The sequence below is a fragment of the Antechinus flavipes genome, chromosome 5, assembly GCF_016432865.1.
Source record: "Antechinus flavipes isolate AdamAnt ecotype Samford, QLD, Australia chromosome 5, AdamAnt_v2, whole genome shotgun sequence".
NCBI lineage: Eukaryota > Metazoa > Chordata > Mammalia > Dasyuromorphia > Dasyuridae > Antechinus > Antechinus flavipes.
In genome coordinates, this window is record NC_067402.1 from 90,230,218 (window position 1) to 90,374,396 (window position 144,179).

Consider the following 144,179-nt stretch of genomic DNA (forward strand, 5'->3'; position numbering starts at 1 on the left):
GCATGTGTCTCTTTCTATCTCTGTCTCTCTGTGTCTCTCTGTCTCTGTCCCTCTGCGTGTGTCTCTCTCTATCTCTGTCTCTCTGTGTCTCTCTGTCTCTGTCCCTCTGTGTGTGTGTGTCTCTCTCTCTGTGTCTCTCTGTCTCTGTCCCTCTGCGTGTCTCTCTATCTCTGCCTCTCTGTCTCTTTCTCTCATCACTGTCTCCTCTCCCCCTCAACCATCCCCAATGCAGCCTCAAACAAGGTTTTGGGTTTTTGGGAGGTGGGGGCATTTCAGGGCCAAGCTGACTACAGGAGACAAAAATCCCTTTGTTATCTCCTCAATTATTCCTCCCTTCTGACAATCCCATGATCAGAAACAGAGAGATACATACATCTTTAGATGAATACTCTGCACAAGGTAGAGCATTGTCCCTTGTGTCCTAAAGGAGTGGTACGGGCCAAGTGGCTCAAGAAATTCTCAGACAGAGCCATCCTTTTTACTTGTTGGGGGAAGGAGATTTCGGGAAGGCTTCCTGAAAGAAGAGGTGCCTGAACTGAACCTTGAAAAAAAGAGAGAACTTCAAGAGCAGGAACTGGTTTGGGGGAGGAGTCCATTCTAGATACAGAAATGAGGAGGGACATGATGAAAACAAAAGATGTCTTTTCAGTCATTCTGTGTTCCCACGCCAGAGCTTCACGTGCTTACCAACTCCTTGCATGTGCATTCTTTCCACAAGTACTTTCCCTTGCATTGTCTCATGTAATCCTTACAACAGCATCATTGGGCAGGTAATTAGGACAAACATTCTTCTCCAAGACCACATAGTTAATGAATGACAGAGCTAGGACTAGAAATCAGATCTATGGGTCTGTCATTCGGTGCTCTTTCCTCTGAACACAGAAGCCTCTTTTTAAAAAATAAATAAATAAACAAAAGTCATACAATAATTGTGTCAATTGACCTTAGATCCCATGTAGAATGATGCTGTATTAATGGGCAGTCCCTATTCATAGATTAACGTCTGTAGCACTGAGTTGGACTTGGCCATAAAGTCCATATTGAAAAGGAAGGATTGTACCGTTTTGGTAGACATCTGGAAAATGTCTAGAATGAGTGGGAACAGATGCTTACAGGTCATTCACTAAGATCTTCTCCTAATGGTAAAGAAGAAAGAATTTAACAGGTTTAATTTTGAGTCAGACATGGAGAGAAGTCTTTGATGGGGGAGGCTGTGAGTGTGTGCACCATGTGTGGAGATGTTGGGTGGGGACATCCCAAGCACTAATGCACATCAATTTGTGTTCATATGGATCTATCAGGATCAAAGTCATACATAGAATCAGTGATCCGATTTCTCTATTCCTTTGACTAGAGAATGACTTTTAGAGTGTTCCACATAAGGCATTATGAAGTGGAATAGCAGAAGGACCTCATGTCGATGATCTTTCTATGCAGGGAAATGAAGTGAAATGGGAAAGTTATTGCAATATCTTGGGCTCTTATCCAAGATACATCTGAACAGACAGGTTTGTCTTAGTTCTGGTGGTTCTTCCAATCACTTGACTGGTCAGAACCAGCAGATTGGACCCCTTTAATTTCTGGTTATTGTTTCCATACATCCAGCTACTGCAACATGCATTGTCAAGGAGTCTCCATTGTGCTTGCCCTATATTATGCGTCAAGTCCACAGGATGGAAAGACTGTACTCCAACAATAAGAAGTCCATTCCCCCTACCTCTCTTGTGTTTCACGGGTTTTCCAAGAGTTTAGATCACCCAAAAGTTTTGTTCAAATCCTTAAAAGGATTCGAAGGAATTATAAGGAACAAGGTCCCCACTGGTTGTGGAAGTTGTTAGGGATCAATGATCCTTATAAGGAAGTGAAAAAATGGGGAAGGAGATCTTAGAATGCTAGTAGAGCCATCAGCAGATTAGCAGTCCATGAGAACGCTCACAAACTCTAGTCTAAGTGATGATATGTGTGAAACCTAATATTTACTTTGGAAGAGAACATAGGAACTAAGCAAGGATGTCAATAGTTTTATTGTCCTAGCATGAACCAAATCTATTAAATCATTCCAATATCCAACCTTTTGATTCTAAAGTCATTCCACATCATGGATGTGGAATTTGTTAGGAGGAGCTTCATTGTCAACAAGATTCACATGAACTTTCATAAAATGATAGAATCTTAGTGCAACCAATACCTGTGGCAGAAATCCCACAACATTCCTAAAAAATGGCCCTTCGGCTACAAGTTCTTCAGTAATGGGGAACTCCCTGCATCCCGTTCAAAAGCAGTTGGATCCATATTGGGAAAGTTTTAATTGTTTAAGAAATTTCCCTTTTTCCAGATGAAATCCCAATTTTAAGTGTTTGCCTCTCAGTTACCCGTAGTGCTGCTGCCTGGGGTCAAGAAGAAAAAGTCTAATCCTTTTCCTAGTAATGGAATGCTACTGATTATTACGTGCCAGTATAATTGTTCTCTGGGTTAAAAAAAAGTTCCTCCAGTTGTTCCTTATATAGAATGCTTTCAAGTCTCCTTCTCCATTCTTATTCCCCTCTCTTCTGGACCAGCTCTAAATTGTAAATCATCCTGAAATGTGATGCCCAGAACTAAAGACAACACTTTAGCCTCATAGTCACTCTCCCACTAGCTCAGCATAGAAAGGGAGGAGAGGAGGCCTCATTTTGTTCATTTTGTTTACCCCCCCCCCCCATCTCCCAGGGCCGACTGAATTTTTTTAAAAATTGAATTTTAATAATTTTTAAATTTAACCATTATGAGCTAGTTCACTGGATCATAGGATTTAGAGCTAGAAGGGACTTTCATGCCCATCTAGTCCAATCATTCCAACCATTCTTTTAACAAATGAGGAAACAGACTCTGAGTGAGTCAGAGAATTGTCTAGGAATTCGGAGTTAGTAAGTAAAAAAGCAAGGACTCAAAAGCAAGCCTTTGACAGTGGAAGAGTTGTTGTGGACTCAAAAGACATCATCCTGTGGCCAATCTGGTGTCAAAACTCTCCAGATCTAGAAAGGGCTGTTCTCAGACATCAAGTACATGGTCCAGTAGGAGACCTCAAGTCCGGCACTCACAGAGATTTATCAAGCACCTACTCTGGGCTGGGTATTGTGCTAAGCTCTAAGGATACAAAATTGAAAAAGAAAGACAATCCCCATGATCAAGGAACTTACCTTAAAAAAAAATGATCTAAAAGACAACACACAAGAAGCTGTGAAGGGAGGAAAGAAGGAAAGATACTTTCATGGGGGAGTGATGCAGAAATCCAAAGGAGTGAAGTGTGGTGGGAAATGACTACATGATTGGTCTGGACACCTTTCTTTTTTTTTTTTTTAATAATAATAACTTTTTATTTTTCAAAATACACGCAAAGATAGTTTTCAACATTCATTCCTGCAAAACCTTGTGTTCCAAATTTTTCTCCCTCTCTCCTTATGTCCTCCCTTCCCTAGATGGCAAAAATCCAATATAGGTTAAATATGTGCAATTCTTCTCAACATATTTCCACATTTATCATGCTGCACAAGAAAAATCAGATCCCAAAGGGAAAAAAATGAGAAAGAAAAAACAATAACAAAAGATGAAACCATCATGTTATGATCCACTTTCCTTAATTGAAGGCTGCAGGAAGTATTTCCTCCCCATCCTCCATTTGGAGGGTACAGATGAGGTGGGAGTACCAAGACCAAAGTGATCTCCAAGGAGGAGGAGGAGGATCCTGAAGGCATGAGATGTCCCACGGAGTGCACTTTGGCAGGATCTGTACATTCTCTGATGACCTAGATTTTGAGAATCCAAGTTATCTCTGCCATGGTCTTTATCACTCTTTTGCAAAGCTTGATTACCCATTGTCAAAGGGAAGTCTTGAGTGTAGCCTTCCTGGAGTCATTCAGGAGCACTGGAAAATAATCTCCATTAAAAAAAAATTACAAACCAATGAACAAGTAACAAGTCCAAACCCCTTTCACTTACTTGCCTTTAACAAAGATTCTGTGGAATTAAAAACTTGCTTCAACTTCACAAGGGAGAGAAAAGACAATGACTTGAGGCAGAGAAAGAGCGTCAAAGAATCAAACTTGGACTTGAAGAATCTGGGTTTAAATCTGGACCCTGGTACATAATTGTTGCATAATTATAGGCCTGAGAGAGGGAGCACTGGGACTCATGGGCTTCCTGAGACTTACAAATAGTAGTAAATAACAATTTTTTCACCTGGAGTAAATAGCACAAAATAGAGCATGTGGCAGATAGCTTAAAAGATGCCCTCCGCTGTTGCTGGGGAAACTACTTCCTGAGAGTTTATATAGTGAAAGGGATGGCATAATAGCAGATCAGATGGTAGCTTCCTAATTTAACTAATTTTGTTAATGAGTCACTGAAACAGGAAGGTGGTAAAGTAGATAAAGCACCTGGTCTGGAGTTAGGGAAATCTGAGTTCAAATCCAGCTTCAGACACTAGCCCTGGGTAAGTCACTTGAATGCTGTTTGCCTCAGTTTCCCCATCTGTATAGTGGGAATAATAATATCGCCTACCTCTCAGCACTGTCATAAGGACCAGAGGAGAGGATAATTGTAAAATGTTTAACATAGCACCTGACACATGCTAAGCACGTGTAAACATTAGCTGTTGCTGTTGTCCTTACTATGGCACTAAGCTCAGTTCCTTTGACCCTGAGGGTAGTCAGCATCCTGAGGCAAAGCTCCTGTCACCCTGGCCTGGTTATGGCTCTGCTGCCCCGGAAATGAGCCAAGTCTTTCACCAGAGCATGTGGCTTTTAGGGGTTGAAGAGGAGAGTTCACTGAGACATGAAGGCCAGGAACCAAGCAGGGCCTGGAGGAGGAACAGGAAGCCTGGGCCGCTGAGAACCAAATTGGCCCAACTGAAGAGCTTTGCCCAGGACGGGCCCTCACCATGAACTCCACTGGAGGCTTTCTCCTTTGATGTGTGAATGTGTGTTTTTCCCCTTAGGGTTTGGAACTTCCCAGTCCTTGGGGGGGAACCAGAAGCATCCCAAAGAACAGTTTGGGATAAATCTTCAAGGAAGAGTGGTTTGGGGGCTATTTTTGGAGAAGGGGTATAAGATATCATGGCGGTGGGGGAGGTGTGGGGTCATGATCATGTTAGCAAGTTGGGGGCCCATTTTGAAAGTTGCTTAAGAAACTGGACTCCTTTTGCCCAGCTAATTCCTCGATATTTCTGTGGAGCTGCCGGGAAAAGCCTGTGGGGAGGTGAAGAGGAAATTCCAGGTGATGGGATGATCTCCAGCTGGACGTCATCCCCCACGGCAGCCATGAGGAGCCCATGTCCAGGAGAGACCAGGGGAGCTCGGGACCGGCGGGCACCATACTGGGGCTGTCTGGCCTTTGGCCTTTCCCTCACCCCCCGATTCTGGACCCAGTTGTAAGTGTGTCATGACCTTTGCCCTCTCAGCTGGGCTCCCAAGCCAGAACCCCTTGGCGTCTCTGTGGCTTGGAAGGGAAATAGTTTCCAAGGGGAAGAGAAGGCCAGCGTTCCAAGACAGCTGCCAAGAGTGGCCAGTTCAAAGGGGATTTTCTTGGCCTAGGGCTGTGGTTTCCGGCTTCTGAACCCAGTTTGCTGTTGATCCTGAGTCTGATTAGAGGGGATAGTGTCCACTGGGACCCTGAGTGAGAAGCCGATGCTACAGAGAGGAGACCCCTTCTGTGGGGAGGGAGATTTATCAAGCTCTTTTTATCCCTCCCTCATGGCTTGTGGTGAGTATCCTATCCCAGGGTTAACCCCGTCAGAAGATTTCTGTTCCTTCCTCCATTTTCTGAATTGCTACGGTTCTTTTAGTCTGGACCACATAAGCTAAATATGATTACTACATATTTTACCTCCCTGCTCCGATAAGGATGACAGAAATTTTAAAATACTGTTAAAGTTTGCTCTTCTGAGGCAGTGAGGTTAGTGGACAGAGAGCTGCTTTTTGACTTCCTACATCAGTCTCTGACCTAGGTCTGCCAGTCCCTTAATCTTTGAATAATCTAGAAAATTATTGATTCTAAGTTACAGAGAAGAGAATGGTCTGCATAGGGAAACCTGATGAGTTTCCTCACCTAGGAGTTACCCATACCAAAGAAATTACAGGTCTGCTCTCTATTTCTATTCCCCCCCCCCCAAGGCAATTGGGGTTAAGTGACTTGCCCAAGATCACACAGCCAGGAAGTTTTAAGTGTCTGAAATCAGATTTGAACTCAGGTCCTCCTGACTTCAGGGCTGGTGCTCTACCCACTGCGCCACCCAGCTGCCCCTCTCTATTTCTATTCTATCCTTAAAAATTAGATGGAGTCTTTATGGAACCTTAGCATGCTTAGAGTTGGAACCAACCTTAAAGACCCCCCTAACTTTATAAGCAAGGATCCTGAGTTTAAGAGAATGGAGGTTCTGTGCAAGGTCAGGAGGGACAGAGCCAGGACTAGAATATATGTGTCCTGACTCCCTATTCGGGACGCTTCCATCTTGCCTTTCTTAGAAAGTCATCATGAAACTTTTAAACTTTTGGATTTTGACCTTTGGATTTTTAATTACTTAAGCTGTAAGGATGACAAAAACAGATTGTAACAATCTGCTGAAGAGCAGTGATTTTGTTTGGTTGTTTTTTTTAGCTGATATATATGTAAGAAGCAGAAGGGATTGGTCCTGATCTGTTTGGGAGCTCCCCAATCAGCCCATGATGTGGGCCCTCACAGGCCTCCCCTCAAGGAGCTTTGACATGTTTTTGGAGTTCTTTGAAAATACAAGGAACTCTCGGTGTTGAGCTCTTAGGACTCAATAGAACAAATTCTTCTTGGAGGTTCTGTCCCTGTCCAGAGTCTCTAAAAATAAGCTGACTGACCAGTTTGTTCTCTTTGACTTCATTTTGTGACCTCCATATAAAAAATCTTTACACACACACCAAAAAAAAATTCATAAAATCAAGAACTTAACAGCTCAGATACAACCCTGGAAGGAATGAATGCTGTCTCTTTTCTTCAGGGACTGAAATGGTCACCTTGGGCCAGGAACCCACAATACAAGCCTTGGATGGGACTGGATAGAACTCTATGTGGGAAAAAGGAACTCAGAGGGCCATCACAGAATTGTCCCAATAACAACCCCAACTTTAGTTCCCCTCTGGGGAAGCTGATGACTTCTTTTCACCACTTTATTTATACTTTATGTCATTTTTGGAATGCTGAAAGTTCTTTCCCTTTTTTCTATGGGCAAAAATAAAAACTGTCCCATACCTAATTTGCATCTTCCACTTTGGGTTCTTATATGGAAGCTGGAGACCCTTGTACACACATTTGGGGAAACAGATATGAACTATTCCAGGAGTAGATTAGGAAATTTTCTTGGAGTTACTCCAGGGAGGGACAATGAGCCAAGAAAAGAAAATTACCCTCTTGGCATTAGCCTGCAGGACTGAACTTGTTTTGTATGAACCCAAAGGCTTAATGGGAGGTCCAGAGCCATTTTGGGGACTCATCTAGGCAGTGAGATATTGACTTCCAATTAACCTCACGTACCTAGTCCCTTTTAGAAAGACATCCTTGTAATATATAATATGTAACATGTAATCACATGCTTTATTTTTTTAAGTAGGATCTTGCCTACAAACTCTATCATTTCATGAATTTACATGGCTAATCTGGAATCCTTATGGCCTTTAATTCTATAGGACTAGAGTTACCCAATGACCTAGAAATTTAAGTACTTTTTCATTTTTGGAAAGAAAACAAATTTTCATTAGAGGAAAAGTGGTTGATTTCCCATCTGCCTCAACTTGTCTCATTTTCCATTTTTATCATTTATATATATTTCAGGAATCCTTTGGAAGAATATTTCTCTAGTATAGTTTAGTTTCTCATCTTCCAACTAATTTCAAAACCTAAATTCTCCTAAATTGAGAAAGCTTTACATACTAGGGGAACTCATTTAGGACTAGCTATCCCTTCTGAAGAGGGAGGTTTTGGCGGGTTTTTCCTTTTTTTTCTTTTATTATTATTTTTAATTGTTCATGTTTTACTTTTACCTCTTCTTCTTTCTTATTTTTTTTTTGAGTTGGGATAGGCTCTTACAGCCAAGAATTTAACCTGTTATCCAAACCAGAAAAGAACTTAGTGATCACTTAGTATAACCCCTTTTAGTTAAATCAGTAGATCAGTAAACTAAGGTCCTAAGTGGGAACAACTTGCCCAAAGTCAGACATCCTGAAGAAGGAATAATAGCACAGATTGTTCCATTTTGTTTTAAGCTTTCGTTTTAAAAATTAGTATGTAAGGGATTTTTGGTAACAAGATAAGTTCTTATGTAGTTTGGCAGTGACATGTGAATTCCCCAAATCTGTAAATAATTACTACTGGCATGTATATTTCCTAAATAACTCCTTAATCAGAATCCTAAAAATCCACTGGAAACCCCAGGTATCAATCTGCTTCTGGTAGCCAAAAGAATTGATTCCTTCATTTCCTGCACTCAGAGATTAGGGCATCGTATGATCTCTGAGAAGCTGTGTGGTTATACCATCTCAGAGAAAGCCCCTGGTTTGGGCACTGTTACAAACTATGCAAGCTTGGACCTTTAGGAACTCCTTAGAGGGCTTGATGTTTATATTACTGAATAGATAATTACATACTTTTGGTTGATAAAGAATGACTGCATGAACTAATGAATGTAAGTCTGGATCAGTGCACTACTATTACTACAGTACTTCTATTACACTAAATGGCATATGTAATGAATGGTAAATCAGTTTGGTGTTTGTGCTGTGCAGTTCACACCCAAAATACGGTAGAACTGGAAGTCAAATTTGTATCTTTACCTTTAAGTTCAGAGTTCTTTCCCCTACACTATGAGCTAAAAAGCAAGATGGTACAGTGGGAAGAACACTGAATTTAAACCTGAGTTTGAATCCTGAACGTTCCCCTTACTACTTCTCTCAAATTGGGCAATCTACTTCATGTCTCTGAGTTCCATTGTCCTTTTTTTTTTTTTCAATAAAATTGAAGATATTAAACTAGAATCCTAAACTTCAAGGTGTGTTTTATAGATCTCTGATTTGTCTGGAGCATGGTTCAACTCAATTTGTTTAACAAATTTAGAAGCATTTGTTAAGTGGCTACTATGAGCATCCTTTCTCTCCCTCCTATCCACTCCCTGCTCTTCTTCCACTTAATATTCTGTTCCCTTTTCTGTAGAGTTCAATGAAGGAAGAAAAATACTGGTACGTATTGCTATAAGCTTTCTCCCTTATCAACCCTTTAATTCTTTGGGTCCTATGTCTACCTTAAAAACCCTCCTCTAACTACATGGACTGATGTTAAGGGAAGTGAGTAGAACCAGAAGAACATGGTACACAGCAACATACAATGATCAATTCCATCGGACATGGCTCTTTTCAACAGTGAGGTGATTCAGACCTGTTCCAATGGCCTTGTGATAGAGCTATCTGCACCCAGACTGTGGGGACTGAGGGTGGATCACAACATAGTAATTTCACTTTTTTATTGTTATTTACTTGCATTTTGTTTTCTTTCTCATTCCTCACCCCTTTTTTTCCTGAGGCAAAGTGACTTGCCCAGGGTCACACAGCTAGGAAGTGTTAAGTGTCTGAGGCTGGATTTGAACTCCTGTCCTCCTGATTTCAGGGCTGGTGCTCTATCCACTGCACCACCTCATATTTTCCCCTTTTTGATCTACCTTTTCTTGTGTGGCATAAATGTGGAAATCTGTATAGAAGAATTATATAGTTTAACATATATTGGATTATTTGCGGGGGGGAGAAGGAAAGGAAAAAATGAGAAAACAAGGTTCTGCAAGGGTGAATGTTGAAAATTATCTATGTATATGTTTTGAAAATAAGAAGTTATAATAAAGAACTTCTAATTCAGAGAAACAGGAGGAGACATATGAACTGATACAGAGCGAAATGAGCAAATCTAGGAAAATGATATACACAATCACTATAATAATGTAAGTGAAAAGGACAATAAAATTAAATGAAATATTATATAATATGACCAAATTTTGAACTAGAGATGAGTTGAAAAAAATGAAATCCCCTTCCTTCGTTGTATAAGTGTAAGACTAAAAGTTGTCAAATGTGACTGATTTCTTAGTTGATTTTTACTGAAGTGCCTTTTTTTTATAAAACCTCTTTTTACATTATTGTTATAAAGGAGGGCTCAGGGGGAAGGGATACATTCAGACCTGAATAATGTAAAATTCCCATGTTTGAAATGCAACCATTAGAGTTTTATTTATGCATTAACTTCTCCCTACATTTGATTCAATCTGTCATGTATTTATTGAGTACTTCCTGTATGCAGACAGCTAGGGATATAACTTCCAAAACAAAAACAACCTCTGTCCCCGAAGGATTTGTCTTTCAGTAAGATGATGAGACATATGCAAAAATAACTTCCAGCGTCTAGCCATCTCCTCCCCTCCCTGGCCAGGTCAAATGCTTTCCTGATATAGTTTCAGGTGATCCAAGAGAAAGATGGGGATTAGGAAAACAAGCAAGAGAGTAAAAGTCTCTTTAAACGCCAAGATTCAGTGAAATATGCTGAAGTAAGCCGTTGGGGTGCTGGGAAGAGAAGTAATCCACCCTAATTCAGACCGAGGTAAAATCAGAGGTAGCAGAGAGATTTTATTGCCACTGGTATTATTTATACTTCAATAAGAATTTAACTGGAAGCCTTCTCTCTCCCAGGTGCAAACGCATTTTAAGTCCATTTTCTCATTGTGGAATAAAAGATTTTTTCCCTCATTAAGAGATGGGAGAAGGAACGGCATAGAAGGAGAGAAGGTTAAGAAATTTTGCAGACCCCGAGACAATCCCACATAAGTGACCAAACACTCTGACATAGGACATTCTACTCTTTATTTAGGGAAGGTAGACTTGAAACCCTCCTTGGCTGAATTGCACAGGGGGAATATTCCCAGCCAGCTTTCTGGGGGTGCTCATGTCCTGTTCTCTACATAGAACACTGTCTGGAATGCTTGCCAGCTATTGTGGGAATTTATTTCTATTTCTTTTGTTTTCTGAAAGCCCATCCCTTCCCATCCTGTAACATTTCCCAGATCTAGGGAAACCACAAATTGACCTATTCCTGGGATGAGAGGCTGTGGGCAGGGCCAGATCCCTGAAGGAATAAGACAATGAGAAGTACCATGTGGAAGTCAGCAAATTTAGGGCAATGCATCCTCTCAAAGCTGGAGGAAAGAAAATATGCAGATGGAGGTCAGCATCAACAATAATAAATACATTTTTGTGGCACATTAAGGTTTATAAAGCACAAAACAACTCTAGTAGAGCAAATATTATTATTCCCATTCTACAGATGATGGAAATGGAGGCTCAGATAATTTGTTCCCAGTCACACAGCTAGTATATGTCACTGAAAGAAACGGAACTCAGGATTCTATGAACACCCAATTCTTTTCCCCACCCCCGATTCCCTATTCATTTTGTGTGGTGGGCAAGAGCTGTAGGCAGGTCAAAAGGGAAGAAGAATGTGACAGGGCTATTTAATCTTTGGCCATTACATTTTCACATGAATTTCAGCGGAGCAGTAGGGAGAGAAACTGGAGAGAACAGGTGATAAGAGAATATATGTACATCCTTAGTATATTTCAGGTGAGAGAAAAGGCTGATGGATATTCCAAAAAGAGGAGATGGACAGATTTCCCATTTGGGAATATCCTCAAAATATCTTAAATTCTAGTTCAGTGAGCTTGACTTTTATTTTTTAGCAAAATTCTAGAATGGGGATGATTTATGGACATTAGTAGTGGAGAGAAGTTTAATCAAGATAGTGTCCTGCCAGACTAATGTATGTTTTCCTTTGACTGACTAGATTGGGAAGTCAGATAAAAGCCTCTCTGGATATAGATATGTTTGTGTATATATATAATATATATATATATATATATATATATACACACACACATACATACACAAAGAAATATTTATCTACATAGATATCTATGCAATCATATAGAGACATAAAAAGACAGAGATAGAGAGATCTATGTATATTTATATTTCCACATGTCTATCTCTCTCTATACATAGACATACCTCCACATGTATGCATGCATGTATTGTCTCCATATGTATGCATGTACCTAAACATCGCTCTCCCTTTGTCACTGTCTCTGCCCCTCTCTCTCTGTCTCTGTCTCTTTTTGTCCCTCTGTCTCATCTGGAACATGCAGAGAGGTATTTCTCTGACCTCCCAATCTATCACCCTGTCAGCCAAGGGCAAAGATTAATTAGTCCGGCAGGTATATACACATATATCTTCATATCTTTCTATGTTTCTACCTGTATCTATATTTATATTAAAGATACTATCTTTGCTATATATTTATTGATATATAAATATATTTGGTATATAGCATCTAGAATATCTAGCTACATGGCATATATTATAGGCTAGATTTAAGCATGGCATCTGGCTAAGTCTCTCATACCATCCGTGGGTAAAAGATGGAGGATGACATGAGCTAAGGAGAGTCAGGACTGGTAGGGTGACTAGACCCCTTGAGCCCAATCAGTTCCCAAGTCTTATCTTTTCTACCTTCACTTCATCTTTTCTCTACGTACTTTTTCCCGGATTTAAGCCATAACTGCCCTAGTCCAGTCTGCCTACTGCCAGAGTGTCTCAATCAGTGCCCCCATGTCCACTTCCTTTAGTCCACCCTCCTGATGGCTTCCGAAGCAAAGTTCCAATTATGTGTTAAGCGCTTCAGTGGCTCTTGCCATTGTGACCTTCAAAGTAATGTCACTGTACATAATGAACAACCTTGCAAACACATACTCATACATAAGAAATTCTAATCTGGGATCCACCCAAGAGCGATGGCATTGGTCAAGATGAGCTCCGACTTCAGCTTAGAAAGCACAATGAGGAGTGGGGCAAGCTACAATGACTCAGTCATTGCTGTGACACAGAGTAAGAAGCAAGAAATCTGTCCAAAAAATAGAGAAGAGAAAGTCTTCTAGAGAAGATTTCTAGAGGGGGAGGGAGGAGTGAGAACAAGGAGGAGCTGGATCCAGACACCAAGCAATTTTAGAGGCTTTTCTAGAGTACTGAATGGGAGTTAAGTGGTCATATAACCAATAGTATTAGTCAAGACTTGAACCCAGCTCTTTCTGGCCCAGAGTCAGGCTCTCTATCCCATTATACCAGAAGGGTTAAACATAATGCCCAAGGACTTGCAACACTCCTTAGTGCTACCAGAGCCAGATTAAAATGTAATTGGGAAATATTTAACAAAACAAAAATACAATAGTCCACAGATAACGTTAATATGTGATCTTCTAAGTCAACATGCTTCTGTAGGGTCTTTACTATGGCCTAGTGATCCCATTTCTATTTGACTGTGTAATCTCTGTACCACATCACATTGCCTCTCATTTTCTATACTAAAGTGGTACTCGAGAATAATGGCCTGAGTAAATTGTTGCCCTTAGTTAATGGACAGTGGAATTGAGGAGATTAAAAAATGGAAGAAGAGCCATATTCCTGAAGTGGAAGCCATAGAAGAGGTCCTGAGACCTCAGAGAATACCAGTAAAATTAGTAGGCTGACAGCTGCTGTTCTGCCACATACACCGAGAGTTATACTGGAACACATAATATAATGCTGACTACACTGACCTGACTTGTCCTTGGTGGGACCCTGATCTCTCCTTTCCTCAACTTCAATAGCCTTTATCATCATACCCCAAAGTTAAGCACTTGATTCTATACTCAGAGACTCAATAATAGCAAAAATTCATAGAGGACTTTAAAGTTTGCAAAGAGTTTTTATATGCATTTTTCAAGGAGATCTTCATAACAAAGTTGGGGTGAGAGGTACTACAGACAGAAAGCACCAGGCTCATGTGAATTATTTCCTTGCCTTCCCTTCCCCCCCAAAAATCTGAAAGATATGATTGCAAAGCCATAGGCAGCCAATTATACTTAAAAGATTGTGGAAAATGGGAAGGATCTTTGAATAATGTGTGAATTGTGGGCCTAATTCTAATTTTCCTAGTAATTTTTGCCAAATAGTGAGTCCTTATCACAATAGATTCTGTATTTGTCTTTGTTGATAACTAAAGTATTAGATAAAGTGGCTTCTTGTTATACATCTAATCTGTTCCATCAATCTGTTTGTTAACCAGTTCCAAATTGTTTTAAGGAAAAGTAATTTTATGTACAAAAATATTTATAGCAGATCTTTTTGTGAAAACAAAAACTGGAAATCAAGAGGATATCCAACAAATAAAGAATGGTTGAATAAGTGAGATAGATAGAAAGATGGAGGTATGTATATAGATGGACATATATATGGAGTACTATTGAAGTATAAGAGTTGAAAGAATAGATGGCTTAAAAATACAGGAAAGACACATGAACTGATGCAGAATGAAGTGAGCAGAAAAAAATTTATACTATAACATCAATCTCATAAAAATGAACAATTTTGAGCATTTCAATAAACTGTCAAAGAATGAAATGAGCAGAATCAGGAGAACAATTTATATAATAATATCACTGTAAACTTTGAAAGAACTATGATCAATGAAATGACTTTTATAATTCCAGAGCACTGATGATGAAACTATTGCAATTCATTATAGAGAAGTGACAGATTTAGGGTGCAGAATGAGAAATCAATTTTATTTATGCAGCCATTGAGGGAATTTATTTTGTAAATAAATGCATAATTGTTATGCCCCTTTTCCAGATGAGGAAATTTAGGAAGAAAGAGGGGAAGAGGGGAAGAAGGAAGGAGAAAAGAAGAAAGAAGAAAAATGTTAAGCCAGGCACTGTGGTAAAAATTTAATATTATTTCTGAGCTTTAGAAACTTATATGTGGGTATGGTCACACAACTAGGTATTGGAGGCAGGATATAACCCTTAGTCTCTCCAGATTCTTTCTAGGACACCACAAGGAGCTACAGTTCTGAAGTTTAGAATTCCAGTTTTAGACCTGAAAGGGATCCTGGATCATTTAGTTTCTAGCCCAAGCTGATCATTTGACAAAGGGGAACTAAGGTCAAAAGAGAACCAATCTGCTCAGTCATGAGGGGAGTGTAGTCACCAGGACAGGACAAACAAGGCTCTCTGACACCCAAGTCAATGTTTTTTATCATGCGGGTGTTGTGTATCCTTCCCTCTTCCATTCATGCTCTTGCATTGCCTGGTGCTCTGAAGTTTTCCTCAATTTCAGTCCTTTTAGTGCTAATTTAATTCAGGTGAGTGTGTATTAATTAGAAGAACTTTTAAGAATAAAGATGAAGCAAAGCAAAGCAAAAGCTCTTGCCATCTAGGAGTTTATAATTTAGTGGAGTTATTGCTTGTCCCTCTTTCTCAAAGAGGTTCATGACATCAGGGGTGTGATGCCATGATATGCAAGTAAATTGGATTGAAATGACGGAGGCTGGACAAATTCACCAACCTTACTTTCTCCTCCAGAGCCATCCCGGTCCAGTGGCCAGATATAGATCAGGATGCCTGAGATGGACCCGGATGCATTGTAGGAATAAGACAGACAAATAATGGTATAAAGATGTCCAAACAGAGTTTGGTGTGAGACATTTGACAAAAGAAGGACTCAAATCTGGAGGGATCAGGATAGCATTTATGGAGAATGAGGCACCTGATCTAGTCCTTGAAGAAAGGGAGAATTTCACCAGGTGATACTATTTAAAGCATGATAGCCACTTGGAAAAAAAAAAATTGATATGGAAAAGTATAAAAGGAAATCAAGGAAGGTGAATGAACCAGATTAGAAGTCTCTGATCCAGGCAAGAGGTGAATAGGTCAGCAATAAGAATGAAAAGAAGAGGAAAGATGATGCTATATAAATGACAGTGGAGGGTCATTCATTTCACCACCAATATGTAAACTCCCACAAGGTTAGGTTCAAATGCTATCCCTCCCACTAAGCAGCAGTTAGCAAGGGATAAGTTCGTTGAGTGATTCCCCTTTCTTTTTGTTCCTTATGTGACAATTTAGCTTCATTGCCCAAAGGACCTTGCCATAGGATCATCTTGTGAAGAAGTATAGACACCTCCTCCAGAGGAAATAGGTTAGCTTGGACCTTTAATGGAGTCCTTGGGCCTTTCTCTACTTTCTAGATCTGGGGAAGGGGCTAGAAAGGATTTGGGCAATCTTGCTACCTCTAGGACCTAGAGGGATCCTGAGGCGAGTGGGTCAACTCCTCCCCACCTATTCCCTTGCGTTCCCTCTCCCTTCCTCCATCCTTCCTTGACTGTTGGGGTGATGGACTGAGCTGAGCTCCTGAACCGCTGCATTAATAAGAAACAGGGGAAAGAAGCTCCGGGAGAGGGTTGAAGTGCCGGGTGTGGGGATTCCTGCAGAGACCTCAGGGGGCAGATCAGATGGAGCTTGAAGCCGGGGGGAGAGTGAGAGGCGGGAAGGAGGAGGAGCAGCAGCCTCCACGGGGGGTGGGGGAAATTCTAACAAAAGACCTGGGTGTCGGGAGCTCCTTTTTTGACTCCGGACTATCCTAGTAACCCAATCCTAGGCACTACTCTGCTAGTTCTGTGGCTAAAAGGAAGCTCCCCCAACCCTCCCTGAAAAGCAGAGGAACCAGCCTGTGCTGGGGAAAGGAAAGACCGTGGAGATCCATCAAGTCCAGTCGTTCTAAAAAGGTGGTCCTGGGACCTCTGGATTAAATTCTAATGCATAGATACAGAAAACATAACCTACAAAAACTCTAGCGGCGGGCCGGCAACGATTTTAAAGAGTGAAAGGGGTCCTCGGGCCAAAAAGTTTGAGAACCGCTGAATTAGTCCAAACTTACGGTGTTAGGGACCAGACTCGGAAATATTCAGGGTCATCTACAAGCGTCTCCCTCCCTCCAGCCCCATCCTCCAAAGGTGGAGTCCGGCCAGTGGGGAGCCGCAGTCTGAGAAAACTACTTCTTGGGGAGCCTGTACATACATTCGGGGTTTATGCTTTATTTTAGAGGAGAAAGAGGTGGGGTGATTTTACTCTGGAAGGGAGTTTAGAACTTAGTCCTAAAGATAACCCTTTGCTCTCCTATTCCCCACCTCCCCAGTAAGAGCTCTAGTGTGGATGTAGCGCAGTTAAGTGTGTGTGTATTCGAGCACATATATGTGTGAGTCCCTAATCCGAGGCTGCCCGTCCCCTTCCCCCGGCTCCCTAGGGCAGGAGGGGGTGTGGTTAGGTTTCAGTTCAGCTGCCCTCGGAGGGGGTGAATTCTCCTCCCCGGGGACAGGACCGACACCCCCTTCTCCGCCTTTGGGGAAGGTGAGGGGGTGGGGGCGCCGCGTGGAGCCCGGCCTGGAGTGGCCTGGAAAGGGTCAGAGCGATCGGAGAAAGTTTCCACGTGGAGCCTCCCTCGGGGGAGGGGAGGGAAAGAGAGAGCGTTGAAAGCAGCGAGGACAGAGAGGGCGATTGGGGGTCCCGGGCAAAGGTGAGTTAAGACTGGCGCCGGGGGAGGAGGAAGGCGTGGGGAGGGAGTAGGGAGGAGTTGGGTCCTCCAGAGAGGCTGAGAACCACAGGAGGGAGGAAGCTGGGAAGTAAGGGATAGGGGTGGGGAAGCAGTCCCGGAGAAGTGGGAGGGGACAGGTTGAGGGGTGGTCTCCTAGGAGGAGCCAGCCTGCACTTTATTGTTCTGTAGCCCTCCGCAACGAGGAATTGTGTGTTGAGCGTGGAGTAGGGGGTTAGGGAAGTGTAGGAGAAAAGACCCCCATCTTCCCCCATGGGCTTTGGGCAGGTCCGTGAGTTGCCGCACCTTGGGATAAGGCTGGAAGCTTTGGTTACGGTTTTAGGTGTACCTTGGGGAGGACGGTGCGATGGGGGTGGGGGCGCGAGGAAACGTGGGGGATTTGGGTCACCTCTCACCGGACTCTCTGGTCCTGGAGTGGAAACCATCTGGTCAAAGGTTAGGGGTTTAGTAGCGTTGGAGGGGTAACAGACAGTGGGCTCAACTAAAATGACTTCTCATTCCCAACCAGGAATATGTTCTATGGAGAGATCTCCTCCCGGGGGAGGAGGGGAGAGAAAGGAGGGAGGGAAAAGTGTAGGGAACCGGGAGTGGGGGAGGGGATTTGGTTATTCTCCAGACAATGAATTCCAGTCCTAAACCTAGAAATTGGTGTGAGGAGCAGAGAAGGAGATGAGGAGATGAAATTTCATTTTTCTGCATCTAGTTTTGATGGCTCTATTCTGTCACTTGGGTTGACTTTTCTTATGTTATTGAAGAAATAAGAAGTGTATAGATAAGGGGGACTAGATTGGGGGTCTGCCCTTGTTAGGAACGGGATGCTGCCACGGGGCTGGGAATACATTATACTCGAATACCTTTTGCAGGCTCCTGGGGTATAATTCCTGAGGTGATGTCTGGAAGCAGTTGCTGGAGGAACCTGGCTTCTTTTGGCTGGGGAGCCCCTTCCTTAGCGAGGCAGAATGGGGGGCAATGGCTCTGCCTTGAGGGTCTGCACAGATCACAGAGGAGGCATCAACTGGCTCAGCCTGAGCCCTGACGGTCGGCGGCTGCTGACGGGCAGCGAGGATGGCACTGCTCGGCTCTGGAGCACTGATGACAGCCAGTGTCATGGACACTTCCAAGGTAGAGAGCGCACTGCTCCTCCCCTAACCAGGGCCTTCCTGGCCCCCCAGAAGGAGCCACATGGCTCCTTAGCCTGGCTCTCCCTTCTTCCTCCTCTCTCTCTCCGTCAGCCTCCGGGCTCCGGAGATAGTGTCTCCCCAGAAACCGGGATGACAGTGGGTCGCTCCAGCTTTCCCATCCTACAAGGAGTTTTTGAAACAGGGCCACGGTTATATGGACACATGGAAGTAGCCTCAGCCATTTTGGATAGGCAGCCAAGGCTGTCCTTCTGGGGAGTAAGGAAGGCTGTATGGAATGGATGTGTCTGACAGACGTCAGGAGGCTCGGTCATTGGGAGGGGGGACCCACCTAGAACATTTGTCAGCACATTGGATTTTGATAAGCGCTGGATGGAGGAATCGGGAAACTGGAGGTTTAGTCCCGGTCCTGTCAATAACTGACTATGTGACACTGGGCAAGTCATTTCCAAGTTTGATATCCCTTGCTTCTGTGACTTTAAGCCAAGCAAGTCAGGTCAGTTACTGAGGGTGTGCAAGTGGTTATTCTGTTTTGTGGCTTTTTAAAAAAAAACATCTTCCATGTAGAGAACTTCAGATAAAGAAGTCTTCTTACCAATTCATATTTATTGAAACTACACTTCATCTTGCTGTCTTCCTACTGCCCTCTTTTGGAGAGTTTTGGCTCCAAAGGTTAGCTTTAGGCATGTGTGTGTGTGTGTGTGTGTGTGTGTGTGTGTATACATATACATATATACATATATACACATATTTTTTTATTCTGTGCTACCTTACTTCATATCTCTCCACTCCAAAATTTACAGAAGGATCTCTTAGATCATAGATTTTAGACCTTGAAGAGACCTCAGAAGCCATTTAGTTCAACCCCTTCATTTTGCTTATGAGAAAATTAACTTTGGCTTAACTGAGATTTGCTAATATTCATACTGACAACTGAGACTTTGCTGTAAATGGAAATAAAAAACCAGCTGCTTCTATATAGCCAAAAGAGAAGTCTGATTTACTGTAAGTTTTAGACCCCAGGGAGTCCTGATTTGAGTGGAGTCCACTCTCTCCTTAAAGCTGAAATATTTTTCAGATTCTACACTAGTTTTAAGAATCCATTGTGATTCCGCACCTATTTGTGTCTGTATTCTCATAAAAGGTAACATTTATAGGTGATTATACCGCTTTTGGCACAATCCAGTCCGGTAGAGCTATTCCCCAAAGTGCCCCTTTGGAAACTCCAATATATTGATCCTCAAACTGAGCCCATTTTCCCCTCCTTTTGCCTAGTTATCCCTTGTCCCCTTCTTCATCACCCTCTGCTCTCCATTCACAACTGCTGCAGTTCCACCTGCCTTCTCCAGCTTTATTCTCCTTACACTTCCTTTTCAGGAAAGCATCTATGTCCCCGAGCCCCTCAATGCCCTTGATTTGAGGACTAATCCTACTCAATAAGAAATTTTCATGTGTAGCAGTGAAAAAATGGCCACTCTTTCCTCTCAAATGTTTCCTCTTGATGGTAGAGTTCAAAAGTGAAAGAGGTGTTAAATGCTCAATAAGGGGGGAAATAGTAAATTTTAATTTCCTGGAATAGTAGATGTGAGTCAGTGAGTACTTGGTGGGAAGAAAGAGTAATCTTTTTTTCTTAAAAGAATATGTTTCCTTGAAATCGAGATGATGTGCTCTGTTACTTTTGTAAGGAGTCAGGAATCATAGAAAGGAAGCTGCCTTCAGATATCACCTGAGATGGAGAACCATAAATAGTGATCATACAAATGAGTCTTAGACCTCATCAGGCTTCAGGGTGCATAGTAAGCCCTCAATAAATACAGATTAATTGATCTGTGATTCCCAAGATAGGAGAATTGGTAACTTCTGATATATTGCCTTCCCTTGAGCTATTAATTCACTGAAATGCTTGCTTACTACTCTAGAATACTGAGGGTTGGAGAGCCTTCCCCTTTTACAAGCCACTTCTAACAAAGAATAGAAAGTGTTGAGACCAGCTATGGATCATGTGGTCAGCTGCCCAAGGAAATGTGATTCTGTGATAGCAGCAGGTAACTGTGAAAAGGGGACAAAATGGACAAGGTAGTAAAGAAGTGAGAGGTGAGTGGGGAATTCCTGGCTGTATGGATCTAGAATTAGAGTATAGATAGACTCAGAATCAGAAACCTGGATAAGCTTCTATTGCCCTTTGAACTCCTTGAGAGAAGATAGTTATAAAAACAAAGTATACAAGTTGTGTTTTATCTCATGTTACAATCGTGTTACAAAGATGTTATACTGAAATAATTTTTTTTTGCAAATTGGATGTTTCAAATGAATTCAGGAGATACTCTATGAAAAGGAGAATCTTTCTATAAATTGAGCAATTAATCAAAAAACATTTTTTTTAAAAACTAAATTTTTTCTCCAATTACATGTAAAAACAATTTTTAACATTAGTTGTTTTTTTTTTTTTTAAGTTCCAAATTTTGTACCTTCTATCCCTACTTCCTCCCTCTCAGGGTAAGCAATCTGATATAGATTATATGTGTGCAATCATATAAAACTATCTCCACATTAGTCATTTAATCAAAAAGCATTAAGTATTTGCTATGTGCTGAGTACCATATTAGCCACCAGGAATAAAAAAAGACAAAAATAAAAGTTCCTTCCCTCAAGGAATTTACATCTTATTGGGAAAAACAATGATGTTAGACATAAATTATAAAAATGAGAAGCATTCCTGGGCCTGCTGCTTTCCTATCCTTTGTTCTCAACCCATCTATAAGGAATAGATTCAAACCTGGAGAAATTTAGTTTCTAATAAGAGGAGTTATTTTCCTTCTCTCACACTCTTTATCTTTACACTGTGATCCAATCTCCCCAAGAGAAAATTACTTGAAGTTTGTTTGGCTCATGCCTAGGATTTCTCAAAAGAGGTCAATAGAAAGGTCTTCAGTGTATAATGTGAATGAGGTGTGGGACAGCAATGTATTTTTTTTCTTTTTTTAATTAAAGCTTTATTTTCAAAATGTATGTATGGATAATTTTTCAACATTAATCCTCAAAAAACCTTGCATTCTAATTTTCCTCCCTTTCCCTCCCTCCCTCCCCTAGATGGCAGGAAATCCAATATATTCTAAACATAGTAAAAATATATATTAAATCCAATATATACATACACATTTATACAATTATCTTGCTGCAGAAGAAAAATCAAATCAAAAAAGAGAAAAAAATGAGAGAAAATAAAATGCAAGCAAACAACAACAAAAAGAGTGAAAATGCTGTTATGATCCACACTCGGTCCCCACAGATCTTTCTCTGGATGCAGATGGCTCTTTTGTCACAAGATCATTGGAACTGGCATCAGTCATCTTATTGTTGAAGAGCCATGTCTATCAGAATTGATCCTCATGAAGTATTGTTGTTGAAGTGTATAATGATTTCCTGGTCCTGCTCATTTCATTCAGCATCAGTTCATATAAATCTCTGTAGGTGTCTCTGAAATCATCCTGCTGGTCATTTCTTACAGAACAATATTCATATACCACAATTTATTCAGCCATTCTCCAATTGATGGGCATCCATTCTGTTTCCAGTTTCTTGCCACTACAAAGAGGGCTGCCACAAACATTCTTGCACATACAGCTCCCTTTCCCTTCTTTAAGATCTCTTTGGGATATAAGACCAGTAGAAACGCTGTTGGATCAAAGGTATGAATAGTTTGATAACTTTTTGAGCATAGTTCCAAATTGCTCTCCAGAATGGTTGGATCCGTTCACAATTCCACCAACAATGCCTCAGTGTCCCAGTTTTCCCTCATCCCCTCCAACATTCGTCATTATCTTTTCCTGTCATCTTAGCCAGTCTGAGAGGTGTGTAGTGGTACCTCAGAGATGTCTTAATTTGTATTTCTCTGATCAATCAGCAATGTATTTCTTCCATAAAAAGGAAATACTAAATAAAAAGCTTGTAAGCCCACATTAATAGAGACTCGGAATAGGATACAGTAGCTTATATGTAGCAAGATTATGTGATGATCAATTGTGATAGACTTAGCTTTCTCGGCAATACAGTGTGATCCAAAACAATTCCAATAGAGTTGGGATGGAAAATGAGAGCCACATCCAGAGAGAGAGCTATGGAGACTGAATGTGGATTAAAGTATTATGTTTTCACCTTCTTTGTTTGCTTTTTCTTTCTAGTAGTTTTTCCCCTTTGTTATAATGACCAATATGGAAATATGTTTTAAATGATGGTACAAATATAACTTATATTGATTACTTGCTGTCTAGAGGAGGGGGGAGGTAAGGAAGAGAGGGAGGGAGAAAAAATTTGGAACTCAAAATCTTACAAAAATGAATGTTGCAAACTGTCTTTACATGTAATTAGAAAAATAAATACTATTGAAGAAAAAAAATCCACTAAGTGTTATATCCTAGGAGGTTGGCATTTAAAACAAGACCCAGTATAATTGGCAAAGTCTGCTTAATAAGCATTTTATGCTTCACCTTAACCCTGTACTGTCCAAACAATTCCTTTTAGGCCTATATCTTTTATAGGACAGGTCGGGGTTAATCTTCTCCCTCTGGTGGTAGTCATCCTCTATGATGCAGAAACACTGTTATAAAAAGAGAATTCAGTTGTGTCTCACCTCATTATAGATATGCTGCTGAAAGTTTTATAGAAATCAGATTTGTTTTGTAAATTGGTCATATTTCAAATGAGAAAGTATTTTGAAAACCTTATGAAGTGCCATATAAATATTAGCTATTATGTGCTTAGGAGATTTATTGTGAAAAAGATTGTGAATACTCCTGTAAATTGAACAATCAATAAATATTGATTAAATGCCTACTTTAGTCAAGGCATTGAGTTGCAAAAACAAAGATGAAACTATTCCTTCCCTATTCTTTCTCTCAGGAATAAGGAGAATCTTTTATTCCTGTCCCCTACCCCTTTCTTTTGTGAGATGGGATAGCTCTACTGTATTCTATTAGGAGAGATAATATGTATGCAAGTATATCCCAAATATAAATATTTACAATAATTAAACAATAATTAATAATAAACAATAATTAAAAAAACCTTAATAAGCATCAGCTGACTGCCAGCCAGCTCTGACCAAGGAATCCAGGATCTCTCCTAATATTGTTCATGAGATCCATCTTGGGAATCACTCTTCATTCAGCTAGGATCCAAGAAGTTCCAAGCAGAGGAGGGTCTGGATTAAAGCTGACCTGGCAAAGCCCATCCGAACTTCCCTGTGGCTTACAGCTGCTAGGGTGGAGGATAGAATTCTCCCATTCCTCCCTTGCTGGGGGGAATGTGAGAACATTTCTGGAGTGGCAGAGGCAGGAAAGGCAAGAGTAAAAACCTATGACAATGTTGGCAAAAAAGCCAGTAGCCTCTGTTTCTCCTACTACCAGTTCATGTTATTTTTGTTAATGTTTGTCAGCATTTCTCAAGCTCCAGTTTGTACAGAACACTGTAGTAGACATCATTGGAGGATGCAACATATATTATAATCTTTGTTGCAGAGCTTCCAAGCTAGTCAATGAATATGTGAAAGATAACTTTTTATTTTATTTAACAAGACCAAGTAATGTTGAAGCATGATAGAATGCAGACAGGATAAAAAGACAGAGTAGAGGAGTGAATGTCACAGTAGAGTTAATCACTGAAGGCCGTTTATTGATTCTGTTATTGAGGCAATGACTGATGTCGGTCTAGATGACCACTTAGGGTGTTACCAACTCTCCTATGATTCACTGAGTTGATTTCTGAGATAGATGTAAGATAAATGAACTGTATTAGTCTATTTTTTTAAATGACCATGTTCTTCTACCTGCATTTTTTCAGTAATAAACAGATTATTAATGAGCTTATATTATATGTGGGAGTATGGGTAACACAAAGTACATCATAGCCATTACCTCAGAAACTTACAGTCCTTTAAATTGTTTCCTAAACCTGAAAGATCTTCCCACTTTACCTCCATCTCTTCAAATCCCATGTTTCCATCAAAATCCTACTCAAGCTCCATTCTGATGAAATATGAAGGTTTCCTGAATCTTTCTTTCCATAAATTTATATTTCATATATTTAATATGTAATATACTTATATATTATGTGTATTGTCTCTATGATAGAATGTAAGCTCTTTGAAGGCAAAGATTGTTTTATTCTAGTCTTTATATCCCCATGGTCTAGCAATTAGCAGCACATATTAGCACCTAATGAATGCTTGTTGATCGATTGGTGATATTCACAAGTCATAGGCTCCTACCAAAAGAGGGGCTTCAGCCATTTTTTAACAATTAACAGCATCATTGGCTAACTGATAATAATGATATTTATATAGTGCCTGCTAGATGCTGGACACTGTGTTAAGCATTTTACAAATATCTCACTTGAGCCTCATGACAATCCTGAGAAGGAGGTATTATTACGGTTCTCATTTTAAAGTTGAGGGAACTGAGATAAACAGAAATTAAGTGATTTGCCCAAGTTAACGCAGTTTAAGAAGGAATGATATTTTTTATACCCATGTTCCTGTACAAGTGTGTATGGTTACTTTATAATTCCAACTCACAGATTACAGGTTCAGCAAATTCCTCATCCTCAGAGACCCACAGTTTATGGAATCTTCTCCCTTCTACCCTATTACGATGACCCATTTTTCTGCTTTACTTCCTTCACCCAAGGGGAGAAAAAAAGTTGTTTTTGGCAAACAAACAAAATCTCAAAAATCTCTCTTGTCATAATACAATGATGTTTTCATTTAAGAGTAGTTTAAATTTAATGAAACAATTTTCACACTGTATCAGTTTGACCTTCTTCACCAACTTATTTTCCAAAGCAGCTAAGAAAAAGAAGGAAGGATTGATTTGCACTTAATCAGTCCTACCTAACTGCTGAGCAGGGATATCATCAGTCACTGCCTTTTACATGCATTCTCCAAACCTTCAAAGCCATTTATTTTTCCTTTTGACATTTATGGATTTGTAGGCCTCTAAAGACATAAAACTTGCCGCCTTGGCCCCTGTGCTGGTCTAATGAAAATGCCAGTTAATTCTGAGTGACCTTGGACAGTCATTTAACCCTATGATTCCCCCCCACCCCACCTCAGTTTCTTTTTTTTTTTGGTAAAACAAAATTGGACTAGATGATCCCTAAAAGTCTCTTCTAGACTGCAGTCTCCTAGTTCCTTCCCCTCTGTCTAGGGTGCATCCAGTTTTGTGGCTGGCTGGGTAGCAGCTTATTTTCTCTCAGTCTCTTCTGTCACTGAGGATATGTTAGGACCTCGGGGGTCTCCAGGCCGATGGATGCTGCCATTCTTTGGGCCAGGCCCTAGCTCAGCCGGAGATTCCCCCAAAGCTTTCCCAGTGCTTCCTAGAAGATCTTCCTAAGCCCTGGGGGATCTGCTTGTTGTTGATGAAGCCCTCAGAACCATGAGTCATTGCTGGGTCTGTTTTCAGATGTGGGGTGGGTGGCTTTGTCAAAGGAAATCAGCCACGGGGTTCGGTTCCAGATGGCCAGACCAGCCTTGAGGAGCCGTGGGAAGGGGGCTGGGAGGAAGGAATTTCTTTTCTTTACAACCAGGAGAGTTTGCTGAGCTAAGAAGGGGGATGTGCGAGGGGAGGGGACCCCCAAGAAGGGAATCCAAGCATCCTTAATTGCTTTAATGAGGGGATAAAATGGATCGTGCAAAATCAAGGTCGGTCTGTGGGCTGATTCCCCAGGTGGGTTTTATCATCCAAGAATCAGTACATATTCTGTGGCTCATCGATTCCAAACTCGAGACTTGCCACCCCAAACCCCTTCCTTTCGAGATGAGAAACTGCCCTCCACAGTCAGAGGTGTGAAGTGAGCCACTGCTTCCTAGCTGCAGACACCACAGGGAGGCAGCTTTGCCAGGCAGCAAATTACCCCTCTCCCCATTTTAGAATTGGAGAAACTGAGGCTCAGAAAATTGACTTGTCCAAGATCACATAGGTAGTAAGTATCAGAGCTGGGATAGGAACCGAGGCTCTGGCTTTACTCCCTTGCACCACACTGGCCCAGTTTACAGATTGCGCTTTGTTCCTTCCAATTCTCTCTCAAACAGCATTTCCTGTGAAGCAGTTAATGAGAAGCACCATTACAGTGTTAAAAAAAAAATGTTGCTGCTGCTTTTTCTCTGTTGGTATTCTGGGACTGTCTGATCACTGAGCTGTAGGGTGGGGGTGAAGGCAGAGAGGGGGAGCAGGGACAGATCCGGTCTCAGGAAAGATTTGTTGACAGTCTTGAAGTATTTTGCAAATGCATTGAGGCCGGTGGGGGGCAAAAAAACAACCAAAAAAACAAAAAACCTGAGCTGCGTTTTGCCAAGCACATTTTGCCCTTAACTTTTTAATCCTGTGTATATTTTAAGGGAAACTTAATCTGAAGAGTTTCCTCACATGTTTACTTAATTCTTGCAAACACTGTTTTTCTTAGAGGCCTGGTATCTGCTGTCCAAGAAGATTTGAGGATTTCTTTAAAAAGAAAAAAAAAGAAATAGAAAAATTTTTTCTAAAGTTTCTTTCCTCTCAGAATCCAGGAAGTTGAGTGCTTCCAAGAGTAACTAAGCTCAAACCCAGGGAAAATGTGTCAGGCAGCTTGAAACTGGACTCTGGAGGTTCTAAGATGCTGTCTGGGTGATATCAAGCATCCAGATGAAAGGAGGAAATTCAATAAAGAACAGAAATATCTCATCCACATGCTGCTAAATAAGCTGTATGTGCAGGCACTCTTTGATCACTACAGATCATTTATTCATCATTGTGTGATGGAGATACATCCTAAAGAGAAACCTGGACATTCTGGCTCTTTCCCAAACTATCTGTGTGACCTGAGACAAGTCATATCACTTATTTAAGGCTCAGCTTCCTCCTTTAGAAAATGAAGTCAGCTAGACAAGATGATCTCCAAGACTCCTTTTAACTAGTAAGATATGGTGAGTGATTCTGTGTTCCCCAAGTTTGTGGTCCTATAGCCAGAGCTGTACTCTTCTCTAAGTTGCTAGTCTTAGCACTTTTGATTTAGATAGGTCATAAGGAAAAAAAAGGGAGAGAGAGGGAGACAGAAGGCAAAACAGAGGGGGAGACAGAGAGAAAAAGAATATTCAAATGCTGATACTGTTAGGGAGAAAGGAAAAAAAAAACTATCCTAAAGGGAGTAAGAGAGGGTCACCATTAGTTTCCTGGTGAGGATCCCTCTGAAGGATCCATCATAGACCCAGTGTTACAACATAGTCAATTGTGGGTTGTTTTTTTCTAAAATGCTACTTGCTTTTCTATCTCTTTCCTTACGGTTTCTTTTTCTCTTTCTTTTTAAGGAAAAAAAAAAGATAATCAATATCTCTCACCTCTCTCCCCCAATTCTCCCTTTTCTCTAAAGGACATGAAAGCTATATCACTTTCTGCCAGTTGGAAAATGAAGCTGCCTTCACCTGTAGTGCTGACCATACCATCCGAAAGTGGGATGTGGTGACTGGACAGTGTTTGGCTGTTTACCGAGGACATACATCAATTGTAAACAGGTTTGTGTGACTGATATCGTCCCACAAAAACCGACTCCCAACAAGGGAACAAGTACAACTATCCCAAAGCCACCCATTGTGTGTATAATACTATTATGTTATATTATATTGGGCATTGGGGGAAATACACATTCAACCAACATTTAAGTACTGTGTGTGAAGGCAAAGAAAAGCAAAACATTCCCCACCCTTAGGGCGCTTACCTTCTTTTAGACAAAGAAATAGAAGACAAGGTTTCTGCCCTCAGAGAGTTTATAGAAACTATGTGGTGTCGTGGAAAGAACATTAGATTTAGCTGAGGGCCTCTGCTTTGCTACTTATTACTTGCTTGAACTCAAAATAGGCAATTCATCTTTCTGGATTTATTTCCTTATTTATAAAATGAAGGTAGAGTAAATTATTTCTAAAAGTCTTTTTCCAGCTCTAAATTCCATGAACCCACCACACTTCAATCTGGTTGGGGAGATAAGGTGAACATGTATGCAAAAATCTAATCATAATAAACTATGGTGGGGCATAGTGGGAAAATTGCTGGACCAGAAGTCATGAGACCCAGATTTGAATAGCATCTATGATGTTTGACTCACTCTTTAGTCAAGGGTAAGTCACAGTCACCTCTCTGAAACTCAATTTCTCCATCTATAAAATGGAGATAATTTTATGTACTCTACCCATCTCATAGTAGTTGTGAAGAATTTTCTAAGTCTTAAAGTATTACGAAGTAACAGAAATGACACAATAATGGGAAAGACATCCCAGGGCTGACCACCAAATACCTGGTATAGACAGTCCACACTAAAGCAGATTAGAGTGAAGGTCGCCAGGGACTGAGTGGGGTCAGTCTTATTGAATGGCTCATTTATCTGTCTGCATGAAAGCAGACTCGTTTCTTCGATTCCATGAGCCCCTTGATGTCTGATTTAGTTGTTTAAGCAGCAACAGAGCTTCTAGGTGAAGGATGGGAGAGGAACTGAAAGCCCAGCACTCCCACTGGTGGGAGCAGAATTCCAGAGGAAGTGGCTTAATTGAGAGCTGATGCTTAGCTGGGGGGTCGGAGCGGGAGGAGATCGAGGGAGGAGAAAGAAAGAGGGAAGTGGGAGTTTCTGTTCTAAAGAATGTTTTTTTTTTTTTAATTCTTAGTTCCAAAAATGGAACTAAGAATTAAAAAAAAAAATTCTTTCTCTGGTTAATTGTTGAAACTACCCCCTAACCCAAGATGTTTGAAGTTTGTTTGTTTTTTAGGGTAATCCATAAGATCTTCACCACTCGGTTAAAGTCAACAGGTACTTACTAGTTGCCAAGTAGCTTCCTAGCTCTGTGCTAGGTGCTATGAGGAGGGTGTGGAAATTCTCTAAGACTGAATTTTTGCCTTCAGAAACTTGCAGCCTAATAGTAGTAAGAGTACAGAACTTGGAATCAGGACACTTGGATACAAGTACCATCTCAGATACTTCTAGCTGTGTCTTTTCTCGTGGCCTCAGTTTCCTCAGCTGTAAAATGAAGGAGCTGGACTAAATGGTTAGTTTAATGCCAGGTTATGCCATGATTACCAACAAATCACTTAAATTCTTAGAGCCGGAGTATCTGTGAAGTAGGGACAATATGTCTCGCACCTTCTTTCCAGAATTGTTGCAAGGAGGATGCTTTATAATCTACAACACTCTATATAATTGTGAGCTATTATTTCAAAACATTTATGTTTCAGTAACAAATGAAAGGGACTGCTATAGGAATTCAGAGAAGAGAGAAGAGAAGGCTGGGAGAATCATACAACTGCCTAGAGGAGATGGTTATTGAAAGGTTATTGAAAATGGAGAAATATTAAGAAAAAAAAGTTAAGAATGAACATAATTTTTTTGTGGAACAGTGAACAGAGAAATCTAAATGAAGTAGAGTTTAGACTGGAAAACAGATATTTGCCCACTGTTTCTCAGAGGTCATTTAATCCACCTGATCTGATACAGAATCTCTACAATAACTTGGAAAAGCTTTTATTTGAAGACCCTCTTCTATAAGAGGCAGTTCATACTATTTTTTATTTTATTATCTTATCATTATTTCTTTTTTTATTCATTTTTTCTTTTTTTATAAAGCTTTTTCTTTTCAAACATATGCATAGTTTTCAACATTACCTTGTGTTCCAAATTTTTTTCCCTCCCTTCCCCTTCCCCCTCCCCTAGACATCAAGTAATCCAATATATGTTAAACATGTGCAATTATTCTATACATATTTCCACAATTATCATGCTGCACAAGAAAAATCAGATTAAAAAAGGAAAAAATGAGAAAGAAAACAAAATGCAAGTAAATGCATGCTATGTGTGTGATCCATACTCAGTTCCCACAGTCTTCTCTCTAGATGCAGATGGCTCTCTCCATCACAAGACCATTGGAACTGATCTGAATCATCTCATTGTTGAAGAGAGCCACGTCCATTCAGAATTGATCGTCCTATAGTCTTCTTGTTGCCGTGTACAATGATCTTCTGGTCTGACTCATTTCACTTAAAATCAGTTCATTTAAGTCTCTCCAGGCCTTTCTGAAATCATCTTGCTGGTCATTTCTTACAGAACAATAATTTTCCATAACATTCTTATACCATAATTTATTCAATCATTCCCCAACTGAGGGACATCCACTCAGTTTTCAGTTTCTTGCCACAACGAAAAGGGCTGCCACAAACATTTTTGCACATGTGGGTCCTTTTACAATTTTTATAATCTCTTTGATACAGACTCGTCTACTTTTTAAAAAAGATATTATAGGGCATTGCCTCTAAAGGAATCAACAATAAGTAAATGAACAAATAAATGGATTTCCTTTGTAGAAGAGACACAAGATAGTGTTAGATATGTGGAAGTTAGAAAAACACATTTGGATAGAGTTTAAGAAGGTCATATTCTCAGCTGACCAACTTTGACAATGTTGCTTCAAATGCTGGTTTTCATTTAATATGTCACAGCATGCCAATTGTTAGTTGGCCCTCTGAAAAGCAGAGCAGATAATTAGTCTCAGAAATCATCAGTTGTCGTTTTAAAGTTTTTGAAAGTGGATTTTTCTTTTTTTAAAAATGGACATGATTATGAATTAATGCTTCTGAGCTGAATCTGAATAACTGGATAATCAGATCCAAGATGGAACTGTGGAACTAATTAAGCACACACTTCAGAGCTGTTCTTAGAGCTTTTGGGGCTTCTCAAAGAGCTTCCTTCTCACCCCCCTGCATATGGCCACCATGGTTGGGAGTGAAGCCTTGTGGCCTGATTACTGAAGCCCCCAGATACAATGTGCTCACATGAAGTGAGCTGTAATGTTGGTTGTGGCTGTTACAGGTGAACTCAATCCAAGATCCTCTGAGCTTGCCTCTGGGCACACTGGAAGGAATATGTCAGATGAGAGTGGGAGCACCCGGCAGTCAATTTCTTGAGCAGTCTCTAATCTCCCTTTGGTTCTCCCTATCCGTCATCCTTTCCTCCCCACTTATCTCTTATCTGCCTATCTCAGAACACTATAGATCAGGAGTCCTCAAACTACAGCCGCGGGCCAGATGCAGCAGCTGCAGACGTTTATCCCCTTCACCCAGGGCTATGAAGTTTCTTTATTTAAAGGCCCACAAAACAAAGGTTTTGTTTTTACTATAGTCCGGCCCTCCAACAATCTGAGGGACAGTGAACCGGACCCCTATTTAAAAAGTTTGAGGACCCCTGCTATAGATTGATATCATAGATCATTAAAACAGCCTTACTACAGGTAGTTTCATTTGATGACTGACACCAAATACTCTTTTTAATTCCAGTAACTTTGAGAAAAGACTACCTGAGAAATCCGAGTCAGATGATTTTTTAAAATGTCATTTTATTATTCTAACAAGGATTTAGAACTGGAAAGGATCTCGGAAATCAGTCGGTCAACAAGCATTTATTTAGAATTTATATTCACTGGAGACATGGTGCTCACCTATAAGCCATCTATGCCCTACAATGCTCCACTCCCAGCATTCTCAAGAGTGGCTCAAACCAGATTAAAATGCAATTGGGAAATTTAACAAAATAATAAATAAATGTATATATTATATACTTGATAAAATAATACTTAATAAAAATATAATATAATATAGATGGTATATTTTAAAACTTGTTAATATGTGATCTCCAGGTTAGGGACTTTGGTTACTGTTTGAATTTGACAGCACACATTTAGTCATCAAGTCAAATCCCTTTATTTTATAAGTAAAGAAACTGAAGTCCATAGTAGCATATTCCATAATAGGAATGCCCTGTTTGTTCTGTGTTAGTGTAATCAGTGCCTAGTTTGTGAGTGAAAGACCATCTGAGTAATAAAGACTTTTGGGGGGGACTTCAACATCCCTCCTAAACTAATTCTTTCTTTTGCTTGAATTAAAATTCATTTTCCATAATCAGTCAGTCAGTAGACATATTAAGTAAGCCCTCTATGTGAGGAGTATTGTGCTAAAATCTGAGGGTACAGAAAGAGGCAAAAGACAGTTTTTGTTCTCAAGAAGCTTACAACTAAATGGTTAATTAGTACAAAAGCTAATTTTGCACATTACAAATTAGCAGGGTCTCAATAAATGTAATTTTAATGAATTGAAATTGTCCTTTGTGGAAGAGTCTAGAAGAATTAAACTCCAATCTAGCTTCAGACCCTGCCCTAGCCAAGTCACTTAATCTTTTTGTTTGCCGCAGTTTCCTTAGCTGCAAGATGGGGAGAAAATATGCATGTAATGTAAAAATTCAAAATAGCACCTACCTCTTAGGATTGTGGTGAGTATATAATGAGATAGTATTTATTAATGCATCTTGCAAACTTTAAAGCAGTATATAAATGCTAGCTTTTATTATTATTCTCACCAAATGCATATTTGTAATATTATAACATCTGTTTTTGTGCCTTTTTTCTTTACTAGACTGTAAGCTTTAATGAGCACAGGGAGCTTGTTTTATTTAGACTTTATATCTTCCACAGCACCGGGATTGTGCTTTGAACATAGTTGCTTAATAAATTTTGCCAAGATGTATTGAATCAATTGAGATGGGTTGTAGTACTTCACAGCTGCATCCTGACAACTGTTTTTAGGGGCAAGGCATTTAACTGATCTGTCTCAATTTCCTCATCTGTAAAGAGGAGATAATTATCCTAACATTCATGATATGGATTGCCATTAGGATCAAATGATAATAGAAGCAAAATGTTTGGAAAATCTTAGCATACTCTGTAAACATTAACGCTCACCATCATCATCATCACTCCACTAATCTCCTTGAAGGCTTGGTGTGCCTTCTGTATCACCAGCCTTGGGAAAGAATTCAGTAAGTCCATTATCTTCTGTCCTTACAGTAAGTTGTCTCAATAACAACACTCTCAAACACATCTTAAAAATAATAGGGAATATATAATTGAGTACATAATAAACAGTAATAGAAAGTGATACAAAAACATGACAAAGAAAGATAACAAATGCCCCACTTCTTGGTAATTGTGTTCAATCCAATTAAGTGTGTTTGTCCAGGCTGTAGGCAAGTCCCAAAAGACACAGAAATCAAAGAAGATATAAGACTTGCCCTCAAGAATCTGATGGTGACATGATACCTTTATATGTTCAAGTATGATTCAGAGCAGATTATGGAATCTGGTGTAGTATAGTGGACCACACTCTTCCCCTCCAACTAGATTTGGCATTGGAGCATCTGGGTGGAAACCTAGCTCTCCACTTACTGCCAGTTTGACGTTGGGCCAGGAGCTTTAATGCTTAAATTCCTTATCTATAAAATGAGAAGTCCTTGAGGATTTCTTCCAGTTCTAAATCTGTGATCCTAAGGGTACAAGAGTGGTCTAGATGGTCTATGAGAAATTTAAGGACAGGGAGATCACTTGATGCTCTCTTTACTTCCTGATCACCTACTCTTGGCTTCGCTGAGCTTATTTTGTGAAGTCAGTCTCTCTTCCCCCATTTCTTTCTCTCTCTCTTCCCCTCCCTTTCCTTCTTCTCTCTCTCTTTTTTTCTCTCTGTCTTCCTCCTTCTTCTTTCTCCTCCTCTCTCTCTTCCTCTCTCTTCTCCCTCCTCTCTCTCTTCCTATCTCCAAGTTTCTACTTCATTGTCTCTTCATCAGGATTCCTGGCTTCCAACATAATCCATTTACTGAAATAAAATATTGTTCTGTCTCTAAGGATAGAGAGAGAAGAAATCTTTTCATTTATTCATTAACAATTAATTCTTGATAATTATAAAATTACTGAACATTTATTTAGCAAGATATCTTGAAAGGTCTTACCTTCAGCATATGCAATGGGATTTGAGAAGGTAGTATGTCAAACTCAGTGACAGACTTGATACACCAGCCTAGCTGGGGAACTGAACTTTGAACTAGTCTTTGACGTCTAGATTTGTTGCCCATAGGATCTTGGTTGCCAAAGACTACCTCTTCAGTGGCTCCTATGACCGAACGGCCCGCTGCTGGAGTGTGGACAAGGAACGGCAAATCCAGGAGTTTCGGGGTCACCGGAATTGTGTCCTGACTTTAGCTCACTACTCCTCCAAGGACATCCCAGATGCCTCCTCAGAGCAGGGGGAGAAGGCCGGTGGGGACTTCCTGGTGACCGGCAGTACAGATGGCACAGCCAAGGTTTGGTGGGTGTCCAGTGGCTGCTGCTACCAGACCTTGAGAGGCCACACAGGAGCCGTCCTATGCCTGGCTCTGGACGAACTCAATCAGGAGCTCTTCACCGGCAGCACTGACTCCACCATTCGGACTTGGAACCTTGTGACTGGGGAACCCCTGAAGGTGTTTAAAGAGCATCAGGGATCCGTCATCTGCCTGGAGGTAAGAATCAAGCAATTTGTTTGTGAAACATGTAGAAAAAATTCTGAGATACTCTTGTGGCTTCAGGTCACTTTAAAAAGCACATACAGTCTACTGGGACAAGTATAGTTTAACTAGAGAAAACCATACAGTCTCTTCCCAAAATTCTGCATAGTGATCTGGGTCTAATCAAATATATACTTAAATAGGAAATCTTTACAATATCTCTTCTTGACAATGGGTTTTGCTTTTTTCATAGCAAAACTTTGAGGTAAATAATGCCCAAGTATTACATTTTACAGAAAGAAAACAAAGAAGGAAAATCATTGAGCTGTTAAACAAAAGATCTAAGACTCCAGCCTGATTTTCTGATTCTGAAGTTATAGAATTTTTTCCAGCTTGCCACGAGACATCTGGCTGGGCAATGGAATGACTCTGTCTACTGTGCCCCAAACGCAATGACACCCTAACTTTTGCTTGGGCTTGCTTCGTTTTATGCCAAAAAATTAGGTGTAAACCAATTCTATTTATTTAGATTTTGGAGAGGTAATTGATCCATATTTTGAATCCATTAATGAAGAAAACACTGTTTTAGCTATCTGAAGTCTTCCCCCTTTTCTGAGCCTTGATTTCCTCTCAAATAGAAAGATTAGATTAGATGTTCTCTAAAATCTCTTTTAGCCCTAAATCCCATAGTAGTCTTGGCTTTTAGTTTTGAATCACTGACAAATTAGTTGTGAGACCTTGGTCAAGTCACATAACTTTCAAAGTAGGTAGATTAGTTGACAGAGCAGCATCAAGATCTGAAGGGAGATAATTTCATGCAAAAGTTAACATTTGCTACACAAAGCAAGTGAGTCTTTTGAAAAGGTATATGATAAATCCACTTAAAAAACAAAGGCTCATTAATTCCCTTGAAATTCTTGATCTTTTGTTCTTTCAGATGAATTCTTTTATTATTTTTTCTACTCTATAAAGTAATTTCTTGGTACTGAATAAATAGATTTACCTAGGTAGGATTGTCATTTTTATTACATTAACTTGGTCTACCCATGAGCCCTTGATATTCTTTCAATTGTTTAGATCTAATTTTGTGTGACAAGTGCTTTGCAATTGTGTTCATATAGTTCTTGGGTTTATCTTGGCAGTTAGACTCCCCAATATTTTGTTTTGTCTATGGTTATTTAAAATGGAATTTCTCTTTCTATCTATCAAAGCTGTTGGGCTTTGTCAGTAATATGTAGAAATGCTGATGATGTGTGTGAGTTTATTTTATATCCTGCAACTTTGCTACAGTTGTTAATTGTTTCTACTAGTTTTTTAGTAGGTTTTCTAAAATTCTCTAATCATATTATCTGCAAAGAGTGATAATTTTGTTTCCAAATTACCTACTCTAATTCTTTAGTTTATTCTTCTCTTATTGCTAAAGCTGATATTTCTAATACAATATTTTATAGTAATAGTCCCTGATCTTATTGGGAATGCTTTTAGTTGATCCCCATTACATATAATGCTTGCTGATGGTTTTAGATAGATGCTACTAATCATTTTAAGAAAAACTCCATTTATTCCTATGCTCTCTAGTGGTTTTAATAGAAATGGGCACTGTATTTTAGCAAATGATTTTTCTGCATTTATTGATATAATCAATATGATTTCTGTTAGTTTGGTTATTGATATCGTCAATTATACTAATAGTTTTCCTGAAACTGAACTAACCTTGAATTCCTGAAATAAATCCTACTTGTATTATCTTGGTAATAAATTGCTGCAATCTCTTTGCTAAGATTTTTGTATCAATATTCATTAGGGAAATTGGTCTATAATTTTCTTTCTCTGTTTAGGTATCAACACCATATCTATGTCATAAAAAGAATTTGGTAGGATTCCTTCTTCTTCTGTTTTTTCAAAGAGTTTGTACTACATTAACTTGGCCTACCCATGATCACTTAGTATTCTTTCAATTTTTAGATCTAATTGTATTAGAGTTAATTGTTCTTTAAATGTTTGGTAGAATTCACTTGTAAATCTGGCCCTGGAGATTTTTCCTTAAGGAATTCATTAATGGCTTGTTCAATTTCTTTTTCTAAAATAGGGTTTTTAAAGTAATTTATTTTCTCCACTGTTAATCTGGACAATCTGTATTTTTGTAAGTATTTGTCCATTTCACTTAGATTATCAGATTTATTGGCATACAGTTGGGCAAAATAGCTCCTAATTATTGCTTTTAATTTCCTCTTCATTGATAGTAAGTTCACTCTTCATTTTTGATACTAATAATTTGGTTTTCTTCTTTACTTTCTAATCAGTTTATCTATTTTGTTGGTTTTTTCATAAAAACCAGCTCTTAGTTTTATTTATTAGGTTGTTAGTTTAATAGTTTTCTTCCAATTTTATTAATCTCTCCTTTTATTTTCAGAATTTCAAATTTGGTATTTAATTGGGATTTTTTAATTTGTTCCTTTCCTAGCTTCTTTAGTTGCATGCCCATTTCATTGATATTCTCTTTCTCTATTTTATTCATGTAAGCATCTAGAGATGTAAAATTTCCTGTAAGAATTGCTTTAGCTGCATTCTATAAATTTTGGTATGTTGTCTCATTATTGTCATTCTCTTAGATGAAATCATGGTTGTTGTTTTATCTACTCATTCTTTAGGATTGGATTATTTAGTTTCTAATTAATTTTTGGTCTTTTCCATGGTCTTTTATTATATGTAATTTTTGTTGCATCACGATCTGAAAAGGATGCATTTACTATTTCTGACTTTCTGCATTTATGAGGTTTTTATGGTAATATGTGGTCAATTTTTGTATAGGTGCCATGTACCAGTGAGAAAAAAGTATATTCCTTTCTATCCCCTTCAATACTTAACTTTTCTAAAATTCTGTTCACCTCCTAAACTTCTTTCTTGTTTATTTTGTTGTTAAATTTATCTGGTTGTAATATATTAAGGCTGTGATCCCTCACTAGTATGTTTTGCTCTCTAACTTCTCTAGGAATTTGGATGCTATACCATTTGCTGCGTATATGTTTAGTATTGAAATTACTTCATTATCTATGGTATCCTTTAGCAAGATGTGATTTCCTTCCTTATCTCTTCTAATTAGATCTATTTTTACTTTTGCTTGATCTAAGATCAGGATCAGTACCCCTGCTTTTTTCTTTTACTTCACCTGAAGCATAATAGATTCAACTTCAGCCTTTTAACCTTTACTCTGCATTTCTCTACATTAAATATGTTTCTTATAAACAACATATTGTAGAATTCTGGCTTTTAATGCACTCTGCTATCCATTTATGTTTTATAGGAGAGTTCATCCCATTCACATTCACAGTTAAAATTACTCTTTATTTCCCACCATTCTATTTTTCCCAAATTATACTTTTCTCTCCTTTCACCATTTTCCTCCTCACCAGTGTTTTGCTTCTAATCACCTCATTCTGTTTTCCCTTTTTTTCAACCCCACCTACTTATCCCTTTCTCCCTATACTTTTGCCCTTTCTTATATTAGTCTCCCCCTTTCTTTTGCCCATTCCCCTTCTACTTCCGTATAGGGTGAGAAAAAATTTCTATACCAACTTAAGTATATATTGTGCCTCTATGAGCCAAATTTGATGAGATTAAGGTTCAAATGATGCTCATCTCCCTCCCTTTTTTCCCTCAACTATAATAAGTCTTCTGTGCCTCTTCATGTGATGCAATTTATTTCATTTTCCCTTACCTTTACTCTTCTCCGAGTGTAATACCTTTTCCACCCCTGGTTTCTTTTTCATTATTAAAAGTCAACTTAGTATTTTAATATTTTTATTATTAAAGTCAATTTATTTTAATTTTTGTTATTTATTGTATTATATTATACTTATATTACATTATTTATTATTATGTTATATAATGTATATAATATAATAGATTAGATATTATATTTATTGTATTATATTTATTATTTTAACTATTAAGGTCAACTTGTACCTATACTCTCTAAGTATACCCCTGACAAAGATATAGTTCTTAAGAGTTACAAGTATCATCGTCCCGTATAGGGATGTAAACATTTTAACCTTTAAAAAACAGGTTTTTTTCTTTCCTTTTTACCTTCTTATGCTTCTGTCAAGTCCTGGATTTAAAGATCAAATTTTCTATTCAGCTCCGATCTTTTCATTAAAAATGAAAATCCCCTATTTCATTGAATGCCCATCTTTTACCCTGAAAGATAATGCTTAGTTTTGCTGAGTAAGTTGATTCTTAGTTGTTGCCTTCCAGAATATCATGTATCCATCCCTTTAATCCTTTAAAGTAGAAGCTGCTAGGTCCTAGGTAATCCAAATTATGGCTTCTCTATATTTGAATTGTTTCTTTCTGGCTGCTTACAGTATTTTCTCTTTGATTTGATAATTCTGGAATTTAGTTATATATAATATTCCTTGGAGTTTTCATTTTGGGGCCTCTTTCAGATTCTTCCAATTCAGATTCAGGTAGAGTCTTTCAATGACTATTTTATCTTCTGGTTCTAGGTTATCAGGGCAGTCTTATTTGATGATTTCTTTAAAGATATTGTCCAGGTTCTTTTTTCATGTGGCTTTCAGGTAGTCTAATAATTCTTAGATAGTCTCTCCTGGATCTGTTTTCCAAGTCATTTGTTTTTCCAAATGAGGTATTTTACATTTTCTTCTATTTTTTTTTAATTTTTTGGTTTTATTTGATTAATTCTTGATATCTCATTGAATCACTTCTATTTGTCCAGTTTTAATTTTTAGTGACTTATTTTCTTCAGCGACTTTTTTAAAACCTCCTTTAGTATTTGACCAATTGTACTTTTATTTATTTTCATTTCATTTTTTTTCCAAGTCAGGGAGCAAAATTTATTATAATTGTAATGTAACTTTTTTTCCAATTAAGCTGGGCTAAATTCCAAAAGAATTTAGCAAAGAGCCAAGAGCAAGAAGATAAATTTATAGGGAAAAAAGAGATCAGCTGTTTCATGTCACTGATATGCTAATTTTATGGTTTAGAGGTAGAATTAAAGGGTGGTCTTAGAAGTGGAGTTGAGGAGTGGTCTGGTACACATTTCTTTATTGTCTCAGAAGCTTTGTTATTACTAACCAACAGTAATTGACAGCCAGCATTGTTTGTGGAAGGACAGCTCCAAAAGTCCAAGTCAAGTGGCCTTAGAATTATTGCATTAGCCTCCCCAGGAGCTGCATGACATCATTCCCCCCCCTCAAGCATCAGGATCCAGATTCATTTGGGGAAAGGAATGAAGGACTCATCTCCTGGAGCTGCTTCAGACTTGACAAGGGTGGTAGAGCCAGCCCTGCCTGGTGGAGTCCAGACTGAGGAGGGGATACAGCAGTGACCAAGGGGTATTGAGTCTCAGAATTAGGTAGCCAGTGGTAATCAGGTTAAAGTACAATTGAACAATTGTACTTTTAAAGGAGTGATTTTTTTTTCATTTTTTTTTTTCCATTTCACCAATTTGATTTTTAAGGAGTTGTTCTCTTTTTCCATTTTGCTAAATTTTTAGGAGTTGTTTTCTTCAGTCAATTTCATTGTTTCCTTTTCAAAACTCTCTTGTGAAGCTCTCATTTCTTTTCCCCATTTTCCTTCTCACTCTGTTTTAAGATTCTTTTTTAACTCTTCCTTTTGAGCCTTTTGAGCTGGAGATTCCAGATCATAGCCTCTTTTGAGGCTTCACTTGGAGATGTTTTGCCTTTATTGTCCTCTTCTGGGTTTCTGTTCTTTTTTGTCTCCATAGTAGCTTTCTGTGATCAGAGGTCTTTTTGCTTTTTTGCTCATTTTAAAAATGGAGGCCTGTTCCTGGGGCACAAGAGAGAGTGTCCCAAGCTTTCCCTACAAGATGACAAAGTCTTCTCATGGTCTACACTGAGGCCAGTGGTGGTACAGCCTTTCCCACTGTGCTGGATGGGCCTGGCCAAGTTATGCTGGGGTTCACGGCTCATTATTTGCCTTCTGTAGTTACATTGGAGGTCTCGGAGTTAATATATTAATCAATTGGCTTTCTGAACCAGGATTCATCAAATCAGCCAAATCAGAGAAGCTGATGTATTTTGGTTAGATTCCGTGTGCTGAACCATGTTCCCCCCATCCAATTGAGACAGACCTTTCCTGACATCCTTCCAAGATTTTTTCTGCTGGAAAATTATTACACTCCAAATATTTGTGGGTCCTGTCATTCCATTATCCCATTCAGTGGCTCGATCCTAGTGTTGATTCTGAGGGAAGCCAAGAAGAGCTCAGGCAAAGTCCTGTCTACTCTTCACCATTTTAGCTCCCATGGTAGTGTTCTAAGAATCAGAGTCCATCGCTAACTCTGATTATCATCCAGGGAGACCTAAAACAGGAAGATGTGTTGCTGGGGATTATGTTTCTTAGTCAGACCAAATGGGAATATTGATTGACTATAGATTGTTTTGTTGTGTTAGTTCAGTCATTTCAATTATGTCTGATTCTTTGTGATCCCACTTGAGGTTTTCTTGGCAAAGTTACCAGTGGTTTGTCATCTCCTTCTCCAGCTCATTTTACAATTGAAAGTTAACCTACAAATAAAGTTAAATGACTTGGCCAACTGTAGATTGTAAGTTCCTCCAAATGCCTCTATTTGCAGATGTCATTGTGCTGATTTATGATATCATTAGTATCTTTAGGTTTGATTCAGTGAGAGACCTAACTCCTCAAAGGAGATCTACTTGATGATCCAAATAGGAAAAAAGTAGATAAAGGCTGTCTATCATCTTGATTGTTCTGTGAATTAGATGGACAGCCTATCAAGTTAATCTAGCAGTACATCTATCTTGGATAAGCACTGGAGATGGGATTGAAATTAAAGAGGAAGAGGAGGGTGAACTAGATTATCTTTGATAAATGGCCCAACACTTTTGGGGATCCTAAGTTAACTCCCTGACATAAAACTTCATCTTTTTTAACACTGACCTTCTCTCAGTGATGGCTTATGACAATGAACTATGATATACTACCAGTTATGACCTGAAGGGCACTGGAAAAAAACATGGCAAACATAAGCAGACTATTAGTTATTGTGTGTAAGAAGTGACATAAAAGCTAATCATCCAGGAAATATATGATGAGAAAGGAAGGTAGGTAGGTGAGGTATTAAGAGGACAAATGGACAACCCAAAGATTCTACCAGTACCCTATTCACAAGATGGGTTTAAAAACACACAAAAAAACCCCCAAAAGCAGCCTGGTGAATGACCAACAGAATATTGGGTGGATCCTGAATAGAAGTTTTTTTGAGAAGACTAGAGTGAGAATCAGACTGGATGAGAAGGCACGGATGGTCATGAAGGAATCCCCTCATCAGGGAGGTTATGGATCCAAGTGAAGTATTGAAGCATATGTAGGACTTATTTCAAGAGGGTGTGGAGTATCCTACGGGCCAGGTATACAGAGGACCCATCATCTCCTGGGAAATGAAGAAGGGGTTTCACAGGTCCTCCCCTAAGTCCTGGGACATTCTTGATCAATTAGGGATTTGGGCTGAACTATTATAAACTTTAATTTTTAGTTGGGTAGAAATTAAGGCATTATCATAATAGTCCAGGTAACCTGAGATGAAGAGGTAAGCAGAGATAATCCTAGAAGGGGAAAGAGAGGCATCTCTTTAGTTATGAGGAAATACAGCCTCTTCTTTCAGACATTTCATTTGCTGGCTTAGTTATTCTCTCCCTCCTATCCCAGGATTTTTAGGACTGCTCAGTAAAATGTCCTCTCTCCTTGCTGGAGGAGCCCCAATCTTTTGAAAGTAATTCCTCCAGTGATGTATAAGGGCTGTCTTTATGGTACTTCACAGAGCCATTCTTTGGAGCTGGATACTGCTTTTCCAGTGAAGGGTCAGAGACTAATCAGAGTATTTTGGGGCAGAAAACAGGAGAAAGGTAAGACTGGATTGGGGTGAGGAGGAGGAAGGGAGAGGGGAAGAGGGAGAGAGGAAAGGAGGAAAAGGGAGAGATGGAGAAAAGAGAAAAAGAAAGGGGGAGAGAGAGGGAAGGAGGGAGAGAAGAAAATAGGGGAAGAGAGAGAAGGGGGGGAGAAAAAGAGGGAGAGGGAGAGAGAGAGAGGGAAAGAGAGAGAGAGAGAGAGAGAAAGAGAGAGAGAGAGAGAGAGAGAAAGAGAGAGAGAGAGAGAGAGAATGAATGAGTCAGCAGAAACAGAAGAAAGAAAGGCAAAGAAAAAGAGAGACAAAACCAGAGAATACACAGGAATCAGAGGTGAACCTGGAATGACCCCAAACAGGAAGGACAGAGGCTCTGATTGTGGGATTTGTTTTGATTTTCATTCCTTTTGAAACTTGAAAAAACAAGCAAATAGCCCAAAGGGCACATCTTAAGGGAAGAGTGATACAAAGAGAGAAAAATGATTTAAAGGAGAACTAGGTGAAAGGGCTGGGAATAGAGCTACCCAACAAGTCTTGCTCACATTTTCCTCTCACTCCTCAGTCTCAAGTCTTTCCAGACCAACTTCTGTCAGACAGTGTTTGGGGTAGGAAGGAAGGAGGTATTGAGCCTCTGCCTTCAGGAAGTTTGCATACTAATTGAGGAAAGCAAGAGTTATATGTGGAAAATGGTGGTTTTAAAATGTAAGTAAGCAGTGACATGTTGTATTTTCCCACAGCATCCGTGAATCATTCTCTCAGCAAGTGTTTGTTAAACATCCTCTGTGCTCCCATCACTGCACTTGGCCCTGGTGGTTCAAGTATAATGAATGAAGGCGAGAGGGAGCCTCCCTTCTCACAGGTGTCTCATCCTTGTGTCCTAAACGAGCTGAATGTTTGTCACACTGAGTGGAGCTCCCCTGTCCCCAGCCTCGACCACTGCTGAGGCAGACAAGGGAGCTGCCAGGAAAGCTCAAGTTAGATCGAACACGAATGGAGCTTTGAGGAGGGGTAGGATTTATGTTGAGAAAATCCCAGTCGGGGAGAATAATATCAGAAGGGGAACGGATCGGGGCTGAGCCATGCGGTGTGTTGTGGGTAGGGCAGCAGCTGGCAGCAAGAAGCCAGATTCAGATTAGAGGGTGGGAGATAAAAGGTAATTGAGGCAGGGGGTGTTCAGCTAGATTATGTTCGGCCGGGTCTGTAGAGGTCCAGTTTGCTAGAGTAGGAAATTTGGAGCCAGTGTAGATCTGATTGTATTTCATTTAATAAGTAAATATTTTGTGCCTATATAAGGCATGAACACGAATCACAGAAGAGATGACTGTTGAGAGGATTATGGTCTTCACTAATGGAAGGAATACCCACATTACAATAACAACTTATAATAATATAACATTATTATTGTATTATTATAGCTAGAATTTATGCAGTGCTTTAAAGTTTGAAAAGAACTTTACAAATATCATTTCACGTTTATCTTTGCAACAGCCCTGGGAGATGGATGCTATTATTTTCATTTTACAAATGTAGAAACTGAGGCACAGAGATTAAGTGACTTCCAAGGGTCACATAGCTAGATTATAGATAGATTTGAACTTAGGACTTATTGATTCCCAAGTCCAGTGCTCTTAGCTGCTGTTCTACATTGTGACAAATCCCTTCAAGTATTGGGGTAGGCCCAAAATTTAGATAATTCATTATGCATGTATTTATGGAGTTTATGGTTAACTAGGTGCTTGAGCAGGACATGACCTAACCCCCTAACAAAATTCTCTTCAGGATCTAGAAAGGATACTATCAATTAATAGAAAAAAGCACCACTAATACAATAGATTCTTATTGACCCTGATTATTTGGGGTATAGAAAACATTAGATTAATATTGTCTGATCATCCATACTACATGGTATGTGCTAGGTACTCATTCTAAACTCTGGGAATACAAAACAAAGCAAACACATATAATGCTTGGATTGCCAGTTTTCAGTGTTCAGATACTTAAAGGACTCAACAATAAAACTCATTTAAATGGAAGCAGATCTCTGCTGACTGAAGATATTTCCAGTTCTTTTGCAGCCACTAAGGGCCATCACAAGGAATCTCAATCCATCAGGATTGATTGAAAACCTGTGTGCTCCCCTTCCTAGGGTAGGTCCTTTAGGGGAAAGAAGAGAAATTGATGTCTTAATATGGGACTCTGTCCCAGGTGCTGCTGGTCCTAATTGAAGAAACAAGAATAATATCCAGGAATTAATTATAGAACAGTATGAAGCTTTGTGTATTTGATATTAAATTGTGGCATAATACCACAATTTAATATTGTATTATATTAATTAGCATAGGAGTTTGGAGAAGGAGACATCATAAAACAGGCTCAAAGGAGTAAGTGAAAGTTTCTGGCGATTATTCTTGAGTGGTATGGCTGGGATGTAAGGGACTAGGGAAGAAAAATCAGGAAGGAGGCCTTGTTCAGTTAAGCTTTATCTGTGTTTAGATGTCATAGAAATCTGATGTTTTACCTCTTCTCCTTAGCAACAGTCATACCCCTAATTTTACCTCTAGTCTTGACCCAATCCATTCTTCAGCTCCCATACTTGACCTTGAAGAGAGATTCAGGAAAAGTTCATTAGGAGGCTCTTTCTTCCCTTCTCTCCTTATCTCCCTACAGGAGAACACTGGCTCCTGTGGACAAGGAAGGTGATATAAGGGATGAGAGGGTGGAAGTGTTTTAAATTGCTACCATTAGGCTTGTTGCCTGATTTCTCTTCAAGCTGCCGATCTGAGAAGCCAGCACCCAAGCTGCTGAGGGGGAGTAATTGCTCAGAAGTGTGACTTCCTCCTCTTGCTAATTTGCATGGGATTTTTATTCATGTAGCATCTGTGCTGGCTTCAGATTATGAGGACTTCCAGGGGACTAAAAGCCCTAACTATTGCAAGATAAAAATTACTCCACTCCTTCCCTAGAGGAAGGAGGCAGATGTGGTCCTGTTCCCAGTAATAATTACAACTAACCTTTATATAGCACTTAATGGTTTGCAAAGCACTTACTTGGTCCTCACAGTAGCCCTATGAGGTGAGTGTTGTTATTATTCCCATTTTATACTTAAGGAAACTGAGGCAGAGAGATATTAAGTGACCTGTCCAAGGCCACATATAAAGCTAGTCATCTGAAGCAGAATTTGAACCCTGTTCTTCAGGATTCCCAAGTCCATCACTACTTACATTTTACTCACTAAGTCCCCTAATGGCCACTACTAGAAGTTTATCTGAGGCAATCTACAACATCACTGATTTGGTCCTTGACTTCCTAATCTTTGCCTTGGAAATGACCCCAAATCAAGAAATGGCATGAGATGATGGAAAGGAAATTGGGTTTGGAGTCAAAGTATTTAAATCCTACCTAGTCAACTCACTATATTTGTGACTGGGCAAGTCACTTGCCTCTCTGGGACACTTTGCTACTTATTAAAATGAAAGATTGGATATTTCTCAAATCCCTTCAGCATCTAAATCCCAATATCCTATGGGTCTAGTCATATATCTGTCTTGATGGGGTGACTTTAGGCTAGTCACCTACATCTTTCACCAATTCCTTCATTGTAAAATGGGAATAATAATAGTACTTGCTTCATAGAGTTGTTGCAAGAATTTAATGAGATAAAATATATGGAACACTAGGAAAATTTAAAGTGCTATGTAAAGACTAGCTGTTATTATTTATATTCATCATTTCTTACAATGCAATAATACTTTTCCAGTAGATTCATCTGGTCCCTTACTTGATGAACATGTTTTGTTTCCTGTTCTTTATTACAAAAAGTGATGCTGTAACTATTTTAGTTACTATTTAATAGGGCCTTTCTTTTTGTCATTTCATTTCTCTTGTAATAAATCTAGTTTTCACGTTAATTTTGTGAAGCTGTGGTTACCTATTGAACCTAGCAATAAGATTTCTGGGTCAAAGCATAAGGATATTTCAGTATCAGTTTTAAAAATTTCTCTTTTTATTCTTAATTTAAACACACACACACACACACACACACACACCATGTACACAGTAGCATTTCTATATATATAGCATATCACAGAAGATTATATATGAAAGCATGAATCTTAACTTCATATCACTTACTTTTAAATATGTGTCTATGTGTGTGTATACACATATTTAAAATGAAATAAATTCTACATGCTACTTTCAAAATTTCCTGCTTGCCTTTGTTTCCTTTGAGGCTTCCTTCTGTTCTTTGCTATGGATTTTTAAAAATGCTTTTTGTCATCACTATTCATAAACCTTTGGGTAGCTTGGTGATGCAGTGGATGGAGCACTGAGCCTAAGGCCAAGAAGACTCATCTTTCTGAGTGTAAATCCAGCCTCAGACACTTACTAGCTGTGACCCTGAACAAGTCACTTAACCCTATTTATCTCAGTTTACTCACCTATAAAATGAGCTGAAGAAGGAAATGGCAAACAGCTCCACTATTTTGGCCAAGAAAAACTCCAAACAGGGTCACAAAAAGTCAGATATGGCTGAAATGAGTGAACAACCACAACAAATCACTAATCCCTCTTTCCCCTCCAAAACTCTTCTCCCATGTTAACTGAGGGAATTAATAAATAATATTTATATTATTTATAACAATAAATAATGCTATTTATTTATTTATAAATAATATATAAGCAGAGTAAAGCAAAATGATCCACACAATAGCCATGTCCAAAAATGTATTTCTCTCTACTTTGTTTCCATTCTCTCTCTGTTGGGAAGTAACATGCTTCATCAGCTATGTTTTCTGGAGATATGGTTGCTCGAGTCAGAGTTCTTAAATCCTTTCAAGTTCTGTTCCTGTACAGCATTATTTTCCTTTTCTAAACTCTTCTGGTTCTGTTCACTTTACTATATGTCAATTCATACTGCCCAAGATTATTTGAAATAATTTTTCACAATTTATTACATCACAATATTAATGCTAATTAATATTGTTAATATGATGATAAGAGAAAATGAATATAATTGGTCTGGGAAGCATAGCCTGAGTTGAAAGTAAGGGGTGTTTATGGAAGGAGACTGGAATAAGATTGTTTAAGCAAAATAAACCAGGGATTTAGAATTCAAATCCTAAATTAATTGGGGTCTTGAAAGAATTTGAGGGGGGAGTAATTTGAGGGGGAAGGGGTAAATAACGCAATAGAGAAAAACCCAAGCCTAACAACTGGAAACTTAAATGTAAAGGGACTAAACTCATCCATAAAACAGAAGATTGGAGAAATGGATTAGAAGACATAATCCTACAATTTTCTATGTATTAGAAACAGTATTTAACATAAAGTTATACATAGTTATACATAGTTTGAGGGCTGGAATAAAATTTATCAGGCTTCAGGCAAATCCAAAGTATTTATAAGCTCATTAGACTAAGAGGCCGATTTCTTCTTTATAGTAATTGCCTTACCTTCCTATCTTTCTAGCCTTATTTCCCACTCTACTCTCCATGAATTTGAACCTTTTATTCCAACCAAATTGATTGACTCTCTATCTCTAAAAAATTCCTTAAATTATCCTGCTTCTGTGCTTTTGCATGAACTCTTCTCTTGGCCAGCTGGAATGTTCTTATTCTATTTTCTACATGTTTGAATACTATTCCTCCCTCAAAGTCCAGGTGAGATCTTATCTTCTTCATGAAGTTTTTTTTTCTTTGTTCCTTTTTAAATAATAGCTTTTTATTTTTCAAAATACACGCAAAGATAGTTTTCAACATTAATCCTTGCAAAGCCTTATATTCTAAATTTTTCTCCTTCCCTTCCCCCCTCTCCTAGACAACAAGTAATCCAGTATGTGCAATTCTCGTGAAATTTTTCTTGACCATACCATTGGGAAACGATCTTGGTGTTCTGAAAGCTCTTTGTATGTAGTCTTTTCATCCAGCACTCTCACTCATGAGTCTTTGGACTAGCTTAAGAGCTGTTGTGATCAATGACTTCAGTCATGGCAGCAAACCTTAAAAACCACACAAGTGAACATAGCAACCAGAAATCGAAATAGATGGCTTGGTGATTGGACTGCTAAATCTGGATTCAGGAAAATCTGAATTAAAATTTGACTTTAGAAATTTACTACATATGTCCTGGGCCAAATCATTTAATCTCTGTTTACCCCAATTTCCAAATCTATAAAATGGGGATAATAATAATACCTTCCTCCCAGGATGATTGTAAAGCTTAATGAAATAAAAACCATAATATACTTAGAACAGTGCCTGGCACAGCTCTTAATAAATGCTTGCTTTCTTCCCTCTTCCACAGCTCATTGTCATCTCTTGCCCTTGTTTTAATATTTAATGGTGATTTTGCTCCATTTAGAAAAAGATATTGGCTTTCTCAAATTACTAATAGTCCCAAAGAAGTTGGAAGAGGTAGGTCAGAAAGTAGTCAGTGTGGGGCTGTTATTATTAATTATTATTAGTATGTACCCTGGCAAAAGTTTACACTGAAATATAAACTGAAAACTTCTTGCTTTATGAAAGGTCTCCAGTTCCCTTAGGGTATTTGAAATAAATTTAATTAATTTTTTGGAACTTCTTTTTAATTTTAGAAATGTATCAGTGGCAAGGAGCAAAGTCTATTTGGAATGAAGCAAAGTACATATAAAAATCATAGCCATCATGTTCATTTGGGCTGTTTTCTTTTAGTTTATCCCATCGCACCCACTCATCCAGCTTGGAGACAAAAAAGAGTGTTTGTAGACTGACGGCTGAAGGAGAAACAGCTGTTTGTCTGCGGTTTTCCATTCAGATCAACTTGGGGTGTTTGTTGGAATCCAAGATTGCATATTTAGATAAAGGGACAACTATGTTGGGGATTTTTTTCTGGAGAAGTTATATTAACACCATGTTAAGGTCATTACTGTCCAACTAAAGTTGGACAATTCTATTTTGTTTCTTCCTGCTGTCCCCAGCATATTGCATGTACAGTGCTGCTTGAATACGTAGCCTTTAAAGACTGAAATAATATGGGATTATTTATGAAGTAACTTCAGCAGAACTATCTTCGGGTGCCCTCCCTTATACCCAGTATTTTACATTTGAGAGACTATTCCAAGGAGGGGGAGACTTGATTAGGCTCTCCTGTCTGTTTTCCAACATTAAACAGGTAAGGCTCTTTAAATGTGGTAAACATTACCCCTGAGTCACTAAAAAGGGAAAGCAAAACCCAGTGCACAATTTTCACACGTTCTGGTGAGATTTATTGAAGGATATGAGTTATGGTAAAAGTGAATTAGGGCTGGGCAAATCTTGGTTGGATGATGAATACAGGAAATGTGAGAGCTGGCAATAACTCTCTCAGGTGGAACTTTGGAACCAAAGGAAAGGCAAACTCTTGGAGGCTTGCAAAGTCTCTTCTGGTTCTTGGCTAATTTCTCTCATGCTGATTCAAGTTAACAGAACTGTGTGAAGGAGTCAGAATAAGTCTTTAATGGGAATGTGGCTTGAGACTGGATTATTGCTACAAATGTAACTTAAAAACCTCTACTTTTGAAATTAGTCCTTATTAATAGTGACTTGACCCTTCAACTATTCCTTGAATACTTAACAGTTCTAATTGGTTAAGCTTGAACTTCAGATAGTCTTTTCTGAAGGCTACATAGCGGTGACATATGAACTTAGCTCACAGAAAGTATTGTCCACCTAAAACCAATTGGCTCTCTCTCAAAAAGCCGTAGTCGTAGGCACTCAGCTGTAATTGTCTGGAAAGATGCTTTTGGTACATTAGTTCACATAATTAGTCTAATGATGGTATATGGTCATTGGAGTTGTATAAGACACATAGGAGATGGCAGTTATCTTAGGATGGATGATTTGCTCAGCTTGAATATTAATAATATCCTAAGAATAACCTGATAAAAGCTACTGTTGTTTTAGAATAGAGGGGCAATAACAATAACACTGGATTTATTCATCACTTAGCCTTCCTTTTATAGTTTAAAAATTCATAAATCTGTAGCACTTCAAATAACTGGATGGATCACAGCAAGTAAAATAAGGCACTGGCTGGTGAAAAAAGCCCAGGCCCAGCTTCCCTCTCGTTCCCCTCAGAATCTCATCAAAATGACATCTTTGCCTGTGTTTGTAAAAGGGAAGAACAAGGGAGAAAGAAGCACCTGGCTTGGAGTAAATAGAACAATGATCATGGAAGAACAAGATGGAGCTAATCAGCTCCTCTTCTGCTTCTCTTTCCTGCATCAAGAAAAATAATCTTCAGATTGGGAATGGAGGAACAAGATTCGCAAAATTGGCAAGTTGAGAAAGTGGATAATCCTTATGAACAGTTCTGGAATATAGGTAAGGCAGATACTATTATTCTCATTTTACAGAAGAGGAAACTGAGACCCAGAGAAGCTGTGGTTTGTCCAAGGCTATAGAGATAATTTTAGCAGAGTCAATGTCAGAATTTCTCTCTTTTGGATTAGTCTCCTTTTAAATAAATCTATTAAGTTCACTTTGTATTACAGCCAGGAAAAGTAAAGAGATAGCAAAAGAGCACTTATCTACCCAGAGCTGAGGATGAGTTAAACTAATTACAGCTTACAGTACTGAAAGACATGATTGTCAAACCATTGTTAGTGATCTTTGAGAAAACATAGACTGTCCTAGGTTTTGGATTTGGAACTGGTTAAAAAATTTGATCCAGAGATTATTGGTTAGCATATCAGTATGACCTGAACTACCTGGTAGAGTCCCAACAAGACTATATTCAAAATTCTTATCATTGACTTAGATGAAGTCAGTAATGACATGTTTATCAAATTTATTGATGACTCAAAGCTGGAAGAGATTGATTGGCTTAATGATGATAACCCTGAAGGATGGAATTGGGAACCAGAAGGACATTTCACAGATCAGAATATTTTACTGAATCTAAGGAGATGAAATTTTAATGGCTGGGAATATAAAGTATTGAGCTTGCTTCACTCCAGATCTTACTGGGAAAGGTCCCAGTTTTTCCCCATTGTATATGATGCTTACTGATGGTTTTAAATATATGCTCCTGACTATTTTAAGGAAAAGTCCATTTATTCCTATGCTCTCAAGTGTTTTTATTAGGAATGGATGTTGGATTTTATCAAATGCTTTTTCTGCATCTATTGAGATGATCATATGGTTTTTGTTTGTTTGGTTATTGATATAGTCAATTATGCTAATAGTTTTCCTAATATTGAACCAGCCCTGCATTCCTGGTATAAATCCTAAGTATTGAGCTTGAGTTTAAAAAAAAATCAACTGTAAAAGTATAGGATAAAGGAGCATCAAATAGGGAACAATTCTTAAGAAAAAGATTTGGGTGTTTTAAGGAGTTGCAAGTTCCTTATGAGTCAGCAAAGTAACATGGCAGCCAAAAAGCTAATTTGTTTTCAGTCTGTATTAATGGAATTATAGTGAAGTTAAATTTCCTGAATGAGACAAATGCTAGTCCTGTTTGACTGCCCAGGTCAGATCACATCTGGATTATTATGCTTGGATCTGGGTACCATATTTTAGGAGAAGATAAAACATGATCAGAGATAGTGACCAGGAAAGTGAATTGATTAACCACACCATGAGAGAAATAGTTGAAAGAATCATGGTACAATAGAAAAAGCACTGGATTTGGAACCAAAAAAGCCCTGAGTTTGGATTCGGGATCTATTATTTAATACTTTTGTAACTCTGGACAAGGAACTTAGATTCTGGGTGTTTTAGTTTTCTCAACTAAAAAATAAGTTTGGAGTAGATGATTTCTAAGGGTCTTTTCAGCACTAAAACCCTATAATCCTTCTGATCTTACTTGAGGATGTTTAGCCCAAGATGTACGGGAAATATGATAGCTGTCTATAAATATTTGAAGGGTTGTCATGTGGAAGAAGAATTAGCTTTGTTTTCCTTGGCCCCAGAGGGTAGAAGTAGAACAAGGGATTGGAGTAACAGAGGCAGGAGGAAAAACTCCCTAAGAATTGAAGCTGTCCAAGAATACAATGGGCTGCAACATCCCGTAGGAAGTTGGCCATCGTTGGAGATAGGAATTGATCTAGATGTCCTCCAAGGCCCCTTTCATTCTTAGGAATCTCTTGGAAGAAAAGGGTTGAGAGGGACGGTTGAGGAGAGGTAGATTGTCAGTGAAAGTTAAAATGTTCTGTGTTCAAACTAATGGTTCCTACCAAGCATAAAGAAGAAAGGTCTTTTAGATGGATCTTAAAAATTCCATGTCACCTGGCATGGTCCAGGAATACATAAGGAAGGCAGCTATTTATTTTACAGAGGGGGAAACTGAGGCCCAGAGACAGTGATTTGCCCAAGACCACACAGATAGTTATTAGTAGAGGTAGTGTAAAAACTTGTCTTTCTTGGATTAGTCTTCTGGGACCCATTAAGTTCATTTTGCGTTGCACCCCACTGCATTTTGACAGTGGTTAAGCTCTAGAACCTATAACCCAAAAGGATCCCTTTTGAAGAATTTGTTCTTGAGGCTCCAGCATTTAATTTTTCAGAAGTATCAGAAATACTTTCTGTGCTCCATCATCATTCACTGCCCATGACAACTAGTTCTCATTTTTCAGCTCACCAGGGACGACATCCACAGAATATAAAGTGGGGCCGTGCCTGCTGTGTATTTGAGGATTAACAGGCCTTTGCAGGTCTGCAGAAGGTGCAACAAGATGATGGATGGATTTGTGTCTCATGGAACCACGCTGCCTCCCATCTCCCTCAGTCACGGACTGCTGGCAGGCGTTTTGGGCTGTGTGATGGAGAAGGACTGGTATTCCATTCCCTGTTTCCTTTCTTCATCTCTCAGCCTCCCTTGGGCCACTGTCAACTAAACGGGAAATTAGCCAAAGTGAACAGAAATGAGCCTGAGTTAGCCAAGGAAAATATGTCAGTGAGCCTTTCTTACAGAGCCCCAGTTCCTGGTGGCTCAGAATTTGTCACTGTTACCTCCCAATCATTTTCAAGTAAGAGAACTTATTGACCCTCAATAGTGTGGTGGCTGTAGCACAACTGTTCTTGGCCTGTACCCTGAAGCTCCATCACTGGACCAGCTTTCTTCTGGGGTCCCCTTCTTCCCAGTGCTCAGGGAAGTCAACAACCAGCCTTTTGGGGAACGACAGGAGCTCTGCCAGAATGGTCACCCCTGGGGTGGGAACAACCCACGCACTGTTGCACCACAACATCTTCCCCTCCAGGTACAGTCTGTCATGGCTCTCAGGCAATTGGAAGTCTTTGATCATGAGTATGTTCAGCAGTGTTTTAGGAAGATTGATCATCTTTAAAGTCATGGAAAAAAAGGATTTGTATTTTCAGCTCTCCCAGGGATCCCAAGTCATCAAGAAAAGCATTGAAAGTTTCCTCTAAATTGAAACCCTGAAACATCAGTAGTCATGACAACAACAGATTTTGGAGTTGGAAAGCCCTAGTTTCTTTCTGGCCCCTCCCTTTACCTGTGTGACTTCATCTCTCTTGTAGGACACATGATACCAAGATGGCTGAGAAGCCTAAAGGGATGAACTCAGGACAATTCTCACCTGGACATTGTGAGACCTGCTTTTATTTGTGTAAAATGAGAGAATTGAATGAGTCTCCAAGATTCCTTCCAGCTCTAGGCGCAGCCTTTGACCAATGATCTCTAAGGTCTTTGCAAGCTCTATGGCTGTGATTTACTTGTGAGCACCTACTGTGTGCTAAGTTCTGTTCTAGGCGCTGTGGGAGATACTGATTGAAGTACCGTAGTACACAGATGGTCCTCGGAATCCAATTGGAATGATAAAATACATTAAACAAGAGCACAGCAGGAGAAAAGAGCAATAAAAGCTAGAATGGAAAAGGTGAAATTTGAGATAGACTGGGAAAAATGGAAAGGATTCACGTAAATGATGTGGCTGGGGAGAGAGGAAGGGCAGAGATGGAGTAATTAAGGAATTTTGGATTAGAGATAAACATGAGTGAAGGAAGAGAGAATGACTATTTAAAAGGACAACTGTAGCAATGTGTGGATTTATTCAGCTTAACTTTACTAAACAATCATGAGGGTGGGGAAGGAACTTTGATTTCTAGAGAGATTTCTGAGCAGGGATTAGTAATGCCATAAAAAAAAAAAAAGAGAAAGAAATGTCAGTGCCCCACTTTTAAAATACACAGAAGGAGATAGAAGATCGCCTAATGATGTGTTCAAGTTAAAACCAAACAATCTATAAAATGGGGAATTTTCACAGGGTGCCTGTAAACACTTTGGACCAATGTGAGCCTGGATTTTCTGATGCTTTTGGCCCAAAAACCACATGGTTGCTTCTGCTGCAAAGGTTTCTAGTGCATAACTCCCCAAATGCTCCAGTTTTTTTTTTTTTTAACAATGTGGCAGCTACATGAATCGCCAGAGCATCTTCCAACCCTCAGATGATGTTGCCTAACATTGCTCTCCCAGGGAGCATCCCGAGGCTGGGCAACCGCACTGGAGAGAACCCTGCCCAGCCTGCAGAGGCATCCAGTTACCAGTGCTCCTGGTGAATGGTTTCTTTAATTGGGGCTCCTGCTTGGCCTGAAATGTTTAGTCTAGGGATGTTTTCAGGAATTATTTTCACAGTCTCAGTATTTCTCCTCCTGAGCTCTTACGATGGCTCTTGTACAGGGCAACAAGCCTCAGAGTCGAAAGCGCCGTGGCCAGAAAGCAGAGGGAAAAGCTGGGTTTCCATAGCTTGCACCAGTCTTTTAAACTCTCTTTGCCAGAATCCCTCAGCTGTTCATCATCTGAATTTTTCTTTGTCAAGAAAAATTGTGATTCAGGCAAAGATTCCCTGGAGAACTTCTCCCTCCCTCCTCTTCATCTCGCCATCTCTCACTTCTTGCCGAGGTGCCCAAGAGGCCACAAGCCCTGGCTATCCATACTTCTCTTGCCCCCAGCTCTGCATTCTCCTGCCTTCCTGACACTTCCTGTAAACCTATTTCTTCTCTTCTTCTTGCTGCCCCCTCTCCATAAACCCATTTTTATCCTGTGTTCCCTGTATTTTCGTAGGCAACACAGGTTCTTAATCTGTTTTGTTTCATAGATCCTTTTGGCAAGTTGGTGAAACTTGTGGATGCCTTAAAAAGTATAGAAAATAAAATAGGGTTAGTCAATAAACATTAAGCACCTGTACCAAGTGAGGGGTAGATACATTCAAATGAGAAAGACAGTCCTGCCCTCAATGAGCATACAGTCTAATGGGGGAGACAAGACAAGAAGAAGAAAAGAGGACCCCAGTGGACCACTTGTTCACTTGTCATGGGCCTAGGGAGAGATTTGTGGAATTGAAACCACACAGAGCAGCCAATAGCAAATGAGGGAGGGAGAAGAGAGGGGAGGAGGGAATGAAAATGAATTTGAGCTTTAACAATACTTAACATATAGATTGACCGTGGTAGCCCACTAAGTCATCTATCAATCATCCATCCAGCAGGGTATCTGAGGGAAGAGTAGGAGTCCCACCACACGGTGGGGTGAAGGGGTGCCCTCACTTGGTTCACTTTCAGCACATGTTGATACTTTGCCAGGCTCTCTCCATCCCCAGACTGCTGGCCCAGATCCCCCCCAGCCACAAAGACCCTAAAGAGAAAGTTCTGGACAACAAAATCCCTGACCTTGTCTGCCAGTTTAATCAGAAATAAATAGTATTTTGTCCGTGAAAACATGAACTCTGTAGTTCTGATGATGCGTTTACATTGTGGAATATCTGGAGCCTCGCCCCCTGGCCCGAGGCATCAATCCCCTCTTTGTTGTGTTCCGCATTAGAATGAGAGGCTTCGCTTCCTTGCTTGTGTCCTAGCTCTCTGGTGCTTGCCCCACAAAGGCTCAGAAAATGCCTTTTCTTTCATTTATTCACTGCGATTTCCAGGGGCCCCGTGAAGTGCCTTCGCGGGTTGGCGATCTCATTTTAATTATACTGAAGCGGCTCAAGACAGATTCCTGCGAAGAACTAGGAAATTAAAGAGAAATATCCTAATGCTAGATTGGTGACAGACCCAACATTTCTACTCTTAGTGAAACACCTTTAAATACATTTTTTGGAAAATATTATTTGTCATCTCTCTTTTCAATGTCTATGTTGTGCAGGATTTTGTCGTGTATATGATATACTAGTATAGCTATATATGTATATATTGGACATGAATTGAGAAGAAATAAAATTAAAATAATGCGGGCTGGGGGTTTGGACCCCCAAAAGGATGGGGGGGGCAGAGGCACTGACCTGTCTCCCTCTCTCTCCCCTCCCGCAGCTGGTGAATCGGTACCTGTACTCGGGGAGCGCAGACAGGACGGTCAAGTGCTGGCTGGCGGACACGGGGGAGAGCGTGCGCACGTTCCGGGCCCACAAGCACAGCGTCAGCGCCCTCAAGTACCACGCCGGCATCCGTAAGTGCCCCTCTCCCCGCACGCCGGCTGCTTCACTGAGGGGCGGGAAGAGCCTCAGACTCTGAGGCCTTGTCAGGGTGGGTGCCCCGGCCGGGCGCGCCCGCTGTGACTGGGAGAGGGAAGCGCCTCCATGGGTGCCCCGGCCGGGCCGCGCCCACTGTGATTAGGAGAGGGAAGCACCTCGATGGGTGCCCCGGCCGGGCCACGCCCGCTGTGATTAGGAGAGGGAAGCGCCTCGATGGGTTCCCCGGCCGGGCCACGCCCACTATGACTGGGAGCGGGAAGCGCCTCGATGGGTGCCCCGGCCGGGCCGCGCCCACTGTGACTGGGAGCGGGAAGCGCCCCGATGGGTTCCCCGGCCGGGCCACGCCCACTATGACTGGGAGCGGGAAGCGCCTCGATGGGTGCCCCGGCCGGGCCACGCCCACTGTGATTGGGAGAGGGAAGCGCCTCAATGGGTGCCCCGGCCGGGCCACGCCCGCTGTGATTAGGAGAGGGAAGCGCCTCGATGGGTGCCCCGGCAGGGCCACGCCCACTGTGACTGGGAGCGGGAAGCGCCCCGATGGGTTCCCCGGCCGGGCCACGCCCACTATGACTGAGAGCGGGAAGCGCCTCGATGGGTGTCCCGGCCGGGCCGCGCCCACTGTGATTAGGAGAGGGAAGTGCCTCGATGGGTGTCCCGGCCGGGCCGTGCCCACTGTGATTAGGAGAGGAAAGCGCCTCGATGGGTGCCCCGGCCGGGCCACGCCCACTGTGATTAGGAGAGGGAAGTGCCTCCATGGGTGCCCGGAATCATTAGTTGCATTGGCCAGGTGGAGTGGAAGGAACACCTGACTGAATCCGGCTTCCGGCCCGGCCGTGGGGGTTCGGCCCCTCATTAACCCTTTGAGCTTTGGCTTCTGGGAGCCCGTCCCGACCCACCTCACAAGCCAGCGGTGAAGAAGCCGTTCTGGCGAACTTTAAAGTCCTATAAAAGAGGAGTAGGTGAGACTGGCTTGGAACTTTTACTTCCATTTCAGTTCTCAGCTCCTCCTTGGGGGAGGAAGCTGGTTTGTTCTTCACTGCTCCTGTTGTGTGTCCCCACCCCCTTATATTCCCAAAGGAGTTAGCTGCAAACTGGATCCACGTGTGGATCTGCTCTCAGGAAGATTCAGTCTAGGCCCTTACTACCTACGTGATCCTGGACTGGCTCTGTCTGTCTCAATTTCCTCATCTCTAAAATGGGGGTAATGATAGCACCTACCTCCCAGCGTTGTTGTGAGGATCAAATGGGATATTTGTAAAGGATTGTACAAATGTTCACCGTAATTGTTATTGTAATTATTATTAAAAGTGTAAAAATGAATGTAGCCCTCGGGGATCATCCGCTCCGGCCTCCTCATTTTACCCATAAGAAAACAGGCCTAAGGAGGCTAAGTGATTTGCCGTCATCTGGGTGGTAAATGGCGGGGGCCAACATTCGAACCCAGATTCTCTGACTCCATCTCCTTTGCTATCTTACCATGCTAAACATAATTAGGATTTTTGCTTGTTCTGAGCTCCCAAGTGGAAAAGCACAAGGTATGATCTAGGATCAGAAATAAGTGTCTTCAGGGCTCCCAAAAGAAACCACCATTTATTAAGCACTTATTACATACCAGCACAGTGCTGGTTATTTCATTTGATCTTCACAACCACCATGGAAAGTAAGCACCACTAACATATCCATTTTACAGATGAGAAGACTGAGGTTGTGACTTGTCCAGGACTTGAATCCAGGTCTTCTGACTTCAGGTCTGGCATGTCCCCACTCTCCAGAATTAGCCATGCTTTCCCTCGGGAACCTGACAGACCAGCGGCCTGTTTGGATCCCACATCTGGGATGGGGGTCCTCAGATCCACCCAGACTTTGCTCAATTCTTCCTTAGCCTCCCACCTTCCAACTCTCACTCTTATTCCTCATCCTTGGTGCCCTGACTCCTGCAAACCTTCTCAGGTTCCCTGCAAAGCCTCTGGCCATAGAGAATTATCTTCTGGGTATCGAGTGGCCCCTGTCTCATCTCCCCTCGCCAGAGTGGGGAGGGTTGGGGAAGAGGCTGCTGAGGAGGTGGCAGGATCAGGCTCACAGAGAAATCACAAAATCCATTTTCACAGTCAGAGGCGTTAGGTGGAGAAGGCGCTGAGCGTCTGAGAATAGAACTCAGGCTGCTCTCCAGGGGTGGGGGGTTTGACCCAGAAAAAGGGAAATTGTCCCAACCAGCCGGTGGGACTGAGACCGAGACCCCTCCCAGACCCCAGTTTAAAAAAGCAGGATGCTGGGCCCCCAGAGGCCGCCTGAGCAGCTTCTCCGGAACCATCAACAGGTTCCACCTTCAGCTACTCCATGACCACCACCTCTGCCCCAGGCACGATCCCTACAGCTTGAAGCAGACCTCATCCTTAGTCTGATCTTCATAGATCAGGAGCCCATGAGACTGGTTCTTTTAAATAAAGATCCCAGTGAGGCCAGCCCTTTCAGGCTCCATCTCGGGCCCTGTGTAGGAAACACAGCCTTCTGGGTTTAGCCAGCCCTCAGGAGGTACCAGTAGGTCTTGGTGGTTGGGTCAGATTCTGGGCTGGAGGAGGAGAGAAAGATGTTGTATACTCCCTTATCTTCTCTGCTGTTAAAAATACTTCTTTTCCTTCGAGGCTCAGTTCAAGTGACAAGAAGCCAGGCCTTCTGATTGCTAGGGTAGAAGCGTCCCCATCATCATGATGCTTTTCATGTCCAGGGTAGTAAGAGCTAATGTATCACATTCTCCTGGTCCTGTGAGGTTTGCAGAGAAATCTTCCCATAATAAGTTGCCCAGCTTGGTGCAGTGGGATGGAAGGAAGACCTGGAACTTGGTTCAGATCCTAACTTTTCTGTTACCATTATGTTCAGTCACTTGAGTCATGTCTAACTCTCCAAACTCCATTTGGGGTTTTCTTGGCAAAGATACTCCAGTGGTTTGCCATTGTCATCTTCAACTCATTTTACAGATGAGGAAACTGAGGCAAAAAGGATGAAGTGTCTTCCTCAAGATCAAGTCTGAGTCAGATCTGAACTCGGGAGTTTTCCTGATCCCAGACCCAGTGCTCTACCCACCATGTGCCCTAACTGGCCTTTCTGGGACAACTCCTACCATATTATCCTAGTGTATGACTGGGGGCCTGAGATTCCTAATATGAAAGATGGAATTGTGTGAAGAAAGAGTCTCTAAGGTCTCTTACCCCTTAAACCCCATGCTTCCACTTGGGTAGGGAGCAGGGAGACCAAAGTATCTTCCCATGCAGATGAATGACAGGAGTGGACAGGATCTTCATCTATCCTGTTTAACTAAACTCCACACACCATTCTCACGCTTCCTCATGGCAGCGTTGCTAGGAGAGTGAACTAGAAACAAGAGGAGACAGGGACTAATGTAACTCAAAACACGAAGCATCTGTGAAGCCCCTGCTTTGTGAAGGCCCTAGGGACTCGGGTGCCCAGGTGATTTTTCTAAAGCATTGGGATAGTCACGTCTCCACCTGCTTGCTGAGGGCAGTGGCCCCTTATTACCTCCAAGACCAGCCGTCTTTTTGGCTCCTCAATCTGGTCCCTTCTCATCTTTTCTCATCTCAGGCCGCTCCACAAACTCAACAGTCCAGCAACATTGCCCTACTTGCGATTCCTCAGACTTGTTATCTTTGTCCTTGTCCTCTACACCTGGAACTCTCTCCTCGATTTTCCCGACTTTCTTCAAGATTTTGCTTGAACGCCATCTTCTTCTGAAAGGCCTTTTCTGATCTCCCAAACCACTAATATTTTCTCTCTCAAATCATCTCCCATCCTCCGTGTATATATCTTGTATGTACCTGGTTATTTACAGATTATCTCTCCCATTTGAATAGAAGCTCAAGATCAGGGACAGTATTTTGCCTTCATTTGTAGCCTGGCACATAGTAAGAACTTAATAAATTCTTGCCTATTTAATAGTTTTTTGTTTTGCTTTGTTTTTTATGGTGGTTAAATCATCATTTATGTATTTATATAAAATTTTGAGTGCCTAATTTTCTTCCTCACTCCCTCTCCTTCCCTCCCTCCTAAGATGATAAGCAATTTTACATGTTATATATTTACAATCAATTAAAGCATATATTTATATGTTATGTTGTGAAAGAACAGACCAAAAAGAAAAAAAAAAACACCAACAAAATAAAGTAAAAATAGCTTTGATGTGTATTCAGACTCCATAGTTCTTTCTCTGAATGTGAATAGCATTTTCTATCATGAGTCTTTTAGAATTGTCTTGGATCATTGTATTGCTGAAGAGTGCTAAGTCATTCAGAGGCGATCATTGTACAATGTTGCTGTTACTGTATACAGTGTTGTGGTTCTGCTCACTTCATTCACCGAAAGTTCATGTAAGTATTTCCAGGTTTTTCTGAAATGTCTGCTTGTCCTTTCTTAAAGAACAATTGTTTAATAAAGTCTTATTGACTGACTGGGAAAAAAACAAAGATAACACAAAAACCAATTCCTGTTCTCAAGGAACTTCCTAAAAACTAGCATAACAGACATCTATTTATCTGTCTTTTTTCTTTCTTTCTATTTAATATATATACTGTACAATAGATAGGATATGTGGCATATGTAACATATATATCATATATACACATATATGTATATGACAATTTAAGGAAGGAATGAGCATTAAGAACTAGGGGGGAATGGTTAGAAAAGCTTAGCTCTTGGCACATGAATGAAACTGAATTTTTCTCATTCTCCCCTCATAAATGATGAGAGGAAGGAAGATGGCATAATAGGAAGATGGTTGATAATAGGCACAAAAATGTGAAATTGGGAAATGGAATCCCAAATCTGATGAATAGTAAGTAAGTAAGCACTTTGGACCACAAAGTAAGAGGAAGCATTATATAATAAATCTGATAAAGCTGGAATCGGATTATGAAGGATAAAACTGATGTTTATAGTTTATCCTTGAGGCAAAAAATCTCCCACTGATAGATAATTATTCCTATTTTGTTTTTAAATATTATTTTTAACATCAATTAAAAACAATTTTTGCATTCCAAATTTTCTCCCCTCCTGCCTGCCTCTCCCCCTCACCCATTGAGAATGAAAACAATGTGATATTATACTTGTGAAATTATGCAAAACCTATTTCCATCTTAGTTATATTGGGGGAAAAACAAGCAAGAAAAATAAAAAATTATGCTTCAGACAGCACTCATACTTCATCAGTTCTCTTTCTTTGGAGATGGAGAGTATTTTTTAACAAGTCTTTTGAAATTCCTTGGATCACTGTATTGATCAGAAAAGCTAATTAAGCCTTTTGCAGTTGATTATCCTTATGTGTTTTCCTGGTTCTGCTCATTTCCCTTTGCAGCAGTTCATAGAAGACTTCTAAGGTTTTTTGCCACCAGAAGAAGAGTTGCTGTATTTTTATCCATACAGATCATTTTCTTTGGTTTCTCTCGAGTTACAGTTCTAGTACCGAGATTGCTGGTCAAAGAGGGTGGATGGTTTTTTACCCTTTAGGGCAGAGTTCCAAATTGTTCTCCAGAATGGTTGAATCAGTTCACAGCTCTACCAACGTTTTTCCACATTTGTCATTTCACTTTTCTGTCATATTGGCTGATCTGATGATAGGTGTAAAGCGGTACCTTCGATTTGTTTTAATTTGCATTTCTGTCATCTACAGTGATTTGGAGCATTTTTTTCATGCAACTTTTAATAGCTTTGATATCTTCTTCCGAATACTGGTGCTTGTCACATTTTTTGACCCTTTGATGTGGAGAATGGTATTTATTTCTATATACCTATTTAATTGATGGAGAAACTGAGGGTTGCAGAGAGGCAGCTGCTTTCTTGCCATCCAGGTCAATGCCTCCCTGTGTTCATATTTGCAGTGTTTACAGGCAGTGGGGATGCCTGTGCCCGAGCATTCAATACTGAGTCTGGTGTACTACAAAGGGTATTCCGGGGCCACACCTTCATCATCAACTGCATCCAGGTAGGATCAAGAGACCTTCCCATCTTGGAAGCCTAATAATATGGCTATTAGAAAGTAGGAAAGACTTGAGTTTGGGGTTTATTTAAGCCTTGGAAACAATTTATCATCTTTCAGCCTCCTCCTCAGAGACCTTCCCCGACTTAGTTTTTTATTTAACCCCTTTGTGTGTGTACCTCAGACTAGGCTCATTTCTCCCTGAAGCTCTGACTTAGAGGCATGAAAGTGTAGATTCCTTTTAGGGGCATGTGAGTTATTGGGAGCTTGTAAGAGCCAGAGGTGGGTACAAGTAGATGTAGAGTTAATACTTAGAAATTACATCAGTTTTATAGCTCATTCTACCATGTCTCCTGGTGTACAACTCATAACTTTTCTTTTCCTTTTGTTTGGATGGGCAAAACAAACTCCTTAGCTTGGCACTGAAGGTCTTCCACATTCTGGCTCCACTCTGCTTTCTTACCTATGTTTCCTGTTGCCACCCTGCCTCCATGCATTCATGGTGACATCCATCATGCAGAGAATGCCCTGCTTGCTTCCTTATCTCTACTTCTTGGAATTATCATCCTTCAAGGACTAGCTCAAGTGCCATGATCTTTATGAAGCCTTCTCTGGTACTCCCCAGCTGAAAAAAGTCTCTCCCTCATATTTTCCTACAGTCCTTTGTCTAAAACTCTCTTTTCTCTTATAGCACTTTGCCTTATATGATACTTATTTGGGTACTTACTATGTCCTTCTTATCTCACTTAAGCATTAACTGGGTCAGGCCAACAGAAGCTTTTCCTAGGGCACAAAATTTAGAGAGTACAAGTAATTTCAAGATTGCACAATTTTTAAAATTTGATAATCCTATTATTATTTTTACATCATGAATTTCCATGTTGATTTGAGGGCAGTTTTCATTCTGTTTGCTGCTTTTATGACAAAAGTAGTAGATGTACTATGCTCCCCTTAGAGTACAGTGATAGCTTTTTATTGACAGAGACTATATTCATGCTCCATTTCTTTTTTTTTTTTTTATCCCTAGCACCAGCAGTCTTACACATAGAAAGTGCTTGATAAATATTGGTCTATTTGATTTAAATCCATATTATACCATTCCCTCACAATAGACTATAATTGAGAATTTGTTGTAGGATTTCTACCCCCCTGCTCCAAAATCCCCCACTCCCAGCTTGCTCCGTGGAATTCCTGGTATTCTGATTTAGGCCAAACAGGATGCCCTTCTTGTTTCAGGTCCACAATGAGGTGCTCTACACAGCCTCCCATGATGGTACACTGAGGATCTGGGACATTCATGGACTCTGCAAGCAAAGTTTGCGTAGGCGTCCCAAAAGGGAGGTGCCAGCCCAGCACCGCAGCACCCCAAAAAGGAGCCTCTCCCAGCTCTTCAACAACAAAGTTGGTTGCACCGTGTCTCCACCCCAGGGTGGGGAATGTGAGACCATTGAGTTGTTGTGACCATGGAGTACAGAAGGGACCTTGGCCATTGGCCGCCATAATCAAGCTGTCCTCAGTCACTCAGCAGAAGGGAAGACTGTAAGGTCCCAAGCGTGAAGAGTTCTGAAGCTGCTCACAGTGAATGTCTGAAAATCCATTTCCTTGAAGAGCTCAGGAAATTGAATGCTTTGTAGCCATGCTTCATGTGGGTCAGGATGGTGCAGAAGCCCAAACTCCTTGATTCATGTTCCTCTGGGACTGACAAAGGAGTCTGTAGGAGTACATGGCTTCCCTTTGTATGTGTATCATAGAACTTTAATTTTAAACTATTTTTAAAAATTCCTCTCTGCAACCAACTGCTGCCCAGCACTAGAGCCCTGTTCTCGAGGAAAGAAGAAATGAAAAGAAAAGCAAGATTTCTGCCTTTATTACATTATCTGGCACGAGAGAGGTTGACAACAGTTACACTTATACTTTGGGAATTTTCTGTCTCCCTTTCTTTCTTCTCCCGATTCCTCATCCATTCTCTCCACATATTTTTTCCAACGCCTCTCCTTTTCCCCTTTTTTCACTGTCTCATTTCTCCCTCCCAACCCCATTGTCACTATCAGTTTTTCACTTTTTTCCCCTTAATTTTTCTTATCTGTTTCTCCCTCTCCATTCTCTCACCTTCTCCTAACACATGTTACCTATCACTGTTGATAATTAAGTTAAAGGTGGAAGACAATACAAGATTAAGCCTTTCTTGTGGGCAAGACTGGCCACTTCTCCTTAGGCACTTTAACTTGGGAAAATTCCAGCTTCTCTTCCTGTCATGTATCAATAACCTGATCTCTTATTCTCCTACTTGGGAAAAGAGATCAGACATTAATGCCGCCACACCCTGAATTCCCAAGTGAAGTCAGTCATAACTTTAGCTCCTGAGCTTGATGAGAAAAGAGTGGGGATGTTATTTAAAAAAAAAAAAATTTAAAAGACAGTCATTGAGCCGTGGATACATTATGTGATCACTGTAATTTTTTCATTTTGGTCAGTTTTCTATGAAGAAACTTGATAGAAATTTGAAATACATGTTATTTGCTAACTATACTCTCTTGATATGCTTTTCTTGATTTAATCCTCTATTATTATAGAGCTAACTTTTATGTTTTGTGCTAAACACAGGTAAGGAAGGTTGGACTCCAAAGTCAAATACTTTGGAAGCCTACCTCTCTCCCAAGGCTCCGAGTGACCTTGGACAAGTTAACTTTTCTGAGCCACGGGCTCCCAGTTTGCATTTAATTAGGTGGATCAGGACATGTAGAATCATAGGAACCTTAAAAATCCTTTCAACTAGTGAAGTCAAATTCCAAAAGAAACAAGGGTAACTGAATCATACGTAAGAATTCCTGTGGACTGCTTGTTAACTTAGGACACTACCTTATGTTTTGCTCTCTACATATTTTGCTAAATACTTCCCAATTATGTTTTGATCTAGTCTGAACTGCACCATGGAATATATCCATTTATTATTCTGTGGTTCTTCCTGGCTCTAAAATTCTATTTCATGATACCTTCCTTCCAAACTCTTCAGTTTGGAGCAACGTTTGTCTTGTGCTGGGTTTTGGTCACTTTTTTTATGCTCTAGCTACAAGATCAGGACCTCTCAGCTTGATGTCCATTGGGGTCTCTCAGGACACCCAATTCTGCCTAGCCCACAAGAGGGATTGTCTGTGGTTGTCTGGAATGATTACTTGTCTTTGTACTATCTCCACAATCATGCACCTCTATTCATACAGATTTCCAGAGAATTGAATAATCTGGGTGATGGGGAACTAGAATAAGGACTTGGAGGACCTTGTGTTTTGATTTCTAAATCTAGGAGAAAATGAAGGTCTGTAAAAATAAAGGAATGTCTATAGCTTCCTGGTTTGGGGGAGGGACCCCCTTGTTTTGTGTGAGAAAGAGAAAAAAATAAAAGAAGTGCTCAACTGCATCTAATTGGGAAACACTAGATCCTATTCCAGGGTTCTCAGTCAACAACTTTAATAGAATAATGATGTGCCAAAGGTAGGTCATAAGACATAATCCTAACCTTCTAGACAGTTGAAACTTTTCTGCAGATTTAAATCATGCAAGACATTAATAGATGAATAAGTGTTAGGGTTTAGGGCAAAAATATCTTTGAAAGTCAGAATAATTGGGGAGGACCTCATGATAGAACTGAGTGTTGAAGAAGAGGAAGGGCAGATCAGTCCCCACGGAGCAGGGAGTGGATCTGGCATATTTTGAGGACTTCGGTGCTATTGTTATGTTAGGCATCATTGAGGATGTGAAAGAGAGATTGCTTTCAAGAAGTTGGCCGACTTTTTGAGATCTCATACCATCAACAAGCTTTTAAGTAATACTTACTCTCTGCAAGAAACTGTCTCATGAACGTGGAATTTACAAAGCAAGGCAGATCTCTGCCCTCTGGGATGTCTGTGCACAAGATGACCATGAATGGATCACTATTTCCTGATGAAGATTAGCAAGATGCTATTTTGCTGTACTATGCATGGGAGGTAAGAAAGGAATATGTGATATGAACTCTCTTCCTTTAGCTGTTCAGGTAAAGGCTCATCAGAAAGGCAGACCAGAATGGGTTGTCGGGGTCCCTTCAGATGTAGAACAATTTTTCTTTCTTATGTAGAACACAACGCCATTTAGTGCTAGGTAATAACAGCAAAAATTCATGGGTTAAAAGTTTGGTTCAGCAGTTTCCCACATTCCATTTCCACCATTATCTGGACTTCTCAGAAATAGGCATGTGGACCCACTGCATCTTTTAAAAAGTAGGGACTCCTAGGAATAGTTTAAAAACAGCACCGAAGCATCACAATGAATGATTACCAAGTGGCTCATCTAAAGACTGAAACAGGAATCCCTTTTGAACCACCAGGCTGACACCTGTAACTGCATGGAAGGTTCCAACCTGCCTCTTCCATTCTTTTCCAGGATCACATAATCTTTCTTATCTTTGATCCATTTGCCCAGACTTTTCCCTTTTATCCAAAAAGATGACCTCCTTGGATCCTCACTCTTCTAGATTACAGCATGATTTCTTGAGGGGTGGCGGTGGTCTTGTCTTATGTCTCTTTTAGAATGTTTAAAAGTGTGCCAAGAATATAATAGCTGCTCAGGACATCTGGTGATTTTCTTGGGCCATAAGTGAGAGAAGCAATGCATTCTTTCCCTTATACTTTGCCATTTGCAGTTCCCCAACTGATGAACCTATTCCAACTACTGCTAATTTTTTTTGAAACAGGAACTGAAAACTCACTTCCTAAATGGCTTAGAATGTCCAATTTTTTTTCCTGAACCACTCTTGCAATTGGAATGGGCCAGCCTGCTCCTTACTCACTTTTCATACAAGGTTCTTACTCCACATTCCTGCACCAACCTGTAAGCCAATTTATAATTCCAATCACCTATTCTTTAGTAAGATGTTAAGTTATATAAATTAGTAAAACTTATCTAAAAGAGCAACTCCTAAATTTTGGACCAGATTCTTATTCAAGGAATAGGCTTTTTTTTTCTTTGCTTTGTTCTCTGTCAAACCTTTTTAAAGGGCAATGCAGTAAGGACAGGAACAGGTTGTTACTGGGTTCTAATTTTTTTCCATTACAATTAAAACATCATCTGTAAAATTTCTTAGCCCCTAGATGATAAGTAAGTGGAAAACCTTGTAATAACTCTAAACAATCCCTTTAGGGTTTATGATAGTGTTGTGGGGAAAAAAAAGTACAAGTATGCCCATTTTACAGATGTGTACACTACAGATTTCCCTCACCCTATGGATTTCTCCAACATTCTCCTAAACAAAATGGTATCTTAGCAGTTATCTCTGACACATATTGCTACCACAGCTAATTCTAAAGCTGCAGCACAACAAATCTGAAAAAAAAATTCTAATTTTTCTTTTAGCTTGAGATTACACAAATTCCAAGTCTAGGTTCTTCCAATTAATGATATAGGATCTGGACAAAGAAAACATGAACAATACATAGACTTATAGTTTAAATGAAGCTCTAATTCATCCAGGAGCCACAATCCTTAAGTTTTCAAGCCAGGATCTTTCCATCCAATAGTCTTGAAAAAGGCTAAATTGGTGAGGTAGAAAGCTCCCTCTCATCTTTATTATGCTCTTTGAAGTGAATGACAATAAAATGGCCCTCTCATTCAAGTTAAACCACTGCCCAAGCTGTTGTGATAGTTTCAGTCTTTTGACAACAAACATCAGGCTTTGGGGTGAAGGGGAGGTGTCAGCATTTGCCCTCAATTAGTGTGGATCCCATTGACTTTTAGGAGGCTGAGATGTGCCCAAGGATTACACTTGCACTCAGTTTCTCCTTTATATACTTGTTACATAGGAAATCTTGGTGTTACGAAAATGATTTATTCATTCCTCTCAAACATATTAACCACATACCCTTAGAAATAAACTTTTTGAAATATAAGTATACAAAAAAAATCTGTCATTAGATATATTTCCACAATATAGTTTTCTTCTCTGCTAGCAATGATATTAAATGACAGTGCAGATGCAGAACAGATTAATCAAAAATAATTGTTTTGCTTTCCACTTAATAACTGAATAAAGATTGTGAAAAAATGCTGAATGTGTAAAAATTCCTGACCTGAATTTCAAATGCATATTTTACTATATAACTAAAAGCATTTTAAAGCTCTAGGCATTTACTATTTTATTCTGTACCTGCAGCCTACTCATCTGCTTTTTTTGCATATGGAATAGAGATTTAAAACACAATTTTAGTGACAGTAGCATCCAAGTTGCTACAAGAAGGCACAAATGCTTAGGAGGCAAGGACAGGCACTATGTGAAAGAAAAAAAAAAAAGAACCCAGAGCTCAGTCTTAGAGGAAGGAGGATCAAGCTCCACAGCTACAAAGCCAGAGACTGTACTAGGGGTTAGGAAAACCCTGTTTTTTCTTTTGTTTTTTTCTCTCCCAAACAGCTTTCTTTAGCATAGTGACCTGCAGGGAATAGGAGCAGGACCAAGATGAGGAGATAAAACTCAAATGAAGAAAGGAAATGGCAGATTAGGCCAGAGCAGTCTCTCTTCTCCCCATTCCCTAACTATTCAATATTTCAGAGATTTCCCTGGTCCTTGCCTTTATACTCCTTTATCTTCCCTGTCCCCTCGCTGGGGAATGATCATTCAAGTAGTCAAAGCAAGCAATAGGAAGGAAGAAAAAAAAATGAAGGACTGAATTGGATTTTTTTTTTATACAGATAGAATTTATAAGCACAAAATTAAGGTACTTATTTCAATTTGTCATCTACTTTTTCTGCCTTGTTGATTTTATATTCTCTACATAGGATAAGTACTCAGCAATAACCAGTGCTTCATCTTCTAGAGTTGAGTCAAGATAATCTTCTTCATGTTCTGGAATATCACCCAAGATTTCATTCACTGCCTCTGTTTCCATATCTTCATCTGTTGAGGCACTAGAAGTACCTAAAATAAAATAACAAAAAGGGATAAAAGAAGAAAAAAAATTAAACAAATAATGGTTTGTCCAAGTCAGTTTTAGTGTATGTCTTCTGCTAATCAAATATTCTCTCAAGTAATTAATTACAATGCAAAATCAATAGGACAGGTACAGACTTCCCCATCTGTAGCTTCTATTTCCAAATATGCCAAAGTCATACTATCATTCTCCTTTTTCCCCCTACTTAGGAGGCAGACCATCCTCTTACCAGCAGAATCTGAAGGGGATTTTGTTGATGAAGTTGAAGAAGAATCTTCCGATGGTATTTGTAAGTCAGGGGGAAGAGTTCCTCCGTTATGAGCAAGTGTCTGAGCAGCCAGTTGAACATTTCCTCTAAATACTCTGAGGGCTATCTTGGCTGTCTCAGCTTCAAAACCCATATATACCAACTAAAACAGAAAAAAGGAAATTACAGATGTTGACTAAGACCCTCAGATAGTATAAGAAACCGGAGGTTGCTGGAGCACTTGCATCATTCAGCAACGCAGGCAATCTCCAGGCTTATTTTTTAAAATTTAACTTGTGAAACCTTTTGTTCTTTATGATAAATCTTTCCTGATTTTCCCCTAGGATCCATCTCCTCCTCCCCCCAAATGAACACTCTGCTGTAAGAATGAAAAAAGTAGACCAAAACTAGCCAATAGAACAACATAATCTGACAGACTGTACAACATTCTATAACATAGGCTTCATTTCCTTATATTAAGATTAAGAAAATAGGTTTCATCAGGTCTTCTCTGAGACCACAACTGACTAATCTTAGGCTTCTTTTAAAGAGAAATTTTTAAAAAATCACATCATGAACATCAAAATGTCCCCAAATCACTTCTAAATTCTATGAGTCTAACTCCATGCAACTTAAGTGGTGAGTACATTTGAATCAAGCATCTTAATTTCCCTTAGGAATAGGAGTTTTATCGTTGCCTTTGGTTTTGATTTATCTAAAGAACACCTTGAGCCCGCTGTAGAAAAGGTACCATGCAAATATAGTAATATTTGTACTTAACTAAGTACTAAAAATATGCTAGTTGCTTCCTTAAGTCAATGTGTACAAGAGAGGTTAAAATCATAAGTTGCTCCCTTGGTTTCCTCCTGCCAACAATATACTTCTCAGTTTCTTATCCTGACTAACCCAAGACAAGAGGTCAAAACAGCAGAAGGCATTGTGTCTCTATCTTAAGCCCTATTCCTATGATGTTTTGAGGTAAACAAAGGCATTAACACTCACCTTATCAACATTTTCTTGAGAAACATGTTCCTGGTTGTTGCTAGTCTCAGGATCTGCATCATTTAGCCACCACATCTGAGGATTACTAAGAAGAATCTAAAATACAAGAGTGACAAGCTTTGAATCCATATGGAATTCAAATGAACATTTCCCCACTCCAGTTCTTATGCAGAAATCAAAATCTAGAATAAGCTACCTTTATAATAAGCCCTAGGCAATATAGGCTTATTCATTCTAATCTGCTTTTCAAAAAACTTTATCCAGTCTACCTTTAAAGTGTCAAATACTAAGGATGCCTACATTTTGTAACTCGCTGCAATACACAAAGTGCTCCAGTTTCCAATAGCTTATAGGGAGATTTTTGTTTGTTAAATAAATTTCTGATTTGGAAAGTTTTGTCCATCATGCTTGAAGAGCAATAAAATGACAGTGTGATATTTAGGTCAATGTATACCTTATACCTGGCTATGGCTGATCATACCATTATGAATTTGGAAGGTTCTACCACAGGTCAGGAACAAATAGTCCACATGGACATTTGGAAAGAAGACCTCTCTAATTTTGCACATCCCATATTTTATTTCTTTTGAGCTATCATTATGCTGGACAGTCCTGTAACGTTATCTCCTGTGTCTCACAATCGATACCAAAGCTCTTCAGAGTGACCTTGAAAGTGTCCTTGCAATGCTTCTTCAGACCACCATGTGAGCATCTGCCTTGTGTGAGTTTTCCATAAAATAGTCTTTTAGGCAAACATACATTTGACATTTGAACAATATGGTCAGCCCATCAGGGTTGGGCTCTCTGTAGTAATTTGAATGCTTGACAATTCAGCTCAAGAAAGGACCTCAGTATCCAATACCTTATTTTGCCAGATGATCTTCAGAATCTTCCTAAGACAATTCAAATGGAAGCAGTTCAATCTTCTGGCATGGTACTAGTAGATGGAGGACAGCACAATGGCTCTGGAGACCTTTAATTTGTTAGGCCACCTAATATCTCTTCTTTTCCACATATTCTTTTTAAGCTTTTCAAATACTGAGCTAGCTCTGGCAATGTGTACATAGAGCTCTTTTATGTGTAAATCCCTGGAAAGTATACTGTCAGCATAAGTGAATTTATCCACAGCATTATATATTCTGCCATTTATTTTAATTAATGGTACTAGTTGGTAGAGAACTTCTGTATTCTTAGTGTTGATTGTTAGGCCAAAATTAGCACAAGCAGCAGAGAATCGATCTGTACTTTGTTGCATCTCACCCTCAGAAGCTGCACTGAGCCAAGAATCATAGGCAAACAAAAAGTTGTATCCCAACTCTCCCTCTATTTTAATCTTGACTTATAGCCTTTTCAAGTTAATCTATCATCAGTGTAGTAGCTAACCTTGATGCCATTTTCATCCTCATTGAAAGTATCCAACAACATCGCTGAAAACAACATGCTAAAAAGCATGGGAGTAAGCATACAGCCCTGCTTTACTCCACTGGTAACTGGAAAAGTGCAAAAGCATCATCCATTATCCAGAACCTGGGTAAGCATGTCATCATGAAACTAGTATATAAAACTGATGGACTTCTCTAGGCAACCATATTTTGCCATGATCATCTACAAGCTCTTATGACTAATAGTATCAAAGACTTTGGTTAAATCAACAAATATTGTGTACAGAACTCTGTTCTGTTAAAAAATATATCATTAGTCTTTTAATTGTACATCTTGCTAATCTTAAGGTACTCCTGATTTCTTTATTCTGTTCTAGAGGCAAGAAAGATAGAAGAGGAGATGGGTTTCTTGACTGAGTATAAGGCTAGGGAAAGAAAGAAATGGGCACTGGAAGTTTAAGCTTTGTTTGGACGGTGGGGAAAGGAGGAAGACTATTTGCTTGCAAACACTAAAATAAACACCAAATGAGAAATAAAGATCATAGAAAAATTTAAAACCTCAAGAGTGATCTTGGGTGATCTCCAGGTCCTGGTGGCCAAATGTCCTTCAACAGTATAGGCCACATAGGATGGATGAATCCTTCCACTAACCTTGAGTGCTTCATCCAGATTTCCTCTTGCCTGGTGGAGAGCTTCTTTTGCAGCATGAGCTGAGTAGCCCATTCCTTTCAAAGAGTTTATGTTATCCAGTCGTCTTTTTCTCTTTTCTTTTTCCTCTTTCTTTATTTGGGCAATTTCCTTACGGAGACAAGTCAAGCACAATGAAGTTACAGTGACTGATAAATGTTCAATAACACATATGCCTAGTATACTGGGCACTGAGCTCAACTGCGTCCCTATACCTGAGTCCTCTCTATTCTCAGCACACAACCTCAAAAAATATAGATTTCCTATATATCTACTAAGTGTTCCAGAAATGCTCATTATGAGTAGCTTCACATGAATATACATTCCAAAATTTGAAAAATCTTATTCTACTTCCTTTATGTAGGAGGGATTGAGGGAAGGAAGAAGAAAAGGGAATACCGGATATAAAGAGAATGGATGCTTCAAGATCATATAATAAGAACCACTATTTAAATGTTTGTCATTCAACAGATAATCCTCACCAAATCTCCCTATTACAGGCTTTGCCACCAGTGTAACAAATAATTGAAATCATAAAGAAATTGTCCTTATCTTTTTCTTTCACAAGAGCAGACTGGATAACTGGGATCTTAGGAGATTTCCTATGAAGTTTTCTAAATCCATATTCTATAATATAAATCTATAATTTAGGCACCCCCTAAGTTGCCTGGCAATATAAAACAAACAAAAGCAGAGTAGTGTAAACTTTTCTTTACCTAATCTCAATCCAGCCATGTTGAAGTAATAGGCCTATTCTGTATTGCTCTAGAGAACAGAATCAGGACTTGTTACTGAAATAAATGCAACTATGAATATGAAACAATTCAATTTAAAAATATTTTTTCATGTTCTGTTCTAATAATACAATGCAATGAATATCTAATGGAAAAGTATAAAACTTTTCCATTCTTCTGAAGCCAGGAAACTTATGTCAAATGGGATAAACACTCTTCTTTAATATTGATGTGAGGTATACCACTGGTTTAGTCTTAGTCTCACTACCTGTTCAAAGAACAGAGCACAGATCTTTGACATATGATAGGAGAATGTTAAAGTACCTCTCTTCGGTTGGTAATATGGGTGGCAGCATGATCTACATTCCCATCACAAGCTCTCAAACCAAGTCGAGCTTCCTGAGCAGTAAATCCCAACTGTAACAAACTGTGAACTTTTAGAGGATCTATAGACAGCTCTTCATAGAGTTGCTGTGCCTATCAATGGGGGAAAAACAAAATAATCAGATGAGTGTAAGTTTAACACAAATTTAAGGTCAAAAAGAAATGAGGCTACAGAGCTAAAATCAACTGGGCTATATGCATGCCAGAACTGGAAATGTCATTGATATATTTTGAGTACCTAATATGTGCAGAGCACTATATTGGGCACCATGGGGAGTTAACAACAGAAACTTAAGATGCTGTACTTGCTCTCATAAGCTTATGACAGAAGAAAAATAAGTTGTGCTTGTCAGATATATGTAACTCACAAATAACAAATATATAGTCAGTCATGAGCAATCGTATTCTAGTTCTTCCCGCCATGCATTTTCAATCTCATTTCCCACAGCTTTTCCAAATCTTTTCTTCTCTCAACAACACACTCCAACCTCACTTCCTAAATGAACAGCTAATCTATGTCATCAAGAAGATTGAAGCCATCTGATGTTTTTTCAGCTCCTATCCTCAATTCCTTAAATCTTTAGCATCATCTCCTACTGTCCCATACTTCTCTCAAGTCACAGAAGAGGAGATATCCCCAGAAAAAAACTAATTCTTTCACTTGCACCCTTAATCCCATTTCCTTCCCACTTTCTCCAGAGTGACATCAACTTCATCCTTTCACTCACACATCTTTAAGATCTTCTTAATTAATTTCCATCTGTGCACTAATATGCTCAAGCTTCCCTAAATCTAGGGGGGAAAGTCTTTGCTTGTGAAGCCCATCCATTTCCCATTCCATCTCTGCTCTTCAATGCTAAGCCTTCTTGAAAATAATTCACATTTATATACCACTTGGTTTGCAAAACTTTCCTTCTTCCAAGTAGGCAAAAAGAGTACTATTATTTCCACTGTATAGATGAGAAAATGGAAGCTCTGAGAAGTTACGTGATTTCTCTGTGTTCATAGAGCCAGTGATTGAAGCAGTATTTGAACCTAAGTCTATCTTCTGACCAACTCCAGCATTTTTACAACTATACCTAAGTGCCTAAATTTACCTGCACAATATATCTCTATTTCTTCTCTACCTAGTCTCTCATCAAGCTCTTGTAATTGGGCCTGTCTCCACACCACCTAAGTCTATTAAAAATTCTCTTAAGTCACCAATGGTGTCCTCCTTGACAAATCCAATGGATCTTCCCCAATCCTTATGCTCCCTCAACTCTACTGTAGTAATGTCTCCTCCCTCACCGCTCACATCAGTTGCTATATTCTAATGATATCACTCTCATTTATCCTCTCACTGTTACCACTCTAATTTGGGATCTTATTACCAACCACTTAGACTGTTGATAAAACCTCTTTATAGATCTCTTCATTCCTATTCTCTCCAATCTATTCATCACACTTACTATAGCAATAATAATTTTGTAGATCTGTCATGTCACTCCCCTATTTAAAAATCCTTGGTAGCTTCCCACTGCTTCTTATGCCCTTGTCTACAATCAAGGCTCTCCACAAAAAAACCCTTTCTTTTCATCTTCTCATTATTTCCTTTCATGCATTCTGCCTTAGAATAGCCAGCCCTCTTCTCTACCCCCAGTTCTATACTCTGCATGCCATATGTCTCTGTCCATGCCTGTGCTCAAGCTCTTTCTTCCTCCCAAAATTCCTTTCCTCCTAATCATCTCCTATAAAATTTTAAAGTCTAAATCTAGTGTCACTTTTCCTAGGAAGTCTGTCAAGCTCCCCCAAGTTGTTAATGACCTTACTTCTCAGACCTAAATAAAACTTTGGTTTGTAACTCTGTAATGCAATTAAAACTTTACCATTATATTTCCACTATACACATCATATCTTTTCACCCTACAAGTCTTTAAGTTTCCTTAATATAGTCTAATGTTTATTGGCAAAACAAATAGTAGCTACAATGTGTTTCTCATCTTACCTTATTGAGATATTCAGAAGCCTCCTCCCCATTACCACTATGATAGTTTCTTATTCCTTGAAGCAAGTAAAGTCTTAAAAATAGTACCTTTTCTCTCCCATAACTTCCCTGAGGAGAAAAGAAATATATCCCAAAGTTAAAATTACCTTAATTCTACTACTAGACATGTTAATACTTCCATTTTTCTTCTATATCAGCAAGAAACAAAATTAATTTAAATATAGGTAACTCTGCTATCTCATATGAATCAGATTTAATAGGAAAGAAATAAAGATAGAAAGAACTGGGAATCAAAAGACTAAGATTCCACTCTAAGTCTGCCATCAGCTAGTTATCTTGAGAAAACCTTAATCTCCTTCTATCTGTTTCCTCATAAAATGGAACACAAATGAAGCTAGACTAGATTGAAGCACAAATTAGTTTTGCCTCTGGGAGACACCCAAAAAGTTTGGAAGCCAAATGAACTAAAGGAAGAAAGCAAAATGGGATGGGGAAAGAGAAGCTGCATATTGTTGGTGTTGGTGAGGCGCTGGGGCTCAACTTAAAGATAAAGACTATGTTAGGATCACAGAAGGATACTTGAAAAGTTTGGAAGAATGCTCTGGAAAAGCTCAAATATCCATTCTGGGCATTTCTTAGGCTAAAAACATGGCTCAGAAACGAGATCTTTTAGGTCTAACTCCCACCTCCTTCTCTTCTATCCTTTACATTCAAGGAACAGAGCTAAGACAAACATAGTAAAGATTTAGAAGCACACAAAGCCTTTAGGTGAACTAGACAAACCAGAATAGTCTATAACCTTTTCTTTTAGGGATGACAAGGTCCTTAAAGACCACGTAGTATAACTTCTAATTCTACCCTCCTCCCACTCTCCAGAGAGAAACTAAATAAATTAAATTAAAATTAAAATTGTTAATAGCAGAGCTGAGAGACAAACTCAGATGCTCTGATCCAGAACCAGTGTTCTTCCCACTACACTATGGAGTCTTTCAAGCTGCTAAGATGCACAAGCTCTATTTTCTAGTCTTACTGCTATTTTTATGAGACAAAAAGACTTACAGAGTATGACTGCTGTCTCCAACTATCTAAAGGACAGTCATGTTAAAGAGGAATTAAATTTATACAGTTCCAGAGGGGAAAAGTTAAGACTAATAGGTATTCAGTATATGGAACCAGAGCTTTATAAGCAAGAACAAATTAGAACTAGCTAAAATGTAATGGGCTGCCTTATTAAGTAATGAATATTCTTTCCCTGAAGCCATTCAAGCAAAAGCTAGCCAATTTGTTAGAAATACCATAAAAAGGCTTCATGCAATAGTTAGGTTAGCTTAGAAGACCATTAAGATTCCTTTCAAATCTGAAATACTGTAACCAACTGTAAGCCAGCAAGACCTAATGGAAAGGATACTATATCAACAGTAAAGAGACTAAGGTTTGAGTCCCAGTTCAGATGTTTACTAGCTGTGTGACCACAGGCATTATCTTAAAAAAGGAAAGTCTAGTTCCTGGGTCACTGAGTTTCATGGATCTAAACAGCACTGCACAGGAATTAAGGATTAAAAAAAACCCCAAACCTCCACAAGTGCAATATATTGTTAACATTTAAAAATATATTTTCAAATGTAGGTTGCCCATCTATAAAATGGAGCTAATAATCCTTCCACTACCTACTTCACAGGATTGTTATGAGGAAAACACTTTGTAAAAGTTAAGAAGCTTTGTAAATGTGAGCTACTATATAAATAAAAGTTGTTATAATAAAATAATATTCCTTGAAGTGAAGAAGTAGTAAAGGTTAGAACCCAAATACTCTCCTTTTGCAAGTATACAGGAAAATAGGGAAAAGAATCCAAATTTAGGAATTATAGAATGGGACAGAAAATTCTAAGCAATATCCTAGAAAGTAAATGAATTTGTCTTAGAAAAAAATTAAGCCAATAAATTCCAGAAAATAGTTAAGGGGGAATGACACATATAAACTACAGAAGTTACATGTTTCTTGTTAAAAGTAATTGCAAAAGTGATCCCAGAGTCACATAATTGTGAATATCCCAAATCTGAGTTCTGTACAGACATTAACAAAGCCCAAAGACCCCACACATGCAAGATATTTTAAAAATAATTTTCAAGTGCAGTATGAAATCACAAAAAACTACAACCTACCTATCATGAAGCACTTTTGAGCTAGTATAGACATGGCCTGAATTATGCAGATACACAAATTCTGTATCCAGACCTAACAACATGCAATATAATTCCAAACAAACCATAGTTCAAATCAACATACTTTTATATGGACTAGTCTTTGGTGGTTTTCCCCGTAGCAGTTTTTAAAGCATTTCTGGGCCATATTTAGCTTTCTTTCGGCATCATCAAGGCATTCCAGCTGTCCCAGACGGAAGTAACACCACACTATATCCAGCTGAAGCACTGCATAATTATCTACTGTATCCAACAGTTCTCTGCAACATTCACTGTAAAAAAGAAAGTAAATCTCACTCATCTATTTTATGAAAATTTTCATTATCAAGTTTTACAGAATGTTTCTTCCTATATTAAGACAGAAAGCAAGTGCAAAAAAGCAAGTTTATGTGCCTTCTATTGTGTTTGTGAGACGGTATGTTTTACAGTGAAGTTCTCAATTATTACAGTGTAATTCTATTCCTTATCCAAAGCATCCAGATCAATTGGGGCTGCAGGATGAACGGGAAAGCAGAGTTGGATTAGTAAAAGGGTGCCAATAATCTCTTGAATAAAGATTTCTGCCTAAGCTTTCTTCTTGTACCTAAGTCTATCTAATTGAGCTCCACAGTTAATTCTCTGGTATCATTAAAGACTTCCTCTGGTACCATCAAACCACTATAGAAGTAGAAGTTAGAGACCATAGATTTAAAGGAATGAATCTGATGATATATTGGGAGAAGATATAGGTTAAAGATAGAGACTTGTGATCAGAAAAGAACCTTAGGAAAAAATGTATAGTCCAAATGCCCATTCTATAGCTGAGAATACAAAAACAAGTGAAATGATTTATTCAAGATAATAAGACAGTAGAAATAGAGGTAGAAATGGAATAGTGGTAGTTTAGTCTAACTAAAAATCTGGTGTTCTTTCCCTTAAACCATGCTTGTCTTTAATATTCTACTTCTGATAGAAAAATATTGTGATCTAAAAAGTATTTATTTTCAGTTTAGAAGCATCAGAATTTAAGAATATCTCAAAGGACTGAGCTGTATTGAGTGATACAGTACATTTATTTTTTTAATCCATAAGGCAAAGAAAATAAGAGACAGAAGGATAAAAATTTATATTTCAAAGTAAAATCATTATATCTTTTCATCAATTGATGTACCTTTTTCTTTCTTTCTTTCTTTTTGGCAAGGCAATTGGAGTTAAGTGACTTGCCTGAGGTACACAGCTAGTCATTGTTAAATATCTGAGGTCAGATTTGAAGTCAGGTTCTTCTGACTTCAAAGTTGGTATTTTATCCACTTCATTATCTAGTAGTCTCAATGTGCCTGGTCTTTCTAGTGTTATGTAGTTACTAAATTAAAATTTATAATGCAAATCTAGGCTACTGGTCAGAATTTTTTCTTCAATATTCAAACTATTATGTTTGTTTCAAATTTTAATATATCTTCTTTTAACCTAATACTCTATTTTATTGAAGCTTTTTTATTTTCAAAACAATGCAAGGATAATTTTTTATCACTAACCCTTGCAAAATCTTGTGTCCCAATTTCCTCCCTTCCCCTCAACCCCTCTCCTAGATGGCAAGTAAATCTAATATATGTTAAACATGGTAAAAATATATGTAAATCCAATATAAGCATAAGTATTTATACAATTATCTTGCTGCACAAGAAGAATCAGATCAAAAAGTAAAAAAAAAAAAAAAATGAGAAGGAAAATAAAATTCAAGCAAACAACAATAAAAGAAGTGAAAATCCTCTGTTGTGATCCACACTCAGTTCCCATAGTCCTCTCTCTGGATGTAGATAGTTCTCATCATCACAAGATTATTGGATCTCATTGTTGACGAGAACCATGTTCATCAGAATTGATCATGGTATAGTCTTGTTGTTGCCGTGTATAATGATCTCCTGGTTCTGCTCACTTCACTCACTTCAGTTCACATAAGCCTCTCCAGGCCTCTCTGAAATCATCCTGCTGGTCATTTCTTATAGAAAAATAATATCCCTTAACATTCATATACCATAATGTATTCAGCCATTCTCCAAGTGATGGGCAGCCACTCAGTTTCCAGTTTCTTGCCACTATAAAAAGGGCTTCCACAAACATTTTTGCACATGCTAGCAGCACCTATTTATTAAAGATTTCCTCTCATTTTCTGTACCAAAATCTATTCTCGGGAAATAATTTTGTGACTATGATTTACATCTTCCATTTATGAAGTACTTATTATGTGTCAAGCATCGTGCTAGGCATTGGGGATACAAAGACAATTACTTAAATGTAATGTCCAGGCTAACTTTCTGGAGGGCCTTGGGACCAGTCTTGGTCTCAGCAGAATAATCACCATAAGAACAGTAAGGAATAAAGTTCAAAGTCTTTATTATCTCTTTTACAATCTGTCTCCTTCTCCTGAGGCTGGGCTAACTTTCTGGGGGATCTTCAGATGGGCTTTGTCTTAGTGGAGAAGTGAAGAACACAGCACAGTCTCCACGAGGGGCTTTACCTTCAAGTCTGTCCTCCAGTCTCCAGTCCTCTGTCTTCTCTATCTGAGTCTGTCTTCCCTCCCAGTTCTCCTAACTCTTTATACTCTATTATAAGTACATCATCATAGGTGTCAATCTTGTAGAATAGATGTCAACTTGTAGAACTACACTAAGTACTAAGTATATGTAAACTAGAGAATCATTATCTCAATTCCACTGAGTTAACACCTTGTTCTAAGATTACTTGTTTCAGGTATACTTGGCCTTCTACAACTCAACATACTTAAATTATCTGCAATTAAACTAACCAGCTTAATGTAAATCGAACCAATTCTGTTGTCTTTAGTACTGGTTTTTCTTGTCTCCTTTGGAAAGACCTCAAATTTATTAAGCACTTACAGCATGCCACTCATTTTTGCCTTTGATCAGTAATTGCTATTGACCATGTAATCCTGTTCTCTCTTTGATACTTGCAAAAACATTCTCATTTGTGACAATAGTGTGAAAATAAAATAATACTTTGAAATGTTTACCCCAACTGATAAAACATAGCTGTAAAGGGAAACATTTAAAAGAAATGGTTCATCCTACCCAGAAGGACTTTTGATGCTCCCAGATACTTCTCTGATAGATCCGACATTTCCTTTCCTCCTCAGTCTTTTTACTGATTATTCTTCTCCTAATTCCCAGGAAGTTGCTGTTTTAAGTTGAGCCCCCACTACACAACTTATACCAAACTGCAGGCTGGAAGAATCAATATTAAGCATATATTTAGATAGAGCTAGAAGGAACAACTAGTCCAACTCTCCCACTTTTCTGAGGAGGAAACAGACCTTAAGATGAATGATCACTCCACAATTCTACAGGCTAAGTAAGCAGTAATTAGGATTTGAACCCATGTCCCCAGACTCCAAATCTAATGATCTTTCTACCACAGTATATTGTTTTTTGAGACTGCTGGAGACGTATTTTAAGTTGTTAAAGCAGTGTGGTTCTATAGTTCCAAGCTTAGAATATAAGCTCCTTAAGGGTAGGAATTGTCTCATTTTTATTTTATTTATATTCTCAGTGCTTAGCATAGTGTCTGGCACAGAGGAGACTTTTTTGACTCCAATCAAAAGCTATCTGTATCATGGGGTTACTAGTCAATCTGTCAACAAGTAATCACTACTTTATGTAAAGATTGAACTAGATGGCCTCAGAACTGCTATCCATATCCTTTCATATTAATCATCCAAAGCTTTTTAAATCAGATCTAAATGAAAATCCTTCAATAATTTTTATAAAAATTATTTCAAGGGGTTCAAAAATGAGCTCTGAGATCCATTCTAAAGCCAAACACCTAAGATTTAAAGCCTATTATTTTGGATCAGCCACTTGTGTTTTCTCATACTGAATAAAAGGAAGCTGTCAGAACAAATGAGTAATCATTTGTATCCCTCTATGTAACCCTAATCCTAATGCTTCAGTATAAATTAAGGAAACAAAGTTTAGTGGTCAGGGAACAGGGATACCTATGTCTTCTCACTCTGCCCCCAAAACTGCTAAACAAATCACTTAACCTTTTAGTGCCTCAATTTCTCCAATTGTAAAATGAAACTGGTAACATTCCAACCCGCTCTCTCATATATTAAAGACAAAAGGGGCACAGATGCTAGGATACATAGCTAGGAGAGAACTTGGGAAATCACCCCCTCCTCTTCCCTGCCATGTAAGGGCACTGAAAAACTGAGAAACTCTAGATACATAAACTGAAATCCAAAAGTAAAATGGGGTCTCCCTATGGCCTTCACAGAAAGAATGAAAGATCTTTTGTTGCATATGTTGAAGAGTATTCTTCTTCAGGTAGGGATTGAACTAGCTGTCCTCTAAAGGTCATTTCAACATGAACATTTTAGGATTCTATGAATGTATATAGATAGCTATTAGCTAAGACAGAAATAAGGTAATTTGAGGGGAGAAATCACTAACATCTAGATAGGGAGAAGTGGGCAATCACAAAAGGTCTCATGGAGAAAGGAAATGAAGGATTATAAGAGGCAAAAGGCTGCAAGGAATACAATTAAGACAGAGGGGGGCAGACAGTACAGGGCATAAAGCTGGGAGATGATGTGTCCTGTATGAGGAACAGTATAAAAAACCGTGCATAATTAAACTATTGATAATTTATTAGAGATAATTTATTAAGGGATGATGTGTGTTCAGACCTGCACTTTAGGAAAATCATGTTGGCAGCTATGTGAAGGATGGATTAGAGTTGGGAAAGACTTGAAGAAGGGAGGACAATTTAAAAAGCTCTTGAAAATGAGAGAGAGCCTTCCAGGGGTGGAGCCAAGAGACTTCCAGGGAAGGAGCCAAGATGGCAAAGAGGATACACATTTCTTTCTGATCTTCTCCTACAACCCTCAGAACAATTAACAAATCCAGCCTCTGAATTAGCTCTGGACCATCAGCAGAACCCACAAATATTGGAAGTGCAACAAATTATAAGCAAAATATAATTTCAAAGATCACCAGAAAAGGTCTGTGTCAAGAATAGCAGGCTGAGCACAAATACCAGCGCAGACAGTGGTGGGACTCCATGTGGTGGAGAATCTACAGGGAAGACTCTACCACAGTGTTGGCTACTCTGCCCTGGCTGCAAGCCAGTAGATCAGTAGAGAAGTTATAAAACACAAAACAAACACAAAGGTCAATAGTGAACCTCGAAACTCCAGAATCTCACAGGACTTGGCCATGCCCACCCAGCACCGGGAATGAGTCAGCACTGACCCAGTGTAGCCATGGCGGCTTGTAGAGGAAGCTTGGAAAACCTCCCCCCACTAAAAGCAGACCTTAACTTTTAAAAAAATAAGTAAAAAAGCAAAGCGAACTCTGACTATAAACAGTTTTTATGGTGAAAGAGAAGAACAGATTTCAAATGCTGAGGAGACTAAAGGCTGATTGTCTCCAGATAAAGCCCCTAAAGGCGATATAATCTGATCCCCTTCACACAAGACTCTCCTAGAAGAAATTCAAAAGGATCTTAAAAGGGAGCTAGAAGAAAAATAGGGAAAGGAAATGGAAACTTTGCAAGAAGGTTTGGAAAAGACATATACCTCATTAAAAGATAAATCTGATAAAATGGAAAAAGAAAACAACTCCCAGAAAAATAGAATTTGTGAAACAGAAAAAAGAAAATAACTCCTTAAAAAACAGAATTTGTGAAATGGAAAAAATCCCACAGAACAACTCATTTAAAAATTCAATTGGGCAAAAAAAAAAAAAAAGTAAAAAAAGTAAATTAAAATAATTCACTAAAATTCATAACTGAACAAAAAGAAATGAAAGACTCAATGAGACGACAAGAATCAGTCAAGCAAAACCAAAAAAAAAAAAAAAAAAAGTAAAATACCTAATTGGGTAAATAACTGATCTGGAAAATAGATCTAGGAGAGGCAATCTAAGGCTTATTGGACTCCTTGAAAACTATGAGGAAAAAAGAAGCCTAGGCACTATTTTTCAGGAAATCATCAAAAAGAACTGCCCCATAGAAAAAGACTGTAAAATGACCATTAAAAGAATTCACAAATACCTCCTCAAAGAGACCCCAAAATTAAAACCCCAAGAAATATTGTGGCTAAATTCCAGAACTCTTGGACCAAAGGAAAAATATTACAAGGAGCCGGAAATAATTCAAATACTGAGGAGCCACAATAAGGTTTACTCAGGACCTAGTAGCTTCCACTCTAAATGATCGAAGGGCCTGGGATCTGATATTTCGAAAGGCTCAGGAACTTGGGATACAGGCAAGAATAAACTATTCTGCTAAAGTGAGCATTTTCTTTCAGGAAAGAAGCTGGACATTCAGCAAAACAGGTGAATTCCATTTATTTTTTATAAAAAGACCAGAGCTAAACAAAAAATTTGACCTCCAAATACAGAACTCAAGAGAAGGATAAAAAGGTAAATAGAAAAGAACCCTTGAGAACTGTATTTCTGTTACAGGTATACATAGAGGGTGCATGTATAATCTGATTTTACTGCTATAATATAAAAAGGAAATTAGAGATGGAAAAGAGAATGTACCAGAAAAAGGGGAAAAGTGGAGGTAAAAAGGGAAGTTGCATCTCAGGAAGAGGCAAAGAAAATGTATTATAATTGAGGGAAAGAAGAGTGATGAATATTGTGTGAATATTACTCTCATCAGATTTGGCTTAAAGAAAGATTCTAAGACATATATTTGGTTTCACTAAGAACCTTCTCCCACCCTATAGAAAAGTGGGAAGGGAAAGGGGAAAAGAGAAGGAGTAGACTAAATAGAAGGGAAAACAGAAATAGTAGGGAAAAGGTATAAGAAAGGAGGAAGGACTCTAACAGGGGAGAACTGCTTGAGGCAAATAGTGCTCATAAGTAAAATACTCAGGAGGAGGGAAAGGGGAGAAGGAAAAAGAAAAATATAATTTGGGGTTAATAAGATGGCAGAAATACAGAATTTAGTAGTTCTAACCATAAATGTGACTGGGGTGAACTCTCCTATAAAGCACAAGTGGATAGCAGACTGAATTAAAAGCCCAAATCCTACAATATGTTGTTTACAAGAAACACGTTTAAAGCAGAGTGATACATACAGAGTAAAGGTAAAAGGCCAGGGCAGAATCTATTATGTATGCTTCAGGTGAAGTTAAAAAAAAGCAGGGGCAGGCATCCTGATCTCAGATCAAGCAAAAGCAAAAACTGATCTAATTAAAAGAGATAAGGAAGGAAATTATATCTTGCTAAAGCATATACAATGAAGCAATATCAATACTAAACATATATGCACCACGTCGTGTAGCATCTAAATTCCTAAAGGAGAAGTTAAGAGAGTTGCAAAAAGAAATAGGCAGCAAAACTATAATAGTGGGAGATCTAAATCTTGCACTCTCAGAACTGGAGAAATGAAACCACAAAATAAATAAGAAGTTAAAGAGATAAATAGAACACTAGACAAGTTAGGTGTGATAGATCTTTGGAGAAAATTGAATAGAGATGGAAAGGAGTATACTTTCTTCTCGGCAGTTCATGGAACCTATACAAATATTGACCATATATTAGGACATAAAGACCTTAAAATCAAATGCAGAAAGGCAGAAAATATAAATGCTTTTTTTTTTTTTCAGATCACAATGCAATAAAAATTACATTCAATAAAAGGCCAGGGGAAAATTGGCTAAAAAGTAATTGGAAACTAAATAATCTCATTCTAAAGAATGAATGGGTGAAACAGCAAATCATAGACACAATCAATAATTTCATCCAAGAGAATAACAATAATGAGACAACATACCAAAATTTGTTGGATGGAGCCAAAGTGGTAATAAGGGAAAATTTTATATCTCTAGATGCTTACTTGCATAAAATAGAGAAAGAGATCAATGAATTGGTCTTGCAACTAAAAAAGTTATAAAAAGAACAAATTCAAAACCCCCAATCAAGTAGCAAACTTGAAATTCTAAAAATAAAAGATCAATAAAATTGAAACTAAAAAAACTATTGAATTAATAAATAAAACTAAAAGTTGGTTTTGTGAAAAACCAAAAAACTAGATAAACCTTCAATTAATTTGATTAGAAAAAAGAAAGAGGAAAATCAAATTGTTAGTCTCAAAAATGAAAAGGGAGAATTTTCCACCAATAAAGAGGAACTTAGAGGAATAATTAGGAGTTACTTTGCCTAACTTTATGCCAATAAATTTGACAACCTGAGTGAAATGGAGGAATATCTACAAAAATTGCCTATATTAACAGAAGAGGAAATAAATTACTTAAATAGTCCCATTTTAGAAAAAGAAATAGAGCAAGCTATTAATCAATTCCCTAAGAAAAAATTCCCAGGACCAGATAGATGGATTTACATGTGAATTCTACCAAGCATTTAAAGAACAATTAACTCCAATACTATATAAACTATTTGGAAAAATTGGGAATGAAGGACTCCTACCAAATTCCTTTTATGACAATGGTACTGATATCTAAACCAGGTAGGAAGAAAACAGAGAAAGAAAATTAAAGACCAATCTCCCTAATGAATATTGATGAAAAATCTTAAATAAAATATTAGCAGAGATTACAAAAAAATCATCCCCAGGATAATACACCACGACCAAGTAGGATTTATACCAGGAATGCAGGGTTAGTTCAATATTAGGAAAACTATCAGCATAATTGACTGTATCAATATCCAAATTAACAAAACCATATGATTACCTCAATAGATGCAGAAAAAGCATTTGATAAAATCCAATACCCATTCCTATTAAAAACACTAGAGAGTATAGGAATAAATGAATTTTTCCTTAAAACAGTCAATAGCATGTATTCAAAACCATCAGCAAGCATCATATGTAATGGGAATAAACTGGTACCATTCCCAATAAGATCAGGGGTGAAACAAGGTTGCGCACTATCACCATTATTATTCAATATTGTATTAGAAATGCTAGCTTTGGCAATAAGAGAAGAAAAAGAGATCAAAAGAATTAAAGTAGGTAATGAGGAAGCCAAATTATCACTCTTTGCAGATGAGATGATGGTATAGAGAACCCTAAAGAATCAACTAAAAAACTATTAGAAGTAATCCACAACCTTAGCAAAGTTGCAGGATAAAAAATAAATCCACATAAATCATCAGCATTTTTATATATCTCTAACAAAATCCAACAGCAAGAGATACAAAGAGAAATTTCATTTAAAATAACTGTCGATAGTATAAAATATTTGGGAATTTATCTGCCAAGGGAAGGTCAAGAACTATATGAGCAAAACTACAAAACACTTTCCACACAAATAAAGTCAGATCTAAACAATTGGAAAAATATTAAGTGCTCTTGGACAGGCCAAGCAAATATAATAAAGATGACAATATTCCCTAAAATAATCTATTTAATGCTATACGAATCAAACTAACAAGAAACTTTTACTGACCAGAAAAAATAAGAAAATTCATCTGGAAGAATAAAAAGTCAAAAATTTCAAGGGAATTAATAAAAAGAAAATCAAGTAAAGGTGGCCTAGCTGTACCAGATCTAAAACTATATTATAAAGCAGCGATCATCAAAGCCATTTGGTACTGCCTAAGAAAAAGAGCAGTTCATCACTAGAATAGGTTAGGTTCACAGGACAAAATAGTCGATGCCTATAAAAATCTACTATTTAACAAACCCAAAGACCCCAGATTTTGGGATAAGAAGTCACTACTTGATAAAAACTGCTGGGAGAATTGGAAATTAGTGTGGCAGAAATTAGGCATTGACCCACACTTAACAATATATACCAAGATAAGGTCAAAATAGGTTCATGACCTAGACATAAAGAGTGATACTATAAACAAATTAGAACAACAAAATATAGTTTACCTCTCAGAACTATGAACAAGGATGGAATTTGTGAACAAAGAAGAACTAGAGATCATTGTTGATTACAAAAACTAATGCAGACAAGATTAGAATGGAAGCAATAAACTGGGAAAACATTTTTACATTCAAAGGTTCTGATAAAAGCCTCATTTCTAAAATATATAGAGAATTGACTCAAAATTTATAACGGTTCAAGTCATTCTCCAATTGATAAATGGCCAAAGGAGATGAACAACTTTCAGATGAAGAAACTGAAATTATTTGTAGTCACATGAAAAGGTGCTCCTAATCACTACTGATCAAAGAAATGCAAATTAAGACAACTTTGAGATACTACTACACACCTCTCAGATTGGCTAAGATGACAGGAAAAGATAATGACAAAATGGAGGGGATATGGAAAAACTGGGGTACTGATACCTTGTTGGTGGAACTGTACGTTCTGGAGAGCAGTTTGGAACTATGCTAAAAAAAAATTATCAAACTGTGCAGTGTTTCTATTGGGCCTATATCCCAATGAGGCCTTAAAGGAGAGAAAGGGACCCAAAATGCAAAATGTTTGTGGCAGCTCTTTTTGTAGTGGCTAGAAATTGGAAACTGAGTGGATGTCCATCAACTGGAGAATGGCTGAATAAGTTATGGTGTATGAATTTTATGGAATATTATTGTTCTGTAAGAAACGACCAGCAGGATGATTTCAGAGAGACCTGGAGAGAATTACATGAACTGATGCTAAGTGAAATAAGCAGAACCAGGAGATCATTATACACAGCACCAAGAAAACTATACAACGATCAATTCTGATGGACATAGTTTTCTTCAACAATGAGAGGATTCAAACCAGTTCCACTTGTTCAGTGATGCAGAGAGTCATCTACACCCAGAGAGAGAGAATCATGGAACAGAGTATGGAACATAACACAGCATTCTCACTCTCTCTGTTGTCATTTGCTAGCATTTTGTTTTTTTTCTCAGTTTTTTTTCCTTCCTTCTTGATCTGATTTTTCTTGGGCAGCAAGATAACTGTGTGTGTATGTGTTGTGTTGTGTTGTGTTGTGTGTGTGTGTTGTGTGTGTGTGTGTGTGTATGTGTGTATATATATACACACACACATACATATATACATATAGTGGATTTAACATATATTTTAACATACTTAACATGTATTGGACTACCTGCCATCTAGGGGAGAGGGTGGGGAGAAGGAAGGGAAAATTTGGAACAAAAGACTTGGCAAGGATCAATGTTGAAAACTTATCCATGCTTATGTTTTATAAATAAAAAGCTTTAATAATAATAATAATAAAAACAAAAACAACAATAAATAAAACTGAGACAATAAATGAATGAATAAATAAATAAACAAGCAGATAAATGAATGAATGAATGAGTAAGTAAATAAATAAATAGAAAATGAGAGAGAATGATGGTTTGGAATCGGGCTGTGGCTGCATAAATGGAAAGAAGGGGATATTTCGGAGATTGCAAAAGTAGTAGTAGATAAATTTGGCAGGGGATAGACATTCAGAATGAGAATGAGGGATTTACAAACCTGAGTGGAAGAAGGGTGGTACCCTTGATAGAAATAGGCACATTTGACTATTCCAGTAGTAAAAATGTATTTGGTCCTATGCTATCATTTTAGGAATTACTGGGGAAAATATTTCTTCCACTGATAAAAACCAATAATTTATCTGCAACTTAATTCTTGTTATGTCCTCACAGTTAATGTGACTCAAAAGGAAAATCTGAATTCAAGGCAGGCCCTCTAACCATTCTGCCTTGCTGTCCTCTCCCTCTTTCCATACATCACTTACCTCACAGGGACAAACAGTATTAGTACAATTTCAATTTCAATTCGGATCTTCAAATGTATAATAAAAAATTTTGTTTTCTCCTCTTTCAAAAGAATTTTAAGCAACAGGTGAGCTACACATTTTAGGAGATAATGTCAGCTTTGAGTCTTAATTTTAGAAGCAAGGAAAAAGAGAGAAATCTACTCAGTAAGGAACTACCTACATAAGGCCAATCCTGGGTGAAGTCACTGAATGCTTTTTTTCTACCAATGTAAAACATAGATTTTCAAATCTATAAACTAATTGATTGCTATATTCATGATTTAAAGCCCCTCAACACTCAAGAGTATTCCAGGACATTCATTAAATATACTTATGTTCTCTCCCTCTTTACTATTTCACTTATCTCATCAGCTATGGAGATGATTCTCCAATCTACTTATGTAGCTCTAACTTCTTTCCTGACCTCTACTCTCACATTTCGAACTGTCTTTTAGATATCTTGAAGTACATGTTTCAAAGACATTTAAACTCAACATGTATTATCCTTCTCCCCAAACCCTACCCTTTTCCTTATTTTCCTGGTACCCCTATTCCCCAGTCACCCAAATTTGAAACCTAGACATCATCCTTCACTGTCAAATTGATTTTTGTAAAACATAGGTATGACATTACCATCACCTTATTCTAATATACTCTAAGGGTTCTCCATCAACTCCAGAATCAAATGTAAGATATTTTATTGGCTTTTAAAGGCTATCATAACCTGCCTTCTTCCTGCTTTTTTCATTCTTACAATTTCTTCCCGTTGAATACTCTTCCCCTCACAAAATAACCTACTTCCCTACTCAAGGATATCCCCAATGCTTGGAATTTTTTCCTTCTTTAGAGCTTTTATTTCTTACTGACTTTGAGATCTCCACATTGAACCTTGTTACTGTAAAACTTCATCACCTTGCAAGATCAAATCAGTCTTTTGTATTCATATCTCATAATATGCTCAGCCTGACAGGTGGGTAAAAGCAATCAGCTTCAAAACTTGCAGTTAAATTCTTGGTGGAATTGTGAACAGATCAAGCTGTTCTGGAGAGCAATTTGGAACTATGCTCAAAAAGTTATCAAACTGTGCATAACCTTTGACTCAGCAGTATTACTACTGGGCCTACATCCCAGAGCGATCTTAAGGGAGGGAAAGGGACCCACATGTGCAAAAATGCTTGTGGCAGCCCTTTTTGTAGTGGCAAGAAACTGGAAACTGAGTGGATGTCCATCAATTGGAGAATAGCTGAATGAGTTATGGTATATGAATGTTATGGGATATTATTGGTCTATAATAAACGACCAGCAGTATGATTTCAGAGAGATTCAGAGAGATCTACATGAACTGATGCTAAGTGAAATGAACAGAAGCAGAAGATCACTGTACAAGGCAACAGCAATATTAAATAAAGATCAATTCTAATGAACGTGACTCTTTCCAACAATGAGATGACTGATACCAGTTCCAATGATTTTGTGATGAAGAGGGCCATCTACACCCAGAAAGAGGACTGTGGAAACTGAATGTGGACCACAATGTAACTTTTTCACTCTTTTTGTTGTTGCTCGCTTGCATTTTGTTTTCTCACTCAATTATGTTCCTTTTTTCTTATGCAGCAAAAGAATTGTATAAATATGTTTATACATATTGGATTTAACATATATTTTAACATGTATAACATATATTGGATTGCTTGCCAGGTGAAGAGGAGGGGGAAATGTGAAACACAAGGCAATGTTGAAAAATTATCCATGCATATGTTTTGAAAATAAAAAGCTTAAAAAAAATTGCAGTTAAGAAGGGGGTTCAGAACAATTATCTCTTCATTTTCCATTGATTGCCCTCCACCTTGCCGTCCCAGTTCTCTCTCTACCTATCACTTCCACTTTTCGGTATCTTTTTTGAATGTTATTTTTCTCCATTAGAGAATAAGTTTCTTTAAGTCAAACTGTCTTTTTCATAATGGTTATCCCCAAAGTTTAGCAGGATGTCTAGCAGAAAGTAAGCACCTGATAAATGTTTATTGACTAACATCCTTTTTCCTAGCTTTTCTTGGATCCCCAATAAAATTCTGTCTTCTACAAGAAGATTCTTCCAATCCCCTTAAAGCTTGTTCCTTTCCTGTAAGATTATCTCAAATTTATCCTTCATATATCTTGTTTGGACATAATTATTTGCCATGTTAGCTCTTTCATTAGATCGTAAGCTTCTTGAGAACAAGGACTATTTTTTGCCTTTCTTTGGCTACTGCCAATGTACATCCAACAATACACTGGAAAACTGATGTGGTATCCATACAGACCTAAGAGAATTTATAAAAGCTGGGAACTTTCCTGGTAATTAGTCTTTCAAAGGGCAATTCTTAACAAGTGATAATTTATTCTATCTACCTTTATTCTTAACACAAACTAAGTGAAATCCAGTACATAACAGAAAGAATTCAAATATAACTAAGCCTGATCTGAGAATCCTCTGAATCTGTCATCCACACAGGGATACAATGTGATGCAAGGAACAGAGTGCTAAGATGGAGTCAAATAACTCCAGATGTCATCCATGTTAAAATCCTACCTCTGACACAAATAATCATGGATAAGTTCTCTCTGAGCCTGTTAAACTACAACATATCTACTGGACTTATATCCCAAAGAGATCTTTTTTTTTTTTTTAATTTAATTTTATTTAATAATAACTTTGTATTGACAGAATCCATGCCAGGATAATTTTTACACAACATTATCCCTTGCAATCACTTATGTTTCGTTTTTTTCCCCTCCCTCCGTCCTCCCCCCCCCCAAGATGGCAAGCAGTCCTATATATGTTAAATATGTTGCAGTATATCCTAGATATAATACATATTTGCAGAACCGAACAGTTCTCCCGCTGCACAGGGAGAATTGGATTCAGAAGGTAAAAATAACTCGGGAAGAAAATCAAAAATGCAAATAGTTCACATTCATTTCCCAGTATTCCTTCCCAAAGAGATCTTAAAGAAGGGAAAGGGACCTGTATGTGTCAAAATGTTTGTGGCAGCTCTCTTTGTAGTGGTCAGAAATTGGAAACTAAGTGCATGCCCATCAATTGGAGAATGACTGAATAAATTGTGGTATATGAATATTATTGTTCGGTAAGAAATGACCAACAGGATGATTTCAGAAAGGCCTGGAGAGACTTACATGAACTCATGCTGAGTGAAATGAGCAGGACCAGGAGATTATATACTTCAACAACAATACTATATGATGATCAATTCTGATGGACCTGGCTCTCTCAACAATGAGATGAACCAAATCAGTTCCAATAGAGCAGTAATGAATTGAACTAGCTACACCCAGCGAAAGAACTCTGGGAAACGACTATGACCCACTACATAGAATTCCCAATCCCTATATTTTTGCCTGCCTGCATTTTTTTTTAATTTCCTTCACAGGCTAATTGTACGATATTTCAGAGTCTGATTCTTTTTGTACAGCAAAATAATGGTTTAGATATGTAAACTTATTTTGTATTTAATTTATACTTTAATATATTTAACATGTATTGGTCATCCTGTCATCTAGGGGAGGGGGGAAGGGGAAGGAGGGGAAAAATTGGAACAAAAGGTTTGGTAAAATTACCCATGCATATAATTTGTAAATAAAAAGCTATAATAAAAAAATAAATAAAAATAAACTACAACCTGATGGGTTTGCCCTAAATGTTCTATAAGTTCTGTTCCAGCTCAAAACCACAATCCTATGTACTCTATATCCCATATTTCTTTCTCTTCTTCTTGTCTTCAACTTATCTCTCTTTTCGCTCCTGTTCTAATTGCCCCCCTCATTCTCTGCTTCTCTTCACCTAATTAGCAAATGCAGTGGAACTTAAGTATACATTTTATTCTGTGCATTTCTTAACAAATAGTTTCATGTTTCCTGTTCAGGTTTTTAATATAAAAACTGTTTTTCTCTTTAAGTATAATACTTGATGCATGTGAGGCAACAGACTTTTATAGGAAAAAAATGTTCCCTATAGTCCCAAATGTGAAACAATAGATTCTAATGACTAAAAGCTTTTAAAAACCTATGTAGGCTATCTATCCCCATTCATGTACAAATATTTTTACCATAATCACAAAAAATAATATACACACAAACATATTACTGCTTTGAAATCAAGAAAAAGATTTTACAACTTCTATATTGCCTCATGGAACAAAGGGAAGAGACTAGATCACATTATTAACTCAAATACTCAAAATATAACCAAGAAGTTAAGTCTGTTGTAAAATCATTCAATATATCCCAAAGTCACAAATTTAGGATTATCCACATCACTATTCCTTTCCACTATCATGGGTAACTGAAAACTCACTATATGTTATTTCTCAAGTATCATAACATTTTGCATTCATCCTCTTGGCAATTATAACCCTGAAAAACCTCCCCAAATTAAATGATGGTGAATACTGTTATGTGATGTTATATTAAAGCATATGTAAAAACAGATATGGTCTCTATACTATAAAAACTTTAATATTATGGGTACAAAAATATTCCTCTGATATTTTTTTCATTGCTTCTGCTAGACCCAAATCTCTAAGGTTTCCACCCTTACATCCTAACACAGATGCCTACTGCTACCAACAAGTTGAATGGAAATTCCCAGGCAGCAATCTAGATCAGTTTCAGCATGTCTGAAATCATATAAGGACTTAAACTGGAGACATACAGCCATTTTTTAGAGTTAGCTCCAGGTCTAAGATATAAACAGTATTGTTCTGAAGGATCTCTGCTCAAAAGTATCAAAGATAACCTTATTTGGAACTGAGCTATTCTCTATCATGGAATAGAGATCTTCTATATACTTAGGACAAAATGAAAAGATTTCTGGCAAAATATCTGGGAGTTACTACAGGGGTAGGAAGATGTTTTTGAAAACCTAGATATACCTTAATGAATTTCTCATTAGTGTGTATCCAAAAGCTGTTGGACACATCATTAATTCTCACTCCTTTTTCTGGAGCCAGTTATCCAACTAGAGAGGTCTTTTTTCTTTTCTGTAAGTCTATTCTTAAATATTATGACCAAGTTTGTTTCAATGCTTCAGTGCCAATCAACAAGCAAAGATTAAAAATGTTTTAAATTTAATTTTTTCTTAGAAGAAACAGAAAAATCTTTGGGTCAGGGTACTGTGATATATTCAATGGATCCTTGTTAGGATCCTTTGGATCCAAGATAAGATTAAAAGCATATTATTAAGAAGAATTTCTGTAGAAAGTTAAGTCAGATTAAAGATGTAATATTCACTTAAGGGGCCCACTTCACTACCATGCAATTTTTAAGTAGAACATAAAAAAAAATTATTGTATCATTTTTCTTAAAATTAAGAAATCCAAAGACTCTTACCAGAAGTACTTGTCAGCATCCAGCAGACAAGGCAATGCTATTCCATATTCTTTCCTTTTCAGAAATGCACGACCCTTTTCATGGTATCCCATAGCTAACATAAGGGCCTAGAGGGAAAAGCAAGGCCATTTTTCATTATAATTCTGGGCAATGGAAAAGCTCCATTTATATCTCTTAAAAAGGTATAAATGTATGTGCAATAATCAGCCAAGGTAAATCACAACAATCTATTTTTTTTTAAATAACTTTTTATTGATAGAACTCATGCCAGAGTAATTTTTTACAACATTATCCCTTGCATTCACTTCTGTTCCGATTTTTCCCTCCCTCCCTCCATCCCCTCCCCGAGATGGCAAGCAATACTTTACATGTTGAATAGGTTACAGTATATCCTGGATACAATATCGGATCACAACAATCTAAAAGCCAAATGAAGTAAAAGGAAAAGAAAACTGGTTTCTACAAAATATATTTTAATTATTGAACGATCTTAGGGGATGCATACCATAACTTATTACATGGAAAAAACAGCATTCTCAATTTAATTAGGCTCAACATGGCAGCAGCAAGTAGCCACAGTACATATTTCTAAATTTTATTTTATGATTAATAAAAACTGTCCCTTCATTCTCATCTTTTTATTTCAGGATGATATGTATAGTCTAAGTTTAAGATGCTACACAGGAACACAAATATGAAAAATCTTCCAGAAGTACAATAAAATCTTTTGAAAATGATTATGTTTCTATTCTTTTGTGGGGATGAGGGGGGCTGAAGCAATTGGGGTTAAGTGACTTGCCCAGGGTCACATAGCCAGGAAGTTTAAGTGTCTAAGGCCAGATTTGAACTCAGATCCTGACTTCAGGGCTGGCACTCTATCCACTGCGCCATCTAGCTGCCCCTATGTTTTTATTCTTAATCACAAAATTACGTTTCTAGATTTCTTAAATCTTCACTGGTATTTCCAATCCCACTAAAAAGTTCTTTAGAAAATGTAAAAAAAAAAAAAAAAGCCACAACTATCTAAATAGCCAATTTTCATGCATCTGAACCTGTTTTAGAATGCAGGCTCATAAACGTTGCATGTGGGTAAATATGTGGAAGAGAACCTATGATAAATCACTAAAAACCTTCACTATTAAATTCCTCACAAATATAGACAATTTTAGAGGAAAGTACTTACATTGTGTATTCCTTTATCAAAAATGACAGAATTAGTTCCCACTGGAAATATTTCCACATTACAATTATTACATGCCTTATTTCTAAGGGCATAAAAAGAAATCTATTACTTGATTCTATGTATTATATAGACTAAATGGCTAGAAAAAACTTCACATTTTTATTTACACAAAATCTGAGGATAAACTATAAAACTCTTACTTTTTTTTCTGCTGTGGGTATTTTGATTGATCTGCCTGTTTGATTAGCTATTTCTAAGTATGGAGTTGTTTCAGGATCCACAGTCTCAGCTGCAACAAAATAAAAATAAACTTCCATTAGCTCACAGTTAACAGTGATGATACAAAACAATGTATAAACCAAGGTGTCCAGGGCAAAAGGTTTCAAAAACCAAAAGGAAGATAACAAAATGCTAAGCTATTGAAATGTGCTTCTGTTTTGCTGTACCCCAATAAAAGAACTAAGTTTTATTTTTTACAAGCAGAAGATGAAAAGTAGATATTCATATGCATACCTCTCTGTGCCAGTATTTCTAGACCTCTCTTTGTTCTCTGCATTCTCTTTTCTTTTTTGTCAGCTTCATTTTGCTCTAGTTCCTCTTCCTGAAGATTTCTTCGTGCATCCTCTTCTGACTGCTTGAGTTCAAGCACCATAGCTTTCACATTGTGTGTAACCCCTTGCTCTTCCAGGGTTTTCCCTACAGAATTGGAGTTATGAGATAAGGAGAAACATTTAGTCTAGTAGATCATAGACCTCCCATGAAGCTCACCAGCTGCAGGACCTACTCATTGAACTTCACACTTCTATTTTTTGGTGTTGTTGTTCAGTCATGTCTACCTTTCTGTGACCCCATTTGGGGGTTTTCTGGAAGAGACACTGGAATGCTTTGCAATTTCCTTCTCTAGCTCAGTTTACAGATGAGGAAATTGAGGCAAATAGCATGAAGTGATTTGCCCAGGATCACACAGTCACATAGCTAGTAATTGTCTAAGGCCAGATTTGAACTTGGGGAGATGAGTCTTCCTTACTTCAGGCCTAGCACTCCACCAACTGCATCTCTTAATTGTCCCCTATAAAATGGGGCTAATTATATCTACATTAAAGGCTTTGCAAGATTTCTCTAAGGCATGTGTTTTAAAGCACCAAAGAAGTACGAATGAATGAAAAAGCATCTAGGTGGTCCAGTGGATAGAGCTGTGCTGGAAACAGAAAAACCCAAGTACAAATTCTGCTTCAAACAAACTGTGTGATTCTGGGCAAATAAATAATCTCTGCCAGATTCATCATCTTTAAAATAGGGGTAATAATAGCACCTACCTCCCAGGATTATTATGAGGATAAAATGAGGTTATATTGTTAAAGCACTTTGCAAACCTAAACATGTTATGTAAATGTTAGTTGTTGTTTCTATCCATTTACTATGTGCCAGATACCCAGAGCTACAAACATAATAGCAAAAACAGTCCCTGCCCTCAAATGATCTGCATAGTACTAGAAAGACAAAATACATGTATAAAACAAGTGACCATAGAAAAATATTTCTTTTTGGAAAGTTACAGGGATGATGAATGGAGCCAAAGTATAATGATAGTCACAGCCTTTCCAGAAGGTATGGTTCCCAGATCAAAAAATGGAGAAGAGGGAAAAGAGAGAAGACAAAGAATGGGAGACTGAGGCAACCATCAACTAAGAAAACATTAAATGGGTACTTTGTAAACTACACTAACCTTCAAAAAACTATTATATGATATTCCTGGGATGAATATGTTTGAATTTGGCTTGTAACAATGGTAAAATTAAACAGATATTAATCTTAGTAAAAACATTAAGAATCACAACATTTCCATATGGGAGAATTTAGCTGATTTAAAACCAATGTATTCTTTCAGTAATTCTTTTCCAAAAAGTTACTGGGATTTAAAAAAATCAATAAAGTCTACTAAGCTTTACTAAGTACTTGCAAAGTTCTAGGCACTATATTAAACCCTAAGGCAGAAAATACTGTGTTAGCCTTTGTGGAATAAATGAAATACAAGTGATTCATATTGCCTTCAAGAAACCTATAAACTAGTAAGAAATATAAAATGAGCACATTAAGTTAGATTTAAACATGACAACAGCAGATGAGATGGTACAAGTGATTAGCTTAAGTAAATGAAATAGTCCACAAATGCTGTAGACGTTTAAGAGCATACAAAGATTCCTTCTTTTTAATGAAAACACTTTAGAAAAAAATGCTTTAGAGAGGAGACAGAATTTCAACAGATTTTAAAGGCTACATTGGATATAGCACAGAGAAAAGAATGTTGTTATGAAGGTAGAAAACAGAAGTAGTTGGGAAGTGCATGGTGGGTTTGAGAGAGAGTAAAGACACCAGTCTAGTTGGAATAGCACTCGGAACACTCAGAGTATGATTTGTACAGTAGACTGGGACATTTTAAAGGAGCTCAATTTTTTTCTAAGGGAAATGGATAGGAACTATTAAGTTTCTGAACAATAGTATAACATGATCAAAATGATCATTTTTAATTATCTGAAGGATGGACTTAAGGGAGAAATACTAGTTAATTTTTGCAACAATACAGATAATACATAAAGGATAAAAGTCTGAATTAGATTTCTACCTGTAGGAATGAAAATGGAAGGAAGAAATATTGTGAACAAAGAATCAATGGGAATTGGTAACTGGCTAAGGAGGGTGAAGAAAAGAAAAAGTTGTGAAATTGAATCAATGGGGAGATGGATATCATTCAAAGCAATAAAAAGTAGCTGCCTATAAGGGAGCTAGCAAACAGATCAGGGCTAAAGAAGACAAGTCATCCCAAGAAGTACCAGTTCAAACTATAGGAATGAATAAAAGCAGTAATGAAGAGGAAAACAGAGACCTGCAAAAGATCAGGAATTGACCAGGGAAATATCAGGAGAAAGTTTGGTAAAAGAAAAAAAAAAAAAAAAGAACCAGGACAACACAAAATCATGGTTTCCTATGGAAAAAAAATTAGTTTCAAGAATATGAACATAAACTGGAAAGGAAATTTCTACATTGTCTACATTACATTCTAAATTTCTACATTGTTTAGTGCTATAAATTATTTTAAAAATCCTACAGATTTAATCAATACATACCTAATTGAAGCTGCTTCTTATTTATAACTATTTTTATGTAGTTTTCTTGAAATCCAAAGGTTTCAGCTATTCTACAAAATAAAATGGATCAAAGTCATTGGAAAATACAAATATTTATATTATATTGACTATGAAACATTTTAATTTTCACAAATGAAAATACAGACTACCAGAGGGGGAAGTCTCAACTTTACTAAAAGATAGAATCAGGAAGATTTTTACTGTTTCACTATTTCATGATGGAATAATAAACTTTCAATAAGAACAGTAATGCTATATTGGATTTAACATGTATTTCAACATATTTAACATATATTGGACTACCTGCCAGCTAGGAGAGGGGATGGGGGGGAAGGAGGGGAAAATATGGAACAAAAGGTTTTGCAACAGTCAATGTTGGAAAAATTACCCATGCATATGCTTTGTAAATAAAAAAGAATTATTTAATTTTTAAAAAATATCTTCAAGATAATCAAGATCTTCAAGATGACAGGCTTGGACAAGTCACTTAAGCTCTCTTAAGTGAGAAAGCTAAAAGTCATTGTATATAAACTGATTTGCATAGTTATGTGGTTCAAATTAGAGTATTCTACATACATCAAAACACTTTGAAATCATAAAGTGCTATGTACTTGTGAATAGTTGTTTTCTTCATGAAAACTAAAACCCAAAAGCCATCAGGAAAAGCAATTAGCAAATCTATTTATTGGAATTAAGTTTTCAGTTCTCCTTTTAAAGGTAACTCTGTTTAACCAAACTCCTACTATATATCTTAATAAATCAAAACATAGGAGAAAACCAGACATGGTTATAAGCACATTTCAATTTTGCATTCATTTATAAGCAATAAAAAATATAGATATAAGATAATACATAAATTTGTTATTATCCTCTTTGTAATAGCTGGTTAGCAAGACTACTAAACATGTATATTTATGTAAATACTTTCCATTTTTAACTGAAATCAACAACTTAGTAAAAATACAGAAAACATATAAATTGCTATCATTTGTTTTAAAATTTTCCTCAAAAGCATTTTTAAAAATAACAATTTCATGTCATTTAAAACATAATTCAAATTAAGAAGCAATTTACAAATAACTTTTCAGGGTCATTTCTGCATAAAAGCTACACTAAAGACAGTTCATGTACTTCACCATTTTGCTTTCATAAATTGAGGCACTAACAAATTCAGTCAGTATGAATGAGTGTCACCTAGTGTCAAAATTAGTAACTACAGAAATATTATCCAAAAAAGTCAAGAGCTCCCTTTGAATTATTTTTACCACAGATTTCTGGAATGCTTCTCTTTATAATTTGACCAACTATAGAGCACAGAGGTCAAATAAGTACCATGAAATATGACTAAAACAATACTTGCCCCTTCTTTTAGAAATAGTAAGAAAACATCTTAAAATTATCTTGGCCTGAAGCCTAAAGGCTAATATCAATCTTTCTTTAAATGTTGATTATGAAAAAATGCCTTCTCCCCTCTTTCTAAAGGGGCTCTGGAAACAAAGATTAGTTCTTCCTGAAGTAATTAAAATGGTGATCAGACCAAGATATACTTGACTTATCCATCTAGAAAGCAGTTTCTGTCCTCTCCCCTCAATGTTTAATTATTCTAAATTATTAAATATTATTTCTAGTGAACTTTGGTACAGATCTTACAGTAAAGGATTTAAACAGAAAGAGTTTAACTGATCAGTAAGGAATGTTATTCCTGCCTTTTCTATTTTTTATAGAGAAGCCAAACTATAACAGAGTTTAACTCAATGTAAACACCTACTGTTCCTCCTGGATCCTAAATGTAGGCTACTAAGTAGTGGCAGATGGTAGGAAAATAACAGGAAAAATAATTTTAAAATGACTGCTTGAAACAGAGGAGAGTAATAGCTAGAGATAGAAAAAGTGGGCTTTTAGTGTCAAGAAGACCTGGATTCAAGTTCTACTTATGCCCCTAAGCAAATCACAGTTCTCAGTGTCCCATGCAGTTTTCTAAGACTATAAATGGTAGACTATAAAGATGCTAATCTGAAGAGTACAAATTTTTCACCTGAAGTTCCTTCCATTTATGTTATTATACATAAGGTTAACAATAACAACAGAAAAATCACTGCCTCACTTTTCAAAAAAGAAAATCACCTGGTGTTTAAAGTCCTCAAAAAATAAATAAATAAATAAATATAATAACTTAATAACTAAATTTCAACATTCCCATAATTTAATATCTTGGATTTAGGACAGGAGATCCTTAAAAATGAGAAAAATAAGACTCAGAAAAGTTTTAAAAGTAGCTGAAAGCCACACAGGTTCTGTCAGTGGAAGAATTCGAACTGAAATACAAGGCACTTCTCATTGAACAGATATTATTTTTTTCATATTACAAACAGAAAAGTCCAAGATGAACAACAGGTAAAATATCTGTCTTGTATTATACACAAAAAAGCATATAATCCAATCTAGCCTAGCAGAATTAGAATATAGAAATGTACCATGATTTCTTAGTAAAAGTAGAAAAAAGACTTTGTGAACTTACTGTGATCTCAGTTCTTTGCCGGTGATGTGCAGTTTGGTTTCCAACAAATTTTTCTTATCCTAATAAAAAAAATTTTTAAATTTATAATTATGATTCCCCTGTAGATAATTTTGCATTTTTCTGATCTATTATTCTTTTCTGTCAAAAAGACCTTATATTGAATGTTAGGACATTTGTGACAATAGATATGGACTTAAGTAATAGGCAAACAGATTTAACAAAGTGTCTAAAATACAACTCTCTGTTGCAGTGTCAGAACTAGAACGCAAAAGATTTCAAGCAAATGGCTAACTTCAAAGTGTGATAATGTGACAGGAATCAGGATATATTAAACTGGTGCTTTAGTCCATCTCCTGATACCAAGACAGATGACTTAGAGAAGCTCGTTAGTAAAATACTAAGAGAAAAGAGATTAATAAACTATTAAAATTCACCTTTTTGGCATCTGTCCAAGACCTGAATAATATAATGTCTATGAAGAGTACTAGAAATTAAATGATCAATGGAAACACATCTTCGTGGATTTTTAATGTTTCATTATTTAAAAAAAAAAACCTTCAGAATTATATAGTTATGAATTAAAATAGTCAACATGCTCAGGATAAATCCTTTAGTTTCCCCACAGACCTTTTTAAGGTATACTGGTTTGGTTATACATTAACAAAATCACATTTGATATAAGTGGTGAGAATACTTATAAACTGTATCTGTAGACATCTGGCCTATAAGGGTGTGGGCTTCCCTTAGAACTTTCTCTTTGGAGTTTTTATGTACTGGGCAGCTATAGTAGGTTATAAAAAAGTTTGTTTCCATTAAATTCTTTTCAGATCAGATAGTGGAGGAAAACTGGCAGTAGCAAGATGATCTTCCCAGTCAGGTAACGGAATGAAAGGATAGCATTCTTTTATGTCACCATCAGAAGAGAGCACATCTACTCCAACTCCTTCAGAACTCTCTCTTCTAAGGAGAGGGTGGGTTTCATCCCCATGGAGAGCCACACCCTAAGTGGCAAATCCCTGAAGGGAAGCACTTCTTTCTATCTGTTTTTTTTTTTCCACACAGAAAATAGATTTACAAGTGATTTCTTGATATAGGTGAGAAAACTGGGCACTAAAGAACTTGGGTGACTAGCTCAAGATCAACAAATGTCAGTGCCAGAATCTGAACCCAGTCCTTTGATTCCAACCACAAATCTTTTCCCCTCTGTCTGGCTATCCTGGATTCCCATCCTTTGTATTTTCAGCCCAGCCTCTCATCTCTATACTTTCAGCAACTATACATTTGCAAATGTAATTTCCTACTATTTTCCATTGTAAAAGTAAAATATTTAAACAATATGATGAGTTAAGGTTTTCTGTGGGCTAACCTAAGGATTTAACCACTACTTGCAATACTATTTCTACAAGAAAATATATTCCAAGTATCAAACAAGTGACTTAAAAACATTTGGCATATGCTCATAAATCAGGGATTTCTCATACAGGCTAGAAGTTATAGCTTCCAGTTATTTTCTTATCCCTGAGGCACTATAGCTAATTCTATCATATTTGATCTTTAAGAAAGTGAAAGGAAACTTGTTTAATTGTTTAGGATGTCACTACACCACATTAAAATCAACATTATACTTCATACTATTATTCAAGTTTAAGTGACCATTAAAATTAAGTCCTCTTAAGATATCTTTAAATAAAAGTAGTTGCTTTTCCAAAATTTAAGATATTTTAATGACAACTCTAGCTACTACAATTTCAAAATCACAATTAGCTTGATCCTTGAACAAATGAGCGTCTATATTAGTAAAGATAATTACTTACTTTTCTTAGTCTTGGAGGCAAGAACACCTCAATTGTAGCAACACCTGTGGTTTTAAAATTTTCATTTCCTGTTCCACGTTCAATTGCTTTACAACGTATTTCTTCAATAATTTTTTCTATTTCATTTTCACAGCATTCTAGTTTGTCTGAATATCTCTTTGCAAGTTCCTGTTAAAAATTTACAAAACACAGCTCAATGCAAAGCTGCTAAATTTTAAATAATGTAAAAGAGAAAAAAAAATTCCCAAACAAACCAAGAAGCAGATATTAACAGAAACAAAGCATGCGGGAACTGTGAAATAATCAACTCTGTTGAGTAGCAGTCACTCCTAGTTTAAGATCTCATATGGGAGCCACATTTTGATATATATAGATATATATAGAAAATTTAAGGAGGATTGAGAAATAAAACAAAAATAACTAAGGAACTATGACCTACAAGAAAAAGCCAAAACAACTGGGATTATTCAGAAAAGAAAGCTAAGAAGTAACTTAACTGTCTTCAGTAATATGAAGGATTATTTTAAGGAAGATGGTGACCAAGTGTTCTCCATCTCCACTAAGGAGAAAACAAGAGAAAATGGATTTAAATTACAGTGAAGTAGGAACAATTCAGATTATACCTAAGAAACAATTTTTTCATCACAATAATTCTAAGATAATGGAATGAATGGTAAAATAATTACCCAGGAAAAACTTTAGAACTGGGAGAGAAAAATGACCATATGTTTTCAGAAGGTTTCTGTGAAGCTAGCTTTGAAGATCGAAGATTAGAAAATTTCAAAGTTCCTTCCAATTTTATAATCTTATTTGTCAAAGCTTTTTTGTTTCTTTTAAAAATATATTTTATTTTTCCCAATTACATGTAAACCCAATTTTTATAATTTACTTTTTAAAACTCTGAGTCCCAAATTCTTTCTCTTCCTCTCCCCTCTCCCCTCACTGAGAAGGCAAGTAATAGGTTATACATGTATAATCATACAAAAACATTTCCACACCAGTCATGTTGTGAAAGGAAAGAAACTAAAAACAAGGAAAATAAAGTTTGTTTTTAAAAAAAGCATGCTTCAATTTCCATTCAGACTCCATCACTTCTTTCTCTGGAAATGGATAGCATTTTTCATTATAATTTCTTCCAAACTGTCTTGGATCATTGTTTTACTAAGGATAGCCAAATCATTCAAAGTTGATCATTATACAAAATTAATGTCACTATGTATAATGTTCTTCTAGTTCCATTCATTTTATTTTCTATTAGTTCATGTAAATCTTTATAGGTTTTTCTGAGAGCATCTTGCCCATTATTTCTTGTAGCACAGTAGCATTTCATCCCAATCATATACCATAATTTCTTCAGCCATTCCCCTCCCAATTGATAAGGATCCCCTCGATTTCCATATCTTTGCCACCACAAAGAGCTACTATATTTTTGTACATGTAATCCTTTTCCTTTTTGTTTTTTCTATCTTTGGAATAAAGAATATTCCTAGTCCTGGTATTGCTGGGTCAAAGGGTATGAACAGTTTTAGAGTTCTTGGGATATAGTTCCAAATTATTCACTAGAATGACTAAGTCAGTTCACAACTCTCAACAATGTATTTAATGTCTCGATTTTTCATCATCTCTAATATTTGTCTTGTTCCCTCTTTCTGTTATATTAGCCAATCTGAATGAAAGTGTATGGGGTGGTATCTCAGACTTGTTTTAATTTGCATTTCCCTAATCAACAATGATAAAGCATTTAAAAAAAAAACTCATTTAAATTTTTGTTGCTAAAAGCCATTAGTTTTTCATTTCAAATATTGGGGGAGAAAATTCATTAATACCTAGAGCATTTTTTCAAATGACTATAGATAGCCTTAATTATTTTTTCTGAAAACTTCTTGTTCATACCTTTCAATGATTTAACCGTTGGTGAATAGTTCTTATTTTCATAAATTTGATTCAGTTCTGTATATATTTGAGAAATAAGTTCCAAGTATCAGCTTTCCATGTAGGAATGTAAACATTTTAACCTTATTGGATCCCTTATAATTTCTCTTTCCTGTTTACTTTTTAAATGCTTCACTTGAGTCTTATATTTGGAGTTAAATTTTCTATTGAGCTCTAGATAACTTTCATCAAGAATGCTTCAAAGTCCTCTATTTCATTGAATATCTACTTTTCCCCCAAAGGACTATATTCAATTTTGGTGGATAGGTAATTCTTAGTTCTATCCCTAGCTTCTTTGTAGTTCAGAATCACATATTCTAAGCCCTCTGATCCTATAATGTAGAAGCTGTTAAATCTTTTCTTATCCTGACTATGACTCCATGATATAGGAATTATTTTTTTCCTATTTGCACTATTTTCTCCTTGATTTAGGAGTTTTGGAATTTGGCTATCATATCCTTGGGAATTTTTACTTTGGGATCTCTTTCAAGAGGTAAAATGGCTTCTTTCAGTCTCTATTTTACCTTCTGGTTCGAGAATATAAGGACAGTTTTCCTTGATAATTTCTTGAAAGAGGTTATCTAAGATTCTTTTTGTTTTTTATCATGGCTTTCAAGTAGTCCAATAATTCTAAAATTATTTCTCCTTGTTCTATTTTTTAGGTCAACTATTTTTCCAATGAGATAATTCACATTTTCTTCTATTTTTTCATTCTTTTAATTTTTTTTATAACTTCTTGATGTCTCATGGAGTCATTAGCTTTCATTTGCCTACTTCTAATTTTTAAGCAATTATTTTCTTCACTCAGTGTTTATACCTCCTTTTCCTTTGGCCAGTTCTGATTTTTCAAGTGTTCTTTTTTCCAGAGGACTTTGATGCCTCTTTTAGTATGTGCCTATTCTGCTTTTTAAGGTGTTACTTTCTTCAGTGCCTTTTTTTTGTGCCTCCTTTGCCAAACTATTGACTCTTTTTCATGATTTTCTTTTATCACTGTCATTCCCTCCCAATTTTTCCTCTACTTTATTTGATTTTCAAAATCCTTTTTGAACTCTTCCAGGAATTTCTCTTGTATCTTAAACCAATTCACATTTTTCTTTAAGGCTTTGCATGTAGCAGTTTTAATTTTGTTTTCTTCTGATTTTGTTTTGACCTTTCCTGTCACCATAGTAACTTTCTATGATCAGCCTGTTTTTTTCATTGTTTGCTCCTTTTCAGAACCTATTTCTTGAATTTTAACTTTAAATTAAAATTGGGTTCTGATCCCAGGATGGAGGGGATACTGTCTCTAGTTTCAGGTGTTTTTGTAGTTAGTTATGAGAATCTGTAAGCTTCCAAGGTGATATGGTTTAAGGAGAGGTATGTTTACTATACTATGCTTTGGTCTCTGTGACCACAATAATTCTCTTCTGAAGTGGAATTGTAACCAACATCTCTACACCATTGCAGCTGCAAGCTCTGGTGTAGGAGTGCTCCTCCTTGTCCTAGGTCTAAATTCAGAACTATCACCTGAGTCTGAGTATGAGCAATGCAATAGATCCTCCAACGAATGTCAGCAAAGGGACTTGTGTAATCTTCTAACTAGTTGTCTATCCCCTCTTACTGTCTGTGGGCTGGGAGTTCCAGAAGCAGTTGCTGCCACTGCAGATTCAGGTACTTCCTCCTCACACCCAAGGCCTGTATTTTGCTGTGGCATGGTTTACATTTCACTCTCACCCTAACGCCTTTCCTGACAAGTTTTCTTGTGCTGGAAAATTGTTTCACCCAGTTCTTTACAACAGATTTTGCAACTTCAGAATTTGTTTTCAGGTACTATTTAAAATTGTTTGGAGAATTTGGGAGAGCTCAGGCAAATTCTATGATTGTCAAAACTTTTCTAAAGCAAAATCCATTCTAAGGTAATGAAATATAATTCTTCTAAAATACATTTTTGTAATAGATTCCAAATCTTGTTACATTGGAAGCCTCAGGAATATTTTTATATATAAAAGTAAATCTTAAATTCTAGTCCCCAACAAAGAGCTACTCTAAGTAATCTTATTCCAAAGGATCATTCTTAGGTTTTCATGGATACAGTACTGCGAAAAATACTCTGGTGATCAAAAACTTTTCTTCACTTCTAGTACAACTACTAATCCAGAAGTCATTTTACTAGAAATCTCATCTATCTGGAACACAGATAAATAAACAAACCAAAAAAAAGGTGTTGGAGCAGAAAGATTTCATGTATTTTATTCATAAGAAAAGTTTCTCAAATCATCACTCTTAAATTGGAATTCATTTTAAACACAATTATAATATAGATGATTATCTGAATTCCCACACAGATTCAGAAGTCACCAATCTTAAAGGAGGATGGGATACTCCAAAAGAAGAGATAATACCCAAAAAAATCATAACTGACAGCAAAGAAAGCAGGAAAACAACAAAAAACATAGCAGTCTCATCCCATAGCCTGATAAGACTTAAATGATCCTGGGTCTTCATCACCTTAGAGTACAAAATTAGCATTCATAATAATGACTATGTTATTACGTGATGGTTAAATTATGCTGGGAAGACTTTAAGATAACAGGAAATATATAGTATATTTTGCAGAGATTCCATTTAAAATGTTTAAAATTAAGTTTCTCTGCTTAGTAAGATAAGTTTCAGTTATCTGTATGAAACAACTTATTCTGGGAAAAAGTTAAGTAAAATGAAATATTTCAATATTTAGAACAATTCCATGGATCTTTTATCTCATTCTTGTGGGTATTCTCTCAGTGCAGATGAGTACCTATCAGGACCTTATCATTCAATTCAGATAACCACATTCTTCTTCTTGATATCACTGCATGAATATCAATGGAACACTTGGAGTCAACTCCCTTTTTAACTATTTCCCCTCATAGTGGATATAGATCTTACAGAAATGGGAATCTGTTCAAGTAATACAGATTATAACCCATCCATGCTTTCTTATCTTTTATGAGTCTCATTCATTCATGTCCTCCTAAAAACTTCCATAATGAATCTATTGTATTAAAAAACCTCTAAGAGGCACAGCGAATAGAGTACCATATCTGGAATCAGAAAGACTTATCTTCCAGAGTTCAAATTTGGCCTGAGACAGTTACTAGCTGTGTGAATATGAGCAAATCACTTAAACCTCTTTGTCTCAGTTCCTCACCTATAAAATATACTAGAGAAGGAAATGGCAAACTATTCTAGTATATTTGCCAAGAAATCCCTAAATAGGGTCATGAAGAGTTGAACACAAATGAAACAACTGAACAACAAAAATATCTTTTAATTTTCTAAATGTACCAGATAAGAAAAATAAGTTGGCCATCTAAAGGCTAATGTACAAAAAATTAAAAATCACTTTTACAGTGTGACAGCAGAAACAGCTAGGAAACCATGAGTTTAAATAATTCATCAATAACTAAATGGTACTCTACTACTGAGCTGTGATATCAATGTTACTATCTAAATTTCTTTCAATATTTGTTTCTTAATTGGGGTGGGGAGAATTCTTAATTTTAGTAACTTTCTTATACTATGTTGTACTTTATCATAGAAAATAGGAGAAATAGAAAACTTGAATTTCATTAGAGATGGAGTTTTACTGAAAAGATTCATAAAGACAAGGATGTTCTGTGGGAGAAATTATACTAATGAGGTGCCTCAAACCTCATGGCTGTATTTATTGGGATTTGTGAATTCTTTCGCAAAACCTGTACAACTGGCCAAGGAGATCCCATAGGTGTTAGGGGGATCTCTTACCCCCAATTCTCACACCTCATCAATAGCATCAAATTGCTACCTATTAGCAAAACTCTTGATATTCTATATTTTACATGGTTGTGATTCTGACACTTTTTGGTCTCTTTGATAGTTACTGCATTAGACAACAGATATGAATTACTGACCAGCTTTGATGTTTTATAATAAAATTTAATACCTTCAAAACCAAACCAGCTTCTTTGTTCTCAGTTGTATATGGAGGTTTCCAAAGTTGAATTTTGTCTTCCCGTAAGAAGTGGGTCAGTTTTGCTTGTAGGTATTTCTTTTGTGCCATCCTTTAAAAAATAAACATGAAAAGAATATTTTAAACAGTGAACAGAACTTACACAGTGTAATGATGATATATTTTTTTGGCTAGAATAATCAGTTATCTACCCCTAGTTAATACAAAATAAGGAGATAGTTTCATTTACAAACTTTTTTTTATTAGAACTGCTAACAGATGGTAAGATTTGTGGGTCTGAGGTTTATCACCTTTAGATTCCTTTGTTCATCCTCTAAATTTGCATATTTTCTATCTTTTTTAATCCATCATTTAATTCAATTATTTATAGTAGAATGAGAAAGATAAATTTTCTTAGAAAACCAGAACATTTAAGACTTCTTAAAACAGAACTGAATATTAAAAAAAAAAAAATTATTATTTCTTATGTCAAGTGCCATGTCATATATACCTCATTACTTAATTATGTGTTGCCATTCTCTTCTATCAGCAGGCCTATTGCTTCAAATTAAAGCAGTATGTTTTTGATTAGTCCTTGTATCAGAGAAGACTGAATAATTTCATGTGGGTGAAACTGAGAAGAAAGGTGAAAATGCTAACAGTGACTAAGTACAGAGGCTCTACCAAAGCCCTACTAAATGACAAGCAAAAAAATAATCTCAGTGCTTTGGTCAATATGTTCTTTTATCTGTGTGGTTAACAGCTAATATCAATGATAATTCTCAAGCCTCCCCACTGGAGTCTTATTGGCAAGGATATTGAAGTTGTTTGCCATTTCCTTCTTTGGTTCATTTTACAGCTTTTTATAGAAAGTCACCCAACATCTGAGGCTGAATTTGAATTCATCTCTCTTCCTGATTTCTGCTCTATAGTGGCCACTCCTCTTAAGGACTAAAAAGAATTTTTATCCTATAATAAGTATTTTCCTACACACTTTAAATACACTATCTTTTTAAAAATTTTTCATTATTCATTTCAGAACTGTAGTATTGCATTTATTTTCTTTTTAAGGCTGTTCTCACCTACTTTTTATCTGGTATACGTTCTTAACAATTGTACACTTAGTGATCTTGAGGTTCACAGGCTAGAGTTCCTTCTTTTTTTATTTTGTATTTTTGTTTTTAACATTTTTAAAAACTTTTTGAGTTCCAGATTCTCTCCCTTCCTCCCCTCCCTAGCTCCCAGGAACTAAATATAGTAGAATTATGCAAACTAAATTTCTTTTTTAATGGCCAAAATCACTCCCAGACCATGCCTACTTGGTCTTTGTTTTGGCCCAGATTGCCTCGAATAGCAATAATTAATATTTTAGCCAGAAACCCTAAGAGTCTTCCCTTCCCAGATTGATCCTTTCTTCCCACCTACCATTTAAAAAATAACTTTTTAAAAGGCCATTCTTTGCCTCATTTCTTTCTTTCAAACCTTAATCACAGAATGGACAGTTGTCAGTTGAACTGAAACCATCTCATCTATATCTGACCAGTGGACTAAGTGCCAGAGAAGAAATGGAGGCTAGTAACCTTGCACAATCCTCACTCTCTCAAATCTAATTCATTTGCATATCATGGCACCACATTTAACTAAGATACAAATGCATTCGATAAGTAAAATATTAAGGTTATAAGAGTAGGAGACTTTTTTCCTATCTAAAATTAGATTTAAATTATATGTTAATTGCAGTAAAAGAAATCCAAAAAAAGAAAAGTTAATTATTTATTAAGCGCTGACTACATTCAAGGCAACATTCTAAACAGTAGGGATACAAAAATAAAAGACAGTTCGAAGCCAAACACTTTCCTTTATAAAACAAAGTTTATAAAGCACTTAAGAGTAGCGGGCCAGGGAATTGGTGGCCGCAAGTCATATGTACAGTAAATGGAAAAGATATGGAAGAAAGATTAGAGAATGGTTGAAAAAAGAAAAGAAAGAATAAAAGTGAGGAAAAAGAGAAAGTTAAAATAGAGAAACTGGGTGGGAGAGCAGATGAAACATTCAGTAAGTTAATAAGTCCTCAAAATCAATAAAGTTTTATTTAAAGCATTATTACCTTTTTTCAAATATCATTTAATTCTCCCAACACTGAAATCTCTTGCTTCTTCCTCTCAGACTGTTTGCCCAGAATTCAAGTCAATAACATAAGACAATGGCTAAGAAGGTATATCAAATAAAAAGTAGGGAACAACAGCCCTGAAAGGAAAATTAATACGCTAGAGTTCTGCAAAGATTTTAGAAAATGACTTTAAAAATACCAGTTAACCACTGCTCACAGTTCTTCAACTGTTTCTTATATTTTAATAAATGGGCATTTCTTTCAGTCCCTGGTAAATTTTTGCCTATCCAAAAAACACTTTTTACCTAATAAAAGATCTTCTGAAAATACTTTAAAATTATCTTCCCTATTTTATGTTCCCATTATTGCTCCACTTCCCACCCCACGAGTTTCCAGATTATCCACCTTAGTTGCAGTAATGGAATTTACACATTTTATCAAGGGCAATACAATCTACCTGTAAATTGGTCAGTGGGAGAGGAAAGACTATTCCCTGGGCTAGCAGCTGTAACTGTGACAATATTACAAAGTGTATGAAATGAAGGCAAATCATTTAAAACTAGCCAGAAGTTTGCTATCCCTTGGCACTGATAGAACATTACCAATTAGACATAGTTACCTAAGGTATATTTTCTAAGTGTTTACCTAGTAAACTAGATCCTCCAATACTAAATCTAGCCATACTTGTTTCTCTAATTCTATGAAAGCTTTTATTTGACCTTGTTAGACAATCCAACAACAATCCCATCTCTTTCCTTTGCTTAAATTAAGAAAAACAAACAAAAACATCCCACAACTGATCTCTCCACTTCTCATTTTGCCCATCTCCCTAGTGTCTGGGCTTGCAACCTCACTACTATACTGAAACTATTATAAGGTTACCAGTAGCTACTAAATCCAGTGACATTTCTTTCAGTTATCATCCTCCTCAGACCTTTTACAGATTTTGACAATATTGATAATCCCCTTCCCCTAGTACATTAATTCTCTTCCTTTGGTTTCAGAGTTGCCCCTCCTTCAAGTTGTTCTCTTTGCTCGCTTCCCAAATTCTGTCTTAACCCAGGGTATTCTTCAAACCAAAAATGTTCAAAACCAAACTTATCTGTTCCCCAAACTTGTTCCCTCTTATGACTTCGTTATTTCTGCCTGTGGCACCACAATTAACTCAATCTTTTCCTAGATTTGACTTGCACAGCCAATCATGATATGCTTTGTTTCAATATTCTTTAAAAGTTCCTTATTAGTTATCAAGTAATAGCATTCAAGGCTCTCCACAAGTTATTTCCAGTTTTTTTCCCCCATAGTATTCTGCTTCCATATATTCTGCACTCCCAGCAAATTAAACATCATTTAATTCCCCCAACATTGAATTGTCTTGCTTTCTCCTCTCAGACTGTTTGCCCAGAATTCCCTCTATCCTTTAAAGCCCAAGTCAACAACATAGACAATGGATAAGAAGGTACACTAAATAAAAAGTAGGTGAGAACAGCCCTAAAAAGGAAAATGAATACAACACCAGAGTTCAGCAAGGAATATGAATTATTTTTTTAAAAAGAAGTTTGCATTCAAGACATAAGATAAGTATTTAAAGCATATTGAAAACCAAAAAGGGCCTTTCCTAAAATAAATGGATTAAGACTGATATGGGATCAAAGTCTCCTCTAGAGATTTTGGTCCTATATATGGGCTGAGTTGACTTTGAATAAGAAGGTGAATTTATGATTTACTCAGGAACTAACAAGGCAACATGGAAGGTTTCAGAGCAGGAGAATGATGTTTTCAGACCCATGCATCACTTTACTAGGGTCACAGAATTTAGAATTGAAAGGGAAGCTGGAATCATCTAGTCTAACTAAAGGAGGAAAATGAGACAGAGAAGTTAAATGACTAACTGAACACTCCAAAGTAATAATAGCAGCCGCCTGACTCTAAATCCTGTGTTTTTCTCATTATACTATTCTAGCCCTAAGATGATGACAAATTACTCTGTTCCTACTACAGAACTCTGAGTACTATCACCGTTGACTTGGATAAGTATGGGGGATTTAACAAATCAGTGAGCAATAAGTAAAGAAGGGCTTTCCCCGGGAATGTTAAGATTTGATGTGTTTAAAGCTAGCAATGCGGCACCTCACAATACAAAACTGAAAGTTAAATTTCCTTAAAGTACTATTTAACAACCAGGGATAAAGAATATTTAGATTTTATTTTCACTTTTGCAATCAGCCGACTAAATGGTTCAACTTTCCCAAATCTTACTAACTATAAACCTCCTAGACAGCTCGTACTTTTACTTTTCTTTTGAAATTTAATAAATTCTTTAAGAGGACTAGGTAAAGGACTAGATCTAATACCAAGACGTTAGAATTTTGGAAAGTGACAATCACCTATCCATCTACTGAACAACAAACGAAGTAGTCCAAAGTCCAACAGAAACTACGGTTGACTGGATAAATCCTAAATGACACACCTGGTCATTTTAAATCGAAGCCTTTGATTTTAGTTACAATTTCATTTTGCTGTGGCTTAAATTATAAGGAGCTAGTTTATAATTATTGTCTTAACTAAGTATGCTGTCTTATCTGTCCGTGTGGAGGTAACAGAGGCACATCTCCCCCCACTCCTGCCTCCTGCCTCCCACTTCCTCACCCGGGTCTCAGCAAGAAACCGGGCCCTCTTCAACCTCGACCACCCACCCCACTTGGTCCTTACCCGGGGCCGAGCCGCCTTTCTTGGGTAACCAGGGGAAGGGGATGCAAGTGGAGATCGCTCCCTCCTTAGTACCTGGAAGTTTAGGGAGAGGGATAGAAGGGGAGGCGACTTCGCCTCAGCAGACAAGGGCCAGGATGAATGGAAGGAAAGACGGACGCAACTATTATCAGCCCTGACCCGCCCTCAGCTCAGGTGAGAAAGGAGGAGGGCCCGGACTGCCCTGCCCAGCCCCGCCCCTCCCCGCCTCCGGTGGGGCTGTCAGCTTCCCCAGGAATCACCTTAGTATCCCCAGTGCGGTCCCAAAGCCCCTGACACCTCTACACCCCGCGGCTCCTCAGCGGGCGAGGAAAGCCCCGGCGCCCCACAGTCCCGGGTGACTCCCAGGAAGGCGGGGCGTGCCCACGGGGCACGGCTGATGCCAACCCCGACGGAGACTGGGCTGACAGAAAGCAGGGAGGCAGGCGGGCCAGCGTCCACCCCTCAGTCCCCACCTAGCTCAGCCCAGCCCAGCCCGGGCTGGGCCGAAGCCTCACTTACCTGAGAGGCGCTACCGTCAGAGTTCGCCAGCGTTCCGGAAAGTCCCCGGATGGAGCGGGTCGCTGTTTGTTTTCGTTCCGGGTGAAACCGGCTCCTCCTCCTTCTCCTCCCCCCACCCCCCCATCCAGCTTCTCCGCCCACAGCCTCGAGCTGGGGCCGGACTGGGAGGGGGCGGGAACGAAAGAGGAGGAGGGGGAGCCCAGACACGCCCTGGGCCTCGAGGTGGTGAATGACGTCACGTGACTCCCTGGCTGCCTCCACACCTCATCACTAGCCAACTGATGCTGGGGAGCACTTGGAGCGGGGCGGTGGGCAAACTGGGACCTGGAGGTTCTCTTTCTATACCCGTCTTCCTTGTTCCGTGGGCTACCGATTTTCATGGGGCCCTCGGTCATCTCTTCGAGCCTTAGTTTTTTTATTTGTAAAATGAGCTCCATACCAGGAAACTGAAGAAGTGAAGTGACTTGCCTAGGATCACACAGCTAGTGGAGACTATCTGGGATTGGATTTGAACTCAGGCATTGACACCTAACTGCCCTAGCTAAGAGGTTCCTAATAAATACATACATATTTATTGGAGACAAAGCAATCTCCTGCCTTTTAGGGGATTGCACCCCACGGAAAGAAGGGGCAGGGAGTACAGAGGTGAGTATAAAATAAGTATGAAATATGTACGAAATACTTTGGGGCGGGGGGAGGGAGAAACAAGAAAAACTTAAAAAAAAAAATTCCCAAGTATACGTTAAAGCAATTTTTAAACATTTTTGATGAAGTTCCGATTTCAATCCTTCTCTTGGCCCCTCCCTAAATAGTAAGCAATCCATGTTTTATACATGTCATATAAAACATATTAGTCATTTTGTACCAAGAAGACTTGAATTTTAAAAAATGAAAGAAAGAACATGAAAAATAGTATACTTCGGTCTGTATTCAGACTATCAATTCTTTCTCTAGAAGTGGATAGCATAGTTCATCCTGAGTTCTTTAGGATTGTCCTGGATCTTTGAAAAGCTGAGAATAGTTAAGTCATTCACAATTCTTCATCATACAATATCGCTGTTGCTGTGTACAATGTTCTCTTGGTTCTGCTTACTTTGCATCAATTCATGTAAGTTGAAGAAAGATTTCTTATAGGAAATGGCCCTTGAGCTGAGGTATGAAAGAGTTTAGAGAAGCAGAGGTGAGGAGATGGAGCAGTCCAGAATAGGGATGAGCATCAGTTTAGCTGGAGTGAAAAATGAGTGAAAAATGGTTTAGCTGGCCCTTTGACTTAATACCTTATCAATTAACTAATCAAACATTTATTACGGTCTCATTAGTGCCTCATTCTTCTGTGATAGCTTCAGCCTCCTCAGATCTCTTTATATAACATCTGCCTAAGAAAAGGATTTTCCATTGCTAGGTCCTATGCCTTCACCTACACTATCATTTCATGGACCAGAAATTCACCAAGATGATGCTATATGTTCCAGCTTTCAGGGCATTCCCCAAAGTATCTAACTTCTAGAAGGAATCTAACAAATCTACTGGGCTGTTTGAATGCTTTATGTATAAATATTTGAGTATTTACTCATGAGTGCCTTTAGATCTTATGTATTTTCTATGCTAACAAGATTGCCCCATAAACTTTGCCAATATTACACAGCTATCCAAATGCAAGGAATCTACACATGGAGAAAGCCATGAGCCATGCTGAATCTTTTTTTAGAAGATTTACTCAGAATAAAATTTCTAGGGAAAAAAAAAAAAAACTTCTAGGCAAAAATATAGAGAAAAACTCACTTTTGGCGGTCTAGTACATAGAAATGGATCCAATTCTGTAATAGCTCAGTCTTTGAGAGAACTGGCATGGTCAAGGAATGGGGCTGATAGTTACATGACTGAGTATACTAATTTTCAAAGAATTAGAATATGAGTGCATAAAATGACCAAACCATACTAAACTTACTTTAATTTACTTTAGTAATCCAGAGAACTCCACAATTTTTCGGAGTCTCAGGATCTAGATTTGTTTTCTGGGTTTTTTTTTCCACTTATTTTGCTTTGATATTACTTCATTATTTTCTGTTTTGTGGGCTAGTCTTAGACCAATTGTTTCTAAAGAAAAAAAAAACCATTTCTGTAATTTCTTTAAATATGTCTGACAGAAATAAATCTTGAGCTATCATCTGTAAAGTGAGAAATTTCCTCTTGGGATCACTATTTTGAATATACATTCTCATATCTCATTGTATTTTTCATTAAGTTCTATTCTTCTTCTGTAATAGCTTTGATTTGTCCTATCTTTTCTAGTTTCTTTTACTATCCTACTCTAGGTCTTTTTGGATTTTTGTAGTATTCTCCTAGCTGATCTGTGTGCCAATAGTTTTTCTCTTCTCCAATACTTTTGACAGACTGTCACCAAATTACTATATCTTATAAGTGATTCTTAGGAGTTGAACAAATAAAAATGCGGTTCATATGATTTACTTTTTTTTCTTTTTTTTTAATAACTTTTTATTGATAGAACACATGCCAGGGTAATTTTTTACAGCATTATCCCTTGCATTCACTTCTGTTCCGATTTTTCCCCTCCCTCCCTCCACCCCTTCCCCCAGATGGCAAGAGTCCTTTACATGTTGAATGGGTTGCAGTATATCCTAGATACAATATATGTGTGCGGAACCGAACAGTTTTCTTGTTGCACAGGGAGAATTGGATTCAGAAGGTATAAATAACCCGGGAAGAAAAACAAAAATGCAAGCAGTTTATATTCATGTCCCATTGTTCTTTCTCTGGGTGTAGCTGCTTCTGTCCATCTTTGATCAATTAAGGCTCTCTTTATCGAAGAGGTCCACTTCCATCAGAATACATCCTCAAACAGTATCGTTGTTGAGGTATATAATGATCTCCTGGTTCTGCTCATTTCACTCAGCATCAGTCATATGATTTACTTTTGAAAGCATCAGGACAACAGGCCCTGGACCTTTGAGATCATCAATAAAGGAAACTTTCAGTGAGGAATTTTCCCTCTCAATACAAGTCAAAGCCTTCTCTATAGCTTGGTTGTCTTAACAATGATCTGGTGTGCTGAGAGGTTGTCATCCAATAAGTATTTATTAAATCCCTACTATGTACCAGACACTAAGCTAAGTGATTTTACAAATATTATCTCATTTGATCCTCACAACAGCCCTAGGAAGTAGGTACTATTGCTATCCTCATTTTACAGCTGAAGAAATTGAGGCAAAAGAGGGCAAGTGACTCACAGCTGGTGAGTGAAGTGCTCTTTGAATCAATATTTTCCGTTGAATCAATTTCAGAGTTCTGTCCTCTACACTACCTCACAGTACATTTTGTATAAACAAAGGAAAAATTGTAAATGATCAACAGAGGGAAGTCAGTAGTATTTAGGGGGATCAGGAAAAGTTTCTAGAAAAAATTTGGGTTTCAGTTGGAACTTGAAGGAAGCCAGAGAACTCAGAAAAAGGAGAGTATTCTAGGCAGGGGGAAAGCCTGTGAGAACTGTCCAGAATCTGGAGATGAAGTAGGAATAGAAAAAAGACAGGTGGTGTTGGATTGCAGAGTATGTGGGAGGAATAAGGTTTAAGGAAACTAGAAAGTTAGGAAGAGCCCACCGGAGTTTACTGAGAGGCACGGGCTTTCAGGTTTGACATGGTCAGATTTGGGTTTAAGGAGTTATTTGATGGCTTAATGGAAGATGTCCTGAGAGGAAGAGAGACTTGAGGCAAAAAGACCTGCCAGCAGCTAACTGCAATAGTCCAAGTATGAGATAATAAGGACCTATCTCAGAGTGGGGTCAGTGTCAAAGAATATAAGGGGCACATAAGTTTAAGAACTTAAAATCCATAGACTTTGACAGATTGGATACGTGAAGAGGTTTAAAAGAGAATAAAGAATTGAGAATGACATTTAGGTTATTGAAGCCAAATAACTGGAGGCTCTGTCACCTTTAAAGCAGCTTTCCAATATGCCCCTTCTTGTCTTCCCATACTACTACAACTTTAGTGAAGATCCTCATCACCTCATCCCTGGATTTATGAAATAGCCTCTTGCTAGGTCTGCCTGCCACAAGTCTCTCCTCACTCCAATCCATCCTACCTTTAACTGCCAAAGTGATTTTTTTAAAGCAAAGGTCCAATTCTGTCATCCTCATATTCAATAAACTTCAGTTGTTCCCAAACACCCAAAATCAAAAATCTTCTATTTGGTGTTCAAAGCCTTTTATAATCTAGTTTCCCCCACCATAAATTTCTCAATCTTTATAGCTTATACCCTTCTATATACTCTTAGTTCCAGTGACACTGGCGTTGCTGGTCCACAAACAAAACATTCCATCTCCTCTCTGGGCATCTTCTCTAATTGTCCTCCAAGTCCAGGGAAGCTTCTCTTTCTTTTGGTTTCCATTGCTTCCTTCAGGTCTCAAATATCAAATAAAATCCCACCATTTATAGGAAGCCTTTCCCAATCCCTTTTAGGTTGTTTCCTATTTATCCTGTATATTTAGCTTGCTTGTAAAGATTTTTTTGCTTGTTGTTTCCCCCATTAGATTGTAAGCTCCTTGAGTGAAAGGACTTTTTCCTCTCTTTACTCCATCCAGGACCATTGCCAAGCCTCTTGAACTTTGTTATTCTACTGGACTTTGATGGCTCAGAGAGTGAGGCTATTATCTCAATTCTGGCTTACCTAAGTCCAATTCATGAACAGGTCAAGTCATCACCCATGATATCATGGGTCCTCCTCGAAAATGAAGAATGAACAACAACATCCCCATGTTTAGTGCATTGCCTGGCAAATAAGAGGCACTTAGTAAATCTTCTTGACCAATCCCCCCAGAAGTGATAGGAAAGTTAGGAAGAGGATTGTGTTGACTCTTCCAACAGGGGAGAAGTCAATCAAACCTGAGGATCACCCACTACTCATGCGCTGGACTTTTTTTTTTTGTTTTAGGTGTCATCTAAGAGTAGAACCTTAGTCCCCTAAATCTTGTGGATCGTTCATTGCCTTTTTTGTTTAAAACTAGCTTATATGGTGGGGCTCTTCCAGTCTTCCTGCCAGGAATTTCAATCAAATTAATAGTTTTTGTTGCTCCTGCTATGTAGCTATATAGGTAGATAAGGGTCCAAATGTCGGGGAGATAGATCAAAAGCCAGATGAAGGGCACTCTTTTCCAGGAGGAGAAAATCTGCCATGTCTGTCCCAATCTGAAGGATATTGCTGCCTTGTCTTGGGGAAGAGGCTGCCCTTTTTCTGTTTTAAGACATGGATTGTGGATAGCTCAAGAGAACTGGGACCACTGGAGATAGTAGCATTAGGACTGGGTCAGCCAAGGCCTCAGACTGGAATTAAAGGCCATTGGCATATGAGTAAACTAAGAGTACAGAAGTGAGAATAGGCCACTACAGAAGTCCTAGGACTATCATCCCATCTATGATCTGCCCCATGATATAATCCTCCAGGGGTAATAAGTGAAGTTACCTGTGTAGCCATATGGTGCCCACAAGTGGTGAATATATATGCATTTTGTATGGAACCCAAACATAATATTGATTAATATATATGACTTCTACAATTCATTATTATTATAATACATATGATATATTATTGTATATTTTATATATGTATATATAAAAAGTATTATATAATGCTTTTTTACTAAGTGCTTAAATGTTCTCTCTGTGTTTGCTACACTGTATGATGTTCTAATTTGTATATCAGGTACTGTGCCTGTTCCTTTACTACATGAAAATTAATAGATATTCACTATGTATTTACAGATTGTACTTGTGACCTAATGTTAGACAAGAACTACAAATTTTTATTAGGAGGAAAATGAAGATTGTCATCTCCAAACCCTTTCCCTCAGGTTTTATTAAGTGCCTCTCTAAGGTTTATCAAAATTTCAAGGCCATTTGTTTGATCTAGATGCTAACTGCCAGAAACATAAGGAGAAATGAAATTTATTCACTGCTCACTCATCCAATAGGAGGATTTGAGAGTTTGGGGGGGAGGAAGAGGAGAAAACAACACTGTGAGTACAGTGAAGAACTCTTTTTAGCTGCTTTAGTGTGTTACCTTGATTCTCATTTAAAACTTTTATGGTTATTTAACTTTTTACATCGTTGTAGCAAGTCTCCCGATCTGGATTGAAACCTGAACTTCTTTGTATAGATGTTTCCCAACCCCCATCTTGACACAATGCCTAGTATAGTGCCTTATTCATAAGAGAGCTCAATACTTATTGATTTGATGCCAGGCACGCAGGCCTTCTGAAGCTCAAAAAAAGAGTGGGCAGGATGGCAGTAATTCTAGGAATTTTAAAATAGAAAGCCATGAAAACTTGCACTGGAAATACAGCCACAATTAACTGAATCGGCTCTCTATAATTATAGCAACTAATCACAGGCCAAAGCATGGCAACATTCTTCTACATGCAAAAATTGTTCTATCTTGATGGGAGTATAAATTATTACTCATTGCAAGGGGGAATTTCCTGTATTTGGTTCCCTGATTATTAAGGAAAAGCAAAATCCTAGTCTAGGTCTTAGTCTTGCATAGAATATACAGATCACAAGAGAGTTATAATCTTAACTATTTTTACTTGATTAATATAACCCCAAATGCAATAAGCATTTGTTGTTTGGCAGGAAAGTAAAGAACAGCATTAAACTCCCTCTACTCATTATTCTATTGACAGTCATCTTTCTCTCTACCTTCTCCATCTCTTGTCAGTGTCTAATTTTAAAATTTTTTCAGAGGTTTACATTAGTCACTATTTTCATGGTTAGTATTTTGATGAATCTTATTTTAATATGAAGTTTGCTGTTTAATCTGCAAAATTTCTCTATGCCATCCCTCTGACAGAGCTTGGCTGGTTTTGTCATTATCAGGAATTGACTTTGGAATCTTGCTTGTCGTAACATTTTTGCCTAGAATCCACTCCTGCTTGCTTCTGATCTAAGATGTTTCCTTCTTTTTTTTAAAAATAGCTTTTTATTTACAGTTATATGTATGGGTAATTTTGCATCATTGACAACTCCCAAACCTTTTGTTCCAATTTTTGCCCTCCTTCCCCCCACCTCCTCCCCTAGATGGCAGGATGACCAATAGATGTTAAATATATTAAAGTATAAATTAGATACACAATAAGTATACATGACCAAACCGTTATTTTGCTGTACAAAAAGAATCGGACTCTGAAATATTGTACAATTAGCCTTTGAAGGAAATCCAAAATGCAGGCAGGCAAAAATATAGGGATTGGGAATTCAATGTAATGATTCTTAGTCATTTCCCAGAGTTCTTTCACTGGCGTAGCTGGTTCAGTTCATTACTGCTCCATTGGAACTGATTTGGTTCATCTCATTGCTGAGGATGGCTAGGTCCATCAGAATTGATCATCACATAGTATTACTGTTGAAGTATATAATGATCTCCTGGCCCTGCTCATTTCACTCAGCATCAGTTCACGTAAGTCTCTCCAGGCCTTTCTAAAATCCTCCTGTTGGTCATTTCTTACCAAACAATAATATTCCATAACATTGATACACCACAATTTATTCAGCCATTCTCCAATTGATGGGCATCTACTCAGCTTCTGGCCACTACAAACAGGGCTGCCACAAACATTTTGGCACATACAGGTCCCTTTCCCTTCTTTATTATCTCTTTGGGGTATAAGCCCAGTACACTGCTGGATCAAAGGGTATGCACAGTTTGATAACTTTTTGAGCATAGTTCCAAGCTGCTCTCCCGAATGGCTGGATGTGTTTACAATTCCACCAACAATGTATCAGTGTCCCTGTTTTCCCACATCCCCTTCAACATTCCGTATTATCTTTCCCTGTCACTCTAGCCAGTCTGACAGGTGTGTAGTGGTATAGATGTGTAGTGGTATCTCAGAGTTGTCTTAATTTGCATTTCTCTGATTAATAATGACTTGGAATATCTTTTCATATGGCTAGAAATAGTTTCAATTTCTTTGTCTGAGAATTGTCTGTTCATATCCTTTGACCATTTATCAATTGGAGAGTGGCTTGATTTCTTATAAATTGGAGTAAATTCTCTGTATATTTTAGAAATGAGTCCTTTTTCAGAACCTTTGACTGTAAAAATATTTTCCCAGTTTATTGCTTCCCTTCTAATCTTGTATGCATTAATTTTGTTTGCACAAAAACTTTTCAGTTTGATATAATCAAAATTTTCTATTTTGTAATCAGTCATGATCTTTAGTTCTTCTTTGGTCATAAATTCCTTCCTCTTCCACAGGTCTGAGAGGTAAACTATCCTATGTTCCTCTAATTTATTTATAATCTCATTCTTTATGTTTAGGTCATGAACCCATTTTGACTTTATCTTGGTGTGTTAAGTGTGGGTCGATGCCTAGTTTCTGCCATACTAGTTTCCAATTTTCCCAGCAATTTTTGTTAAACAGTAAGTTCTTATCCCAAAAGCTGGGTAAGATGTTTCCTTCTATCAAAACACAGTTCAAATCTTACCTCTTCTATGAATCCTCCTTGTACCTCCCAAAGTGATTCACCAAATCAGTAGTCTCTCCCTCCATTTAATTCTTAAAATGCTTATTGTCCATTTAGAACATTGTATATCTATGAATCCTCCTTGTACCTCCCAAAGTGATTCACCAAATCAGTAGTCTCTCCCTCCATTTAATTCTTTTTTTTTAATTTAATTTTATTTAATAATAACTTTGTATTGACAGAATCCATGCCAAGATAATTTTTACACAACATTATCCCTTGCAATCACTTATGTTTCGTTTTTTCCCCTCCCTCCTTCCTCCCCCCCCCCAAGATGGCAAGCAGTCCTATATATGTTCCATTTAATTCTTAAAATGCTTATTGTCCATTTAGAACATTGTATATGAGAAGTGTTTTATCTTTTTGTAAATATGCCAGATCTACTCAAATAGATTATAAGAGTAAGTTTCTCTATGAAGGCCTTCATTTTGCAAATGTATAAGGAACTGAGTCAAATTTATAATAAATAAATAAATGAATGAATGAATAATAATCATTCCCTAGAGCTATAAAAATCATGTTTTATCCTTTGACCTAACAATATAGGCATATCCCAAAATAAATTTTTTTTAAAAAAAGGAAAAGGTCTATATGTTCAAAAATATTTATAGCAGCTTTTTTTTTCAGGGCAAAGAAATTGAGGGAATGCCCATCAATTGGGAAATGGCTGAATAAATTGTAGTATATATTTATGATGGAATATTATTGTTCTATAAGAAATGATAAGCAGAATGCTCTCAGAAATACCTGGAAATACTCATACAAAGTAATGTGTACTGTGCACAAACAGCAAAGTTGTGATGATCAGCTGTGGATGAATTTGCTGTTCTCAGTAATACAATGACTTAAGACTCTTCTGAAGAACTTATGATGAAAAATACTATCCATGTCCAAAGAACTGATTGTGTCTGAATACAAATTGAAACATACCCCTTTTTAAAAGTTTATTTTTCTGCAGTAGATTTTTTTGGGAGAGGGAATCTATGTTTTCTTTCACAACATGACTTTTATAGAAATGTTTTGTGTAATTTACATGTGCTTTCTCAATATGGAGAATCAATGTAAGAGAGAATCTGGATCTCAAAGTTTTAAAAAGATATTTAAAAAACTGTTTTACATGTAACTGGGATAAATCAAATATTAAAAGAAAAAAGAAGTTAATGGCTTTTATTTCTTTTCAGCTGTAGTAATTTGGAGAAGATATTTATGTACCTGGAGTTCAATACATGTTAGTCATAATTTGATTTAATAATTATTCAATTTGTGGTAGCCTGGAAAAGTTATAAGGAAGGTTGGTAAATTGGGTTATGAGGGTACAAAGGCAATATTTATAAGTAGTAGTTCTGAGGAAGGCACTAACTTCTCTCTCATTCTGTCTAAATGACTTTTTTGGTATCATAGTATGGTTCATTATACTGTTGGTTACAGTTGGTTCTCCTTGAAAGAGGTGTGAGCCAGCCAGGCAACCAGCCAAGTCAGTCAGATTTGGCAAGGCTGTGAGACTAGGGAAGTCTGGTGCCTCTGGTTGGCTTTCCCTGTGTGTTCCCTTATGTGTATGTTATGTGGGCTTTGTCGTGCCATAAGATCCAGAACTAGAGGTGGGTTGGGCCACAGTGCCAACTTCTTTTTTTTTTTAATTTAATTTTATTTTATAATAACTTTTTATTGACAGAACCCATGCCAGGGTAATTTTTTACAACATTATCCCTTGCACTCACTTCTGTTCCAATTTTTCCCCTCCCTCCCTCCATCCCCTCCCCTAGATGGCAAGTAGTCCTATACATGTTAAATATGTCACAGTATATCCTAGATACAATATATGTTTGCAGAACCGAACAGTTCTCTTGTTGCACAGGGAGAATTGGCTTCAGAAGATAAAAATAACCCGCGAAAAAAAACCAAAAATACAAATAGTTTACATTCATTTCCCAGTGTTCTTTCTTTGGGTGTAGCTGCTTCTGTCCATCATTTATCAATTGAAACAGAGTTAGGTCTCTTTGTCAAAGAAATCCACTTCCATCAGAATACATCCTCATGTGCTATACCAATCAGACTTCTAAGAAAATATTTTAATGATTTAGAAAAAATAACAACAAAATTCATATGGAACAATAAAAAGTCGAGAATCTCAAGGGAATTAATGAAAAAAAAATCAAATGAAGGTGGCCTAGCTGTACCTGATCTAAAATTATATTATAAAGCAGCAGTCACCAAAACCATTTGGTATTGGCTAAGAAATAGATTAGTTGATCAGTGGAAAAGGTTAGGTTCACAAGACAGAATAGTCAACTATAGCAATCTAGTGTTTGATAAACCCAAAGATTCTAACTTTTGGGATAAGATTTCATTATTTGATAAAAACTGCTGGGATAACTGGAAATTAGTATGGCAGAAATTAGGCAAGGACCCACACTTAACACCATATACCAAGATAAGATCAAAATGGGTCCATGATCTAGGCATAAAGAACGAGATTATAAATAAATTAGAGGAACATAGGATAGTTTATCTCTCAGACTTGTGGAGGAGAAAGAAATTTGTGACCAAAGATGAACTAGAGACCATTACTGATCACAAAATAGAAAATTTTGATTATATCAAATTAAAAAGCCTTTGTACAAACAGAACGAATGCAAACAAGATTAGTAGGGAAGCAATAAACTAGGAAAACATCTTTACAATTAAAGGTTCTGATAAAGGCCTCATTTCCAAAATATATAGAGAACTGACTCAAATTTATAAAAAATCAAGCCATTCTCCAATTGATAAATGGTCAAAGGATATGAACAGACAATTTTCGGATGATGAAATTGAAACTATTACCACTCACATGAAAGAGTGTTCCAAATCACTATTGATCAGAGAAATGCAAATTAAGACAACTCTGAGATATCACTACACACCTGTCAGATTGGCTAAGATGACAGGAAAAAATAATGATGAATGTTGGAGGGGATGCGGGAAAATGGGGACACTGATGCATTGTTGGTGGAGTTGTGAACGAATCCAACCATTCTGGAGAGCAATCTGGAATTATGCCCAAAAAGTTATCAAACTGTGCATACCCTTTGATCCAGCAGTGTTTCTATTGGGCTTATACCCCAAAGAGATACTAAAAAAAGGAAAGGGACCTGTATGTGCCAAAATGTTTGTAGCAGCCCTGTTTGTAGTGGCTAGAAACTGGAAAATGAATGGATGCCCATCAATTGGAGAATGGCTGGGTAAATTGTGGTATATGAATGTTATGGAATATTATTGCTCTATAAGGAACGACCAGCAGGATGAATACAGAGGCTTGGAGAGACCTACATGGACTGAATGTAAGTGAGATGAGCAGAACCAGGAGATCATTATACACTTCGACAACGATATTGTATGAGGATGTATTCTGAGGGAAGTGGATTTCTATGACAAAGAGACCTAACATAGTTTCAATGGATAAATGATGGACAGAAACAGCTACACCCAAAGAAGGAACACTGGGAAACGAATGTGAATTATTTGCATTTTTGATTTTCTTCCCGAGCTATTTTTACCTTCTGAATCCAATTCTCCCTGTGCAACAAGAGAACTGTTCGGTTCTGCAAACATATATTGTATCTAGGATATACTGCAACATATTTAACATATATAGGACTGCTTGCCATCTGGGGGGGGGTGAAGGGAGGGAGGGGAAAAAATGAAACATAAGCGAGTGCAAGGGATAATGTTGTAAAAAATTACCCTGGCATGGATTCTGTCAATACAAAGTTATTATTAAATAAAATTAAATTAAAAAAAAAAGAATACATCCTCATACAATATCGTTGTTGAGGTATATAATGATCTCCTGGTTCTGCTCATTTCACTTAGCATCAGTTCATGTAAGTCTCTCCAAGCCTCTCTGTATAGTGCCAACTTCTTAAGGTACTACGTACAAAAATCACTGAAAAGTGTAGGCCCGCATGTCACAAAGCCACTCTAAGGTGGCCTCTACATCTTCTGCGTCTTTAATCTCTCAGATATGTCTGGGTCATGATGTAAAAGTATGTATGTACACGCCTCCCCTGAGGATAACCACAGGGTGTCCGACTAGAGGAATCGATCTTGGAAGACAGACACCCCCTGGAAAATCTGCCCCACAGAGCCAGCTGTGGAAACACTCCAGACAAGGCAAAGTCACTGATCTGGAAAGAGGAACCAGCTGTAGTAACACAGCTGCAACAGGTGGTGAAAGCCAGCTGAGCTCTTCAGCCTGGAGAAGGGGCAGAAGCCAGTAAGTTCGGTGAGCATCCAGAAGCAACACAGCTTCACAAGGCCCAGCAAGTTACTGTTATATCAACTAGAATACACTCCATGGTTTTGAGGGAGACAAGGTTATGGTGCTGTAACATCAGGAAACTGCCCCACTCTTGTACAACATTTGGATGAATCACTGTGGCTTCTTTAGAACTTCTCAGTTGGTTTTGGATTCAGGGAAATGAGATGTGTGTTCCAAAGAAAACAGAAATCCCACAGAAAGATACCTGAAATTTCAAGTCTGTTTGGAGTCACACTGATTCCCCAAACTCTAGGGCAAGTATTTTAACCTCATGACAGATTTCAGCAAATCTGGGAACTTAAATGGGAGGGAAAAAATTACATTTTTATTACAATATATTTTTCTTTGTTATCCTTCATATTTTATGCATTTTAAAACATTATTCTCAGAACAGATCTATAGACTTTACCAGACTGCCAAAAATCTCCACTATATAATAATAGTTCATAATCTCTGCTCTCAGGTCATTTAAATCTATTTTTACTAGCTTTTCTCTTCTCTTTTCACAATCTCTTTTCCTTCGTGAGACCTAGAACAGAGCGCAAACTCTTCCCTGCTCAACATATACATTTTCATTCCAAGTTGCCTCTAACAGTTGGGGTTGAAATTCCAGCCTTAGCTTACCCTGAATCTTCTTACCCAACTTATGACCTGTCGATCTCATGAGCATCAGTTGGAAGAACACTTCTCAAACTTGCCTGAGAGGTGTCAGATGCAAGGATTTCTGTGGCTCGGCTACCTCCCACACACAGCTGTTTGTTTCTCTCTTTTCCATTGTGCTTAGATTCTTTTAACACTTTTGAAACATGCTTTCACTCTGGGCCACTCTAAAATGCCCCTTATGTAGGAAGTATTTCTTAGGTATCACAATCTTAGAAGAAGTCATGTTCTAGTCATTGCTCTGTCACTAAACTACTACTGTTTCTTTTGCCTCAGTCACAGTGAGATTCGTTAAAGAGCTTAGCTTAAAAAGGTCTCCCCACTGCATCTGGGGCCATCTCCAGTTTTCTTGATCTATATCTTGCCACAGGATCTAGATGGCTCTGGAGGAAAAAGTGAGGCTGGGGACTTTGCTCAAACCACTCTCACTTAAATCCAGTTCACTGGCACATCATGGTGTTACCTCCCTGATGTCATGGTCCTCTTCAAGAACAAAGGACAAACAACAACTGTGTCCTTGAGCAAATAAATAGTTCTGCTTTAGGTCTATTATCTCATATTCAAATAAGGAGGTTGAATAATATATATTTTTAAAATTAAATTTCTTTTTTTTAAATAAAACTCTCTTTTTTTCCTCTTTCTTTTCTCCATTGAGAAAAGAAGTAAAACAAAACCCCTATTACAGTATCCATAGTTAAGTAAAACTAATTCCTGCATTAGCCATTTCCAAAAGGGAAAAATAAAATTAATCTTTATTCAAAGATCTGTCAGCAGGTAAGCAGCACATTTCATCCAGAATCTTCTGTAATTATGATTGGTGCTAAAATATTTTGGGGAAACCCTGTTTTCCAGAGCTAATGTCTATCAAATAGGCCGTGCGCTGAGCTTGGCCTAACAATAATCTTTTGCATTTTGCATGATATTTACCTTGGTAGAGTGTATGGCCTGTGCCAGCACCAGGTGTATATTGAGGAACCTATTTCCCAGGGTCATCACATGTCCACAATCTCTGTTACTTGTTACTGACGGGTATTATGCTCCTGTCCTTGACTCAGAGCTCTGGCTCTGTATGTGGCAGGGTGGCCATGACCTCCAAGACTTGAGACAGGGACAATTCCCATAAAACTCAAGAAATGCTAATCATGAGAGGGGTCTCAAGGCTTAGGAATGCTTGTATTGTGTATACAAATGGCCAGAATATCCCAGCATTAAGCCCTCCTTAGGGGAGGATTGCTTCTGCCTGCAGATATCATTTTTGCCTCATTCTGAAATTAAGCTATTTGTGTCCTGACTCTCCTGTTTCTAGCCAACCATAGATTAGAAGCCAGTTCCGGTCCAGTTGACATTAGTCATGCATTGATCAGAGTGCTCAAGCCTTTCAAAGTTATTGCTCTCTACAATGTTGTTATTATTATTTAAATTGTTCTTCTGCTTCTATTCATTTCATCCTGAATTATAAATCATGTATTATCAATCCTCAGCTTGTATGAAAACATTGTTCCTAGAAAACAGCCCACCCATCTCCCCCAAAAATCTCAAATGTTCATACACTGAACCTATGAAAGATAGGAAGTTGTTCCCTAAACCACCCAAAACTGCAATCTTTTGCTAGAAATTGCTGAAAACATTTTTAATAACATAACATTAATGCTGATGATATGCATTTCTCTTAACATAGTAACCAAGAAATCACCCATAAAATGTAAAGGAGAGGAGAGGCTACCACTGGACTGAATGGGGAAGGGCAGGGGCTGCAATGTCAGAAGAACCGTGGCAGGACCAGCCCTGAAGTCAGGAGGACCCGAGTTCAAATGTGGTCTCAGACACTTAACACTTCCTAGCTGTGTGACCCTGGGCAAGTCACTTAACCCCAACTGCCTCAGGAAAAAAAAATCTCCAAAAGAACCTTGGGTAAAAAAAAGAAAAGGGCAACCTGCCATCTCTAATCTCCCTTTTGACTTTGTTGCTGGACGGTTCCCAGATGAAAAGCATATGCCTTAGGGTGAGTCCCACTCAGTCTCAGCTCCCAATTTCCCTGCTGAGCAGGCAGATAGGCCAGAAGCAGCAAAAGTAACAGGAGGCCAGACCATCGTAGGTTGACCAGAGAGTAAAGGTGACCACCATCTCCTTTACCCACAACCTTGCTGCTTTTCCATTTTTTCAATTTTGCCACCAAAAGAGAACTTTAGCATCTTTTGGAATAGATTCATCAACACTTTTTAAAAAATATTTTTCCCAATTACATGTCAAGATAATTTTTAGCATTCATTTTTATAAGATTCTGAGTTCCAAAATTTTCTCCTCTCTCACTCCCTTTCCCTCTTTCTAAAATGGTAGGCAATTAGATAAAAGTTCTATGTGTGCTATAATGTAGAACATAGTTCCGCATTACTCATAGTTATGAAAGGATGAAATCAAAAAGAAAAGAAAACATGAAAAAATATCCTTCTTATCTGCATTCAGAGGCCATCAGTTCTTTATCTAGAAGTGGACATTTTCCTTTGTGAGTTCTTTGTTCTTGTTTTGGACTATGCTGCTGAAAAAAATTTGAGTCATTCATAGAAATTCACCAACACTTTTATGAATACTTTTCCTCCTTTTTTCAGATATAAACTTGCTTGCACCCTGCCTCTCATTTTTGTCTCTACTGTGCATAGCTGGGAATGTGGGTTGCCAACTTGAAAGTCAGAATGAGGTTACTCATAAAATCATTTTAATTCTTGAAGTTGTGAAAATTAAAAGTGGGAAGGCTGAGGATTCACTCTTATCTCTTAACTATATCTCTCTTAGGCATCTCGGTGGTGCAGTGGATAACTACAAGGCAGATTAGGATTAGGATAGAAGGGAGTTCACAACAAGACTTTGGGGGCAGAGGAGAGAGAGGCATAAAGGAAGAAATTCTGACTAAGGTGGTCAGGAAAAATTTCATGGAGGAACTATCATTTGATTTTGGTCTTGAAAGACCATGGGGTTTCAAAGGCATGGTAAGTAAAGGAGGGAACTGTTTGAGCATAGAGAATGTTCACAAGATGCAAACTGGCCAGTTCGACTGGAATGCAAAATGGGTGAAAGAACATAGACCAGAAAGTTTAGCTGAAACCAGAACATAGATAGCACTGAATGCCTGGTGAACAAATTTGAATTTTATTCTGTAGGCAACTAGGTGGTGCAGGATATAAAATGTGGGCCTACAGTAAGGAAGATCTGAATTCAAATCTAGTCCAGAAACTTACTGGACAAATCATGTAACCTCTGATTTCTTCAGTTTCCTCAACTATAAAATGGGGATCAACCTCCCAAGGTTGTTGTGAGGATCAAGTGAAATTATAATGGTAAAGCACATAGCATGGTACCTAGAATATAGTAATTACTACAAAAATGTTAGCTAACATTAGTTATTATTAAGGTCTTTTCAAAATTTTAACATTTCAGGCTCCATAAACTTAGTCTTTTCAGTTGCCCAAGATTTTTTTCTGATAACATCAGGGACTATTCTAATCACATATCTTGTAATGTAACTGAAAATGCATTTTTTGTACTTTCCAAGCACAATTGGTTTTTCTAATGTGTATATCTTTTCAAGTTAGCTTAAAAAATTACATAAAACTTAAGTTTCTCAAACTACATTGCATAGTTGAATCTGAGACAGTCAGAACCCTTGTTTCCCCTTTTTTCTTCTCAGAATTATACACTTTAATGTTTCTGAGAGGCCCAAGAAAATTTTGGATAAATTTGGGGTTTGTGGCCATAGGATGATGCATATTGTATGTAAAAATGAAAAAGTGAATTCACATCAGTAAGTATCTGCATCTATAAATGACGAGTACCCACTCAGCACTGAGCTAGATGTTCCCTTCCAGATACAAAAACCTTAACATATGGCTCTAGATTGGGCCCCAGCAAAGGCCTCTGTTTGTAGTTAAGAGCAGTTGCCTATCGAGACAAGTGCAGAACCTTAGGTTGTAAGTACACAGAATATAGTTAATCACACACCTAGGTACTAGGAGCTTAGGTCCTAGTACACAGGATGCCAGAAAGCTTCAGTCCTACTACATTTTTCTCAGAATTTAGCCAGTGATTACGAAGTAAACATCTTCCTTGAGAGGGTTTGTAAATCAATAGACTGAGATAGGGTCAGAATGAATTATTGCTTAGTGAGAGAAATGTTGGTAGCTGTAAAGAAGAATACTAGACCAAGGAAGAATCTGGGGAAGAATACTAAGCTAAGAGATAACACAGTGGGTAGGCTAAAAAAGGCATAGGGATCAACAGCTTGTAATAGGATGCTGCAAGATTAGTGAGGAAACTATATAAATGTGTTGACCTGTACAGTATTCTGTGGGCTGATATCTTTTCAAGGTAGTTTTTATGAATCTGCAGACATTCATTCAGTATATCCCAGTTCAGACTAAAACCTCTCACTTCTCAGTGACTTTACCTTTTCTCTAGATTGTTTCTTCACAAAGTAACAAGAAATACACGGGTAGAAAACAGGCAGTTTGACTGTTGCCAGTTCTATTTAATTGTCTAATTAATGAATTATCTGATTAATGAATGTGCAAGATACCATACTAGTCATTGGGAATACAAAAATAAACAGTTCTTGACTTGAAAGAGTTTATGTGGGGATAGACAGGCAAAGGAAAAAAGTTTATTTCAAAGTGACCTAGGAAATTTTGAGGAAAGAGAAGGCTCTGGTTGAAGAATAGGGTGGAGCATAAATCTGGAAAGATTTCACATGGCAGATGACATTTAAGCTGTGCCTTGAATAAAAAATAAAAGATTTTGAGAGAAAGATAAAAGATGAAATGTAGAATCTGAGAAACAGATAGTAGCCCAGTTTGGCAAGAACACAGAGTGCTTTAAAGGAAACTCCTATTAAATGCCTGAGAAAGCAGGTTAGAGCTAGATTGTGAAGGACTTTAAATGGCAGACTAAGGAATTTGTGCTTTATTCTGGAGTTCACACAAAGTCTGAAGATTTTTCAAGCAAGCGGATGACATGGTCAGATGGTTATTTTGACAATTTTTAGATGGATTAGGGAGGAGGAAAGAAGAAGTCAATTAGTTTCTATTTCAGTAGAAGAGAAGGCATGTGATGATGACCCAAACTTGGGTGATAATGATGTAAATAGAGGAAAGGACTGATGTGGGAACTGTTGAGGAGGTAGAATTGATAGCATTATATGATTTTGGATAACCCTATTGCTAGCGAGAACACCATCCCATTTCCAGTTTCTTTTGTAACCTTCCATTTATTCTTGACTTCTTCTTCTCCTTTAACCAATCAGTTTCCAATTCTTCTAGATTCCAGCCATGACAATAAGTGGACCTCTGAGAAATAACTGACCCCTACTGACAGTTGAAGTTAAACCTCAACCTCAACTGTCAATAGGGGTCAGTCTCTTCTCTTAGGAGATGAAAAGCAAAGATCATCCAGGAACATCAAATCCAAGCCTCTGCCATTTTGCTAGAGCCACACCCAGGTCAGTACTCTTATGACACAGGCTTTACAAGACTGTGGGGAAGGTTATTTGATTCTCTAAGACCTGAAATATGAATCTTTTGGTGCTCATCAATTTATAAATTAAACTGTTTTATGTTTTGAGCTTTACAAGCCATTTTATAAAGGGAATTGATGTCTAGCCTTGGGAAAATATCAGCTAGTAAGCCACAGGGCCTATATTGGTGAGGACAATGAGCCAGAAAAATAAAATGTCCCTGAAGGAGAGAATAATTGAATAATACTTATCTTTTCCATTGTTTTGCTTATATTGAGTAGTTGTGCTTGTGGTTGTGAATAAACTGAGAAGAGAAATAGTGAGAGGGACGAATATTAGATTGGCCTTTACTATTTTAAAATTGTTTTACTTTTTTTTTTTAAATTGAAGAAAAAACTAACATCAAACCACCTTCAAATGTTTAAACATTAGCTAACTTCAATTTTACTTTAAGGACAGTGAAAGGATTTTGAAAACTCTTCCTATATGGAAAACGACATGGAAATGTATTGGGAAGTTTTTTAAGTACCATTTGTAAAAACATTTATTAAGCACCTATTGCATTGAAAGTATTGTGTTAGTAGGAGGATACAGGGAGAAAAAGGTTTTCTCAGTGGTCAGAATATATTATCCAATGAAGGGGCTCTGCTACTGAAAAAATATACCTGATATAAAGGCACTGATGAAGAGTAAATAGGAAGAGAACAACAACCTGGCTTTTTGCTTGCCTTTTGTACTGGCTCCAATTAACTTATATCCTAAGCCAGAGAGGAGCTTGGGAATGTCTAACCCTAAGTGATATGGATATCTGGAAGAGAGAGATCCCGGCTCTCTGCTAAAACATAAAAGGAAAAAAGGCTTCAGATGGCTCTCTGCCTGACATTTAGCTGGACTTAGCAGCTATGCCTTATAAGGTCCTTATTAAAAAGTGCTAGTCTGTGATCAGATTGACCCTCCTCCAAATAGCTTTGCCACTTTAAGTTAGACTTTGCCAATATCCTTTCTAGTTTAACATACAAATGAATTGGAACTAAAGAGAAAATAAGCAAAGAAGAGAATTTTTGTGTTCCCAAATTCCTGCCCTTATTACAGATACTTACCAGGAGCAAAACCTATAACTTTGCCACTATATTTTAGCCTCAGAAAAGCATTGCTATTTCTCCAGAGAATATGAGGCATAGGAAAATAATTGTTCTAGGGAGTAGATCTTGTTGCTTGTCTTGTCAGCAGACAAACCTTAGCTCTGTCACCTTTTGATGGGGTGGGTCTCTGGGAAACTCCTTTTTCCCTGGTGCTTCCTCGCTCTACTAGGATACCAATAGGTCCCCCAGTGTCTGCAAGAGGAACCTCCTTTTCCTCTAGCTACTTATGAATTCCCCTTCTGTTTGTTTCCCTTTTACTTTAGTTTTCTGACTTAACCTGGAAGCCACAGATTCCAACATTTGTTGTCAGTCATTCTAATGAAGTGTAAGAATGGCTGTGAACCATCTGGAGTGACCAGACTCTGTCTTAAGGTGGGATCACTCCTTTTGGGGTCTTTTCCCCTTTAGTACAGGGCTTTTAAGAACACGAAGGGTCTGGAGGACTAGAACTAGATGCTAATGAACAGCATCTCCCACCAGCAAGCAGCAACAGCAGCTAAGAGCAGGCAGGAGAGCAGGCTGGTGGCAAGCAAGGAAAGAAAGGCAAGCAAAGAAGTGGCAGCAGAGAGAAAGCTCCCAAGGAAGAGATATCAGGTGGCCTTTACTAAGACTGTACATAGTAGAGATACGAAAATGACTAGTTTTCTTACAAAAGACTTTATATCTTAGCAAGGTTTGAATAGTAGTCTCACAATGGAGAGTGGTGATAAGTTAATCATTTTGTAATACATACTAGGATTCTTCTATATTTAATTTGCTAAAGGCGAAATTGCATAAACATTCTTTTTTTTATGTGAGAATAGAACTGTTCCATAGGGCTCTTAATTTTACATTGAGTAACTTTTCACTTTCTCCCCCTCTTTAGGCACACTCTAGACCAGAATTGTTTGGACAGTGCAGAGTTAAGGTAAAATGTAAAATGCCTAATTAGTAATATGGAAAGCTGAAATGTGTTCTGTGGCCAAGGCAACAGGAAGGAGTGATGAGCTGATGAAACTGAGTATTAGGAAGCCTGATTTCCCCGACTAAAGATCAAGTTCTCCCAGAACTGAAACTGGGCAAATCACAATGGCAGATAAAGGACAGAGACTGACACAGGTTACCAGTTTTATGTTCTCAGATTAATGGCACCCAGTTAGCTGTTGTGCTCAGCTTAGATAAAGTGGGAGAGATCAAAATGAAAAGCATACTTAAAGGACCAATATAGATATAAACTTCAAACAGGTAAATTTACGGAAAATTACATAAGATAATAATGTTGAATACAAAAAAGGCAACTTGGTCTTGTTTTTGTTTGGATTCTTTTTATTTGGTCAATTATTAAACATCAGAAGGATATGGTCACATCTATAGCCATTCACAACCATTTTTTAAAAATTGTTTTGCTTACTTGTTATATATAGGTTGTTTTTTGTTCTTTGATCTTTGATATACCATGTTTATTCTCTAATTGATTTTGTTTGAGGAAAATAAGTAACTTTTAAAAATACTTAGAAAGCTCTGAGTCATACTAATTATTCTAAACTCAGACAACTTAAAATCATTACTTTTTAAAACCTGTACATTAATATTGATTTCTACACTAATCTCTAATAAAAAGACATAGAAGATATTTGCCAGTCATTTCTGATGCTCCCCTGGCTCCCACAGATTTATCCTGATCCTGGTACATAGTAGGCATTAAATAAATGCTTTTTGACTTTTGAGAAGTATTGTAACACAAACAAGCTCCAGGAAATAATGCAATCAATAGCCAGAGAATTCATACATGTATAGAAACATACCAAACATAGTCAAGTCAACTGCAGTGATGCTGAATTGGTCTGTCTCAAGGAGCCAGTGAGGTTGATCTGTCCTGATGGCAGGTTAGGATATGGAGAGATCTGAGGCCTACTTCCAGCCATTTTAAGGGCTAAAGACCTTGTACATTGAAATGGTAAAGAGTGTCCTTAGTGTGAATGGAACTGGAAAAGCTGATAACTCAGTGGGTGTAAAAAAGTAGTGGCTACCTGCTCAGTGTCGGTTTACCTTCCATTATAAATCCTATCAGGATTATTTCAGGTAGCTTCCCAAGACAGAGTTGTGAAAAGGGGCAATGCCTTCATTTCTACCCCATCTGTATCCCAGCCTAAGTATAAAGCATTTAAAGCCTTGATCCTGCCCAGGGAAAGCTGAGCTTGGGTTTAGGCTACATAACTTTCCTTATCTTAGGTGAATGAGAACCTATCCTGAGATGACCTAGTGAGCTTGAGAGGAAGAAGATCTGAGTCCCATAAAGATGGAGCTAAATAGCAATTCTTCTAGAGCTCTTGGGGAGCATGGGTCTCAAAAATAGGACCACCTCAGCCGTGGCCATTTTACCAGTAGAAGTGTTTAGACAGTGCAGAGTTGAGGTAAAATGTAAAATGCCTAATTAGTAATACGGAAAGCTGGAGAAATTTAAATAGCTGCTTCCCAGTAGATTATAACAATTGTTATAAATCAGATTATTCAATCCACTTTTTAAGTCATTTTGTTAATATACACTATGAGTTTAGCCAATCTCCAAATTAGCTGTCATTTACTCAACATGATATGCAGAAAGTCTCAGCCATTTAAATCAAGGGCAGTTAAATTCAAGGTGACTCATGCTAAGCCTTTTACAGACCCAATCTCTTGTAAGGTGTGCAGGAAGTTCCAGTGTTAAGAAAGGAAGGGGTCCCCAGATCTATATGCCAATGAACTGGTCTCATATCCCTCTAACTTATTACCTCTTATGCATATATATCTTCAAGTTTCCTGATTGACAAATAGGGATGACCAGAAATTGCCATTTTCTCTCTTTGAATCATTATTTTTTGGGGGAGGGGATTCACACACACACACAAACACATACACATACATGCATGTATATGTGTATATATTTTCTCCAAATTACATGCATGTATATATGTATATATTTTCTCCAAGTCACATGTTAAGACAATTTATTAACTTTTTAAAGTTTTGAGCTCCAAATTTTATCCTTCCCTACCTCTTAAAATGATAAGCAAATATAGGCCATACATGTGCAAATCATATAATATTAATCATTTTGTAAAATATTCAAAAGAAAAACAATGAGGAAAGTGAAAAGCAGCATGCTTCAGCATTCAAATATATCAGTTCTTTCTCTAGAGGCAGATAGTAAGCTTCATCAGTTTGGAATTGTTTTGAATCATTGCACTGCTGAGAATAGCTGAGTCATTCACAGTTCTCCATCCAACACGGATGTTACTGTGTATAACTTTTTTCTGGTTCTGTTCACTTTACATCAGTTCATGTAACTCCAGTTTTATTGAAGATCATTCTGCTTATCATTTCCTATAGCACAATAAGTGAATTATCGCTATTTTGATCCCAAGCTCAGGAGAAAGCAATAATAATTCACATAGATAAGACCACAGGTTACATGTAAGATAAGTGAGTTGAATTAAGGTTCCTCCCAGCACTAAATCATATAACTTTGTGTAACAGAGGTGATAGAACTAATTCTGCTGAGTGGCCATTCTGGTAAGCAACAGGCTCAGTTACATATAAATAACAGATCACATAAATAACAGATCACAGTTTAAAGGAGTTATCCTCAGGATTTGTATTTAAGCAAAAGTTAAAAAGCTTTAAGCTTTTTAAAAATAATAATAAATAATAATACAATTCTAAACTTATTAACCACTGGGAGGCTTAAAGGAAGTAGGTGTAGAACCTTCCCTGAAATCACATGAATTCCAGTGGCCAGTCCAGGCTCTAGAAACTGAGAGAGGCAGTAGTGAAGAGATACATAGACTAAGTAAAGCTGGCAGTAAGTGAAGAAGCCATATGTTTACATACTCTGCTAACTACAGAAGCCTACACCCTGTAGATACTGATGAATGTGAAAGCCAAGGCTAACTAGATGAAATCAACTATGAGTCCTTTTCTAAAATGATCCTCAAAGTCCAGCTCATAACTGCTCTTCAGGAAGTCCTAGATATTTCACCCCCACACCCAAGAAAATCAAAAGAATTGATTTTGGGGGGAGAGAAGGTAACTGAAATCATCTCAAATGTAAGAATAGAGTTTATCACTTACACTTAGTCATTTAGCTTATTGCCATGCTTTCACAGTTGCTGTTGGCTACAAAATGTGTTGGGAACTAAAAATATAGTTTGACCACAAAAACCACCTGTTAATTTTCACTTCTCTAGGAAGAAAAAATAAACGGTTGTCTCACACCCTACATGTATAAGGATATTGAGGGAGTGGAGGTTTTGAAATTTGTTTTTTGTTCTTTGATTATTTTTATTTGGAGAAAAAAAGGAGGAAGAAAAAAAAAAGAATGAAGGAAAAAGGGAAGAAGGGAAGGGTAAAGAAAGGAAGGCTCATAATCATACTGTACAGCCCTGGAGAGTCCCTACCCCTCAGGCTTCCAGAAAGCTGCTCCTTGTTTAAGGCATTTTGTGATCAGCTTCCCCCTTAACCACAGTTTCAGAGGCTCTCCATTGTTCTGTGTCTTTTACTAATTAGACCAACTAGAGGTCTGTTAGTTTAAAGCAAAGACATTTACTCAAACAACAAAGCAAAATTTAACATGTATTGGCTTATCTGTCAGCTAGGGGAGGAGATGGGGGGAAGAAGGAGAAAAAATTTGGAACAAAAGGTTTTGCAAGGGTCAGTGTTGGAAAAAATTACCCGTGCATGTACTTTGTAAATAAAAAGGTTTAATTTTTTAAAAACCAGCAAAGCAAAAAAGTGAGATTCATACTCCTTCCCCAACATACATTCAGAGAACCAGTCAGCCACAGGTGTATCATCTGTGAGGGAGGGCACACTATAGGAAACTCTTTGGAAGGGACATCATAAAAAGAACTAAGATGACCAGGGAGAAGTCATAGCTCTTGATGTTAGACCAGTGGTTGGCACAATAGGTGCTTAATAAATGTTTAATGGATTTGGATTGAATTGGATTGCTCAACTACCAATTATCATGTTAGTGATGCTCTCTGCTACCATCTACTGGTCATTAACCGTAAAGCAGCTTCTTTGCTGAACAGTTGTTCGCCTTCCTAGGATCTTAGTTCATAGTCCCAGACTGTTTTATCTCTTTTGAGATAAAAACTCAAAAGGTCATTTATATCTGCCTTTCTAAACTATCTTATCTTCTGTTCTGTTCTTTAGCCTTTTTCAATCCAACTCTTCTCTGAGTCATTTTAAAAATTTGGTCTAAAATTGATTTTATTGCTATTTAAAATTTTTAGGAAGGAAATTCCTTTCACAAATACAGATTAGCAACTACTCTACAATTTAAAATCTTAAAAATTTGCCGGTGGTATTCATAAGTAAAATGAGTTGTCCAGGGTCTCATAGTATATGTCAGAGATGAAACTTAAACCTGGAGCCTTCTAACTCAGAAACTGGTTTTCTTTTACACCATGCTGCCTTACTTATTGGAAGCATGATCAGAAAATTTCCTTTAATGTATACAAGATGGAAGCAAGACCAAGTAAGAAAAAATTAATGTGAGAACATAGCAAAACACATGTCAAATAGTGTCAGGGATGTAAACAAGTTCAGAATAAACTGAGGGTAGTGAGGGAAGCTAAGGACAAAAAAGGGAGGGATTTTTCTCCTTTCTTTTGGGAGGAAAAAAGGATTCAGGAAGGGATTGAAACTTTGCTTGAGATAAAAGGAAAATTTTATTGTTATTTTCTGCAAAGAAGAAATTACTTTTATACCAAAAGTGACAAAACAAAAGTGCCTAATGGAAATCTGATACCCAAAATAAGTAAAGAGATAAATAGTTAAGAGAACACCTAGCTGACCTTGATCAACCCAAGCCACTTGACTCAAAATAAATTATATCCTCTGGTTTTAAAAGAACTGATAGATTGTGAACTGGTCAATTGCCAACCTTCTGTCAGAGATATTTTTAAAAGATCATGGAAAATGGAAGATGTACCATGATGTTGGTGAAGGGCAAATATCTTAAAACTTCAAAAAAGGGAAGAGATAAACTATAGTCCAAGGAGCTTGACTTCAATTTCTGGGAAAATTCTAAAACTGGTCATTTAAAAAGATGGTTGGTGAATACCTGGAAAGGGAAGCAATAATTATAAAGAACCATGAGAGCTTCATCAAGAGCAGGTCATTCCAGAGTAACCTCATTTCTTTTTTGGATATGATTACTAAATAAAAGAGGATGGGATTGCTTCGAATATAATTTATCTAGGTTTTAACAAAGTTTTTGATAAAGTTCCTCAAATTGTTCTTGTGAAAAAGATGACAGATAAGGATTGGAAAAGAGAAAGGAATATGCATTTATATAGCATTTACTATGTACTAACTGATTTTTGTACACATGTCTTATTTAAATCCCCACAATAGTCCTATGAAGTAGGTTCTATTATTATCCCCATTTCACAATTGAGAAAAATGAGTCAAACAAGCTAATCAAGTGACTTGTCCAGAGTCATGCAGTGTCTGAAACTGTAATTTTTTTTTATTTTTTAAAATGTTTTTTAATATTTTATTTTATTTACTAATAACTTTATATTGACAGAATCCATGCCAAGGTAATTTTTTTACAACTTTATCCCTTGCACTCATTTCTGTTCCAATTTTTCCCCTCCCTCCCTCCACCCTGTCCCCTAGATGGCAAGCAGTCCTATGTATGTTAGATATGTTGCAGTATATCCTAGATACAACATATGTTTGCAGAACTGAACAGTTCTCTTGTTGCACAAGGAGAATTGGATTCAGAAGGTGAAAATAACCTGGGAAGAAAAACAAAAATGCAGATAGTTCACATTTGTTTCCCAGTGTTCTTTCTTTGGGTGTAGCTGCTTCTGTCCGTCATTTGTCAATTGAAACTCAGGTCTCTCTGTCAAAGAAATCCATTTCCATCAGAATACATCCTCATACAATATCGTTGTCGAAATGTATAATGATCTCCTGGTTCTGCTCATTTCACTTAGCATCAGTTCATGTAGGTCTCTCCAAGCCTCTCTGTATTCATCCTGCTGGTCATTTCTTACAGAACAATAATATTCCATAACATTCATATACCACAATTTACCCAGCCATTCTCCTTGATGGGCATCCATTCAATTTCCAGTTTCTAGCCACTACAAATAGGGCTGCCACAAACATTTTGGCACACACAGGTCCCTTTCCCTTCTTTAGTATTTCTTTGGGATATAAGCCCAGAAGTAACACTGCTGGATCAAAGAGTATGCACAGTTTGATAGCTTTTTGGGCATAATTCCAGATTGCTCTCCAGAATGGTTGGATGCATTCACAGTTCCACCAACAATATTTCAGTGAACCAGTTTTCCCACATCCCCTCCAACATTGGTCATCTTAGCCAACCTGACAGGTGTGTAGTGGTATCTCAGAGTTGTCTTAATTTGCATTTCTCTGATCAATAATGATTTGGAACAACTGTAATTTGAACTCAGATCTTCCTGACTCCAGACCCAACACTCTATTCATTGAAATCATCTACCTCTGACCAGACAACAATTAATCAGATTGATTCAGAACTAGTTGGATGGCTAAATTTATAATGGATTAATATAAATGTAAGCCAGAACTCTATAGGGGAGGTTTTGTGCTGTTTTTATCTGTTTTATCAATTATTTATATAATCCCACCTCTAGGCTCAGGGAAATAATCCTGACTGACAGCTCTGTAAAACTCACCGTTAAGGGAGATATGACCCTTGATTGACAGAACAGCACACTAGTGTATTTGTGTGGAGACAGACAACTTCAGAGAAGGAGCTTTAGAGCAATGGTGAGAGGCAACCATAACCATTTAAATAGCAGACTGGAAATCTTCCTAGAGTCACAGACATGTGGGAAAGTTAATCTCAATCATGTCCTAGTTATTCTAACTAGTTCTGGGGGTTAACAGAAGAACATGCCTGAGATGAGGGCTTGAGATCTCAAGGTGGGAATAGAGAGATAAAAAACATGGCATGGGTTCAGTTCCTAAACTTCTTGAAGCCCACAATGATGTAGTCAAATCCAATCTTCTCTATTCAAAACAAAAGAAAAAAGCTGAAGTAAAGACTCAAAAGATATTCAGGTATATGTTACCTCTTTGGACATTGAAATAATAGAAACAGTCTAAATC

The 144,179-nt window shown here is 37.8% G+C and overlaps 2 protein-coding genes across 7 annotated transcripts; one reads left to right on the plus strand and one right to left on the minus strand.

Annotated features, from left to right (window-relative positions):
- Positions 1-17,136: 17,136 nt before the first annotated feature.
- Positions 17,137-65,882, plus strand: WDR86 (WD repeat domain 86). 3 transcript variants are annotated; one of them, XM_052001008.1, is made up of 7 exons: positions 17,137-17,475; positions 18,375-18,633; positions 28,050-28,191; positions 34,610-35,033; positions 57,207-57,342; positions 63,256-63,359; positions 64,590-65,882. In XM_052001008.1, the coding sequence occupies exons 2-7, from the start codon at positions 18,471-18,473 to the stop codon at positions 64,812-64,814; spliced, it is 1,194 nt and encodes a 397-aa protein (XP_051856968.1). In that variant the 5' UTR covers positions 17,137-17,475; positions 18,375-18,470; the 3' UTR covers positions 64,815-65,882. The 3 variants fall into 3 exon arrangements, with proteins under 3 accessions (XP_051856968.1, XP_051856970.1, XP_051856969.1); XM_052001009.1 differs by lacking the exon at positions 17,137-17,475 and adding an exon at positions 17,635-17,778; XM_052001010.1 differs by lacking the exon at positions 64,590-65,882 and having other exon boundaries at positions 60,965-63,344.
- A 3,308-nt stretch (positions 65,883-69,190) lies between these two features.
- Positions 69,191-116,016, minus strand: NUB1 (negative regulator of ubiquitin like proteins 1). 4 transcript variants are annotated; one of them, XM_052000999.1, is made up of 15 exons: positions 115,908-116,016; positions 110,543-110,660; positions 104,668-104,835; positions 102,854-102,912; positions 100,315-100,385; positions 97,703-97,885; positions 97,390-97,478; positions 96,007-96,113; positions 79,017-79,203; positions 76,730-76,837; positions 74,683-74,835; positions 73,589-73,735; positions 71,556-71,651; positions 70,536-70,716; positions 69,191-70,293 (listed from the first exon to the last, which is right to left on the minus strand). In XM_052000999.1, the coding sequence occupies exons 2-15, from the start codon at positions 110,657-110,659 to the stop codon at positions 70,115-70,117; spliced, it is 1,845 nt and encodes a 614-aa protein (XP_051856959.1). In that variant the 5' UTR covers position 110,660; positions 115,908-116,016; the 3' UTR covers positions 69,191-70,114. The 4 variants fall into 4 exon arrangements, with proteins under 4 accessions (XP_051856959.1, XP_051856962.1, XP_051856961.1 ...); XM_052001002.1 differs by lacking the exon at positions 115,908-116,016 and adding an exon at positions 115,649-115,862; XM_052001001.1 differs by lacking the exon at positions 115,908-116,016 and adding an exon at positions 115,371-115,508.
- Positions 116,017-144,179: the final 28,163 nt, after the last annotated feature.

Coding starts and splice junctions, on each gene's coding strand:
- WDR86 (XM_052001008.1), top strand. CDS start 18,471: ATGGGGGGCAATGGCTCTGCCTTGAGGGTCTGCACAGATCACAGAGGA. Junction 28,192..34,609: donor CATACATCAATTGTAAACAG/GTTTGTGTGACT, acceptor TGTTGCCCATAG/GATCTTGGTTGCCAAAGACT. Junction 35,034..57,206: donor GATCCGTCATCTGCCTGGAG/GTAAGAATCAAG, acceptor CCCCTCCCGCAG/CTGGTGAATCGGTACCTGTA.
- NUB1 (XM_052001000.1), bottom strand. Junction 100,386..102,853: donor GGCAAAGAACTGAGATCACA/GTAAGTTCACAA, acceptor TTTATTTTGTAG/AATAGCTGAAACCTTTGGAT. Junction 70,717..71,555: donor CTCAAGAAAATGTTGATAAG/GTGAGTGTTAAT, acceptor TTTCTGTTTTAG/TTGGTATATATGGGTTTTGA.